Source organism: Arachis ipaensis, chromosome B9 (genome assembly GCF_059453495.1).
Source record: "Arachis ipaensis isolate K30076 ecotype BB chromosome B9, ASM5945349v1, whole genome shotgun sequence".
Taxonomy (NCBI): Eukaryota; Viridiplantae; Streptophyta; class Magnoliopsida; order Fabales; family Fabaceae; genus Arachis; species Arachis ipaensis.
In genome coordinates, this window is record NC_142444.1 from 10,712,852 (window position 1) to 10,857,030 (window position 144,179).

Sequence of the window (144,179 nt, forward strand, 5' to 3'; positions counted from 1 at the left end):
TCTTCTCTTCAAGCTTGCTCTTGCAAATTATTTAAATTACAAGCTTGATACCATTTTACATGGTATTAGAGCCTCCAAAGTCAGAAATGGCAGATCAGTCATCAGATCCGAATGCGAGTCATTCATCGAATTCCGCTGCAGATTTTGAGAGATTCACTACTTTCATGCATCAATTCTCTCAGTTTTAAGCACACATTGGCAGATCCGACTCCTCTTCTGCCATTTCTGATCCGATCAGTCCTTATTTTCTTCATCCAGGTGAAAGTCCTAAAGCTTCTCTGATTCCGCTCCAGCTAACGCCTCAAAAATATTACCAGTGGTCGCACGACATGTGGAGAGCACTGAGATCAAAGAATAAGGTGAAGTTCCTTGAAGGATCGATTCCGAAACCGACCGAAGGCGATCCTACTTTCGAAGCATGGGATAGGTGCAATAATTTTCTTCTCTCTTGGATTAACCTCTCTCTCAGTCCTGATATCGCTAAAAGCGTGATGTGGATTAGTTCAACTCCAGATTTATGGAACGATTTGAAGCATCATCATTCGCATGGAGATGTTTTTCGAGTAGGTGAGTTGAAAGAGGAATTCTATGCGCTCAAATAAGGTGATCTCTCTGTCATCTCTTATTTTACAATGCTGAAGGCTATTTGGGAAGAATTAGAAAATTTACATGCCATCCCTAATTGTGTTGCTTGTGTGAGTGGTTGCTCTTGTGGATTAAAAATCGTTCGAGATCATGCATCTGAAGAATATGTTGTTAAATTTTTGAGAGGTTTGAATGAACAATATTCCACTGTTAAATCACAAATTATGCTTATGACGCCATTGCCTAAAATCAACACTGTGCTAGTTATGCTAACTCAACAGGAATGACAGTTGAATTGTGAGTTGTCTGATAGCAAAATTGTGACTAATTCTTTGGAAGTGCAAGCCTCAGCTGGAAGTGGTTCATTCCCAACGAGAGGCAGAGGCCGTGGGAGAAGTACAGGTAGAGGAGGCACTCAGAAATCCTATGGTCGAGGATACACTTCTAAGCTTTATAGCTACTGTAATCGAATTGGTCATTTAGCAGAAACTTGCTACAAGAAAATTGGCTTTTCTGCTCCCTTAAAACAGCGAGTAGCTAATCAAATAAGCACTGAAGGGACAGTTGAGAATTCTAGTGCTGAGATCATTGATTCTGGCTCAGATGAAAAGAGTAATGATATAGTACTTGTGTTAACTCCAGATCAGAAAGAAACTTTACTAGCCCTCCTCCAACAACCATTCATGCCAGCTTCCCATAGTGTTAACCACATCACTTCTTCAGCTACCCTCACTCAGCCAAAAGGTAGGCATTTCATGAGTATGTCATCAAATTTTAATAAAACCTCTTGGATACTTGACAGTGGAGCCACTGATCATGCATCTTACATTCAAGAATCTTTTAAAACTTTCTTTTACATGAAGCCGGTCTTAGTAAATCTACCTGATGCCTCCACCACCACTACAAACATTTGTGGCACTGTACAACTTTCGAACCATTTGATCCTTACTAATGTCTTATTCATACCTCACTTTAAATACAATTTGATTTCAGTTTCTAAACTCACAAAGTCATTGCATTGTGAATTAAAATTCACTGATTCTTCTTGTGAGATACAGGTACTCCCATCATTGAAGATGATTGGACAAGCTAAAGTCATTGGTGAGCTCTATGTGATGAATGCTCAACCCTGGAAGCTAACTACACCAGCAGTTCATACACCCTTAATAAATTTGACAGTGCAGCAGAATTTAGGAGCCTTATAGCATGCTAGACTAGGTCATCTACCATATAGCAAAATGTCCATAATGAAAAATACATTTCCATTCATCGAGTGCATCTCATCATCTTATGTGTGTGATTCTTGTCACTTTGCTAGACAAAAGAAATTGTCATTTTCTAATAGTAATACACACTCTGAAAGTCTTTTTGACTTAATACACATAGATATTTGGGGGGCCACTCTCAATTCTATCAACTTCTGGCCATAAATATTTTCTTACTATTGTAGAAAATAAAACAAGGTTCACTTGGATTTATTGCATGAAATTGAAATCAGAAGCTGCGAGGTTGGTGCAAAATTTTGTTCAACTGGTGCAAACCCAATTTCATAAAACTGTGAAACAAATTAGAACAGATAATGGAATGAAGTTTAAAATGAATTCTTTCTACAACTCAAAAGGAATATTGCATCAAACATCTTGTGTTGAGACTCCTCAACAAAATGGAATTGTTGAGAGGAAGCATCAACACATATTGAATGTTACAAGAGCACTTTTGATTCATTCTCATGTTCCAAAATGTTTTTGGCACTATGCAGTGTAACATTCGGTACATTTAATTAATAGACTGTCAAGCACTTACTTACAATATAAAACTCCTTATGAAGCTCTTTTCAACGCTAAACCAGATTTAACTTCTCTCAAGGTGTTCGGTTGTCTAGTTTTTGCCACTACTTTAAGTGCTGGTAGAAGAAAATTAGATCCAAGAGCTCGAAAATGTATTTTTCTCGGGTATCAATCAGGGACAAAAGGATCCATTCTGTTTGACTTGAAAACAAAAGAAGTTTTCATATCAAGGAACACTGAATTTTATGAGCACCATTTTCCTTTTAAACAAGTGACAAGCGATCTCCCTTCCATGCATCAACATCCATTGGAGTTGTCAAATTCTGACCCTTTTGCATTTTACTATGATAATTTCACATATAATACAGCTGCATCTCATCATGACACACCAGCACCTCCCACTATGAGCATTGCATCAGATTCAACTATAAGTTCTGCATCGCCAGTGGCATCTCCTTATGACATAATTACTTCTGCATCATCCTTAGCATTGGAACCAGCATCAGCACAAGCATCATTAGACCATACATCCACTAACATTGAACCTCCACCTACTGTACCAATTTTTAGAAGGTCTGAACGAGAAAGAAAACAACCGTTTTATCTTAAAGATTTTCATTGTTTCCACATTTCATCACATAGAGATCCAATGAATGCACTCCAATTACCTTCAACTTGTAAGTATCATCTTTTTCATCATTTGTCATATGCATTATTCTCTCCCAAGCACCTAGCCTTTACTTTCTCTCTCATAAATAACCCGGATCCCAAACACTATTCTGAGGCTGTCTTGCATGATTGCTGGCGGAAGGCCATTGAGGCAGAACTCACTGCTCTTGAGCAAAACAAGACCTGAATTATCACTCCTCTTCCCCCTGGGAAGAATGCAATTGGTTGTAAATGGATCTTTCGTACCAAATTCAATCCGGATGGCACCATTGAGAGACACAAAGCGCGGCTTGTTGCCCAAGACTTCACTCAAATTTTCGGAGTTGACTACATTGACACCTTTAGTCCCGTTGTGAAGATGAGCACCGTGAGGGTTCTCCTTGCCATTGCCGCAGCGAAGAACTGGCACCTTCATCAGCTTGATGTGAATATGGCTTTCCTTCATGGCGACCTTCATGAAGATGTTTACATGAAGCTCCCAAAGGGACTGCAGTATTCAAATCCCAAGTTAGTTTGCAAATTGACGAGGTCTTTATACGGCTTGAAGCAAGGTAGTCGCTAGTGGAACATCAAACTCTCTGCTGCTCTTGCTGACTTGGGGTTCACTCAATCTGAAAATGATCATTCATTGTTTACTAAATCCACCGGTACAAGATTTACTGCCATCCTTGTTTATGTGGATGATCTAGTGCTGGCAGGAAATGATCTGGATGAAATTCAGGCTGTTAAGATTTTCTTAGATGATAAATTCAAGATTAAGGATCTTGGCATCCTCAAGTTCTTTATTGGTATGGAGGTAGCGCGCAACAAAACCAGTATTGCACTGTATCAAAGGAAGTATGCATTAGACTTAATCACGGATTGTGGCTTACTTGGTGCCAAGCCAGCTTCTACGCCTATGGAGTATACTACCTCCCTGTCTATGGATTCAGGTTCTCCTCTTCCTGATGCAACCATGTATCGCAGATTGGTGGGCAGACTTTTATATCTTACAAATACAATACCTGACCTTAGCTATTTAGTTGGGTGCTTATCTCAGTTCATGGATTCACCCACTGATGCTCACTTGACGGCAGCCTATCGAATCCTTCGATATCTTAAGCAATCCCCTGCAACAGGCCTATTTTTCTCAAGCAACAATTCCTTTACACTGTCTGGTTACACAGATTCTGATTGGGGTGCTTGCAAAGACACTAGAAAATTCATTAGTGGCTATTGCTTTTTTCTTGGCAACACTCTCATTTCTTGGAAGAGTAAAAAGCAAGCCACAGTTTTAAGGTCCTTCTCAGAAGCTGAATATCGTGTCCTTGCTAATGGCACTTGTGAGCTTATTTGGTTACTCAAGCTGTTAAAGGAATTTGACATTCACCCTCCTCTTCCGGTTGATATTTTTTGTGACAATAATTCGACTATCTACATTGCATCAAGTCCTGTGTTCCATGAGAGAACCAAGCATGTTGAGGTAGACTGTCATGTGGTTCGGAACAAGTTTAAAGAAGAAATTTCTAATCTCAGGCACATTGTCTCTAGCGATTAACCTGCAGATCTTTTCACTAAACCCCTTGCTCCCAAACCATTTTCTCACTTGCTTTCCAAGCTGGGCTTACTTGATTTGCACAACCCAAGTAATACCAACTTGCGGGGGGCTGTAACATAATACAGCTGCATACTTTGTATTGCCCAATAAAACTAAAATGCAGCAAAATAGCAATCTGTTAGAGTTTGTTTTGTATAGCTGTAGAGTTTGTTTTGTATAGTTGGCAGGTTGGCACCACAGGTCAAAAACCGTTGCCAAACCGTTACCTAAAGTTTTGGGAACGGTTTTTCAATCTACGGCAACGGTTTTTGACCGTTGCGAAAAGCCTTGTTTGTTGTAGTGACCACTAGTTATTTAATTTTTCCTATTTGTATAGCTATATATACTGTATATAGCTTTGACTCTTTGAATTAATTGAATTATTCCAAAATCCCTTTCTATCTCAATCACAATGTCATTCTTCTATCCTCTGTTTTCTCTACTCAAAGCTGGATCACAAGCCTTCTTCTCTTCAAGCTTGCTTTTGCAAGTTATTTTTTTTGGTGACTTAAAAGAAAATAAACAAAAACTAAGAAAGAAAAAAAAAACAAGAAACTGCTTAAGAAAGGCAGTCCCGCTGAATACTACTCTCAAACTCCTTCCAAGGCAATGGAAGCTCCACTTGGGGAGAAATAGTCCTCATTGCAGTCTTTTCCATGATGTCTGCTACTGTATTTGCATCTCTCAAGATCAACCGAAGATCAGCACACCATTTCCAAGACATGATATCTCGGATTTTTAACACCAAAGGATTAATAAACCCAGAGCAATCTTGTAAATTATTGACAATAGTAAATGCCTCCACACAGTCTGTCTCACATATAATGTCTCTTTGTCCCGAGTCCCATGCTAAAAGAAAGCCTCTCCAAATAGCAAACAACTCTCCTTGCAAAATGCTACGACTCTCAATTGTTCCCAGACAGCCTCGTTGCCACCTTCCCTTCCAATCTCTGCTAACACAAGCAAAACTAACTCGAGCACCACTGCCAGGATAGCTAGCATCACAATTAATCTTAAAGGTACCCACTGAGGGGGGAATCCAAGAGCCACTAATGGTTGAGGGGATAGATAGTCGTTGCAACTCAAAAATATTTCGGAGCTCCTTTTCTAAGGACAAAGCCATACCAATCACCTTGTCTGTGGTCCAATGCTCGTGAGGATGAAAGATCTCGTTATTTCTCGAACACCAAATCCACCAGAGACCAGAAAAGAATCTAAAAGGGCGCTGTTTGCTACTATATAAGAACCAACTCATCAAATCCACTGGTTGATCGGAGATCCCTAAAGCTTGCCAAACAAGTTGGGCTTTTGGACAATCCCGAATACAATGTAAAACCGATTCCTGACCTGAGAAACATCGTGGACAGCTATCCGTGTGCGAAATGCCCCTCCTAAAACGAAATGCAGCAGTAGGAAGAGCCTCCCGAAGACATAGCCAGGCCAAAAATTTGTGCTTTTCTGGAACATGTTGACGCCAAAGCCAAAGCCAATTACCCCTATCCTCCCAACTAAAAATCTTCTTACTGAGCCACAAATAACCACTATGAGCATCATAAACCTTTGAGGCCGCACCAGTCCAACACCAACCGACCTCTGAACCAGCTTGAACATCTGGGTTGTAAGAGTTAATGTTGCTCTGCAGAGACTGATTCAGATGAGAATAGATATTCTCAAGGTTCCACTGTCCAGATGACCAAAGGTCCAAGATCCTGAGATCCGAATCAGAAATGTGAACATAATCCATCTCCTGACATAGTCGCCCCTCTCTTCTCCATTTAGAAAACCAAAAGTTCTGTTCCAAATCCCCAATGCACCAACTAAAACCTTCCTTCAGGATATCCCAAGCTCGACATATACTCTTCCAAACATAAGATCCCCTTCCTCGAGACCGACTAAAACAATCAGCCTTAGAAGAATGGTATTTCTCCGTCAACAGTTGAACCCATAGCTTGTCGGGATGGTGAAAAAGTTGCCAAACTAGTTTTTCAAGAAGAGCAATATTGACACAAAAAGGATCTCTAATTCCCAGACCTCCAAACTTCTTAGGAGTGACCAACACTTTCCAGTTAACTAGATTCAGGCCTCTACCATCAGCTTGACCCTTCCATAGAAAGTTTCGCATCATGGATTCTATCTTATTAGTTACCCCTTTAGGGAAGAGAGATACTTGCATGCGATAAGTGGGAATCGCAGTCACTACCGAGTTGAGCAAACAGAGTCTGCCTGCCTTATTAAGCAATCTCCCTTTCCAGCTGGCTAGCCTTCCCCGAATCTTGTCCAAAACATCGTTGAAAGTTGCGCGTGTCACCCGAGAGTGATTAAGGTTCACCCCTAAATACTTGCCCAAGTTCTGGACGAATCTGATGGAGGAGACTCCAGTGAAAATCTCTTTTCTTGTCGCTGAAACATTCCTGGAGCATAGCGCTTTAGATTTTTCCACATTAACCTTCATTCCAGAGGCTCTGCAGAAATTTTCCAAAGCTACCATTACAGTTTGAACTTGTTGTTTTTCAGCTTTACAGAAAAGAAGCAAATCATCGGCAAACATCAAATGAGAAATTCTTGGACCCCCTCTAGAAACCGCAACTGGCTTCCACAAGCCCTTATCAACTTACTGATTAATAGAACAGGACAATCTCTCCATACACAACACAAACAGATACGGTGATATAGGATCTCCTTGCCTGCTTTTGCAAGTTATTTAAATTACAAGCTTGATACCATTTTACAAAAAAGATAAATAAAATGATGACTATTTTTTGTATTTGTAAAGAAGTAGTTTAATTATTTTACTAATAAGTAAATATTTGATTATTATGCTGCAAAAAAAAAATTGATCACTTTATTGTGAAATGTTTGATTATTTTTGTGATTTGTATTATTTGGTTAAAAAAAATTATGTTAAACACCTATAAATATATGATGTCCAATACGGTTAATATTTGATATGTTTATATATCGGAATAATCTTTGGAAGATCCATTTGAATTTGTAAAACCTATATAGAGAATTGATTATTCTCATTGTTTTTTCTTCAGAATTATGATTAAATTCCGCATGAAGGAAACTGTAATGGAATTTGATGAGCTAGCGTTGAACAGTAATGATGTATTTTATAGTGCAGTGGAAGCTCACAAAGACAACACTTAGAACTGTAGCAATTGAAAAACGTGGTGAATAAAATAGTAGGGACAATGAAAATGACAATGCACATAAGATAATTAAAAGGAGAATCCCAATTCCCAGATCAATCTATTTAACACATAGAGCACAGTATATCCCAACAACACACATGAGCATATTTTGGCCAGAAAAAAGCTTCAAATGAAATCATGAGTAACAAGAATGACACTACAAAGGTCACACTCAATTTCCACCACGAGGACGAATTCTATAGGATAACTAACCAGATACTTAAAAGGGAAGTTTGATGAATAATTCCCTTCTTTTTTAGGTCATGTCAACGCGGAAAAAAATTGGAAAAAGTTGATCTACAATATTAAGACCACACTAAATCAAGTTGGGTTGATTTAGTGGTTAGTTTATTAGTTCGTTTAAGTAAGTGTCGGCCTGTTGGGGGTTCGAATCCCATCTTATACATGCAGCAATTCATTGACCGATAACAAACCTTTAAATGAAGCTCTAATTTATAACGAATTAATTTTTGGTCTGCCGGGTTAGCAGATATAGTGAAAAATCCCAAAAAAAATTACATTAAGAGCATACTTATTTTTATTTTTTTTATTGTCCTAAGAGCACAATTATTTATTACTTAACTTTAAATTATTTTGGGGAATTTTATTATTATTATTATTTTTTATAAAATTGACTTATATTGATATAATTTAAATTCATACGCTAGACCTCCTAAAAAACTTGTTATGGTGGAAAGGCTTTTGCAAATTAAATTGGACTGAAAGTTATATCTTGTATAACACATTTAAATTTTTTTCACATCAATCTAACATTATTTGATACATTTTTTTAGAGTATTTTAGGATGAATATAATTATGATAGTTATGGTAGTTATAAAACTTTGGCATCAATTAAAAAGTGTATTTAAATTTAAAGTTATATTTTTTATAGTGAATACTATCATGTCCTCTCTAAAATAAAGGGTAAATAACTCCATGTGATATATATAATGTTTATAATTATAATTAAGTTGAATGTTAACCATAATAATTAGGTATATGTTATCTACTTTTTTTTTTCTCTCTTGTGATTATTGAAATTTAGTTTAGCACTCCCAGTCTATAATGGTGGTGGTGGCTGTCACTGCTGGAGAAATCTCTTTGCAGTGAACTCACAAACCCATCAACAAGGTGCAAGTAATATTCAGCTCGTTACACGTGGCAACATTTGTGCTACTGAGGTACGAATTTCTGCTACATAAGCACAACTCCTTCCCAACTAACTCAGCGTACACCCATTGCGCCTCCTCCACCCTCTTTTGTACGGTGATAACATCTTTAAAGTTCACTATCCACAAAATTTTTGTCCCATAAAAGTGATTAAATTCTTGTGCATAATTGTCACCTTGCAAATCCTATTGTTTGCAATTGAATTCGACTTGATCTCCACCTCATCGACAACAATGTCTTTAATCTCATGAGGATCCGAATCTACCATCCCTTGAAACTTGTATTTGACATCATCAACAACAATGTCTTTAACTGTGTTTATAACTTGAGGATCTGAAGAATCTTTTCAAATGTCTTTATGACTTCTGATGTGTACCACGCAATAATCGGCATTCGAGTTCAGTTACCGACCGACCTTAAAGGTCGGAAACAAGTAAAACAGAACAAACAAACTCTGCCTCCCAAAAAGCAGTCTCTGAAACTGAACACACTACTCAATCACGTCTCCACACTCCCAAGAGATATCCATAACGGCACTGACCAGGAATATCGGAACTAACAAAGCTCACTAACGAACCCAAAACACCTATAAATCTGACCACTCTGATTCAGAAAGACTCAGGTTCTAAGTTCACTTCTAGTTATTACTCTTTATTCACTAATTGTTCACACACTTACTTGAGCGTCGGAGTGCTTTGTGTAGGTACTCCCGCCGCCGTGTTTCAGAGGACCGAGGCCAAAATCACCCCGTTACGCTTGAACGACGCATAACTCGGCCGCGTATCCAAGTGCTCGCCTGAAGATTATCGACCTCGGTCATCACCGACGGAACATTTGGCGCCCACCGTGGGGCCATCTCTAACCCCACTTTATTTCCACTCTCTTTTCTTCTCTTGTGCAGGGCCCATTAATTTGATGACATGGATGACAATGGAGTTCCTCAGCCCAATCAAGCCGAACTCATGGCCCAGCTGGCCGAACTACAGGCAGAAGTCAAGAGATTAGCTGAGCTATCCACACAAAACAGCAAGCCAGAGGAAAACAACTCCAAAGGTCCAACCCAAGGTCGAGCCGATCTAGTGGGTGTCAACCCCCCCAAGGAAAAGCTGACCTTGGACAATCCGTTCTCTGAGGAGATAACAAACTACCAAATGCCAAAACATTTCACTCTCCCTTCTTCTCTTGAGCCGTACAAGGGGATTGGTGACCCCCGGGCTCACCTAAAGAAATTTCAATCTATGATGTTTTTTAACGGACCTAACAATGATCCTGTGCTTTGCAGAGCTTTCCCTACTTACCTTGATGGGGCTGCCCTGTTGTGGTTTTCGAAATTGTCTGCAGGATCAATTGCCTCCTTCGAAGAATTAGCTAGGTCATTCATCGACTATTTCGCGGCAGCTCGGATTTACGTGCATGGATCGGACTATCTCAGCACCATTCGCCAGGGCCCACAAGAAAGTTTAAAGGACTACATGACCAGGTTCACAGACGCCACCATGGAAATACCTGACCTGAACCCAGCCGTCCACCTACATGCCCTCAAAGCTGGTCTCAGGCCCAGAAAGTTCAGAGAAATCATCGCAGTGACCAAGCCAAAAACACTGGACGAGTTTCAGGAAAGAGCAGCGGGACAAATGGAAATCGAAGAGCTCCGAGAAGCCGACAAAACAGAAAGGAGGCCGAGGAAAGAGGATGACAGATCTTCCAGATCGGCAAATGCTAAAGACCTCGGTAGATCATTCAAGCTCACTCCGAAATTCGACAACTATACCAAATTCAACACAAGGAGGGAAAAGATAATCAAAGAAATACTCAATGCCAAGATTATAAAACCACCAACCAGAGCAGGAAGCTACCAAGACCAAAGATTCGTTGATAAAAGCAAACATTGTGCCTTCCACCAAAAATATGGCCATACAACCAACGAATGTGTGATAGCCAAAGATCTCCTTGAGAGATTGGCACGGCAGGGCCTCCTGGACAAGTACATTGAGGGCAGAAAACACAGGAAAAGCAATAAGGAAGAACGTCAACAAACCTCGGCCAATAAAGACACCAACAAGTGGTCGAACAACAGCCCACCCAAAGGCGTCATAAACTGCATATCTGGAGGATTCGCAGGAGGGGGCGAAACGATCTCAGCAAGGAAACGAAGCTACCGTGCAATGTTAGCAATCGAAGAAACAACACTGCCAAGCAACAAAAACACATCTGACCTAGAAATCACGTTCAACCAAACTGACATATGCTCGACCGCTCCAAACTCGGACGACCCGGTGGTAATATCCATCCAAACCGGCGACCTTCTGGTAAGAAAAGTCCTGTTGGACCCAGGTAGTAGTGCAGATGTCCTCTTTCATTCTACCTTCTTAAAAATGAATCTGTCTGAGAAACTAATACAGCCTTCGTCCGGAGAATTAGTAGGATTCTCTGGCGAAAGAGTACCAGTCAAAGGTTACATATGGCTAAGGACGACGATGGGAAATAACCCATTATAAAAAACCTTAGACATACAATACCTAATAGTTGACTGCCCCAGCCCTTACAATATTATCCTCGGACGACCTGCTCTGAATATGTTCAGGGCAGTCGTATCTACTTATCATCTGTGTGTTAAGTTTCAGGCTCAAGATAGCAAGATAGCGATAATACATTCTGACCGACAGCAAGCTCGGCAATGCTACAATGCTAGCTTAAAAAGATCGGACATAAGCCACAAACAAAGTGAGGTCCACTCAATAAATGGCACAGAAATCTTGTCCCTGGCCGAGCTCGATCCTCGAGGAGATACCCAGGAAAGACCTCAACCAGCAGATGAGCTACACAAAATCCAGCTAACCCAAGTCCCGGGGCAGGTAACTTACATCGGCCAAGCACTGAAAGGACAACAAAGATTGGAACTGATAAAATCACTACAAGACTACGCTAACTTGTTCGCCTGGACCCCGGCAGATATGCCTGGCATTAACCCAGACATCATCTGCCACAAGTTGGCCACAAACAAAACAAGCCGACCTATAGCCCAGAAGAAGCGAAACCTCGGCGTGGAGAAATCGAAAGCGGCCTTAGAAGAAACAGAGAAGCTCCTCAAAGCCAACTTCATCAAAGAAATCCGTTTCACCACATGGCTCTCAAACGTAGTAATGGTAAGAAAAAATTCAGGTAAGTGGCGCATGTGCGTCGACTTTACAGATTTAAACAAAGCATGTCCTAAGGATGCTTACCCTCTGCCATGCATCGATAAACTTGTAGACAACGCCTCAGGTTTTAACAGCTTGAGCTTCATGGATGCATACTCTGGGTACAACTAGATTCTAATGCATCCAGAAGACCAAAGCAAAACAACATTTATAACTGAGCACGGTAATTTCTGTTATAGAGTCATGCCATTTGGCCTAAAGAATGCAGGTGCAACCTACCAGCGTCTGATGGACAAAGTATTCCGACATCAAATAGGTCGGAACATTGAGATCTATGTGGACGATATGGTCGCCAAGACACTTAAAGATCGAGCACACTGCGACGACCTCAAGGAAATATTTGAACAGATTCGAGCATACAATATGAGATTGAACCCAGAAAAATGCGCTTTTGGAGTCCAAGGAGGAAAATTCCTAGGATTTATGTTGACTTCCAGAGGAATTGAAGCAAACCCTGAGAAATGCAAGGCTATACTCAACATGACAAGTCCCAAGACGATAAAGGAAGTACAGCAACTAGCAGGAAGGATAGCCGCTCTCTCTCGATTCTTACCCGCGGTATCAAGTCGGTCACACCCATTCTTCCAGACGATCTTAAAAAACAAACAATTTCAATGGACACCAGAGTGCGAGATGGCATTCGCCGAACTTAAGACCCTTCTATCATCACCTCCCGTATTACAAAGACCTGAGGTCGGCAAGCCTCTATATTTATACCTTTCTATTTCCAATCATTCCGTAAGCTCGGCCCTCGTCATTGAGACAGGAAGGACTCAACAGCCAGTATACTTCGTCAGCAGAGTAATGCAACCAACGGAACAAAGGTACCCAAAAATAGAGCAGCTCGCCCTGGCACTTGTAGTCACGGCAACAAGACTAAGACACTATTTCCAAAGCCACACAATAGTAGTAAGAACAAATCACCCATTGAGGCAGATATTAACAAAACCAGAGCTAGCAGGACGATTGACCAAATGGTCAATTGAACTCTCAGAGTTCGATATTCAGTTTCAGACTAGATCGGCCCTCAAGGCACAAGTTCTCGTCGACTTCATCACAGAGATGACCCCAGACGAGCATATGGAAACATGGGAGTTACACGTGGATGGGGCATCAAGCCGAGAAGGAAGCGGGGCTGGCATAATCTTAAAGGAGGGAAATAAGGTGGTAGCCGAGCAAGCTCTCCAATTTCACTTCTCGGCAAGCAACAATCAGGCCGAATATGAAGCCCTCATAGCGGGACTTAAGCTCGCCTTAAGCTACAAAGCGACGAACTTAACGGCACATTGCGATTCCCTCCTGGTGGTCCAACAAATCCGAGGAGAGTTCCAGGTAAAAGACCCTTTGCTAGAACAATACTGGCTCATAGCGAAGGATCTAATTTCAAATTTCAGTTCTTTCACTATATTACATGTACATAGAGAACACAATGTCAGGGCAGACATACTATCTAAACTCGCCGCCACGAGGGCGGATACACAAACATCAACATTATCACAACACACACTCACAAAACCGAGCATTGACCTACTATGTATCGAAAACATTAACCACCTCCAGGATTGGAGGAAACCTTTTCTTGAATACATATGTACAGGTACCATACCCAGAGACGAGCTCCACCCTCAACAATTCAGACGCAAGGCAAGCTTCTATACGAAAATATCAGGGGAGCTATACAGACGAGGTTTCTCACAACCACTACTAAGATGCTTAGACCAAGACCAGGCCAGAGAAGTAATGAACGAAGTTCATGAAGGAGTATGTGGAAACCACATTGGAGGACGAGCTCTCACCGCAAAAATAATCCGAACAGGATATTACTGGCCGACCATGAAGAGAGATTGCATAGCAAAGGTCAAAGCATGCGACAAGTGCCAGAAACATGAGGCCATCTCAACAAAGCCAGCCGAGATACTACATAGCATGGAGGTAAGCTGGCCTTTCCACAGGTGGGGACTTGACATCCTCGGCCCTTTCCCAACAGCACCTGGACAGGTAAAATTCCTTTTGGTATCCATAGACTACTTCTCAAAATGGATAGAAGCACAACCCTTAGCAAAGATAACAGCCGAAAAGGTACGATCCTTTATTTGGAAAAATATAATATGCCGATTTGGAATTCCAAAAGAAATAATATCAGACAATGGTAGACAGTTCACAGACAATAAGCTCGGATTATTCCTAAAAAACTTTAATATTCAGCATCGTTTTAGCTCGGTAGAACACCCACAAACTAATGGGCAAGCCGAAGCTGCTAACCGAGTTGTGTTGCAGGCAATAAAAAAGAAGCTCGACAATGCAAAGGGAGAATGGGCCGAACTCATCCCCGAAGTACTGTGGAGTTATAACACCACAGCGCATAACACTACGGGCGAAACACCCTTCAAGCTAGTCTATGGCTCAGAAGCATTGATACCTATTGAGGTCGGAATACCGACGTTAAGGACCGAGTTATATAGCGAACAACAAAACCTAAATGCCAGGAATACCGAGCTTGACCTAGCCGAAGAGGACAGAGAAATCGCTGCCATCAAACAAAGAGCCCAAAAAAGAATCGCGGAAAGGAAACACAATAAGAAGGTGGTACCGAGGATATTCACGGAGGGCGACCTAGTGCTCAGACGAACAGAAGAGGCCAGGCGACCTCCAACACATGGCAAACTCGCCGCAAACTGGGAAGGCCCCTTCCGTGTAACAAAAGTGCTCGGCAAGGGTGCATATCAACTCCAAACACTACAAGGCAATGACATGCCAGGAAACTGGAACATCTCTTCACTCAAAATGTATATATCATAGTTTGTGTACAATTGCGAATGAAGGTACTCTTTTTCCCCCTTAGAGCTTTTTTCCCAAAAAAGAAGGGTTTTGCCTAAGGAGGGTTTTAATGAGGCCGAACGCCCTATGCATCCAATGAAACGTGACAAAATTCCTCTAAAGCAAAATTTAACAATGACAAAACAACATACTATTAAACAAAATCACCAAATATCATCAAACCGGCCTAAACATCGGCCAAATACCACACAAGGTTCAAAAAACCAACAAGGTCTAAAGTTCAAACAATCAAAGTCAAAACAACAAAGGTTATAAATACATTACATAGAACAAACTAAGAAGGAGCATTCTCATCATGCTCCTCTGCAGTACCATCTACAACCAATTTTCCACCTACAACTATTTTTGTCATATCAAGCTTATCGCAATCAAATTCAGGGGCTAGCAAAGCAACCTGACTCACAGCACGATCAAAACCATAAGAAAACATCTCCATCCCCGCTTCCTCTAGCTCATGAACACGAGAAGTAAGCCGACCTTTGGCCACATCATGCTCCTTAACTTCAGTTTGCAACAAACGGATCTGATCCCTCAAACGAACAACCTCATCCTCAGCTTCCTTCGCTTTAGCCACAGCACTAGTAGCGACCTCATCTTTTTCCTTCACAACTTTCTCCAAATCAGCAATCCAAGCTGTATATGACTTCTCTAGTGTAGAAGCTTTGTCCACAGCTTCTTGATGCTCAGCCCCAACGCACTCAACAGTCCGACCAATACAGAGCAAGCGAGAAGCAACCACCTACGAGCATTTCTGACGTAAGAACAATACAAAAGATCGAAAGAACAAGAAACAAAAAAAAAAAAAAAAACAAGACGTACCTGAACGAATTTACCAAGCACTTCCATACCAGCTCGGCGAGTCATAAGCATATCCCCAGGATACTGCGAGGCCCTCTCAGAAAGCCCCACAAAGTTAAACTGCTCGCTCCAAAGGGAATGCGAACTAGAACCAGCAATGAAGCCATGAAGCTTCTTCTGTCGATCAAAGGCAAGTCCACTACCACCCACAACCTCATGATCACCTTCAGAAATAACCTCCAAAGAAGTATCATCCCTCTTCCTTTTAAATGAAGATGCAGGATGCGCAACAAATGAGAAAGCCTGCTCACCAACATCCTTCCGATCACCAGTACTTCCAACCCCTTTCTCCTTTTTCTTGTTCAAAAAAGACTGCAACTTGTTCGGATCCAGTAAAGGAACTCGGCCACCTGGAAGAAACCACCAAACGTTAGATAAACTCGGAAAATGCCCAACACTTAACAACAAACATCAGAAACATTACCTATATAAGCCCTTAAACCCTCATTATCACCCGAATCATATAAACGCAAAATATCAGGAATAGACAAGCATTCCCCAGCAGCAACACTCTCAACAAGAAAGTTCATCACAAACTCCTCTTCCTCACTCCTCTCAGAAGCTTCAAGGATTTGAGTCGGTTCAGAGCACCAGTAGAGAGGAAATTTCTCACTCAGCTCATCATCCAAATAAAAAGGATACTCAGACTCAGCCGAACGGACTTTGACAAAAAGAGATTTGAAGTTCTTGAAAGAGGACTTATAAAGAAGGAATACAGACCGACCCGGAAAACTACTGAAACAAACCCACAATCCCTTACGAACCCCCTTTGCCTGAAAAAGAGAGAAGAACAAAGACAGCGAACAAGGGAAGGAGAGGAATTCCATCAGACATTGAAATGCGCAAAGAAATGCCCAAGAATTTGGGTGCAACTGTGACGGAGCACAGTTTAGCTGAGTGAGGACGTCACACTCAAAAGAAGAAAAGGGAAACTTCACCCCAAGTTCAACCATGCATGGAGTATACATATAGAAATACTCCCAGTCACCCCTTCTCTCACAAGCCCTATCACTACTGGAGCAGGGCTGAAACTCAACAACAACACCAGAACCTCCCCTCACGAAATCAATGCCCCTCAAATCAGAAAGGGATTCGATGCTAATGAAGGAAGATGAACGAGTCTTCACATCATCCTGAACCCAGTGATAGGGATCATCTTCCCTAACCTCAACAGCCTTCAACTTTTCTTTCAATTTCTCTCCCGCCATGAAAGAATATACAAAGACGAACAGTCAAAGAAGAGTCAAGAAATGCTTACCTTTCGAAGACATAGCGAAGATAAGAAGATTATGAGCAAACAGTGTAATTTCCAAAACAAGAAAAAATAACTATTATTGCAAGCCCACTAACAAAGTGGGTAATTTAATTCACACCCACTAGCAAACGTGGGAAACCAAAACGGCAATAAGGAGCAATAAAAATGACACGACTTGCGAAGAGACAAGTAAAACCCCTTTCAAATTTTTTCAAAACAAACTTAGCCACGTATGAAAGACAAAAAGCTCGCCTACCGACCTATACGGAACGCTAGACGACTTGGGGGGCTATGATGTGTACCACGCAATAATCGGCATTCGAGTTCAGTTACCGACCGACCTTAAAGGTCGGAAACAAGTAAAACAGAACAAACAAACTCTGCCTCCCAAAAAGCAGTCTCCGAAACTGAACACACTACTCAATCACATCTCCACACTCCCAAGAGATATCCATAACGGCACTGACCAGGAATATCGGAACTAACAAAGCTCACTAACGAACCCAAAACACCTATAAATCTGACCACTCTGATTCAGAAAGACTCAGGTTCTAAGTTCACTTCTAGTTATTACTCTTTATTCACTAATTGTTCACACACTTACTTGAGCGTCGGAGTGCTTTGTGTAGGTACTCCCGCCGCCGTGTTTCAGAGGACCGAGGCCAAAATCACCCCGTTACGCTTGAACGACGCATAACTCGGCCGCGTATCCAAGTGCTCGCCTAAAGATTATCGACCTCGGTCATCACCGACGGAACAACTTCTATTATAACGGACCATAAACTCTCCTCTACCTTCAAGTGCATTAATTGCATTCGTAAAGATCTCTTCCCCTTCATAAAACTTATCTGATAAATTACTTTTAATATATATATCACAAGATAATTTATCCTTTATTCCTTTATTTTAGAGAGGGTATAATTCACTATTTTTTATTATTTGTTAATAATTCTTTTTATTTTAAAAAAAATAAAAAATTATTATAAAATTAAAAATTGTTGTCAAATAAGAAAACAAATATGACATTATTAATTTTAATTATACTTTCTAAATATTATTAAAATTTTATAATTACCGCAACTTTCATAAATTCACCTTTTTCTTTTATATATATATATTTTAAACTATTGTGCCATTGTGCTCTAATTTTCTTTTCTCTTCGTTGTTGGATCTCCTTTACGTGAGTATGGGTACAATCATCTTTTAAGTTTTATCTTGTTTTTTATATTCTTTGTCGGTGTAATTTGTTATTCCCTTTTGCTTGATTTCCATAAACTCTTCGATCCAAATTTGTTTGGAACAAAGGGTAATGTCCGTGTTCTTCGTGACCAAGTAATAGTTCTCACTTATACAACAATAATAAAATCTTTAATTTTCTCAATAAAATTAATTGTTTATTAATTAAAAATATTGATTCCCTTCAATCTTCATGTTGAAATCTTGAAAGGGATAGAAAGGGATAGAACTTTATTTATATCAAATTGAAATCTTGACCAAATATGACAAGACACCAATCACACTATAACCATCCCCACACCACATTAGTAAATAACCCATTGAAAGAATGAAAATATTATATTCACACAAAAAAAAATTATCATATAGAGTTTAATTGTGATATATTGTTAGTATAAAACTGTTATATATATATATATATATATATATATATATTACATAAATAAAAATTATTATTTTTTATATTAATTTTGTAAATGGTCATTTAAAAAAACGATTGTGATTGTACGACTGTACGGTTAGTACATTAAAATTAAATTTTTATCATATATTTAATTTATTTTTAATATATAATTTATATTAATAATTAATTTAGTGACTTACTTTTAATATACATATAATATAGTGTTTTAGAAAAAGCAACAAATGCAACTTCCTCTAACGAACTTTTGCTTACTTCTAATAACTAACTTCCTAAATCTAATATACACCATTACTTATTATAGAACCATCGAGTTGTGTTTGTTAAAGTCAAAGAAGGCACGGAAGAGATGTTGAATAAACTAAATTTTTAATTAGAATGAAGTGTTTTTTTGTCTCAAATATTTTAAGTTAAAATTGAAAGCGTCTTTAAACTCTTTTTTTTATCTCAAATTTATCTTTAAAATTAGGAATCGTAGTAATACTATTTTTTTTTTCACAAAATATCAATTTTCAAATCATTTTATCCTATATTAATTATATATATATTTTTTAGGAGAAAGTTCAGATGCAGTCAACTTCATATGAAATTGATAACTAAGAATTATTAGATAAAAATTTAGTCAAACCAATCAAATTATTTAATGAACTCCACTTAAGTTTTTATTTTTTAATTTTTAATCTCCAGCCTTTCTTTTTCAAATCATTTTCTCCCACTTCATCTCAACCATGGAAGCACTCATCTTTTCACCTTCTCTTTTATCATAACCCCTCCAACAAACAAAACAATGATAGCCTCAGATCTTTTATCGGAAACGATGAATCACACAACCACACACTCTGTCTCCCTTTAACTTCACCTTCTCCTCCTCCATTTACTTATCTTCTGTTTCAATTACACATTTGTGCAGAACAAAACCAAAATACACTCATAAAAACTACAGAAGAAGCATCCTCCAATGTAGTAATATTTTTGGATTTTGCTGTGACCTAAATGGTATTAAATGGCACACATTACAATGTTAAAACAACACAACACTACTTAACATTTGTCTCAAGTTAGTCGAGTGATCAATTCACTTGTTTGCTTAAGTATGTCAAGTTAGGGATACCGTCAACAACTAACTTAACCATTGTCTCGTTTTGCATGAGTATATATAACTATGATAGAGCTTTTATATATGTTTACTTCAATTTCAGCAAAATTTACGCTTCAACTATTCAATCAATAAGTCTCCTCCACATGATGATTTGTTTTCAAATTTTGTATATTGATGTTGTCTGTTAAGGAGTAGTTAGTGCTCTTCTTTTTATTTTTCTTTTTTGTTGTTCAAAACGAAAGGTTGAATTAATCTTATCAAGTTATTATAGTATTAACCGAAAAGGGCAAAGTCTACAAGGACATACATTTGCAAATTAAAGAGATGACGAGTTGTGCAAATACTTGTTAAGTTGTTATATGCAATAGTGGCATTAATTTCCCCCTAATAATTGATAACCATTTGTATTGGAATCATTTGAGTTGCGTATTCAAGAATTGATTAGCCGACAGTAGTATTTGGTCACTACTATTTGGCAGAAGATTGAATGATACTATGCAGAACGATAAGGCGGTCTTGCTGATCCTATGAATCACTCATTAAATCATTTAACATCAATATTGGAGGATGATGTTTCTTGTAGAAATATTATTTAAGCATATGCTATTTATTATTCTAGTCATACCAAGTTGAAGGGTTTAGGTTCCATACAAGTATTTCTTTTCAATGTTGTGGTCGTGGTCGTGCGTTCGATTTCCACAGATGGTGCCATTGTTTGTCAGTTTGTTGAATAGGTTGGTTGGGTGAAACGGTTGATGGTGAGTAGCGGGACTTGAGCGCACTCGTCACGGATAGAGATGACGTCCACAAATGTCGGTAGGTGGGGTCACCTGAAAAGACACTCCGATGCCAAAATAAGAATTATGAGAAACACTGAAAACTTAAACGAAATAAAGAATGCAAATCAACTGAAATAAAGCTAAGGAAAACTCATGGTTGGGTTGCTTCCCAACAAGTGCTTATTTACCGTCACTAGCTTGATGGTCAACTCCTCTAAGGAGGAGGGTCATAGACTCATAGGGGCTCAGATATTCACCCCTCACTGTGAACTTCCTTCCTGTACTCTCATGAATCAACTCAACATGCTCTAGAGATAGGATCTTATTCACTTTATGTGGTAGGACTGGATTTCTAGTGAATACCACTCTCATCCCAGGTGAGAAGTCTTTAGTGGGAATCTTTTTGTTCCTCCATCCCTTCGGTACCTTCTTCTTGGGACCCCCTCCCTCCTTAGTGGGTGGTGAATGCCCAACACTAAACTTCGGTGTGTTGTCAGGGGGTACTGTATGGGTCTCCACCAAGGGAGAAGGCTTAAACAATGAGCTCTGCATGCAAGTACTTCCTTCTCCAGAGAAAGGTGAAGGTTTAAAAACCTTGAATACCAAATAGTCTTCCCATAGCTTCAAGACTAATTCACCTCTCTCAACATCAATTAAGGCTCTTCCAATGGCCAGAAATGGTCTTTCTAGTATGATAAAGTCATTTGCATCTTCTCCCATATCAAGTACTATAAAATTTGCAGGGAAGAATAGTTCTCCAACCTCGACCAAGACATTTTCCACTAGTCCATATGCCTGTTTCATATATTTATCAGCCATCTCCAATGCTATCCTTGTAGACTGTGCTTCTTGAATTTGCAGCTTCTGCATCACAGACAATGACATCAGATTAATACTTGAGCCAAGATCACAAAGAACTTTGTCAAAAGTGATATTCCCAATAGTACAGGGAATTTGAAAGCTCCCTGGATCTGGCATCTTGTTTGGTAGCTTGCTCTGAATGAGGGCACTATATTCCTTGGTCAGCACTACTGTTTCATCTCCCTTTAAGGCTTTCTTCTCAGAGAGTAAGTCCTTCATGAATGCAGCATATGGAGGCATCTTATCTAGAATCTCAACAAAAGAAATATTAATTTGTAACTTTTTAAAGACTTCCAAGAATTGAGAGAACTGCTCATCCTTGGTCTCCTCTTGGAGCTTCTGAAGGTGTGGTGCTTCAGGCTCTTGGATAGGTGCTCTATGTGGGGCGTGTGGCAATGTAACTCCAGCCTGTCTTGAAGCTTCTTTCTCCTCTGACCCCTTAGCAACTTGCACCTTCTTCTTTAGGATGGATTCATTATCCATTGTGAGGGCCTTACATTCTTCTCTTGGGTTTACCTCTGGGTCACCCGGAAGAGTGTTGGGGGATTTCTTAGGTATCTTCTTACTCAACTGACCTATTTGTACTTTCAAGTTCTGAATGGAAGCTCTAGTTTCTTGCATAAAGCTATGTGTAGTCTTAGAAAGTTCTGCAACTAGAGAGGCCACGTCAGGAGTATTCTGAGGCTGAGTGGATGCCTGCTGTTATTGAGAAGCTTAAAATTGGCGGTTGTTAAAATTATTGAACTTGTTCTGATTGAAACCGTCTTGAGGGTTGTTGTTGAAGTTCTGCTGAGGCTTCTGGGGTTGCTCTTTCCACCCAAAATTAGGGTGATTCCTCTATCCTTGATTGAATGTATTCGAATAAGGATCATTATTAGAATTTCTAAAAGAATTTCCCATATAGTTAACTTGCTCAGGAGTGGGTTGAGCATAACCATAATTCTTCCTTGGTTGAAGCCTCCACTCATGTCATAGGATGCATCTTGAGTACTAATAGTCGAGACTTGCATCCCACTCAAGTGCTGAGAAATCATATTGATCTCTTGTGACATGATTTTTTTCTGAGTCAGAATGGCATCCAGAGTGTCCACCTCTATAACTTCTTTCTTCATTGGATTACCCGGATTCACAAGGTTCCTCTTAGAAGAATAAAGATATTGGTTGTTAGCAACCATCTCAAGGAGCTTATTGGCCTCTTCAGGCATCTTCTTCGTGTGTAAGGAACCTCCTGCAGAGTTGTCCAAAGACATCTTAGCCATCTCAGAGAGGCCATCATAGAAAATCTGCAGCTTGGTCCAATCTAAAAACATGTCTGGGGGACACTTCCTGATCATCTGCTTGTATCTTTCTTAGACTTCATAAAGAGATTCACCATCTCTCTACCTGAAAGTCTGAACATCCACCCTTAGCTTAGACAACTTCTAAGGTTGGAAGAACTTGATCAGGAATTCATTGACCACCTTGTTCTAGGAGTCCAAGCTCTCATTGGACTGGGTGTCCAGCCACTGCTTTGCTCTATCTCTCACAGCAAATGGGAAGAGCATGAACTTGTAGACGTCAGAGTTCACTCCATTAGTCTTTATAGTATCACAAATCTGTAGGAAATTAGAGATAAACAAATTTAGGTCTTCCTGCGAGAGTCCATAAAACTGACAGTTTTGTTGCACCAGAGTGATCAACTGTGGCTTTAGCTCAAAATTATTTGCACCAATGGGAGGTACTGAGATGCTGCGTCCATAGAAATCAGGAGTAGGGGCAGTGTAGGAGCTCAGCGTCCTCCTAGCTTCCTCATTCGGATCCCCACCATTAGGATCCATAGTGAGCTCTTCAGCTTCTTTCTCAAAAGTGTCTTTGAGATTCTCACTGGCTCTGTAAGCTCTAGCTTGTTGCAAACGGCATCTCAAGGTCCTCTTAGGTTCATGATCAAAATCAAGAAGGGATTCTTTGTCCCTATTCCTTCTCATAAACAAACAGAAAACAAAGAAAAAGTAAAAATCTCTATGTCAGAGTATGGAGAATTCTCCATGAGATATCCTATGTAAAAAGAAATAAAATAAAATCAAGCAAGCAATTAAACTACAAATTTTCGAAAATTAATAAGAGTAAATAAAAAATTTCGAAAATCAAATAAGGACAAATAATATAAATTTAAAAATTTCAGAAAAGAAAAATCACTAACAGGACACCAAACTTAAAATCAAAGATTAAGGAAAAAATAAAGAAAACCTAATTCGAAAATTGTAAGGGAAATAAAATAAAAATAAACAAACAAACTAAGAAAAATACCTAATCTAAGTAATCAGTCAACTGGTAGTTGTCAATTACCATCAGTCCACGGCAACGAAGCTAAAAATTTGGTGCGAATTTTAGGAACATCCACAACTGAACCAGCAAATACATCGGGTCGTCCAAATAATACCTCAGGTGAGTGATGGTCGATCCCACGAGGACTGACGAACTGAGCAACAATGGTCAACTGATTGGCCTAGTCAGGTGAACAAAAGAGTTGATTGTGTGGGTTTTTAAAAGCATTAAATAATAAATAAAGAATAGAAAAAGTAAACAGTGTGTTTGGTGTGAAAACAGTGAGAGAAAACATGTAAGGTATCGGGGATGTTTACTTTAATTAAAATAGAAAAGTAATAGTCCTAATCTATAGAAATAAACAGAGCTCGTAACTTTAACCAAAGAGGTTTAGTGGCTCATGACTTATAGAGAAACCAAGGGTTCTGAAAAGTGCGGCAGAGAAAAGACCTCCCCCCTAGAGGGTGAATCTTTTTTCCTTTTATATCTAACGTAATTTGATTTGGAAATAAAATAAATGATAAATCCTAAAACTAAAAGATATTATTTGTAAATAAAAATTACAAAAATAAAAGATAAGATAACTAATAAAGGCTAAATCCAACTAGAGATGCTCTAGAGTGTGGGCTTGGCTTCGGACTGCCTGGCGCTAAACACCAGATCGGCGTTTAGCGCCCATAAGGGGCAGAGGTGTTCTGACTTGCAAGGCTTGAGATGTTTACTTTAATTAAAATAGAAAAGTAATAGTCCTAATCTATAGAAATAAACAGAGCTCGTAACTTTAACCAAAGAGGTTTAGTGGCTCATGACTTATAGAGAAAGCAAGGGTTCTGAAAAGTGCGGCAGAGAAAAGACCTCCCCCACCTTAGAGGGTGAATCTTTTTTCCTTTTATATCTAACGTAATTTGATTTGGAAATAAAATAAATGATAAATTCTAAAATTAAAAGATATTATTTGTAAATAAAAATTACAAAAATAAAAGATAAGATAACTAATAAAGGCTAAATCCAACTAGAGATGCTCTAGAGTGTGGGCTTGGCTTCGGACTGCCTGACGCTAAACACCAGATCGGCGTTTAGCGCCCATAAGGGGCAGAGGTGTTCTGACTTGCAAGGCTTGAGATGTTTACTTTAATTAAAATAGAAAAGTAATAGTCCTAATCTATAGAAATAAATAGAGCTCGTAACTTTAACCAAAGAGGTTTAGTGGCTCATGACTTATAGAGAAAGCAAGGGTTCTGAAAAGTGCGGCAGAGAAAAGACCTCCCCCCTAGAGGGTGAATCTTTTTTCCATTTATATCTAACGTAATTTGATTTGGAAATAAAATAAATGATAAATCCTAAAACTAAAAGATATTATTTGTAAATAAAAATTACAAAAATAAAAGATAAGATAACTAATAAAGGCTAAATCCAACTAGAGATGCTCTAGAGTGTGGGCTTGGCTTCGGACTGCCTGGCGCTAAACACCAGATCGGCGTTTAGCGCCCATAAGGGGCAGAGGTGTTCTGACTTGCAAGGCTTGCTGGTGCTAAATGCCAGCTGGGCGCTAGTGCCCAAGGGGGCTACCTCAATTCTTCTTTTTTTGCTCCAAACTCTGCCAAATTACTCCAAATTTCACCTAAAATCATAAAAACACTAAAACAACTCAAAGTAGCATCCAAAGAGGATTTTTGCACTAAAATATAATAAAACTTAACTGAAAATAACTAGAAAACAAAGGGTAAAGGGTACAAGATGCTCACGCATCAGTAGCTAAATTGGACATCGTCCTCTTAAAAATTGGTGAGCGGTACAGTACCACGATCCTCACCTGGTGAGTGGTAAACCACCTCAGTACCTACCATCTGCAGGCAGTTAACCACCTCGATCCCCACAGACGTTTTCAATTGGAAAACAGCATACACGTGGGTGGTAAATAATCACGATCACCACAAAACAATTATTTCATATCAAATCTGGTGGGCGGTAAATAACCATGATCCCCACAAAATAATTTTCTTTAAGTTCTGGTGGAACATCACAAACATAAATAAAATCAATATCAATACAATTCATTCATAAATCATAATTAAATCAACTCTTATCATCATTTATCATTCACCACACATATCAACCACTCACTCAACAATTCAAACCACAAGTCTCTAATCCTAAATCATACATATCACCCAACTTATCCTAGGATCATCTAGCCTAGGTTTCCACGAAACATTACATGTTATCTATAAGAAACCAAAATCATACCTTAGCCGATTCCTTCCTAAGCCCGAAACACCACAAGCATCACCTTCTGCAATTGTCCAAGGCCCCAAACGTACACCAACAAAAAATCCAGCCACCAAAAGTCAACCCAAGCTTCCAATGTTCACTCTCAAGCTTCCAATGTTCGTTAATTTGCCTCCATAATCGCATAATTTAATCTAGTACCATATAAATACTACTAAATTAACATAGGATTTGCTATTCCAATAATTTCACAAGGGTTTGAGGATTCTCACCTTACCAACATGAAATTGAAGCAAGACCCAGCAAATTCACAAGGTCAAAATGCTCCTAAGTTCGAAACTATAGGAGGATTATATGGGTGAGAAAATATGACTTACCAACTAAATTGTTCAGTGGGTTTTGTAGAGAATTCCGAGACAAACGTGTAGCTGCTGACGACTCGTCAATTGAAGCTCCGAATTGAAAGTTATGGACGATTGAATTTTTTTAGGAATAAGGGTTAGGGTTTTAACGTTAACCAAGCTTCTTCAACGTGTTTGTAGGATTGAAGAAGAAGAAGGCTTGTCCTCGGTGTTTAATAGGTTGGGCCTTGGGTCTGGTCCAACTGGTTTGGTCTGTTGGCCCGTTTTTAGGACAAAATTTTTAAAATTAGTGTCAAAATTTGTATTTTAATTATTTCTTCCATTCTAAACTATAAAATCTAATTTTCTAGTTTTTTTAAATAATAATTAATTTATTGATTAATTATTTATTAATTTCCCAGGATTTACATGGATTACTTTGGCTTATGCGGGTTGGGGACCTGCCAGGGTCGACAGTCCGCCGAATTGACCTCTGGTCCTTATTGGGCTGGGCCAGAACAGTACCCCTAATGCGGCAAGCCGTGAGAATTGTGGTTGGCGCATTAACCTAATTTTTGTCTTCTCGCGTAGTTGGCTTCCTCTGATCGTGACCTTGGCTGCTAGGTGTATGCTTCTAGCACGTTCTTCGTGCGTGTGAGTTGCCCTTTGCCGTTGCTTGTAGGTGTCGCTTCGGTTTCTGTGCCAAGAGCATTTAATGCCCTTTATGAGTGATTTGAAAGCGCGTGAAAAGGTCTGTTATGCCCCTGACCTTTCGCGCTTCTTCTTCTCCCCTTACGATTACTTTTTTTTATTTCTGTAACTGCTATCACCGTTACTTCCCCTATTTTCTTTGCACTTTCGCCATCCTCTCCTTCCTTTCATCATTTTCGTGGATTTCATTTTTGCCTTGTACCACCTTCACTATTTCGTTTGCGACTTCCTTCATCTGCCTTTACTAGTAAATAATATTATTTATGCACTTTTTATTTTGCTTTTTGCATGTTTTTTCTTTGCTATTACATGTTGATTCTGATATTGTCATGTTGATTTTGGCCCTTTCTCATTGTTGTTATGCCTTTTCTTGTTGCTGCTTTTGTTTAGATCGAACTATTGCTTGATAGCTAGTTCTTAGGGGGTGTTGTAGGTGTCTTTTTCCTAGATTTACGCTTAGAAATGGTATAGTATAGGATAGTAGTGTCGTAGAATAACTTAGTTTTAGTTTTGGCTTGTGCCGAACTCCCGACTTCTTGTTTTAACTTAAGAGGTACCACCTATAGCTATGGTGGAGCAACCTGTTGTGAATCGTTACGCCTGGTGTACGACCGATGTTATGAGCACGTCCTCCAAGGTGACTGCGGAAGATTTACAAGAGCATTGCAACTCAAGAGCGTTATGCAGGGGTGGTCCTGAGGAAGCCAAATATGATGTTTTTGTGCTAGGCTCCCGAGAGCGTGTTTGTCAACTCAACCTTGAGGATCTCTGGGTTCCCGACTGGATGTGAGTGTATAAGCCCATGTTCACAGTTTTGGGAGTTTGGCTTCCTTTTTCTCCGTTTATCATTGGCCTCTTAAACCAGTGTGACGTTGCTCCCTCGCAGCTTCATCCGAACAGTTGGGCTGCTGACGGTCGGAATTTTCTATCGGTAAAGAATAAAAGTAATCGCGTTGTAAGTATAGTTTCTAAACCAACAGAAAATCCTTTCGTACAAACGTTTTGGTTGTCACAAGTAACAAACCCCTAAATAAATTGATAACCGAAGTATTTAAACCTCGGGTCGTCTTCTCAAGGAACTGCAGGGAAGTATGTTCTTATTATTGGTTATGAGTTTTGTAAATTGGGGTTTTGAAAGTAAAGAACAAGTAATTTAAATGACAAATAAAATAAATAAATGACTGTAAAATAAACTCTTGGCAAGGTATGAGAATTTGGAATTCCTATCCTAGTTATCCTTATCAGGTATGATGAGAATTGGATTTTAATCCCACTTAGTTAAGTCAAGTGGACTAATTAGATTGATCCTCAAGTTCTAGTCAATCCCTGTGGAAAGACTAGTTTTAGAGTGATCTAGATTAATTAGGAATCTGCCAATTTCAACCACTGCTGAGTCTGACAACTCAAGTGTTACCAATTACTTAACCAAAGCCAAAAGGAAGAAAATATCTAAATTAAATTAAAAGCATTCATAAATAGAATGAAACAATCATAAACTGAAATACCTCAAATAATATTTTAAGAAAATCAAAACATGAATGTAGCATAAGCCAAATCGAAGAGATAAATGATAATCAAAGGTATATAATAAAAGTGGAAAGTAAATAAGAGGAATATTGAACCTGCACTTGAAGAGAAGTAATCCTAATCCTAAAACCTAAGAGAGAGGAGAGAACCTCTCCCTCTAAAAACTACATCTCAACTATGAAAAATGAATAATCGGAGATCTCCCCCTGAATGGATGCATTCCCCCACTTCATAACCTCTAATATCTGCCTTCTGGACTTGGATCTGGGCCAAAAAGGACTTCAGAAATTGCTGGGGGCGTTTTCTATAATTTCTGGTGCGTGGCGTCTGTCACGCGTCCGCGTGGGTCACGCGGTCGCGTCATCTGGAGTTTTCCTTGTCACGCGTTCGCCTTGGTTATGCGTCCGCGTCATCTGTGTTCTGCTCATGGCGCGCGTCTGCGTCAGTCACGCGTTCGCGTCGCTGTCTTTTCGCGCTAGGCATGCGGCCGCGTCGTCCATGCGTTCGCGTCGCTTCCAGTTTCTTCAAAAACTCCATTTTGTGCTTTCCTTCTATTTTTGTATATTTCCTTTCCATCCTTTAAGTCATTCCTGCCTTTAGAATATCTGAAACTACTTAACACAAATCACGGCATCGAATGGTAATAAAGGGTGGTTAAAATAAATAATTTTAAAGCATAGGAAACATGTATTTCACATATATCACATAATAAGGAAGGAAAAGTAAAACCATGCAATTTACATGAATAAGTGAGTGAAGGATTGAATAAATCACCTAAATTGAGCATAATATATATCATAAAATATGGGTTTATCAGCTGCCATCCGGTGCTTCGAGATGGTTTGCGAGTACCTAGAGCTCCCGGCCTCCGTCAAAGTTTTTCTATTCTTTTTCTTACTTACAAATCCCTCCAGAGAGGGTAAGCATAAAAAGGGATACCTTTCTTTTCGGGCAGTGCAAAACCGGTGAATCTTCGGTCTTTTTTGAGGATTCGTTCCATGGTTTTGAAGAAACTTTTTTCAAAGTAGGCCAGCTCGAGGTCGTCACCCTTTTTGGCTTACCCTTGAGGGAGAAAGACGTATACCGACCTACTGGAGCTTCGGTGCCAGCTCCAATTACTTAATAAAAGTGACCTACAATGAGTTAGGTCGGCAAAACCAATAAGTCGTTGACGTTTTGCTAGCGATATTTGGTTCAAGTAACCTTAACCCTCATCTCTTGATGGGTGACCGGGAGGGCGGTCGCGATTGTGTGGGTAAGATCCTGTCTTTTATTGTTGTCTTCCTGCTTTCCCGATTTCCTGCTTTGTGCATTGCTGTTTTGCTCCCGATTTCATAAGTTGCTTTTTTCTTAACTTGTTTTTCTCCTCCTTTTGTAGCTGGGATGAACGCCGGGCCCACTTCTTTGAGTCGTTTGATGACTCATATTTTTCCTGGAGATGACGAGTATAGCTTGGACAAGTTTTCATTATGAAGGAAAAAAAACATTTGACAACGGGTTTTTCATTGACTCGCAGCTACTGCCGACACTGAGAACTTCTTCTGAGATGAGAATCTGGCTGCTCATGCGGGATGGATGTACTGAAGTCTTCTCTTGGCCGCCGCCATCTCTAGAAAAGTGGCACCAGGTTTGGCTCAGTGCTAGGTTCTAGAGGGAAAACATAGAGCTACTCAAAAAGACATTTCCAACTTGAGGCCGATGGGGAGGCCATGAGGACCCGACTTGGCGAGGGTGAGAAGAAGCTGAAGGAGGCAGCCGAAGAGATGAATCGCCTCGTTGATCGGGACCTCTGCCTCTCCAAGCAACTTAACGATGCTTAAGGTCAGGCCACTGCGGCGGAAACCAAAGTGAAAAAGTTGGAGGAGAAGCTAGCGGAGGCTGCAAATGTGAAAAAGAAAAATAAGGAGATCCTCAAGGACGCCAGGGATGCCATAGCTGATATCGAGTAGGTGATCAAGGCCCATATCTCTTTGCTTGCTCTCGACTTCGACACTTCCGTTGTTGGTGCCTTTAAGATGATTCAAGATGGCAACATTGTCGATCTGCCGAGAAAATGACATGTTTCTGAACTAATTTTTAATCAATTCACTTTTGTTATCGGGCCGATGTAATGCCCTTGTATTCCTGAACTTGTTTCTTGTTGGGCGATGCGATGCCTTTGTATTCCTGAATTTTGTATGCTTAAAAAGTCTAGTAATGACTGCTTACTGTTATATTGTTCCTTTACTTGGCCATTTAGCCGTATTATAATGGATACCTGTGCATTTTTGCGTAGGGGCTCTCGGGGTGATCAATCCTGAGAAGCTGATTTGATGACTTGGTAACAGTTAATAAATCTCAAAACAGAATACGAATGTTTTTCAAAAATTGGCCTCGTTAAAACTCCTTACCGCCGTCCCGTTCTAACGGCAAGGGGAAAAAGTACCCTTTTTTTACTAAGTCATGGCAATACAAGTAGACTTTGAAAAAAGTAAAGCAAGGTAAATTAAAATGGAAACATTTAAATGAACTTATGAGACAAAAAAAGATAATCATGTAGACGGGAGATTGTCAGACCGCTAGAAGTAAAATCTCCTATGGTTCGTTGGATTCCAGGTCCTCGGTACCTCCTTCCCGTCTAACAGCTCCAGCTTGTAAATGCCTTTTCCATACACTTCCTTTACTCTGAAGGGTCCTTCCTAGTTGGGGGGAGAGCTTCCCTTCTCCCGGAGTTGGTGGACTGATATCGTTGCATTGTAGCACGAAGTCTCCCTTTACAAACCTTTTGTTGAGAACTTTACGGTTGTTCTTTAGTGCTAGCCTTTGCTTTCACGTTGCTTCCGACAAGTGGGCCATTGCCCTAGTTTCATCTATCAAGTCTTTTTCGATCACCTCGTTGCCTTATCCCAACAGTAGTCTTGGACTTGGCTCCCCTATTTCAATGGGAATCACAGCATCCACTCTGTAGATAATCCGAAAGGGCGTCTCCTCGGTGGATGATTTTGGTGTCGTTCTATAACACCAAAAAACTGAGGCTAACTCGTCTGCCCAGGAACCCTTCCTTTGATCCAGGAGCTTCTTCAGTCCATTCAGAATAATCTTGTTTGTTGCCTCAGCCTGCTTGTTGCGGGGGTGCTCTACAGAAGAGAACTTTTGCTTGATGCCAAGGCCTGACAGGAACTCTCCAAACTTTTTGTCGGAGAACTGTGTTCCGTTATTCGACACCATGACCTTGGAAATTCCAAATCTTGCAATCACCTGTCTCCATAGGAATTTTTGACAATTCGCGGATGATATGCTTGCCTAAGGTTTCACTTCCACCCACTTGGTATAATAATCTATGGCCACAATTAGATACTTGACTTGTCCTTGGTCGTCGGGAAGGGGCCCAATAGGTCGACTCCCCATTGGGAGAAAGGCCGTGAGGCCAGGAAGGAGCTTAGCTCTTCCGTCGGTTCCTTATGAAAACATGCATTTTCTTCGCACCAACGACACTTCTTAACGAACTCATTGGCATCAGTCATCATGGAAGATCAATAATAGCCAGCTCTGATGAGCTTCCAGGCCAAGGATTCTCCCCTATGTGGTGCCTACAATACCTCTCATATACCTCCTTCAATACATACTCTTCTTGTTCGGGTTGCATACATTTTAGCAAGGGTTGGCTTAGTCCTCTTTTATATAACTGCCATTATACCACCGTGTATTTTCCGGCCTCTTTCCTTATAACCTTAGCTTTTTCCCCATTTTTCGGCAGCTCTCCTTCCTTAAGAAATCGTTGGATTGGGCTAATCCTAAAAGGAGGTTCCTCTTGGCTTTAAGTCAAGGATACGGTCACCGACGGCTCCTTTATCAAGCCTTGGATGAGAGATCGGTTTCTCCTTTCAGGCTTGGTGCTCACCAATTTTGACAAGAGGTCTGCTCTGACAACTCTCTCCCTAGATACATGTTGGACTACTACCTCCTCGAAATCTTTGTACAATTGTTTGGTTCTTTCCAAATATTTTTGCAACAGTGGTTCCCGAGCTTGGTATGTCCTGTTTACGTGGGCTGTTACAACCTGTGAGTCGATGTTAACTTCAAGCTTTTCCGCTCCGACCTCCTTGGCTAGTATTAAGCCTCCGATCATAGCTTTGTATTATGCTCGGTTGGCAGCTACCACCTGGCTTACCTACCCCTCGTTTATATACTCTCTCACCATATTTTGTATTTCTTGCATCGTCCAGACATGTTTGGTGGTTAGATGCTTCCCGAAGTCTTCGTTCAACAGGCCATTGGTGAGGCACAAACTGACAACGGAGTCCGTGAGGCCGTCAATTTTCAGACATTGATCAATCATTTGGTCCAAATACTTTCTCGTGGGTTTTCCGATGCATTGGGTCACCCCCAATAGGTTGATCGGGTGCTCTGCTTTGGCAATTTGGGTGCTGAACTATGCGAGAAACTTCTAAGAGATATTCGCAAAGACCATGATGGATCCTTGTGGTAAGGAGTTGAACCAACGAATCACCGGTCCCGCGAGGGTCACCGAAAAAGCGCGACATCTGACCGCCTTTCTGACACCTTTCAGGTTCATCTTGGCCTCGACGACCGTGATGTGCTCTTGCGGGTCTTCGGTGCCATCGTATCTCATGTGTGCTGGTTTGTCAAAGTCCTTAGGTAAGCGGACTTTGGGAATGGAGGAGTGAAAAGGAGTTGCACCGAACACTACAGGATCTCGACGTTTCCTTTTCCTCCCCTCCCTGTGTTCCTAGCTTCTCGACTTGCCGCGGGAGTAAGGGGACTGAGTTTGATTGTCAGTTTGGTCATGCCCGTCGTTCTCCTCTCTCTGGCACCTTTCTTCAGACCTCCTTACGGGGGACCAGGTGCGAGAATGACTAGGTCGGGACTCAGTGCACGAGCTAGTGTTACGGCTAACCTCGGGGTTGTAACGATCCCTTGTGGCCAAATATCTCTCCAAGTTTTAGACTCTATGCCTAGACTCTTGCATGATCCGGGAGCTATCGCTGGCAATATCGCCGAATGGATGCTTCTCTGGAGATCAATCACAGGAGGGGTCTCGGTCAAGGGAGTTTTTGGGCGCTTCCGAGAGGTCCCCGAGCTCACTCTTCTCACGATGGGCCGACCCCCAGGACTTCGGGACTCAGTGCACGAGCTACTGTTACGGCTAACCTCGGGGTTGTAACGATCTCTTGTGGCCAAATCTCTCTCCAAGTTTTAGATTCTATGCCTAGACTCTTGCATGATCCGGGAGCTATCGCTGGCAATATCGCCGAATGGATGCTTCTCTGGAGATCAATCATAGGAGGGGTCTCGGTCAAGGGAGTTTCTGGGCGCTCCCGAGAGGTCCCCGAGCTCACTCTGCTCACGATGGGCCGACCCCCAGGACTTCGGTGCCTCCACCTTCCTCTCGTACCTGCTCCGGACGAGGAATGAGTTCCATCTTCTGTCTGCGTCAAGTTCCCACAGACGGTGCCATTGTTCGTCAGTTCGTTGAGTAGGTTGGTTGGGTGAAACGGTTGATGGTGAGTAGCAGGACCTGAGTGCACTCATCATAGAGAGGGATGACGTCCACAAATGTCGGTAGTTCTACGGGTGGGGCTACCTGTAAGGACACTTCGGTGTTAAAATAAGTGTCCGTACAAAAAGGAGACTGATTAGGGTAAGAATGTGACGTACATTGGAGGAGGGATAGGTCCCTCTCTTTTTATTCCTTGTATCCGAGTGGACCCCTTTGCTTGGGTCCATTCACCTGGAAGCTTCTGCCAGCTATTCAGGACTTCCCCAAAAAATCGCGTGCCGTGTGGGTTACTTTAGCTTACACAGGTTGGAGATCTATTGGATTAGCAGTCTGTCAAATGAACCTCTGACTCTTATTAGGCTGAACCAGAACAAATTTTATTTTATTTTTTTTATTTTTATTTTTATTCTCATAGTTTATTTGAGATTATAGATTTAAATTTTAGTACCATGTTGTTCTATCTATCTGGTATGGTGAACGAATAATGGAGGTGAGGATTTTATTGTTTTATTCTATTTTATATGTTGCATACAGGTGGAGCATGGCATTACAATGCCGATATCTAATACTGTATTTAAAAAGGACAATGATAGATGTTTACTAAATTTTTAACTACTAAATTAAGTTATTATTATAAAATATATATTAAAATATAAAATATAAATTGAAAATAAATTCATAATATTTTTTATTTAAAAAAATAGACTCTAACATTTAAGTCAGTAACATAGGGAGAAAAATATGATAAATATAAAAGGAAATAGATAATTATGTTATGCAAATGAATTTTTTGAGAAGCAGATAGAATAATGAGAATTATAGAGAGCATAGAAAATGTCTTGTTTGCACGATTCTTAGAGAGAGCTCCGAGGTTAGAGTGAGAGTGTAATATTGTGCTAATAAAGGCCTAAAGCGAGATTTACGTAGTTAGAACTTAGAAGGTAGTTAGAACTGTAACACATTCAGTTACGAGAATCTGACTAATGAATATAGTTGTTGTGAGATACATTTTCAAAATCTATGAATAACCATCATGAAAAGTTGCGTTTTAAGGAGTTGTTTCTCTTCATAAAATGTATATGTTTACTCATACATATATGCTTACAAATAACACATCAAAATGACAAAAACATAAAAGAAGAAATCCATCAACAGTTATCAGATTTTCTATCTTTTATCTATCTCAACACTTTTTTTAGGTAAAAAGAAAAGGAAGGACAGAAAATATTTTCATTAGTGTAAGATTTAATTGATTGAGTGCAAAATAAATTAAACAATTTTTATTATATTTTACAAAAAAATTCACTAATAACTTATTTGCACACATCAATTTAAATTGAATTATATGCAAAATATGAGAGGTTGTCATAAAATTCAAATCTTTCTAGATACTATATCTAGCTGAATGATGATCATAAAATTAAGATTTTAGGTTATTAATTAATATCAATAATGCTCTACATCTATGTAAAAAATTTAACCAAGTCATCCAAGCACTTTTTCGTTATCGCACCTCGCCTCCTCCCCCAAGTTATGTGAAGTACACGCGCGCTCCCCTCCCCCTCCTATTAACGTAACAGAATTACGTAAAGCTTCTTCTTCAACATAAACATTCTTCAACGTTAACGATCGGATTGCGATTTTTGGATCTGCTCTGCTGCTCGTCGTTCTTCTTTTTTTTTCTCTGCTGCTCGTTGTTCTTCTTCCTATTCTTCTTCGTTTTCTTCTTCGATCTGTGGATTTATCTTCTTCGTTTTCATATTTCAATAGGCTATCGAAACAATGAATGATTCAACTTCAAATTAGTTGAATGAGATCGATTTGGATTATTCTTCTGAATTGAATCAATTGGACAAAGTTTTTATTATTGAATTGAATTGAATTGAATGTAATTACTAAATTCTAGACGCAGGTATTCTGATTTGGATTAAACTGAATTGAATTGAATGAAATGCAATCTCTGAATTCTAGATGCAGGCTTTTCGAATTTGATTATATATATACAATGTTCAAATTTGAATTTATATAATGGATAATGTTTCGTTCATTTTGTACTATACAATGGTTTCACTTTAATAACATGTTCGGTTCATTATGCAGACATTTATTTGAATTTGAATTTATATAATGAATAATATTCCGTTCATTTACTACTATACAATGGTTTCACTTTAATAACATGTTCGGTTCATTATGCAGACACTTGTTAGAATTTGAATTTATATAATGCACATTATTCCGTTTATTTAGTATTATAGAATGATTTCGCTTTAATAATGTGTTCGGTTCATTATGTAAACCAGGTGTATTGTGGATGAACAATTTGTCCTAAAGGTCGGGATGACTTTTAAGGCACTAGAAGAAATTGAAAAATTTTACAAAAATTATTCCAAACTTGCCGGTTTTTCTACCAAAATAAGGAACATGACTCAAAGTTTAGGTGTTTCTAAAACTGAATATTGATATAAACATTTTTTTCACACTAGCTTTCTGCAATAGTGCTATATACACTTTTTTTCGGTTCATCTAGTGTATTAATTTTGGTTCATTTGTGTTTTTGGGACTCTTGATGTTTGATAAATACCTTGAATCCATTCACTATGAACCTAGAACAAAACATTAGCCCAGACAGTTCCAACAGATATATATATTAACATTAGATTTTCCATTAACATTCACATATATACATTAAAGAAGAAGTGCTTACTTTTTTAAACAAGTTAAACAAATTAGTGTAATTTATAACGAGTCAAAGAAACTACAACCTATTTACTATCTATATCGCCAGATGTGAATTTATAAAAAAGGGTTGAGAGGACAGCAGATGGTTTGGAGAGTTTTATGACTTCAAATGCCTGAATCACTTGGCCTCTTATATTGTTAATTTTGTTCATTGACCGCTGAGCTTGATATATTCTGCTTCAACTCCCTCTCCATCCTCCATCAAGGGTTTTTTCCCAACATAAACCCTCATCTGGGAGATTATTAATCCCTGAAAAGGATACAAAAAGTAAAATCAGGCACAAGGAGTGATTGAATAAAACGTGATAAACATTCAATTAGTAAGAAAAATATTTTATGCATTCAAATGAACTCAAGTGAACACTTAACAATGAAGTGAATATAAATCATCAACTCTAATGAACCGAACTCCATTCATGTTTGAATAAAACGTGATAAACATTCAATCAGCAAGCAAGAAAAATATTTCTACATGCAAAAGAACTCAACTGAACAATCAAGTGAATCTAAATCACTAACTCCAATGAACCGAACTCCTTTCATGTTTGAATAAAATGTGATAAACATTCAATCAATAAGAAAATATTTTTGCATGCAAAAGAACTCAACTGAACACTTAACAATCAAGTGCATTTAAATCACCAACTCCAATGAACCGAACTCCTTTCATGTTTGAATAAAACGTGATAAACATTTCCACTCGTAAATCACCAACTCTAAAATATTTCTGTATGCAAATGAATTCAAGTGAACACTTAACAATCAAGTGAATATAAACCATCAATTACAATGAACCGAGTTATATATCACAGAAAGAAAATAACAACACATTTCCATTCGTATGCCCTAGTTATGGAGAAAAAAATGGAATCAGAATAAGTCGATCTACTAAATGCACCAACTCAATCCACTAAACCTTAAATCGAACTAGAAGAAACGCGAGTTTTGCGCAAAATTAAATGAATATAATAAAATAGTTTTTCTCGTACCTTGCGGAGTCTCTATTCTTGTTTTTGTTTGTTTTTCTTCTTCCTTTCGAAAACTTGACGCAATTCTGGAGTAGCGACAGTTTTTGTAGAGAACACGAACAAGGTTTGAGAGATTTTGAGAGAAATTTAAAATTTTTCAGAAGCGGTTTCGACAATGAAAAATGAACGTTATTTCATATTCAAACACGAATGGTAATGTTTGGTGGGATGTTCTGTGTGTGTATACACGTTTCATTTAATAAGACTGATTTTTTTTTTATTTTGGACCTGTTTAAATGAACTTGGATAAAAAATTACTTGAATGTGTAACCTACAGAATTAATATGTAAAAGGAATAATAGTAGTGGACAGAGAATTCTATTATAGGAGAAAAGATAGTTCATAAGTATGTGTGGTTAGGATTAAAAATCATTAAAGAAAATTATGTATTTTTAAAAAAAAAATATTGATTATTCATGTAAGATTCAATTGTCCGAAATTTATAATTTAATTTTCACAATAAACATCCTTAATGTATATCACAATAAAAAAAAAATTAATAAAAAATATTTTTTAATTGTTAATATATTTAATATATTTAAATTTTTTTATTTTATTCCTTTAATCAAAACCCTTAATAGGCTTGTTAACTAAATCTAAAATATATAAACAAAAAATTTTAGGGACTAATTTTTTTTATTAATTTTAATCAATATTTGACTAGTTTACTAATTTATATATATAAATTTTAATAAATATAAATTATATTAATTTGTGTATAAAATCTGATATATTAATGTGCATTAACCCAAATGTTAATATTTAGAGAAAAGGACAAATAGGTCCCTGACTCTTTGTCCCGCGGATATTTTTGTCTTTGACCATTAAAAAATACTTTTAAGTCCCTAACCTTCACAAAATTTGGACGGATCAGTCCTTTCGTCCAAATGCCTCCGTTAGAGACTGATCCGTCCAAATGCCTCCATCAAAGACTGATCCGTCCAAGTTTTATAAAGGTCAGGAACTTAAAAATATTTTTTAATAGTCAAAGACAAAAATGTTTAGGAAACAAAAGTTCAGGAACTTATCGGTTATTTTCTTTAATATTTATTAGCTTGTAGCACTGCTGATACATAAATAATAAGCACTGTCTTTTGCCCCACGCACCACTCCTCCACTCTCTTTAGAGTCCCCATATAAATGGAATGCAGCAAGTACCTAATAAACTGCAAAGAGAGGACAAGAAGCAAGATCTCATCATAATAATGAGGCTTGCTCTTACTATAAGAGCATCATCCTCTTCTTTTTCCATATCCAACCCCATTATCACTTTGTCACAAGATGAATCAAACACACCAACGTTACCTTTCAACCATTGTACCACACACTCATGGTCTCAACTTAAACCTACCTCATCAGCCAACTACATGTCCCCAAAACTTGGTCCCAAATGGAAGCAATACCAAGGAATCAACCACTGGCAAGACTTGCTTGATCCCCTTGATGATAACCTACGTTGGGAAATATTAAGATATGGACACTTTGTAGATGCAGCCTATCGTTCTTTTGACTTTGACCCTTCTTCTCCGACTTATGCCACGTGTCGTCATCCCAAAAGCTCGCTCTTAAATCGATGTGGAATTGCGAGCTCAGGATACAAATTAACTAAGAATTTACGCGCCACGTGTGGGATTCACGTGCCAACATGGGCAGATAAAATATCTAGTTGGGCATGTAGCCGGTCTAGTTGGATCGGTTACATAGCCGTATGTGAACACAAAAAGGAAATTATCCGGCTCGGCCGACGTGACGTGGTGATCGCATTTCGAGGAACGGCTACGTGCTTGGAGTGGCTGGAAAACCTACGTGCAACGTTAACTAACTTGGCTGATCAAGTGGACGGAAAAGACGATATTGGCCCTATGGTGCAAAAAGGGTTTCTAAGTCTGTACACGTCAAAAACCTCCAAGCAAGCAAGTTTGCAAGAGATGGTAAGAGAAGAGATTGGGAGAGTAATCAAATCCTATGGTAATGAACCACTTAGCCTCACCCTCACAGGTCATAGCCTTGGAGCCGCGCTTGCAATCCTAAGTGCGTATGATATAACCACCACCTTTGAGAATCCACCAATGGTGACGGTTGTTTCCTTCGGTGGGCCCCGCGTGGGAAACAGAAGATTTAGGAGAATATTGGAACAGAATGGGATCAAGATACTGAGAATAGTGAACCCTGACGATGTTTTCACAAGAGTTCCAGGGTTTGCTGTGAGTAAAGACAATGACGTGGCGGACAATGAAGATGTCCACGTGGCAAGATTGTTAGGGTGGTTACATAGGCGTGTAGAGGACATGCAGTTGGTTTATGCTGATGTTGGACAAGAGCTAAGGTTGAGTAGTAAGGATTTACCATATTTAAAGCAAGGAGATGTTGCCACGTGTCATGATCTGAAGACATACCTGCACTTGGTAAAAAGTTTTGTAAGCTCCTCGTGCGGCCCTTGCACACAGAAAACAATCAACGACATGTGGCCAAAGGCTTGGCTGTAATTGTGATTTTATATTATTTTCTTGTTTGTTTTGACTTTTGAACATAAGGTGGGATTTTTTACTGCTTGGTAAATATCTTGATGGTTGTATATATACCATGGAGGATAAAGCTTAAACTATTGTATCGAAGGCGAGAAAGTTTATGTAAAAATTATATTATTATAAACATGTAACTCTCAGTCAAATGCGATTTATAAACATGTAAACAAGCCGGGTATAAGTAGTTTTAGTTTGGTAAAATTTTTATTTTGTAAGAGTAAAATAGTTTATAAAAATTAGTTTTTAAAAAATAATTTTTTAAAGAATTAATTTTTACATACAAATCTTTTTATTGTATAAGTCTTACAAGTTCTCAATATTCTTTATTTCTAAAATGTATCTTTTATGGCACGTAGGTTTCACGCGTCTCCTTAATAGATTTTTCAATCAATCAACGCGTAAATATATAACTTCCTTTTTCGAAAGGATTTTGTTTCCTTTTTCGAATTTTTTCTGCGTTTTCTTGTCTTCTCTCTTCGATTTTTTTCATGCGTTTCTCTCTATCTTCTCCTTCGCCGTTTACATAAGTTTTTCTCTCTGTTTTCTTTTTTCGTTTTTCTCATTTTTCATTGTTTTTGAAATCAATCTCTGAAATTGTTTTGAAGCTAATGTATGATTCAACTTTAGATTGTCAGCTGAACCAGAACGAAGTGAATTTTGAATTTGAATCCAATGAAGTTTTTGAGATGTGGTTTAATTTCAGTTAATAATTGAATCTGAATATTCAGTTAATAGTTTATGATTGTGTAGTTGAATAATGCATGGACCTTGCCTGTGAAATTTGTTGTTCATTGTTTCTTATTTGAATTGAATCTGATGTACTAGTTCTGATAAATTTTCTGCATTTTATATCAGATATTTGGGTGTAAATCAGGAATATTTGGGTGTATTTTAAAAAAATTTGGGTGTATTTACAGTTTATAACTTTTCATCTCACTGGGGGTGAATTGTCTTATTCTTTTAGTTGAATTGTTTTAGTTTTTGTTTAATAATGATTCATGAATATGATTTTTGTTATTTTTTATGATGATTTTATAGTTCTATTTGCATTCTATAGTTTATGCTTGTTTTAATATGATGTATTTTGGATATATTTTGCAGCCCCTCTATGGTATTGATGGGCAATTTGTTCTTCACATACAAGTATTTTTCTCATACAAGTCTTTACAAGTCTTCTCCTCCTTTTATTATTTTGAATCCAATCAAGTGGCTGAGGTATGATTCAATTCAGAAGAGAAAAATGTTGCATTAGAGGAAATATTTTTCTATATTTACAACAAATTTGGATGTAATACGAAGATATTTGGGTGTATTTTTAAGAATTTTGGGTGTATTTTTATTCTGATAAGTTCTGCCTAATTCAAAACCCTTCTTCTTCCTCTTCCTCATCTTCTACTGCTGCTTTTTTTTTCATCATCATCACCATCTTCTTCTTTCTTTTATTCATCTTTTTCTTTTTGTTTTACCTTCTCAAGTTTGTTCTTGTTTTACTCTCTTAACAAGAATAAAAACAAAAAAATCAAACAAAAAAGAAGAAGAAACACATAATGCTGCAAAATTACTTGAAAGATGGTGAACTTATATTCATTTAACTAAAAGAAAGAAAGAAATAAGGAAATGAAGAAGGAAAAAAAATATAGCATTAGAGGAAACATTTTTCTGTACAAAAATACTATTTGTACACTAAAATCAGCCACCAATGTATTTGTGTATAAATACATGTGTGGTTTAATTTATATTCAATGTATATTTGTATTCCGGTATGTATTTTATATTGGTGGCTGACTTTGGTGGCTGATTTTAGTGTACACGTAGCATAACTCATTTTTGTATTTGCAGCAAATTTGGGTGTAAAACAAAGATATTTGGGTGTATTTTTATTCTGATAAGTTTTGCATAATTCAAAACTCTTCCTCTTCCTCCTCCTCCTCCTCATTTTCTGCTGCTTCTTTTTTTCATCATCATCACCATCTTCTTTTTTTTCTTATTCATTTTTTTCTTTTTGTTTTATCTTCTCAAATTTCTTCTTGTTTTATTCTCTTAACAAGAATAAAAACAAAAAAATCAAATAAAGAAGAAAAAGAAACACATAATGCTACAAAATTACTTAAAAAGAGGATGAACTTACATTCATTTAACTAAAAGAAAAAAAGAAATAAGGAAAAGAAGAAGAAAAAAATGCAGCATTAGAAAAAATATTTTTCTATACAAAAATACTATTTGTACACTAAAATTAGTCACTAAAATCAGCCACCAATCTATTTGTGTATAAATACATGTGTGTTTTAATTTATTTTCAATGTATATTAGTATTCCAGTATGTATTTTATACTGTGGCTGCTTTGGTGACTGATTTTAGTATACACGTAACATAACTCATTTTTGTATTTGCAGCAAATTTGGGTGTAAAACGAAGATATTTGAGTGTAACATAAAGATATTTGGGTGTATTTTTATTCTGATAAGTTCTGCATAATTCAGAACTCTTTCTTCTTCTTTTTTTTCATCATCATCACCATCTTCTTCTTCTTTTTTTCTTATTCATCTTTTCCTTTTTGTTTTACCTTTTTAAATTTCTTCTTGTTTTACTCTCTTAACAAGAATAAAAAAATCAAACAAAAAAGAAAAAGAAACACATAATGCTGCAAAATTACTTGGAAGATGATGAGCTTACATTCATTTTAACTAAAAGAAAGAAAGATAAGGAAAAGAAGAAGAAAAAAATGCAGTATTAAAGGAAACATTTTTCTGTACAAAAATACTATTTGTACACTAAAATCAGTCACCAATGTATTTGTGTATAAATATATGTGTTTTAATTTATTTTCAATGTATATTTGTATTCCAGTATATATTTTATACTGGTGGCTAATTTTGGTGGCTGATTTTAGTGTACGCGTAACATAACTCATTTTTGTATTTGCAGCAAATTTGGGTGTAAAACGAATATATTTAGGTATAAAACGAAGATATTTGGGTATATTTTTATTCTGATAAGTTCTACATAATTCAGAACTCTTGCTCTTCCTCCTCCTCATCTTCTACTGCTTCTTCTTCTTCGTCTTTTTATTTCATATTCTCATAATTTTTTTTTGGAAGAAAAAATCAAACAAAGAAGAAAATATATAATGTTGTCAAATCAAAAGAAGGAGGAGAAACAACAACGATGAAGATGAAACAAGCGAAGAAAAAAGAGAAGAAACACAAAGAAAGAGAAGAAGGAAGAAGAGGAGGAAGAGGAGAAACGCGAAAAAAAATTGGCCAAAAAACAGAGGGAGGGAGAGAAGAAAAGGAGCCGCGCGCCCGGCCCCGGGGGGGGGCAGAGGGAGGGATGTAATGGAAGCCTTGTTCCTTCGGTTGAATCAATAGAGAGAGGGAGGGCAGTAATGGAAGCCCTGTTCCTTCGGTTGAATCAATAGAGAATGAAATCTTTCTAGTATAACTTTTCTTGTTTCTGAATCAAAGCGCTGGTTACTGGTTAGCATAGACAGACAAGATATTAAAATTTAAAACACTACCTACTCATGACAACTGTGGTTCCTCTTACACATCTTTCTACAGAAAAGAATGATATCTTGTTAGAAGTATCCATTTCATCATTCGGAACCATGTCCTATCCCTCTCTCCCTTACTATACATCTCTGCATACAATTTAATAATGGTGCTAATTTACTTATCTTTTTCAAACCTCCGTTAAACCATATTATACCAGTTTCTATCAGGAATGAAATGATGTTGTCGAGTTTTAACAAAGCCATGATACATGAATTTAAAAAAGAATAGCATAATTAGTTTTTTTTCATTCAAAGATCAATAATAATTAACAGTAAGACTCGGTATTTTAATATACTTGAGGTTTAGTGAAAATCATTCAACTCCCTTCTATTTCAAAAGACATAAACTGAGCTCTCATGACATTTGGGTGATAATACACCTAAGAGCCCAGTATTTGTACAATATAACATTATAACATGAAACTATACCCCTGTAAAAATAACACAGAGCTTCTAAAAAGATGCTTAGGAAAAGCTGCCTAGACAAATGGGATTGGAACACAATGAGTTACCTCAAATAACAGGAGAGAGCAATATAGCTTGCCCACAAAATATTAACTTCCTACCTTTTTCTGTGTTACTACATCTTTGGTAGAAAAAGAAATCAAATCTTAGATTTTGTCTTTTGAGGAGTGATACACAAGCGAAACAAATGTTTATCAGAAGCTATTAACTTAGGTTGTGAACTTGTGGTGCAGATGAACGATAATAACAGAATATACTTATACATTCAAGGATCAATAACAATGCACATCATTTTCGTAATAAAATTGTCTACCAATTTTCTTTTTCTCTTTTTTTTTTTTTACATGATGCAAATGAGATTTAAACTAGAACCTCGTGCATACTACCCAAACCCTTTATCGCTAGACCAATCCTCGTGGCTTAATTTTTAGTTTTTACATGTGGTAAAAATTATATTCCTCATTTACAACAAGATAAAATGAATTTTAGAATTTAACTGAATATCAGATCCATGCATCACACACATATATATACACCAAAAGATATGTAGAGAAAGATATGATTCAACAACGAAAAGAAGGTAGTTATTTACGCTCAAGATCATTTAGTTGCTTTTTTAAGAGTGCATGTTCATACCGCATCCTTTCAAGCCTAGTCTCAACCATGTACATCTCATCTTTGAGGTGATGAATTCTTTTCTCCAACCATGCCACGTCTGAAGTTCTAGTAACTCCATTTTCCATCATATTTATGTTGTCTACGGGAGGGTTAACATGTATGTGTTGAGGTCTTGACAATAGCACAAGTATGCTAAACTGCTGCAACAGAATAGAGTAAATAGTTAATAAAATGATGTATTTGATCTGCAACTATAGTTAGTAAACGTTTTACAACATCCCTAAAGTCCAAAATGCTGATAACGTTGGAGAAGGTGAAATTTTTCATGGATTAGATATATGTAAATTGTATATGAATTTCATTTAAAAAGAATTTCACCCAATTTTCACCCTAAAGATACCCTTGGTTGAGAAGGAAAAAATAAAAAGGGCAGCCCAGTGCACAAGCATCATGCATTAATGCAAGGTCCAGGGAGGGACTGCACCCAAAGGTTGTAATGTAGGCAGCCTAATCTCATAATTACATCACTTCCACTTCTCGGAAGAAACCAGGTGAGATGAGCATGGAAGTGCAAACTAGTGTGATGTAAGATGACAAAAGTTATTAGGAAAACAGCAAAAGAAAAACTAAAGGTACTGCAGGAAGAGATAAAATTCGTGGTGGTAGGACACAAGTGTGCAAGAGAAGGTAGAGGTAAAAAATGGAGATGATGTAAAAGGTGGTCTTTATGCGATAATGAGAAAAACTGGGATAAATAAGCGGCCACAGAGGAGACAAAAGTGACGATAAATGAAGTAAGAACAAGAGCTTACGAGGGTCTTTATCAGTATTTGGGTATGAGAAAAAAAAAAAAAAAAGAGATTTGGATCATGTTAAGTGCATTAAAGACAAGAATGGTGAAGTTAGTCACAGATAAGAGTATTTAAGGATGGACATGAGATTCTTTCATGGCATGCTTAGGTCAATTACAAAGGAGGAACCAAGACTTGAATTACTATTGAAGAATTCAAAATTTTGAAAGTAAATGAAGAAAGGTAGAGCAGTGGGCCCAGATATTATCCTGATTGAATTTGGGAAGATTTAGGATGAAATAGAGTCTATTAGCTACTAAACTCTTTAATGAGATTTCATAGTCTAAGAAAATGCATATGTATGGAGGAAGAACATTTTGGTCCCTATCTACAATGAACAAGGGGATATACGAAATTGTGGTACAAAAACAGATTAAGCTCATGAGCCATACTATGAAGTTGTGAAGAGTTATAGAACGAATGTTGGGACAAGAAACTAAGGTTTCAAAGAAACAGTTTGGTTTTATGTCAGCTAGATCTACCTCAGAGGCTATAAAAGAGAATGATGAAGAGGCGGCATCAGAGTAATAAGAAAAATCTACACACGATGTTTATTGACTTGAAAAAAAACATATGACAGGGTAGCAAGGAAGACCTGTATAAAGGTTTTCTAGAAGAAAGCAGCAAGGATTGTACATATTCGTACAACTAAAGATATGTGCGATGGGAATACAACTAGGGTGAAAACTCAATAAGGTATAACAAAGGAAATTTTTATTGGTGTAGGATTACACCAAGGATAATCTCTAAATCCATCTCTTTTCACACTTGTTTCAGAAGCATATTCAAGAACTCATACCAGGGTGCATGCCTTTTCCTGATGACATCACCCTTATGGGAGAACCGCAGGAAGATTTGAATTAGAAGTTGGATTTGTAGAGACACATTTTGGAGGTATATGGTTTGCACATAAGTTGCATAAAAGACAGTATATGGAGTACAAGTTTAGCGGCAAAAGATGAACACCATAGAAGTGAAAATCGGGAAAAATGTTATATCAAAAGTAAAGGAACTTAATAAGGATGGTCAAATAGTGGAGTGTTTTGGGTTTTATGCAATAGAAAAGTAGTCATATGAACATGAACATAAGGTGAACATGAACATAAGTTCAGCGTTAAATTTTATCACTATCATTGAACCAGCTATGTTATATGGAAAAAAGTGTTGGGTGACAAAAGGTGAACATGAACATAAGTTCAGCGCTAAAACGAGAATACTTCAATAGATGAGTAGTCATATGCATATGGAGAAAAAGTTAGAGTAGCACCTATTATTGAAAAGATGATAAAATCTTATCTTAAGTGGTTTGGACATATGGAAAGAAGTCAGTATAGCATTTAATGAGAAAAGTGGGATTGGATAAAAAAATAAACTAGTGGTTGGAGGGAAAGGAAGACCTAAAAAGACTATGTAAGAAGTGGTCAAATAAGAACACTGTATGAACACTCTCATTGCAAACATGATACATATTAAGACGTAATGACATTATTTGATCTATGTAACCGAACCCACTAGGTACTAGTGGGATCATAAAGCCTTGTTTTTTGCTGCATTGTAACATAACATTCACATAGAAGCGAATCAGCGACATACCACTAACATTAGCAAGTAATTGCAACAATCTTTCAATAAAAATTTGATTTTAGCATTTAATGTAAAAGTACTGATAGTAGAATGGCTTTTCATAGTTTCATGACTAATCCACAAAACATGAAAAGACAAAAATTTAAAGCTATGGTTCAAAGTACGCACCTGCATGAAGAAAATCAGCGCAAAAATGGCAACAATGAGTAATGAGAGGTTGTTCTGACTTTTCAAAGACAACCTTAACTTTCTCACATAATCTTTGAACAAAGAAGGAACAGACGATGTATCAATGAATCTTGTTTGCATCTGGGTGTCAACCTTGTGAATAGCATCTGCTACACTAGATGTAGCTTGCATCCTTGTAGAGTTACATTCCTCCTGTGAAGCTCCTGAAGTTTCTACAGTCTCCAACTCTATATCAGGATTGATTTTTCCATTTTGAGTCAAAGCAACAACAGCACCTCTTTCTGCCTCATAAAAACAAATCATAAATATTACAAAGAAACTGATGGTATCAGGAATGCATAATGAACTTCAAAATTTAAGAACATATATAGAAATTGCAAATGTTAAACCTTGCTTTTCTAGGTTTTTCTGCTTCAACAAGTCATGTGCCTGAAAGTAGTGATAGAATCTTAAGTGGACAATAAAAAGTGTAAATAGTGAACACAGAAAAAAAAAACACCCACAAAAAAAATACCATGCTAATCCAAGTAGTATAAGCTTCTCGACATTCTTCAACGGTTGATTGTAATATTTTGCCTGTGCAGTTGTTCACAAAATCAAATAAAGTCCAATTTTTAGAAAATGGTACATGTTCTTTTTCTTTTCTTTTCTCTCAAGTGAAGCAGATATGTGTCTCATACACATAAGTATAAAAAAATTTGTCAGAGTTGGTAATTCTGTTCCCAATCTTTCTTTGGCGTAATAAAAAAAGTTCTTGTAGATAAAAGACAATATCACACTTTACATCATGAAACCTTGTATTGTGCAAAAAAAAAATAATGCTAAAAATGAATATTTACTCAACTAATAGATTCATCAAACTGATTGCAATACCAATTGATGAGGTCAAAAGAAATGTAACTTTAAATTGAAATTTTAAAACTCCTAAAGTATAAGAGATGACAAGTCAAAAGCTAATAACATGGAGAACTGTTTGCTTCATACTTCTTCATTTCAGGAAAGTCGAAGAAAATTTAACAGACCAAAACTATTTATATTGAAAAAGTGAAAAGGGAGCACTAAGTCATTTAGCATATAATAATAATAATAATAATAATAATAATAATAATAATAATAATAAGATACAAAGCAAGAGAATATTAGTTTCAGGATAAATCATGAAAAGGCCCACCTCTCCAAATAGTTTTCTTAGAAAATGCTACAGTCACATATACTCTCAAAATGCAAGAGTCATCCTTGTGTCTCTGTATATCCCACAGTCCCTGGTAATTAAACAAGAAATATAAGTAAACTATAAATTCATTGGGAGAAGAAAATTATTAGCGAAACAACTAAAACAAAGAGAGAGTTAAATGAAGACAAGAAACCACCAAGTAAAAACAGTGGCTCGTCATGAGAGCAAAAAGAGCAAGTTTAGCACGAAGTCAACAGTAGAATTCAAGCCCAATGAGCTTTTGCAAGCGAGTCGGGTCAAAATAAAACATGTTATCTACGTTGACCTAGTAGCACAATTATAAAGAGAAATAATTCATGCCAAATGCTTCTAATAAGTATATTGTACTGGGGGCAAAAAGCTCATAATTTTATGATAAAGATCTAATTTTCCCAGAAAAAAATGTACCTCAACACGAAAATAATCTGCATAAGGTACATCACTGACTTCTTGTGATGTCTCTATAACCAGATGACTGAAAGAAGTAAAAAAAAAATAAGTAAAAAAAAAAAATAAGTAAATAAGTTCTTCATATATTTCAAGTAATCAATGGAGCAACTTTATTCTTGCTCTAAAAACAAATAATAAACATCTACAAATAAGGGAAGACAAAGAATGGAAACGATAAAATGCAGTATTGAGGCAAGAGCAATTATTTTCGCTGCCAGCATAACACAATAAAAGCACCAATACTCATTGAACAGACAAGAAGATGTTGAGATAATGGGTCTAAAAAAGGGAAGGAGGAAGAAGGAAATTGAGTATATGTATATATAGGCAGTTTATGATATGATGTGTTCTATGTGTGATACAAAAGAGACAGCACTAATCGCCATGTACAATAACAATAGAGTATTAATCTTAATTAATAAGGAAAAAAATCATAGATAGATGGAGATAAGAAAACCAATCCTAAGATACACTTCTTAAGATATTTTCCTCATTCCTACCAGATGCCAGAATAAGAAGATGAAGTATATGCTACAGTCACTTGACCATGCTATCCAAGGCCACATCATGGCACCAAGGAATTCCCAATTAAATAATTACATTACATTTAGCTTGAAAAAACGTCTTGAAAGAAATCAAAAGAATAACTGAAGAAAAAATAAAAATGGATTGAGTCATGGTAACAACCTGCTCTTATACACTCGAAATTTCTGAAGCTCATGGCAGCCACCAAATTTTGCTCCTGAAAAGGAAACACAATTATGTTCACTGGCAGGTCTCCATAGGAACAGTTTGCCAAGTTTTTAAAAATCATAGGTACGCATCAAAGAACTTATTATTGCTTCATCAAATGACATATGCTCAGGAGATCTTAGATTTAACAATTTATTCCATCTTATATTTAGCTTAATTTGAATTAATAACTTCAAACTTAACTACTTAAGGCATGCTGCTCAATCATTTTTTCCATGAAATGGAATTTTGTAACTCATCAATATGTTCATATATTTCTCTGTAAATAAGCCCCCATATTAGGCATTCACTTTGGCTTCATTCAAAATTTTAGTTGAACCTCCACCACTGCATAGTCAATAAAATTATCATGGAATAACAAAACTCAGATAGAAAAGAGAAATAAAGCTGGCAGAAACATACCAAGATAAAGTTTTATTGGATGTTGAAAAGATAGTTCACGAGCATACCCAAATTTCTCTTGAGGACGCCACGAACTACACTTGAAGTCTGAAAGGGGAGGGGGAAAAATGAAAAAATCATCCTCGACAAAACGTTAAGGTGTATTGTGACAGGTATTAGTCATCTTAAATTCTTCCCTTTAAACCATACTCACAACCAGCAAAGCATACAAAATTAAAGATGATTTTTCAAATGCAGAGGTTTCATAGTTGTTTCATGCAGGCTACCTTTATCACCACATCTTTTATGGAAAGACTCATGAAAGTTTACAGCATCATCTGAGAAAAAGTACCTAAAGAAGTCTTCAACCTTTATCTGCAGTTTGTAAATTTAAAATTTTAAAATTTCTAATAAATTTAGAAGACTAATATTACTAAAGTCAACAAGGGAAAACTTGAAAATGAAAAAATAAAATGGTATTTTTTCTAATAAGAAATACCGGAAACTCAGCTTCTGCAACACATGTGTATTCTTCTGGGGCTGCACATTAGAAAATAAGCTCAGATCAGCAGAGTTTTTGAAAAAATATGATGGATTAATAAAATATATTATAAGTTAAACACAATAGACATTTTTTTATCTTTTTGATAAAAGAATAATTTCATTAAGATTTAAGGAGAAGGATAATATGATAAAAAAGCAAAACAAATGATTCATCTATAAAGCATAGCTTTTCAAACCCTAAACACAATGGGCATGAAAATTTGATCAATTTTGCTCAGGCAAAGTTTCCTAGGGTTATATATTTAATATTTTTTAACTTCTCAGACCACAAATAAACAGAGGGGCTGGAGAATTTCAAAGACAGGATCAATCAAGTCAGTTTACCAACTTCTATTTGTAAGAAACAGTAGTTAAGCAAAGAGCTTATATGGCTAATCCACTGCAGTTAACTATTTAAGTGTAACAGAGCTGCAATACAATATAGCATACAAACTCCAATCTCATCTGTACATCAAAACTTCCCGATTGTTACAAACTTCAGGCAAGTTATTTTATGACAATGTATGATAAAGTATACCCTAAAAGCCTGAATCAATAGAAAAGTAAAAATTTCATTTTATTTATATTTCAACAAAACCACCCATTCTTCCAATATACTATTAGCCAGATCCATTGAACAATTCTAAAATAAAAACCTTGCATCATTCTCCCACATTACAATATCTAGAAGATTAAATGCATTCTACAAGCTTAAATCCAAAATGTATACAAGTAGTGGGTATGTTCCAAACTCACTTGTTGGAGCATCAATGTCCTCCTCTTTCCAGCATGAACTCGCAGCTGGAGAATCTTCATTCAATACAGGTTCAGCTACCTGTTTTGTACTGGATTGTTTATCTGTAACTTTCATCACTACAGGGCTATCTATAATATTTGATGGAGGTCCCATGTCGTTGATAATATTAGTAGTAACCTTGCTTCTGATTAACACATATATAAGTAAGTCTAAATGAGTTTCCACACAAAATAATCTTATTCTAAGGCAAAGGTCACTAAGATAATGGGCATACGGGTCTGCAGAAGGAGATTCATTGTCTAATATATCAGAACCTTTGACATTTTCAGTAGCTATAAGTTCACTGTCTTGGGCGCTGCACTCGGACATAGACTCCTGAAAAAAAAGAAAAAGAAAGACCACCCAATGTATAAGGGCAAGGGTACAACAAACACAACATTAGCCAAAAAGAATTGCTGTTAAATTCCAGGTTTTTTTTTTCTACCTTAACAAACATCATAAATAATTAGATACACAGATTACTGTAGCAAAACACCTGTTCAATAACTGCTCTGGTACCATTAGCCTGCCGTAACCATCCATCATTAATAATCTTAAAAGCTTCATCACGGGATAGGAAAGATGCGAAAAAGTACTGTCAAACAGATAAGTGGATTAAGACGGACATCAGGGCACAATTAAGCAGAAAAAACAGTACGCGGTAAAAATATATTCAGATTGAATATTCAATGTTGCAGTGATGCATAATGACTATAACGTTCTTCTATGTGTAAGATACCTTCCTGTTGCCAGCAAGAATCTCAATGGCATTGGGAAAGAGCCCAGCTGTCTTTGCCCTACGTACACTTGTGACTTCTGGGAATGCAATTATTCTCTGAAACATAAACCATTGACATATCCAAGATGCAGAGAAATCGTAAAACAAAAACCAAAATCTCTAGATAAGAATAAACTCAATGGAAACAATCAAGGAACGATACTTCTTTCACATATATCATGGATTTTATTGTAAAAAGATTACAATGAAGAGATTATATATCTGGAAACAACACGGTTCAGAAAAAATACTTACACAAAATCTTTCAGATATTTTATTGTCCAATATGGATTTAAGTTTGTGATTTAGTCACTCTTGACAGTTCATACCCACGTACGTGCTTTCACACAATCATTTGCAATAAAAAATATAGTACCAAAAGCAATAAATTTTCCCATTAAACTAGATTAGTCATGGGCATTATAAACAAGCTCAGAAGGCAAAAAGATAAAAGAATATGTTAAAAATGCATTCTGTTCAGTCACTTACCTTTGTCTCAAACCCAAATATGTTCGAGTAGAAACATATAAAGTTGACAAAAAGGTACATATGACCCTACAACAAGAAATTAATAACTAATCAGGAAACCAAATGAAAAGGCAACATGACTTGTTATAACTTGCTTTTAAATCATTAAACAACAAAATGAAAAAGCTTTTGGCAGTTTAAGCAAATGAAATCCAGAAAAATGATTTTCCAATAAAAAAAAGAAAATGTACATCACTCAAGTCAAGACTAATACCATTTAACAACAAATCAAAACAAGAATATTACCTGAATAAGTATATTTTCCTGGAGGGCACAATTAAAATCTTCAATAAGGACCTAAAATAAAAGGAGAATAAATAAGATGTGAATTATGAAAAAGGAATGAGAAAAATCAACATATAAATATCAATTTGCTTTGTTGCTAGATGTAAGAAATGCACAGACAAGGTTAATATATAATTGAATCCTAGCACTTATTTATCCATAAGAATGTGTTCTTTTATTTTGGTTACAAAGGATGTGCAAGCATCTGTCTACGGAGAGGGGAAAGGGGGCCTTCTGGGAATGGAACTCTTGATATCAACATCACATTCAAGTCTAGAGAGACTTGGTTTTTCCTTAGTCCTAGATGAAATATGTTTGTGTTTATATAAATGGTACAGAACTAATTTTGGAAATTTTGTAAGAATGACTTACTAAGAAAATGTTGAGCCAACATTATTCAAATTTTGGAGGACTGAAATTACAAAACTAAAATATGATACATTGAGTTTTAGGTAATATAATTAAGGAAAGCACTCCCGAAAATGGTTGCTCCACAATTCAAACACTTCATTCACACGGTAAGCAGAATGTGTAGATAAGATACACATTACAATAGAAGGATAAGTTGGTAAGAGGAATTTCATTCCAAACAAATCCAAAATATGTTCTACCCCAAAGGCTTCAAGAGATATCTCATTATATCATGAAAGAAAGTGCGTAAAGTATTCAATAAGGTTGGGTTGGGGAACCTCATTGATAAGGTTCTTAAAAAAATTGCTTACAAGCCACCAGTCAAAAGTCTCTTATTTTGCAAAGTCGGGGCTGCTCTTGATTTGAGGCTATCCAAAATTATTGTTCTTTAGTTTTGACTTTTTTGAAGATTTGAGTAATAGTTCCTTTAGTTATACACCACCAGGGTCCAAGGTCGTTAGAATTAGTTAACCTCTAAAGAATTTATATATTAAAAAAGGAAGCAATTGACTCAATAGTCTGAATATTACTTGAGAGTAAGGAAATGAAAGTAAAAAACCTTCATGGAGGAGTGTTGATAACTAAATAGGGTGTGTGAATGATCTTATCTACCATTAATCAAGAGAAGGTCCACAATTTGCAAAATAAGAGACTTTTGACCTGGGACTTCTAAGCAATTTTTTTTAGCATCTCATCAATGAGGTTTCCCAACCCGACTTCATTGAATGCTTTGCCAAGAAGTGACATAAGGACATGATCATATACAAACACGTTCCAAAAAACTGCAAATTTGACTAGAATACCATTCAATTCAATTCAATTCTATGCTATAACAGTAATCAGTAAACCAATAAGCAAAACCTTAAGAAATTAGAACAGCTAACTTGAAAAGATAGAAAATCACTTACTTCATCTGGTGGAAGACGAAACAGCTGCCGATACTCTTCACTCTTCAACGCGTCCATAGTCTGTAACCAAAAGGATAAAGGCATGAGTTACAAAGATTGATCACAGAAATGTTGAAATTCAAAACTACCAAAAATTTACACAATTTCCATAGATAACTAAGCCAGCTTAGATTCCTAATATCAAAATCCACAGAACTCGAAATTCTCAAGACATCCGGAAAAACACATGAAAGATAATACAGCATAATTCATTTCTACAAAATTAAATGAATAAACGAAATTCCTATAAAGTAATGCGCTACAGACTACACTACACACAGAAACGATTGAACCGAGTCGAAGAATCATAAATGCAGGAAGCGCGCAGCACCGACAAGATTAAAAGAGCGAGGAGGTAGGTACCTGATTTTCAGCGTCAGCAAATAGGTTCGGCGATGAATTGGAAGAATCGCTACGATCAATGACCTCGGCGGCGGGTGAGGACGATAAAAGCGACACCTCGGCGGCGGCGGAGGTTCTGGAAGGAGAAGAATCAGACGTCTGCGGCAGCGGTTCCGTCCTCACGGCGGCAGGGACGGAGGAGGTGGCAACAGCAGTGGAAGCCATAGAAGAAGAGAGAGAAAGGTAGATCTGAGAAAATTAAACGGAAAATGAAGGAGTGAGAAGAGGGAAATGGTGGTTGGTGGGGTTTTACGTTCTTAACTGACGGCGACGACGGAAACTAAGAAGAAACAAGAAGAAGAAACGTTGCTTGAGTCGTAGAAAGAATTTTAATTTTATAAATTGGAATTAATTAAAGATAAATAGATAATCCCATAATAATCTAACTAAAAATTCCATAATCCATACAATTATAAATAATTAAAAATAAATAATTAAAATAAAAAAGAAAACCCTTGGAAACCCAAAGTAACCTATTTTTATTTAATTCCCAATTCATACTGTATCACATAAACTATATAAGTTTTAGTTTTTAAATTGTATATTATTAAATTGTACTATCATTAACATTATAATATGTGTAAATGTTCTTCATGAAAATTTATTAATACAAGTGTTCATTTATTAAACAGAAAGATTATAGTTGATGTCGTTTAAATTTTAAGTTACATCAAATCTTAAAAGAATTAAAAAAAATTATTACAAAATAAATTATAATATCCAAATAATAATACTATAAATATTAAATTCTATGAATTTGGCAACTTTGAGCTATGAGTCAACGTCGGTAGTTATTGGGGGAAAAGAAAAAGAGAAAAAGATCGTCGTTTTTCGTTGACGCTGACACCGATTAGCGTGACTTTTGTGTGTTAGAGATCCCTATCAGTAGTAGCCGTTGGGTTTACGCACAATAATGAGAGTCACCAACAATTTGTCATTGGACCGATATCAATCTCAGCTTTTTCAGTTCGGCACAACTTTGGCAAATTCTGGGTTTTTTGTAGGAACATTTACTGGAATTTTTTCTTAAATAATGTAAAAGATATATTATTTTCAAAAATAATTTTAAATAATATTAAATATTAAAATTAACCTTTTTAAAAAAATATTTTATATATAAACAAAAAATAATAACTATGTATATTTTATATTATAATATATATTTTATGCAATAACTAACATTGTGTCTGTGTATACCTAACATGGTTAAATTTTTATATTATTGTTACGGGGCTTACCTAGAACCGGACGGTGGTTGGGCTTGTTTGAGGCCCAAGCGCTGGAGGAGTGTGGTCTCCGACTTGGTTTACGTCTGGGAGCCGCCTCCGAGTTGTGTGTTCCAAGAGATGGGGGGTGGTACCTGCAAAGACACTCCGATGCCTAAGTCAGCATGGGGTTAAGCAGGCTTAGAATGTATTGGAACTTAGAGATACCTGAGGGGTGTTAGTGTATTTATAGTGGTGATCCAATAACTACCATTGGAGTAGTGCCACCTTTTTAGGTGGATAACCGTCCCTTTATTTAGGGATTGTTGGGATATGGCTTCTAGAAGTGGGTTGAGAGATTTTAGGGGCAGTTACTTATTTGAATAAGTGTTATCTGCCAGCTATCTCTTGAACCCGACTCCTTTGGAAAGAAGTCTGTGTTGAGTCCGACCTCTTCTAAAGAGGTCGGTGAATAACGAAGGCCAATCTTTGGATTGGGCCTTTTGGTGTATTTGGACCTGGGCCTTAGTGTTGGGCCAGTGTATTAACAGTGCCCCTACTCGAGTTCAATCTCTTTTTCTTAAGAGTTGGATTCGAGTATTTGAACTCGGGCTTGTAGGCTCTGTATAATTGGTTTTAGCACATCTTACTTAACCAAAGAATATTTCTTATCCTAGTTTCGTACAACTCGTTCAATTCGAGTTGTTTTGAGGATACATGACTTGTTTTAATACAAATCACCTTTCTGAAACTTATTCTGATTTCTTACGATTTGTTTTGATACAAATCGTTTATTTCAAAACTCGTAATTATTTTTTAGTATAACCTCATCTAGCTCATTCGATGCGAGTAGTTTTAAGGTCTTACGATTTGTTTCATTTCAAATCGTTTAATTAAAACGTGGCTATTTCTTGATCTAATTTCATACAACTCATTTAAATTTGAGCTGTTTTTTTAGGATTTCACAACTTGTTTCAAGTACAAATTGTTTATTTTGAGTCCTTTTAAAGTATCAGATCATCTTTATAACCATCGGACTTCGTTGCTTTATCCATTATGCCCCTGCTCGAGGTCGAGCTTTATGGAGTCGGACTCGAGCAATCAAGCAGAAAGGATTTTCGAATGAAGCCTTTTTTTGTTGAACTCATTCATTCTGAGTTTTCTAGATGACTTGTTTTTTATACAAGTCACTTTTTTGAAGCACAACTCGTTATATATCAAGTTGTTTTGCGCAATTTGTTTTAATACAAATTACTTAGATCATATGGTTATTTTTTACTTGATTTGTTCAACTCATGGGCTTGAGTTGTTTTAAATCATCAAGCCGTATTATAACCATTGGATACCAATTTGTACCTCGTCGCTTTATCCGAGCGACCATTGAAAAGATCAGCTCGTGATTTTTGCACTTTGTCGAGCATAAATTGGCGCCTTAGGTGAAGGGATTATATGCTTATTCTCTCCCCTTTCTAGTTTTTACAAGGTTGTCATCCTCGTGTGTGGTACAACTCGTTTTATCCAAGTTATTTTGGAGGATAGTTTTTACGTTTCGATTTTAGTCAAAAACGTTTACAATCCTTCCTTTTTAACTCGTTTCTATATGAGTCATTTGGTAGAAGTGATTTGTAGTGCCCCTACTCGAGCCCAATTTCTTTTTAAGAGTTGGGGTCGAGTATTTAACTCAGGACCGTAGCCGACCTGATAAGGAACCGACGTGATGTTTCAGAACCGACGTGTTTTTTTTTAAAAATTCTCAACAATCGCATCTAATCAAACGTCACGTCCGTTAGGGATTTGTATATTCATACGCGGGGATCAGTTACATTGGGAACGGTGCCTCTCTTTAAATGACGGCTTCCGTTTTTACCATTGTGCCCCCAACATTTTTATAAATACTTTCCCTCTCTTTCCTTGCTTCGTTTCTGAAAACTTTCACACTTCCTCTCCTCTGTTCGGAAGAAGCTCTTGTTCGAAAGAATTCATCTTTCTCTGTTTGTTGTGCGCATGCTTTTCTGTTTTAGGTTTCGAAAAAACCTTTTTGATCTTTGTTTTGAAAAACATTTTTCTTGGCTGACTGTCCCTTTCTTTAAGTTAAGTTTTCCTTAATAACTCGGGACAGCCTTTTGCCTTAGTGCTTTCAATAGGTTTTCTGATCTCTTTTTGGTATTCCTTATACTCAATTTTTGATTTATTGAGCTCTTATGATTTAGGTTATTTTTGCGATGCGTTTCCTTGTTTCTCGGTTTTTCCGACTTGTAAGTCAGATAATTTCCGAGTTTATTACGATCGACTTTTATAACCTCTTTACACCGACTTGTACCTCGTCGTTTTATCCTGACGACCATTTAGGTCGGTTCATGGGATTTTCACGCTTTGTCGAGCTTAAGTCGGCGCGTTTCGTAGAAAGAAAGAAAAACGAGAAGGAATTTATAAGAGATAAAAGATCTTTATTTATTTGCGAAGGTACTTTTACTGCTACTAAGGGTTTTTCACTATCTATGATCCCTTAGTCTCTACTGTGATGCCTCGTTAAAAACCCCCCTTCAGAAAAAACCCTTTCCTTTTGGGAAAAAATCATAAAGTTGGGAAAAGAGTACATCAGGGAGTAGAGTTCGCTTTTAGCTATAGTACCTTTTCATGTTACGAGCATGCCACGACCTTTGTAACTCGGTGTCGTTTAAGTTAGTCACCTTATAATAACTTTTTTCTAAGATCTCAGTAATCTTGTAGGGTCCTATCTTTTTGTTGTCAGCTTTCATTCGCCCGAACTTAGTAGCCCGATATTTTTTCTTATCAAGATGAGGTCTTTTGCGGCGAATCTCGTAGCCATCCTTTGTCTCAAGAGCTCTTTCCTTATTCGAGTTTGCTCTCGAATTTCCAGAAGGGGGTCAATTTTTTCTTTTTGAACTTGAATGTTATCCACTTCATTGTAGAATTTCTCTAAACCTCTTTTCTTATCTGAGTTTGCTCTCAGAATTCTGGAAGGAGGTCGAGTTCTTTCTTCGTGCTCTGATATCACTGTAGAATGTTGTCTTTGATTTAATAATTTTGGACTTAGCTTTCATGATAAGCCAGTGCCCCTACTCGAGGCCGAGCTTCATAAAGTCGGACTCGAGTATTCAGTCATGCCATTCTTGAATCTTACTATTTGTTGCTATGTGACTTTTACAAGTTATTTTAGACTCTCTTTTTGGGAGGTCGGATAACTTGTTTTATACTTGTTGTGTCAACTTAGTAAGGTCGGATACTTATCTCTTGGCTTGAGGAGGTATTCTTATAAATCGCCATCCTTTCTCAATTTGTTTTAAACAAATTGTTGTGAGGTCAGGTTTGCATCCTCTTCGTGTTGATGTTTGATTATGATCACGCTGTCCTTAAGTTATTTGTGCAATTTGTTTTAGGTTTGCCCCTTGCCAGCTTGATTTAGTACAAGTGGCTTAATGAGGTTGGACCACGATTTGTATTTATAACTTCTTACACCACTTTGGATCACATCACTTCAAGTCAGAAAAAGTGTGCATTAGGGAGTAAGGTGCGCTTTCTAGCTGTAGTATCCCTTTTGTTGTAGACATGGCACAATCTAGGTAGATTGTTTTCGAGTAGGTCGAGTATGTTGTAGTAGTTCTTTTTCAAGTCTTAAGTGATTTTGTTGGGATCTTTTCATTTTGGTGTTGGCTTTTCTTCGTTCGATTTTGGCCCGATGTCATTTTGGATCAAGACGAGGTTGTCAGTTGAGAAATTTTTTTCGTATGACCTTCTCATAGCCATTTATGCTTGGGATCTGGTTCTCGAAGTTGTACCTCAAGAAAGAAGTCGGACTTTTCTTTGTAAGCTCTTAGCCTGTCTGACCTTGTTGTAAAGTCTGACCTTTAAAAGAGGTCGAACTTTTCTTTGTGAGCTCTAAAAGAGGTCGGATTTTCTTTGTGAGCTCCAAGCTTATCCGACCTTGTTGTAAAGTCTGACCTTTAAAAGAGGTCGGATTTTTCTTTCTAAGCTTGGAAAGAGGTTGGACTTTCTTCCTAAGCTTGGAGGTTTTCGACTTCATTGTAGACTCTGATCTTTCAAAGAAGTCGGAATTTCTTTCTGGTAATCTTCGAGATTTTCGACCTCATTGTAGAGTTGATCATGAAAGAGGTCGGATTTTTTACAGACTCCAAAACGAGGTCGGATTTTTTCCTTGTCGGCTCTAAAGAGGTCGGATTCTTCTGAGCAAATGAGGTTTTAGACCTCATTTGTAGAGTCTAACCTTTAAAAGAGGTCGGACTTTCTTCGTGGGATCTAAGAGAAGTCGGATTTTTCTTTATTAGTCTGAAGGTTTTTGATCTTATTGTAGAGTCTGACCTTTAAAAGAGGTCGGACTTTTCCTTCATGAACTTTGCAAGAGGTCGGATTTTCTTTGTGAGCTCCAAGCTTATCCGATCTTGTTGTAAAATCTGACCTTTAAAAGAGGTCGGACTTTTCTTCATGAGCTCTTTAAAAGAGGTCGGATTTTCTTTGTGAGTTCCCAACTCATCCGACCTTGTTGTAAAGTCTGACCTTTAAAAGAGGTCGGACTTTTCTTCATGAGCTCTCTAAAAGAGGTCGGACTTTCCTTCATGAGCTCTCTAAAAGAGGTTGGATTTTCTCTGTGAGCTCCCAGCTCATCCGACCTTTGAAGGAAAGTCTGACCATCATCCCCTCCAATGAAGACTGGGCCTTTGTCACCCTGACTTTCTTTTTTCTTTGGATCGGATTCCAGTTTTCTTCCTGGAAGACATCCATTTTTATTGGTGTGCAAACAACATCAAATTCTACCACGGGAATATTTCTTTCCATATTCATTGGCAGTGATGTAATTTGTGAGCAACCAACGAAAGATGTACCATGAGAATTTTTTGTGTTATTCACTGTTGTAATTGACATGTGAATCCACTGAAGAAAAAACTGGATTCATCACTCCGTTGTCGGATTGGGTTGCATTCAAATTGGCTGATGTTGTGTATTTGGAACATGCAACTGCTCCATTCCATGAGTGGGTATCATGGATTTTTCCGAGATTGTAAGTTGGCACAAATGTCATTATCCATCCTATTTCACGAAGAGGTTGGGATTAGTCACGTTCCCTTTTCCTCTTTTTTTTTTTCACGTAACTTCTTTTGCCAATTGAATTTTCTAAATTGAAAATTCTTTTATTCAATTGGCTTTCGAGTTCCCTTTTTTTTCACGTAACTTCTTTTGCCAATTGAATTTTCTGAATTGAAAATTTTTTTTATTCAATTGGCTTTCGAGTTTGTCTTTTTTTTTTCACGTAACTTCTTTTGCCAATTGAATTTTCTGAATTGAAAATTCTTTTATTCAATTGGCTTTCGAGTTCCCTTTTTTTTCACGTAACTTCTTTTGCCAATTGAATTTTCTGAATTGAAAATTCTTTTATTCAATTGGCTTTTGAGTTCGTCTTTTTTTTTCACGTAACTTCTTTTGCCAATTGAATTTTCTGAATTGAAAATTCTTTTATTCAATTGGCTTTCGAGTTCGTCTTTTTTTTTTTCACGTAACTTCTTTTGCCAATTGAATTTTCTGAATTGAAAATTCTTTTATTCAATTGGATTTCGAGTTCGTCTTGGTTTGCTTTCTACAATGGCCTTGGGACGGTGCTTTCTTCTCTTTTGTTTAATCCAATTTAACTGTAGAAGTAGAATCATCATCCCTATTTGATAACCTCTGCCCATTGGGAGAAGTTTTTACGGAATTTCTGGTATCCATAGAAACTGTATTCCAGCTTCTTTTTAACATGCTTGCATCTTATTCATGTCGAGTGGTTGTCTGACTATGTTGTTGATCATCCGCCATTATCAAGAGTTGAGCTTCAGGTCCCCGACAACGGCGCCAATGTTACGGGGCTTACCTAGAACCGGACGGTGGTTGGGCTTGTTTGAGGCCCAAGCGCTGGAGGCCCAAGCGCTGGAGGAGTGTGGTCTCCGACTTGGTTTACGTCTGGGAGCCGCCTCCGAGTTGTGTGTTCCAAGAGATGGGGGGTGGTACCTGCAAAGACACTCCGATGCCTAAGTCAGCATGGGGTTAAGCAGGCTTAGAATGTATTGGAACTTAGAGATACCTGAGGGGTGTCAGTGTATTTATAGTGGTGATCCAATAACCACCGTTGGAGTAGTGCCACCTTTTTAGGTGGATAACCGTCCCTTTATTTAGGGATTGTTGGGATATGGCTTCTAGAAGTGGGTTGAGAGATTTTAGGGGCAGTTACTTATTTGAATAAGTGTTATCTGCCAGCTATCTCTTGAACCCGACTCCTTTGAAAAGAAGTCTGTGTTGAGTCCGACCTCTTCTAAAGAGGTCGGTGAATAACGAAGGCCAATCTTTGGATTGGGCCTTTTGGTGTATTTGGACCTGGGCCTTAGTGTTGGGCCAGTGTATTAACAATTATATTTAACAAAATTTGTTTTGTTTAATTTAATTAATTTTAAAGTTAATGAATTGTATCAGTAATTAATTAGTTAATTAAACTTATTTTTGGTAAATTTGATTTATCATTACAGTTCAATCATATTATATGTGTATAAAAATTAGTTATATGTATAAAATACATTACAAATATAAAAAAATAATAATGAGAATATAAAACAACATAATTAAGTAGGATTCACACAATTTTGACCATAACTAGATAAACCATTATGTTACACAACACGTTATTTTAGATTTTTTAAGTTCAATTAAATTAATCTAATAATTTATTAGTATAATAAAAACTAGTTGAAGAAGAAAGAGAAGACTTACAAAAAAAAAACTTAATTAAATTTAATTACAAAAATATCTTATTTATTCAACATTTTTTGTAGGCTAAATCTATCCGATTTTTGGTATTACACAATTTCAATGTATAAATATAACATATTTTTTTTGTGAGAAAGGAGGGTTAGAGACTCAAAAAAAACAAGACAACTAACTAAATCCTCTCACGAAAGAAACACCAGAAACATCTAACAAAAGAGAATTAAAAATATCAGGAAGAGTAGCTTCAAACACATGATAGCCAAAGAGTATATCATGCTCTTTCTTAGTAAGGATGTCAGCCACTGAATTAGTTTCACGTAAAGTATGAGACCATTGAATGTTCTGGAGAAGCCTAGCCAAAATGTGAATGTCAGCTATAAGAGGAGCACAAGGATGTGTAGTTGGGCAATCATTCTTAGCAAAATTAATAGCTGCAGCAGAGTCAGATTTAACCATTAAGCAAGTAAAATTGTTAGCTAAGGCAATTTGAAGTACCAAAGTTTGGCATGAATAATAGAGCAACTCCTCAAGTTGCAAGTGAAACCCTTAATAAATTGGCCAAGATAATTCTAAAAAACTCCACCATAGGTAGCAATGTATAAATATAACATATTAAAGTGACAATTAAGCCTTTGAAAATGTTGACTTCGGACAAATTAATCTTTAAAAAATAAAAACTATTAAATAAGTCCTCAAAAATTACAAACGATGGACACATTACATCCTTTCCATTGTAAAATGGAATAAATATGCTTAGTTGTCCCGTTATATAGAGTGACGTGTCCTATTTTTGCAAGCTTAAAATTGGAAGTGTTGTTCAGAATTGTTAGAGCCTTTTTTATATTGTGTGTTTCTTCATAACTTATCGTGGATCTCTTTTATTTACAATAAACCCTAGTTATAGCATGTGATGAATTTGATGACCTTTCAATTTCTGATGATGGTGAGTATGAAAGTGTCAAAGATGAGTTATACAAGCCTCATTATTTGAATTTGAAGTCGGTGATACTGATGAGGAGGATGTCCTTGCAATAAAAATAAGGAAGAATGATCCAAAAAGAAAGAGTGTTGTTTCAAAAAAAAATGTGCAAATTGCAAGGAGTGATGTTATTAGCAGCAGAGCAAAGGTGGAAGGATTAATGGAGTCAAGAATATTAGGACTAGGCCTAAGATATACACAACACAACAACATGGCAACTCACCTCATAATGAGAAAGCTGATCATGCACAAATGGAAGTTGAAGATGACCCTTTTGTTGAAGCATTTTAAAGAGAAATTCCTGCCCACAAGTTTAATGAGGAAAATTTATTTGATTATGAATCTGAGTACCTTCGCATTTCTATTGTACTGCGATAAAGTTTAAAAGGTACTGGCCTTAAAGATATTCAAATGGAAAATTTGGACAATTAGAGATTGTGTACTCTTATAACTCAATTAAAATGGAGAATTAAATTGTCTCCAATATTTGAAATAATTCCAATGTGACATAGACAGACACGTCTATCAGAATTAACAGTATACATAAACAATTCTGTTAACTTTTATATTAGAAATTGACGGAGAGAGAAACCGTGTCCAACATTTACAATATTTGAAGACTTATTTGATAGTTTTTATTCTTTAAGAATTAATTTGTCCAAAATCGATATGCTCGAAAACTTAATTGTCACTTTACTCAATATAACAACATATTGCAGAGGCAACTTGTACACAAGAACTCACTATTTTGTAACAGCATAAAGTAACGTTCTTAGTAGTCATTTCATCCAGTTAAGATGTTACAGTAATATTTAGAACAACATAGCTCTGCTTCATCATAATCTTTACAACTTATAACCATATTAGACCCTTTTTTTTCTCAATAATTATTGAAATGGCTTAAACACACGACAGAAAAATAAATACAAACCATTAAACACAAATAAAATAAAGACACAATCCACCGGTGAACATATCCGGCACCTCTTGGTAAGGCCTCGTTAAAACCTCTAAGGAGAAAACCCAGTGGGACAAAACTCCAGAGAGGAAAAAGAGTACCCAACCAATAAGATTTAAGGAAAACAAACTCGCCCCCTAAAACATGTGACACACTTCTGTAGTACAAAGCCCTTCATACACACCCATCCACTCTTCATGTCTAGTTCTCACTCCAACATTGGAGTTGAACTCATACCTAGAAAATTTTATTTGTGTTAGTACGAATAAAATAATAAGGAAAACTTAGTAAAAGTTTCAGTAAAACTATGAAACTTAATTAATATAACATAATGTAGTCCTCAACCTCAGGTTTCACTGCAAAAAGCAAATTAATAGATTTAGTGGGTTTTATTAAAAAGAAAAATACTCTATAGGTAGTAACATTGTTAAGGATAATTGGATTTTAGATTGATACTTAGGGTGTTTGGATATACATAAGAAATCAAGGAAGAAAGTTTTTATGAGACTTTTTAACAGAGTAAAATCTGAGGGTGAACCAGACGGATTAATGCAGATTGGTATGATCTTGGAGTTGAGATTGAGGTGGGGTTGTCAAAACAGCAATGGTGAATCAATTTGGTTCAATTTCATTCACAAGTGTTTGTCTTCTCTTTCATGGCCACTTCTTCAGCTCTACTATCCTACTGCTATCATCCACCTAATTCACCATAGAGGCATTTAGATTTCAATGGTCAAAATTAATGCTGCTTTTGCCGCCAACATTGTTTATCTTTACTGGCAGAAAATCAAACTAGAGATGGTTGTTGTTCATCAAGTATGACAACACCTCTTCTTGGAAATCTTCCATGGCAATAAATATCTCATTCCATTTCCAACTTCCCTCACTCTCAACAAAACAGAAAAGCACTTGTGACGGAGATTTTGACTCAATGGCCGTGGCCAAAATTTAGTTATTTGATTGTCATGAGAGTCAAAGACAACATAACTACCATTGATACCGGAAGAATCTGGTGGAGCCTCCTTGACGACGGGATGGGTGGCTAACATAAGAGCAATATAGAGAAAAATAACAGATTAGCTGAGTCATGCCAACACATATAAAAAAAGTTCCATATTTGTGTTTTTGTCAACCAAACATGATTCTTTTGATCTTCTAAATTTTCAACTTAGTTTAACTCCTAATTTTCTCCTAAGTAATTTGTGAATAGGCTGAGTTCAGTCATGATTCATGCCAGGATGCAATGATGTTTGTTCCATGTAATGGATCCACCTAATGGTGGTTGTTGTTGTCGGCTTTTGACTCCTAATCAAACACATCTAAGTTGTAGGATAATTATGATTGAAAAATGATTAAGCCCATGATAGAGGCAATCTTATGCTGGGTTCAAATACATAATATTGACTCCTAAGATTTAAAGATGGAACACATATTGGCAAACAAATTACTTTAGTTAGTAGGATTTTATTGTGTCAAAGAAATGAGAAATATAACTCCGCCTATGTTACACTTGCGGTAGATAACCGGTCCCAAACCCAGATAAAGGAGGAGGGTTGTGTTAAGTCTTCGAAAACCAACATAAAAACATAATCGAATCCCCATGACATGAATCACAGGCATTATTGTGCTAAAGCTAGGTCGTTGCCCAGAAGCAACGCGCTGTATGGCTCGAGTACAGTGTCAAATGAGCAAGAGCCACTGCATCTGTGCCCGGATGTAGTGTTAAATGAACAAGGGTTCCCGCATTTTCGTGAACGGACGAGGGTAAATAAGCTAGTTCACAAAATAAAAGGTAAAGGTCGGAGCGCCAAAAGGTTGAGATTTGGGACATGGAACATAGGCACTCTAACAGGAAAATCCATGGAGGTGGTGGACACCATGACAAGGAGGAAGATTAACATTATGTGCCTACAAGAAACAAAATGGGTTGGTGCAAAGGCTAAGGAGTTGGATATGTCCGATTTCAAACTTTGGTATACAGGAAAGGTGAAGAGTAGGAATGGAGTTGGTATTATTGTGGATAAGCAGTGGAAGAAGGACGTAGTAGATGTCAAGAGGATGGGAGATCGGATCATCTCGATCAAACTTGTGGTGGAGGGAGGTGTTTTTCATGTGATTAGCGCCTATGCACCGCAAGTGGGTTCGGACGAACAACAAGATAAGGTTTTGGGAGGATCTAGAGAGTTTGGTTCAAGACATACCTTCGGGAGATAAGATTTTCTTTGGAGGAGATTTAAATGGCCATGTTGGAAGAGAAGTGACTGGTTATGGAAGTATTCATGGAGGCCATGGTTTCGGGGTGATCAATGCCGATGGTAAAACTATTTTGGACTTTTCCTCAACATTTGACCTTCTCATCACAAATACATGTTTTGAAAAGAGAGACGAACATCTTATAACCTATAAGAGTGGTATGACAAGCTCTCAAATCAACTTCTTCTTGTTGAGAATAGTCGACCGAAAATTTTGCATTAATTGTAAAATTATCCCGAGAGAGTGTTTGACAACACAACATAAAATGCTCGTCATGAATTTTCGCGTTGAGCAAAAATTAAGGAAAAGACATCATACGAAGAACCCAAGGATGAGGTGGTAGCGGATGAAAGATGAGGAACAAAGAAGTTTCCTAAGACGGGTAGGAGAAGAGGCAAAGTGGGATGGGGATGGAAGCGCGGAAGAAATGTGGATGGAGATAGCAGAAGTTATTAGAATAATAGCAAAAGAAAGTTTTGGTAAATCTAAAAGAATAGGACCAAAAGACAAGGAGTCCTGGTGGTGGAATGCGAGTGTACAAGAAAAGATAAAGATAAAAAGGGAGTGCTTTAAAGAGTGGTCTTTATGTCACAATGCAGATAATTGAGAAAAATATAAGGCTGCTAAGAAAGAGACAAAAGTGACTGTAAGTGAAGTAAGAATAAGAGCATATGAAGATCTCTACCAGTCTTTGGGCACGAAAGAAGGAGAAAAAGGTATATATAGAATCGCAAAGAGCTGTGAAAAAAAAAACGAGAGATTTGGATCAGGTTAAGTGAATAAAGGATAAGGATGGAGAGGTGCTGGCTCAAGAGGAGAAGATTAATGAAAGGTGGAAGAGCTACTTCTACGAGTTATTTAATGAAGGCATAAGACTCTTCCGAGCCTTGGTCGGTTATGTACAAAGGAGAAGATAAAAACTTTGACTACTATCGAATGATTCGAGACTTCGAGGTAAAAGAGGCTCTAAAGCAGATGAAAAATGGCAGGGCAGTAGGACCTGATAATATCCCGATTGAGGTTTGGAAGTGCCTTAGAGGAAAGAGCACCTTCGTACCTATCTACAAGAATAAGAAGGATATACAAAGTTGCGAAAACTATAGAGGGATCAAGCTCATGAACCATACCATGAAGTTATGAGAAAGGGTGATAGAATAGAGGTTGAGAGAAGAGACACAAGTAACAGAGAACCAATTTGGATTTATGCCAGGCAGATCCACCACCGAAGCGATATACCTGTTAAGAAGGATGATGAAGAAGTATCGTAGTAATAAAAGGGATCTACATATGGTGTTTATTGATTTGGAAAAAACGTACGATAGGGTGCCAAGGGAGGTCTTATGGAAGGTCTTAGAAAATAGGAGAGTAAGGATCGCATATATTCGGGCAATTAAAGACATGTATGATGGGGCCACAACTAGTGTGAAGACTCAAGCTGGTGTGACAGAGAAATTTCCTATTGGTATAGGATTACACCAGGAATCATCCTTAAGTCCATACCTTTTCACATTAGTCTTGGAAGTCCTTAGAAAGCACATCTAAGAGCCTGTGCCATGGTGCATGTTTTTTGCCGATGATATCGTCCTTACGGGAGAGTAAGAGAAGACCTAAATAAGAAGTTGAACTTATGGAGGGAAACTCTAGAAGTGTATGGTCTGTGCATAAGCTGTAGTAAGATAAAATATATGGAATGTAAGTTCGGTCTGAGAAGGAAAAACCCTAATATAGAGGTGAAGATTAGAGAAAACATCCTACGAAAAGTTAAAAGTTTTAATTATCTTGAGTGCATCATACAGGATAATGGAGAGATTGAACAGAATGTAAATCATAAGATCCAAGCAGGTTAGTCGAAATGGCAGAGTGCGTCTGGTTTTATATGCGACAAAAAAGTGCCTTTAAAACTTAAAGGTAAAAGTGCCTTTAAAACTTAAAGGTAAATTCTATCGCACTACTATAAGACCGGCTATACTTTATGGTACGGAGTGTTGGGTGGCTAAAGGGGAACACGAACATAAGCTGAGAGTTAAACTCACAACCTCCCTTATGTAATGACTTACAATAAGTGAACAACCACTAAACTAGTTAGTTAATTTTGTAATTTAGAGCATTAGTTTTTTATTTTTTATGTTATTAATATGTATAAAATTCGAAATGATTGAATTTTATATTTACTTTGAAAAAATTTGATATTTCTGCGGGTAAGGTAGGGTAGGATAGGGTTTAGAATTTTAGGGTGCGGGTAAGGTTATAGTTGAGAAATTCTTAACCCGCGGATAGAGTAGGGTAGAGTTTTAACAAAATTTTCAACCCGCGGGTAGGGTACTACCCTACCCTACCCATTGCCAGCCCTATAAACGATCTCTCTGTAGACATGATACATGACAGAGTTCAATGACGTCGTTTGATTCATGTAGCCGACCCCACCTAGTGGGACAAGGCTTTGTTGTTGTTGTAAAGAAATGAAAATATCAACTTTCCTTTTTCTTTCTTCCCACTAAAAAGGGTTGGGATAACTTTCATCACTCATTTTAGGGATGGCAATACCCTCCCTCACCTCCATTCTCAAGAAAGAAAAATGTCCCTCATTCCCTTCCCATCTTTGTTTTGAATTCTTATTTATCAGTCTTTGCAGGTAAGTCGGATTTTCAAGGATACCCGTGAGTATTAATAGAAATTTAAAAAAAAAAATCCAACAAAGTAACACAAAATAATAAATAGAACATAATACAATCCAACATAATCTAATTTAAAAGATAAAGATCCATAAACACAACACAACATGAAGTTAAAAAGCAACATAAAACTCAATCATATCATTCCAAGGCCAAACTATTTCAAACATATAAGAATAAGATTCTTTATGGATTGTCGATTGCACTTGTATGATAGTATTGGCTAGATGCCATATTATTATTAGAAATACTTGATGTCTTTAGACAAGAAAACTTTTCATAGCTAAGTTACAAAAAATGACGTTTAACATGAGGAAAACTTAGATTTGCTAAGGAATAAAAAAGAGGAAGATGCGAATTGTAATTACTAAAAAGGGTACAAGATATGTTTTTAAATTTTATTAAAATTGCTTTAATATCTGATTTTTAGAAGATCAATAATTCAATATTATTAACTTTGAAAGGTAGAAATAAATTAACTTTTTTTTAATACAATCATTTTTTTCCCTTCCAAAGTTGTATCAAAGCATATGTAAAGATCATAAATATACTTGTGTTAAAAAAGAGTAAAAGTAATTTTTATTACCAAAAAAAACAAAATAGCACTCAGATTGTATCAATTTAAGTTGACCAAAATTAAATTTAGCACTAATTATAAAGATAAAAAAACAACAACAACAAAGAGAACAAAGCTCAGAACATATGTGCCATTGAGCTATGCTCAACAAACGAACTTAAGCTTATTCCAAAAAAAATCCCTAAATCCAATTTTTGGGGATTCACATAAGTAGCTTCAGTACTGGCTGTATTGTTAGACTTGTCCAACTAGTATACATTTCTTGTAAAGGGATTGAAACATAGAGTCTAGCTTAAGATGTGTTAATAACACGGATAGACCATGTTCTCATCATGCAAAAATAAAGTACTTTTTGTGGCAGCAATGTAAAAGTAGAATGGGGAGTTCAGGTATTTGAATTTTAATCAGAGTTAGTGCCAGTATGTGACATAGAGAAAGATGAATACATGTTGGTTTGGATTAGATTTGTGGAGTGAAAAAAAGTTCTTTTATTCAATTTTAAATCTATTTGGATACATCTTTTAAAAAAAGTACTTTTATTAAAAAAACAAATTATTTGCTTTTTTTTTTTTAAGTTAACAATACCTTACTTTTAAAAAAAGTAGAAGTAAAAGACGTTTTTAATACTTGAAAACTCTTTTTAAAAAGTCTATCCAAATGTAAAATAGCTTTTGTCTATAAATTTTTTTTTCTTTTAAAGATGAAAAAATAAGTATTTTTTTCAAAAGCTAATCCAAATTGAGCCGGTACTCAACTAAAAAAATGTAAAACGGTCCTTTTTAAAGGGGAAAAAATCGTTTTCCACAAATAAATCAATAAACTTTAAGAGATGAAAGTTTAATTTACTCAATCCTTCAATGAAAGAGTATTAACAGAACATACCGCCAAGTCAAAGGCCTTCAATATGGTAAAGTTGAGGTCAAATTCCAGTTGAACAGCACCTTCCTCCAATTTAATTGTTGACCACTTGTTCACGCTTACAGTACCTGCACAGAAACTCTCCATCCTTCGACATTTGATTACTGATATTTGCTCCAAGGATGGGAAATTTAAAGCAATGTTCCCATTGTAAAACCTTCCAAGCCTAGGTAGAGACTGAAGAGACAAAGTGTTGAGCTTCTCAAATATTATCTCCTCCTCTGCATGCTTTGATGACTCCTCTACCACTCCAAACACTATTTCTTCTAATGATTCACAATTTTCTATGGACATATTCTTTAGTTGGCACATAGTTCTGCTAGTTGAGGGTGTAAACAAATAGACAAGCCCATTACATTGTGACACATTCAAATCCGTTAGGCTGGAGAATGATATGTCGCATGGTACTAAGTTCCTTAAACAATGGCATTGGTCTATTTGTAATTTTTCAAGATTTTCAGAAATGGGGTCCACCCAATTGTGCTCTAACCCAATGGAATTTAGCTCAGACAAGGAATTCAATTGCAAACATTTTAGACGTGAAAGGATTTTTTCAACACAATCCATGTCAGGGCTTGTAGAGCAGAATATATCTTTGAAGGAGCAACAACTCACAGAAAGTTTTTCTATGTTGGGCGCCATCTGAAGTAGTCCATATGGAAAAGTATCTGAATCATCATGAAAGCATTGCAGTTGAAGAGCTGGTAATTTGTGCAGGAGGTTTACATGAAACTGACCATCCAAGAATATCATGGCCTCTTCCTTGCTGAGTGCTAGAAACTCCAAGGAGGGAATGACCTATGAAGAAGAATTAAGACATAACATATATCATGATAACAATAGTTTTTTGGAACTGTCTGCCAATATATAAACTATGAAACATTATCATGGTTCTTTCTAATGGTAGTTTATGAATGCCAATCTACAGCTACACTTAACAAAAATAGAAGTTAAATGCTATCATCTAATAAGGATATTACAAATTAAGAAAAGAATAAGGGTTATGCTTAAAAGATGTACATATTTTTAATATGATCTTTTAAACTACCATTATTAGCATGCTAACATATCAATAAAAATAGTTGCACTATTTTAATCGATAATATGTCTTGTATTTTAAGCAACATCAGGCATCTATGTAAATACTGCAAATTATTATAAATTAAACAGTAATAGGACAAGTAGGTCTTTGAAGAATTTTGCGATGGGCTTATAGGTTTCTCTTTTAAAAAAATACCACGTAAGTCCTGAGAAAATTGTGATAAACTTGTAGGTTCCTGGAGAAAAAATACCAAGTCCTTAAAAAATTGAAAGACTAGATTTATAAGCTCTTGAAAAACTGCAATGTTTGACACAATTCATCCTTCTTAATCTTTCATTTCATTCTGTCAATGATCTATAAATCTATCACAAAATTTTCTCAAAGACTTGGTACTTTTTTCCTTACAGACCTATAAGTCCATTACAAAATTCTTGAAGGATCTATTTGTCCTGCTACTCTAAATTAAAAGCAATGAATTTACATGGTGGATGGTGTTCATTGTTATTTTTTTTCTATATTGATACTTATTGAAACATATGTATATATGCATTTCAACTTATAGTATACACTAAAAATATTACTATAAAGGAATGCCCCGAAAATTGCATTTATAGTTATAGATGGTACCTTTTTAACCAAGAAAAGAGCTTTTGAGCTATCTTGAAAATCTGGTTGTTCTTTTAGGAAGCTTTGAGAGTCATATGTGAATATCTTCAACTTTTCACAATGGAACAAGTTTATTTGTTTTAGCTTGGGGCATTCCAACTTATGCGGACCTCGGTAAAAACACTTGAGTTCTGGCAATGACCACAGTTTTATGGAGGTCACACAAGGCAAGACAAACTCTTCATCAGGTGCTTCAGCTGCTACATCATCCTTTGCAACAATTTCCATCAGCCTACTGCATTCTTTTACTTCGAGTTTCTCAAGTTTCACCAGACTTTTGGCCACTGATGCTGGAAATAGCCTTTCAAGGTTGCCACATCCATGAACACATACTTCTTGCAGGGTTTCTAGGCCAATAACTTCTTCAGAATCTGAATCCCAGACATGTTCAAGATTTGGCAGCTGATCAAAAGTCAATTTCTTTAAGCAAAAGAATGGGGATATGCCTGGTCCTGTATTTAACTTTGCATCCTTTGCTATATCCTTCACCTCAAAAATTGCTTTGACGGAATGGCATTCACGTACTACCAGTTCTTCCAATTTACATAGCAAACCAAGTATATGTGATGGAATTACATTGCATAAGAATTCACATCTTTCCACGATCAAAGACTTCAAATTGACAAAGCACCTGAATGGGACAGGAAATGAACCATGCCAAATTCCATGTACCTGTGGCTCATCGACAAGATTCAAATGCTCTTCACTCCTAACAAATTCTGCAACCTGGATATGATAAAATGCAAACGTGAAATCAGTACTTAGTTAAGGTGGTTACTCCACAACGATCATTGCTATTGTTGGGACATATTCAACCAACTCCTAGATTATGGAGTTTCTAGTTTTCTTTCTCACTTCTCTGTGAACTCTGATATTTTATTGGTTTGTCCATTTTCCTTGAACCATCTTCCATATTTTAAGTGCTAAATTAATTAATGTGAATTACATGATAATTGAGACTATGGTAGGACACCACCTTGTTATGATTGAGAAAGAAGTGGAAAAGTAGCTAATTATTATTCTTTTGTATCATTATTTTCTTTGAGAGTTATGAAGGGAAAAAATGGTATGATAATTTTTTTTTTCTTTTTAATCTTTGATATAACAATAAAGTAAAATAGAAAATAGATACATACACGTGCTTCGAAAGACTTGCGTATGACATGATTGAGATCAACTTTCAATGGGGTAGCATCTCCATACCTCTGGAATTTCACTTCTAACAATTTGTTAGTGCATAAAGTACCAGCACAGAAAGTATCCATCCTCTGACACTGAATTACTGATAATTTCTCCAATGAAGGGAAGTTTAAGGTGACACTCCCTTGATAAAAGCTTTTGAGTCTTGGCAAATATTCAAGATTTAACTTATGAAGCTTCGCAAATATTATCTCATCATGATGAAACTCATCTTCCTCTCTAGACAGAATCTCTTCGATGGAATCACAACAGGATATGTTTATCTGCTCGAGTTGAGCCAAACTTTTGGCAGCTGAGCATGTGAACAAATGGATCATATTACTACAATAAGATGCAGTCAAATGCTTCAGACTGGAGAAACATACTGCAGATGGTACTAAGTTTCTCAAACGAGAACAACTTTTTGCTTCCAAGGTTTCCAAATTTTTTAGAAGAGATTCTCCTACCCAAGAGTGCTCTAACCCAATGGTAACTAGTTCTGAAAGAGAAGCTAACTTCAATCTTTTTAGTTGTGATAAGATTCCAGCATGATTGAAATCAGGTCTTTCAGAGCAGAAAATCTCCTTAAAGGAACTATTACTCACTACTAGCTCCTCAATATTGGGCACCTTTTGTAGAAATCCACATGGCAGTTCTTCTAAATCATTAAAACTCTGCAAATCAAGAACTTTTACTTTGCGGATGTGAGTTCCCTGGCATTGTCCGTGCCAAATCATCTTCAATTCTTTTTCACCGAGTGACAGATTGTCCAGGAGAGATGTAGCCTTAGGAGAGAAATAAATGATGAAGCAAAAGCGGGTTAGAGGATTTCAACAAGCTAAAGCAATTATAAGAAACATGGAAAATACACCCATTAAAAATCCAAAAAGGATGAACTAGGTAATATTAGAATGAGATCACTGAAGATATCTGAAGTGGCCCATAAAGGAGAATGATTCATGCTAAAACTAATGGTAAATAGACATTTGAAACACTAATTCAAATTAAATAATTAAATTAGAAAAGATGAAAAGAGGAATGAGTTTATAACAAACACATCCCTTAAACAATTACTATGAATGGGGTGTATGAGGATTTAGATTGTGAGAATCACTTGACTATAAGAACTTTCACTATGCTAAGGACTCGCTTAAAAGTTTAATTAAAGTAGTTGACATTGTTATTAAAACGTTATAATAAGGTTATGTGGCTATTGTTGTATCTTGTACGCAACATTAGTAGTCAATGCTGTTGAGATATCTTGTATATTTTGTAGAGATCTATATTCATTATCTACAACTATTAGCGTATATATGATAAGATTAGATTAGATGTAATTATTTGATTCCATCAATAGAGAATTTTTTAATATATATATTGGCTGGCTGAAAATCTGAAATCAATCATGAAACATATTGGAGAGTTTATTATATAGGAAAAATCATTATATATCACCATAATATGGATAAGTTATTGGATAACAATAAAATAAAAGAACCTATTTACAATAATAACAAGATAAAGACAAACTTGGAAGTTACAACTATAGATAAGATAAAATAAACTGAAATTAATCTCAACTAGCATAAGAGATTGTTATCTGTGATAAAAATTTTATCATCATAATCATACAACACAAAAGCATAGCAAATTCTCATCACAATTCTCAATCCATGCGTATAGCATTAGTAAAAAATACTAGTGAAATTATTTGCAATACCATTATAAGAAAAGGAAGAAAAATACTATGTACTTTAGTATTTGTGAACCCCACTTTTATAGACATTATTTAAACACTTGGAGATCATATGTAAAACATTGGTGAATCTGCCCATGAGAAATTTGATTATTTATTCAATGATCTCAAGTTGCCCAAAGATGTCAATAACTATGAATTCAAAATATCATTTTTCATTGAAAAATTAGTCAACCCGCAACAAGGAAAAGGTGGTTAAGCAATTATGTACCTCTTCGGCACAAACTTGATCCTCAATTTGTGGATCTTGACCTATGAATGTCTTCAACTGAACACAATGCAATGAACAGTAAACACAGTTGAGCTTTGGCAAATCCAACAATGTCAATGAGGTCAAACAGGGGAATATAAAATCTAGATTTGTTCCTTTTGGGGCTGCTTCAATGCCTGCAACAATTTCCACCAATTTCTCACAGTGCTTCACCACTAGATTTTCAAGTTTCACAAGATCTTTGGCTGTGGATGCTGGAAACAAACTTGTAAGGCGTTTACATCTTTCAACATGTACTTTCTGTAGTTGAACTGTCAGAACCCCATCAGGATCTTCATTCCAAATACACTCCAGATTTGGCAACTTCTTTACTATTAATTTCTTCAGGGAAAAGGGGACTGGTGTCTGTGGTGACCCTACAATCATTCGTTTGTCTTTCGATACACATTTCACATCAAATATGGTTTTCACTGAATGACAGTTCCGAACTTCCAAACTCTGTATCTTATTTAACAAGGGAAGTAAATCGAAAGGTATTACTTCTGACAAAAATTCACACCCTTCCATAACCAAGGACTCCAAATTACTGAAGCATGCATCTGGGACTGGCATCGAGCCGTACCATATCTCTTGATAACAGGGGCTAAGCCTCAAATATTGTGAATTACATGCAGATTCTGCAATCTATGCATGAGAAATAACAAATTACACTTGCTTGTTTATGCTTAGATTAACAACTAAGATGTTGAACCACAATTTAAATTATGGTTTTCTTAAAATTAAAATTTAAAAGGATAATTTTGATTTTTTGCTTCAGTGATGGACATCATTCTTCTTCTTTTGATTTTCCTTTTTGCTAGGTAGATGGACACTACAATGATATCCAATTATTTTTCTTTGATACATACCTTAACAGCTTAACTGACTTATCAGTCATTTATTATGCTACTTGTTATGATCAAAAGACTTGTAAATTAGTTTGACTAGATTTAGACCCACATGTTGCACGAGAAGAAAATGATAGATATATATTTTATAAAATCCATTTTTGTTAAATTATTCGTAAATTGTGTTTATTTATAATTATTTTTCTTGAGATTTCATAGTGATATTCTATTTGTGAAATAGCTTAACATATAATATCATAAGATTATTACATCTTTAATCATTAAAATACATTTAGAGTTTTCTATCTCCTGAGCATTAGATAGTCCAATTATTCATAGTAATTAATTATTTGCATTTGTAATCCAAAGCCCAAAGGTAACTACTTATACAGTTATACTATTGAACGATTCTATGGTAATATCCATAGAATCTCCAGGTTGGTTAGATCAACCTCATCGCCCGTTAATATGACTTTCTTCCATTTTTTTTTCCCTTTTTTTTCAAATTGGAAACTTCAAACTATGGCTTTTCAATAAAAGCTGCTTTGGTTTGGTAAAATACTAGGTTATTTTAGTTTCCGCTTAGTATTAAAATACAAAATGCTATTTGTACACTGAAATCAGCTATTAGAATCAACCACCATGTATTTATGTATAACTACTACCATATTGACTAATCGAATATTTATTATCATCAAACACATTTAATAAATGAAATGGTGATGTCGATAGATGCAGTTATGTAATAAGAAAAGGGTTTTAAATATGATAAAAAAAAAAGTGGTTTTTGGGATATTGTAAGGAAAAAAAACAATAAAATCATATTTTCTATTTCTATATTATGTTTTCACTTTTTTGTTTGTGAAATGTTAGAGTTTTTTGCAGTTAATTTTACATTGCCGCTTGATTAAAGTAGACTTTTTTTTTTTTTTTTGGTGACTTTAAAGTAGACTTATATAATAATAAAGGTTACTTAGTTTAATATTTTAATTTAAAAAATTATAAGTTTAATTAATTTGTTAATCTTTATAGTTTTAGTAAATTTTTAATTAGACCCTTATAGTATAAAAATTGGTAACTCAATTCTTATACTAGATAAAAATTTTCAATTCGGTATTCACTAATATTTTTTGTTAAAAAATAAAAAATATTTTTGAAATATTTGTTTCTCTATTTGATGTAGGATTAATCGTGGAATAATCTAGAAGTGAATATTCTAAAAGTATTGGTTTTTTTCGAAAAATTTATTAAGGACCTAATTAAAAAAAATTATCAATTATGAAGACCCAATTACAAACTTTTTTAAACTGCAAAAACATAATTAAAATATTCGTGAAATATGAAGACTAATAGATTAGTTAAACCTAAATTATATGAAGACCTAGAAATTGGAAAGTAGCTACCTATTGGATGCTAGTAAGTTATAACGATAATAGTTATTACCTTTTTCTCAAACATCTTGCGGATGGTAGTGCCAAAATCACCTTCCCAATATCCATCTTTGATGAGTCCAACTCCTGGCGACCGGTTTGAATGTTGGTTTATTTCCACACATGGGCAGAACATTTTCATCAAAGGGCAGTTAAATATGGATACTTCTTCCAAGGATTGGAAAGATAAAGTAAGATTCCCCGGGTAAAAGCATGCGAGTTTTGGTAAGTTTTCAAGAATCAAAGACCGTAGTTGCTTAAATATTACATTTCCACCTATGGATGATTTGCCAACCTCTATGGACACTATTTCTTGCAATGATCCGCAATTTTGTATTTCCATCCTCTCAAGATGACCCAAACTTTTGGCGGTTGAAGTTGTGAACAAATATAGCATATTGTGGCAATATTTTACAACCAAATTTGTTAGATTTGAGAAGGATACCGTGCATTGCACCAAGTTCTTCAAAGCACCACACGATTCGACTTGTAATGTTTGCATATTTTCGGGAATAGAGTGCACCCAAGAGTGCTCTAAGCCAATGGATTTGAGAGAATATAAAGAATCAAGCCTTAATTCTTTAAGATGTGAGAGGATTCCAGCACAATCAGCATTAAGCCTGTCTTTGGAGAACATCTCTTTCAAGCAACCGTATTTCACTTCAAGCTTTTCTACATTGGGAACCATTTGAAGGAATCGGTATAGAACACTGTCTCTCTCTTCTTTTAAGTGTTGGAAAGAAAGAAAATTAAATTCCAACCCTAGAGACTTCAAATCCAAAGTCACTGTACCATTTCCTATATTAAATGACAATCTTTCTAAAGTTGGAAGCAGGAGATGAACCTAGGAAGCAAAAAAACATGAGCAGGCAAAATCAGCATCATCTAATTTTCTTAAATAAATTAATAAGAAATTTCAGTTTGCACACATGACAAGACAGATAATTTTTTATAATTGAAACTAGCGTGTATTTCTTAATAGTTTATTCCATTTGAATTCCTTATTCTGAAGGACTCATCATCGATCATATGTGAAATCAGGATATAGTAAAATGATCTCTGGACAAAAGTAGCTTGCTTATGACGTTAACTCGAACCAAACACTTCATCACAAACTACTACAAACTGAAGATCAAATTTATTTGCCACTTTCAGACACTCTTTTAACAAATGCATTTTCTATATTCTGTAGCATAATGAGACGTCTGAGGTCTGACTTACATCATTTGACATTCAAGTATCCTTCCAAACCCACACGGATGCGAGGTAAAAGAAGTAAATCATGACTACTAAAATATAAATACAATAAAATTAAGCCATCTCCATTTATGTGTGGGTTAGGCTATATGGAACAAATGATGCCATGGTGTCCCTATCACAACCGCTAAACTAATACATAAATTGTTTAGAATTAGAAGTTCTTAAAGAGTCACCTGATAATTTATCAAGTTAGGCTACTTATATTACACCCTTTGGGTGTAGTCCTTCCCAAGACCCAGTATTAATGAAAAATGCTTCTGCACTAGGCTACTCTTACATGAATTCGTGATTTAACGTTGAGTATTGCATAAAATTTTACAATCAAGCACTCGTCGTACTTGATGGGTATATGTGTTTATTTTAGTAATCACCCCCCTTAAAAAGACATAAATGTGCTTTTCATATATTCATCAAATTGAGTTCCAATAATAATAATAATAATAATAATAATAATAATAATAAACATTCATTCGAGTTTGAGGAACTGAATAAGCATTTCTTTTCAATCGGTTAAACCAAATAAAAGAGAAAGACGGGAAAGAAGGGGGTTTTAGGGGGGGAGCACGGTGCAAAGCATCCTATGCCTTGCAAGGTTCAAAGAAAGTCCAAGCCTAAAGGGTGTAAATGGGCAGCCTAACTTGATTCAGGCATCACCCTGCGACCTTGAAGTTATACAAAGACAATTCAACCTTTACTCCAAAGCTCCCTTTAATTGGAACCATAACTGTCTTCTATTTTTTCCTCTCTCTCTAAGTCAAGCTTGAGCTAACCTCTTACTAATCTCTAGATTTTCGGTATGTTTTCTTATTATTTGACATCCTTTAAACTGCAAGAACTTCTAAGGCTACGCATCTACAGTGTGGTTGATATTTGATGAAGTTTGTGTATTTTGATTTTTGATTAATAATTTTTATATGTTTAAATGTCTTATTTTTTCATACTTGCATGAACGATTCTCTTATTAGTGAAGGCAACACACAAGCATACTTCCATTAAACAAAAGGAAAAAGAAAACCAACAAAATCAATCTGTTCAAGATTTGCATAAGTTGTGAAAAAGTTGCAAAAGTAGCAGTTTACATTTATCTTATGAATGGAACATGTAAATTTCATTAATTAAATGAAAAAAGGAAGACTTAGCCACATTTTGAAAATTCATTGAAACTAAACATAATTTTCTATCAATATACAGGGCATTTGGAATTGTTTTAATAACCACACACCAAAAGTTAGAAGTACCTTTTCTACAGTGATAGAGACTTGCTCCTCTGGATAAGCCTCTTGACAATTCAGTATAACCCACTTACCTGGATGTAATTGTAGTTCCTTTAGCACAGGAAAATCTAGCTTGTGCAATCCAGGATAGAAGCATTTGAGCAATGGCAATGTGTTTAGCATCAATGATTTAAGACTAGGAAACACAAATGATTTAGTATCCCTTTCTAGAGCTGTTTCGTTGTCCCCAAAAATTTCAACCAATTGCTCACAGCTTTCAACTGATAGCTTTTTGAGCATGGTAAGATCTTTAGCCATGGATGCTGGAAAAACGTATTTGAGGCTGTGGCATTGATAAATTCTCACATCTTGCAGAACTCTAAGGCCAATAATACTGTGAGGATCATTGTCCCACACATGCTCCAGCTTTGGTAGATTCCCTATGGACAACTTTTTCAAACGGAACATTCCCAACATTTCTGTCACCCCTTTAACATTTATCTCAAAGATGACTTGCACTTGATCACAACTGGCAACTACCAATTCCTCTAAATTCTTGAAGTAAGGAAGCAAATGAGAAGGAATTACATGCACAAGAAAACCACAATTCTCCACCGACAAAGTTTTCAGACAGTGAAAGCTATTCCGTTGCGCCAAGTATTTAACACACCATACTTGTTCTAACTCGGGATAATGGGAAAGCTTAAGATGAGATGTGTATTCAAAAGAAACCTATAAAGATAAAATCAAGAAACGAAAATTATTATTCACTTTAATAATGAGTTTAAGTCACTATTCATTTTGTGTTTCCTACCAGTTGTATATATTATTTCAGAAATGTTTGTGACAAAATAAAAATCAGCCTGAAATTACTTTATTTTGTATTCATTAGTTACTGCTGAAAAAAATAAGTATTATTAGATGTAATAAGTATACAAGTACGAATGTTATATGCATGGAATTATAAATGTTAAGTTTAATAAGATAACTTTGGATTATTGTCTCACTAGCATTATCATATTATTTTTACTTTATTTTTATGCATCCTAAATGCTGTCTTGAAAGTGTTTGTTAATCATAATTAAAAACGGCTAACTTGCTGAATATGTAAATCAAGCAGGTTTCTTAAGAATTCCAAAATAAAAACTGTTCATACCCTAGCCCAAAACGTAAAGCCAGACCCAAAAAGGTTAAAAGCCCATCCAACAAAGGTGGCCTCTTCTACCTAACCTCATAGAGGTCGGGTACGACGACGAGATATCGGCTCTACTTATTTGAATAAGCAACTAACTCCTAAAATATTTCCTATCATTTCTCTATCTAGAAAGGAGATATCAACAACTTCCTAAGATAAGATAAAAGGAACGGTCATCCACCGTCAAAGGTGGAACTACTCTAAAAGTCGTTATCTTTTCTACTATAAATACACTAACAAACCTCAGGTATATTCAAGTCCCAATCTATTAAAAACCTGCTTAAACCCTTGCTAACTTAAACATCAAAGTCTCTTGCAGGTACCACCCTCCACCTCCCCACGAGAAACTCGGACGGCAGCACCTCAACATCAATATAAGTTGGACGCTGCCTCAAAGGGAATCAGAACCTCACGTCTAGGCCCAAAAGCAACCCAGTTTCAGGTAATCCTCGGAACAAAAACTATTTTACTTGTACATACAGTAAAATAGGTTTAGGAATTTAGAGTGTTGTATATATTTTTCAAAACACAGCTCATTCATGCATACTAGAGGAACATAAAAAAGAGAACCAAATAATTCAAAATATATATTAAGTATTATTCTTGTACTCATATAGGTTTGAAAACTGGTGTATGTTATAATGGTTATGTAACTTTGACAACACTAAAAAAAAATGTAAAAATTAAGGTAACATTTTTTTACTATTTGGAACCATTTTTTTAAATAAAATAAAATGTGTTGTTTAAATTTAGCTGTTTTTTCCACTATTTGAAAATACTTTTCAATCTGAAAAAAAAAATTAAAAGTATTGTTGAATAGTAAAAAAATGTGACTTTAATTTTAACAACACCTTTTAAATATTGTCAAAGCTGCATAGACAACATGGAATAGCCATCATAGACTCCACCTTCAAAAATGTTGTATATACTAGCATCCCAGCATCATTGTAAGGTTGCTTTTAATTTTTTATACAATACAGAATACAATAAACACAAAAAGAAATTATAGCTTAGTTAAAGAATTTGTATCGAATATAACTCGAAGGGACCATGTTTAACTCTCCACAATAATCATTTAAGAATTATTTTGAAATTCTTAAATATAATAAAACACAGACAACCCCAATCAAATATAAAAACCAAGATCCAGGCAAGGAATGAGTGTAAGCTAACTTACATTTGAATAATTAAATTTTAATATAAATAAGTACTTGTTTATTGCATTGTTAATTAACAATAATATTAATAATATAAGATTTGACAAATAAAAATAAAAAGTAATGGGTAAATATACTTTTTGTCCTTGAATTTTTTGACAAGTTTCAAAAATACTCTTAACATTTAATTGTTTCAATTATCTGTAACTAACGTGATAATTCTGGCATAAGATTGTCACATCATTGTCCAACTTAGGGATAATTGAAATATATTGAAATGTCAGGGGTAAAATTAGAACCAAACATTAAGGATAAAATTGAAATAATATAGAAACATTGAGGATAAAAATAGGATATAGTATTGAATTATTGTTTTTCTAAATAAAAATTATATTGACAATACCCTTAAAACATATCACTTTTATTAATATTCACTTCAATACAATAATATTTTTTATTAAAAATAAAAAGTATGCTTAGAAAATTAAAAGAAAATATTTTGAAAATGTATCTTTTTATTATATAAAAATAACTTGGATACCTTTAAAAATTTCTCTCGAAATACCTTTAACAATTTACTAACAAACATGTGATTCTGGCAAGTAATTAAGTATTATATATTTTTATTAGTAAATTATATAAAAATATTTTAAAATCAATGATTTTTATATAATAAAAGTGATATGTTTTTTCCACATAATTCTTTAAGAAGAACATGCAGTACTTCCAAAAATTTTATTTTTAATAAAAGATTTTTTTATTATCAATGTGATTTTAAATTAAAAAAAAAATGTTGAATAGTATATTCTTTTTTTCTTCCATGTTGGTATATCTCTTCACTTGTGATTAGGGGGTTAACTACTTTGTATGTAAAATCATTCATGTAAAAGAGAAGTTCTTTAATGTATACTTAAAATCTTCTACAATCATAATTTGCATGTATCTAATCTCAATGGGAAAAAAGATTATTGTTATCATTGTCTTCGGATCATATACCATTCTTAGAAGGCGGGGGGATTTGAGAAGATAGCTTCATAAAACATGGAAATGAGTATCTAAGGAATGATGCATACCTTTTCAGCAAAGGCCTTTTTAATTGTGGCATTCAAATCACCTTCCCAATACCATATCTCCTCCTCTCTTTCATCAACGGAAAGTACATTTTGTAGCTTTGGTGCTTTTATGTCACTCTCTGTGAACGTTGTCATCTTTGGGCAATTTCTCAAAATCAGTTTCTCCAACGATGGGAATGAAAACTCACAGTTCTTACAGCTACAAAAACTTGTGAGTTTTTTCAGTGACCTAAATTCTATTGTTATCAACTTGCCAAATACAATATTCACCTGTGTCTCTATGCCATTTCCCTCATTGGTGACTATTTCCTTCAATTTACAATCGCTTATCTTCATTGTTGTGAGTTGAACCAAGCTCTTTGCAGTTGAAGATGACATTAAGCTTTTCAATTCAGAACAACAATGTATTTCCAAGTATGTCAAGTGAGTTAAGGACAGTGAGGGTTTCACCAAGTTGATTAATTTTCTGCAGTAAAATAGGACCAAGCGCTCTACTCTCTGAAGAACTGGGTCCCTTTCAAATCCAATATCTTTGATGTTTGATGAGGTGACAACCAGTTCCTTAAGCTGTAGTACCGTTCCCAACCTTTCCTGAAGTGCTGTATTTCCACTTGGCACTAACTCTTGAATGTCATCATGAGGGTAACTCAATTCCAATCTTTCTAGATTAGGAATTCGATGCAGAAACCAGTAGAGAATCTCAACATTTGGCAGTGACCGCAAGCAAAGCTGTTTCAAGCAATGCATATGGTACTTCCGTATGTTGCACTTCAACCACTTTGCTTCTTTTGAGTCAATATCCATATACTCCAAGTTAGAGATTACCTAGTGATGAATGAACATTCATATATATTATATATACAACCTATTCAAAATTATAATTCTATACTATCAAGAGATAAATGCTTAGAAGGCTTCCCTTGTGATTTGTTCACATGTTCAAATCAATTGTATATTTGTATATGTCAAAACGTTTCCATGTTCCAAGAACTGAGAATTTCTCAAATTGAAGTTTGTGATCATTATTACAGCAGACCAAATATTAATATTTTGGGAATAAATTATTAGCTAACTATGTAAAATGTTGGTCCACTAATAGTATCTTAAATTTAACATTAAAATATATACACTGCAGAACTACAAGTCATTTGCAATGTTTCTTTGATCCATATATTGGATTTTAGGAAATCAGTGCGTAATAAAATTGGGGATCTCAGTTGCAGTTCCAGTAAATGGAATGCATGTAACATGATAACTAATAATATATGAATAATCTTTTCATCATATTCAAGAGTAAAATAACTGAAATTCCCGATTATTATTTATTAACACATAATTTTCCATATTTCCCTTAGGGCAGATTCACCAATAGTATAATTAAAATTTTCAATCACTAAAACTTGATTCCCCTTGTATTATAATGCCATCTAGAAAATTGGTGTACCAATTACGATACTGATTACATTAACTGATTCTTGACAAGATTCTTATAAGACAAGAAAGACGTAGTTTACGAGCATCTGTACCTTTTCTGCTGAGAAAACCGGTATTCCTTCTTCATCAGTTGTGAATGCTCTCAGCTTCACACAATTATTTACAACCAACCGCTTCAGTTTTGGGCATTCTATGCTTTGTCTCCCGTTATAGAAATGCCTAATGTTACGTAGATAACATAATTCCATGGAGGTTACTTCTGGAAACTCCAATTGTTCATTGTTTGTTTCTGATCCTGCATCAACAATTTCCTCCACTTCACCACATGACTTTATCGATAATTCTTCAAGTTTTTTAAGACCTTTGGCTATAGAAGCAGGCAAGACATTGCTCAATTTTTTACAATTAGAAACCTTTATACTTCGCAAACTTTTGAAGTCAACAACACCTTCTGGATCTCTGCTCCAAACTTTGTTCAGATTTGGGAGACTTTGTAAGAGAATAAGTTGCAATTTCATGTCAGCTAGAGATGCATCCTTTTTTAAAGGACATTCAAAAATAACTTCCACTGCCTCACAATTGATAACTTTCAAGCTGTCTAAACTCTGATAGCAACCTTCCATGTGACTAGGAAAAATCTTTCCAAGCTTTTTGCACCCATCAATATGCACAGAAATGAGTTTAGGAAAGGAACCGGCATGGACTTTAACTGGCCATATGTCCTTTAACATCCCCATATTAGTGAGATGGATTTCTTCCAACTTAGGAAAGATGTGATCCTGTTTCATTACAAGGCCAACAGATAATGAAATCAGATACCAAAGCGATGAACTTGTGCACATGGGGTGTTGTGTAAATGCATAAAATGATAAGAAAAATGATCAGAGGATTATAAAACATATGTACATGATATTAGAAGTCAATTACAGAGTTGTACAGTAACTCACCTCTGAATAGTCATCAGTGTTTCCTTCAGTGATGAATAACTTTTCCATCTTCCGGCACCCACTTACAAAAAGACCTTTCAGTTTGTTCAAACTTTTAGCAACAGACAGTGAACATAAATAGGTCAAGTTACAACAAACTTCCACAGTTAATTTTATTAAGTTCTCAAAGCGGAAACATGAAATTTGGTCACTCCATATATAATCGATGTCAATTGATGAAACCTTCAAGCTCTCCAAGTTTGGGATTTCAACCTGCAAGAATACGTGCAAAGTTACTATATTTGCACCAGCTTATAAAAACTTCAATCATAAATTAATGTAAGCTAAGGAAGGTCCTATTTTAAGTAATATCATACCTTTTCACCAAAGAGAGAAAATGAAGTCCTGACACACTGCTCATCCTGTAAGTTGACACTTTCTACGTGATCAGTTCTTCTTTCTTCCCTGTCCATCAACTGAGGCATGGAGATCATCTTGCTATTGGTGTAGAAACCAATAAATGACGGCAACTCTTGCAGTGTCAAAGAGCATAACTTATGAAACTCAACCTTATCAGACACTTCTCTTTCCTCAAGAACAATCTCCTCCAAGTAATCACATTTAGAGATATCAATTGTTTTCAGACTAGTAAGAAATTTAACAATGTAAAAGGAGAATATATTCTTCAGTTGAGTGCACATCTTGACCTTGATGGTCTTTAATTGGGAGAACGAGGCACCTCTAACAGGACTGCAACATATCTCCTTTATGTTCATCAAGTTGAAGAGGTTGAGAGATTCTAGATTGGGAAAAACTATATGAGGGTGTGACATTTCCATTGAGTTCACAATATATTCAATGCCAGAGTTATTTATGATGGACAAGTGTTTAAGGTTTGGGAATCCATCCAAACTCAGCTCATAGAAAACATTTTGAACTCCATTCAGCTCTCCCAATAGCAGATTCTCCACTCTCTTAAACAGCATTTTTATTCCTTTGAGGGTGTGAATGTTTTTGCCAGATCTTAACTGGAGCGCCAAAGTTCTTGAAGCTTCATACTTGTTTGGCATCTTGAAATCACTGATTGAAAGCATCTTGAAATCTCCTATCACAATCTTGTAATCATCTAGCTTGTCAAAGAACACATCCGGTGGCAAAACTTCAGCACTTGGGAGGCACATATCTACAAGTTTCAATTGATGCAACTGCTTCAGCTCAGAAAGAATTGAAACTTGACTTTGATTTGTCTCTCCTTCCACTTCCATATTAATCAAGCTCTTTCTCATATACAACTCTTCCAAACAAGTCAAGCTTGATATAAATTTAGGTGGAATTGAATTGGCTATGGTACAGTCGCTAATGTTCAACAAATGTAGCTTACTCAAGCCCTCTAAATCACCCGGCCAAGCTTTAATTTTGGATCCTGAAAGGCTGAGAATTCTTAACTTTTTCAGATATCTTATGATGGACAAGTCACCTAGAACACATCTCTCCAAACAAAGCATTCTGAGGTTTGATAAGCATTCAATTGAAGATGGTAGGCTTGATAGATGAATTCCAGTCAATATTAACACCCTGAGTTTCTTCATTCCTTCAAAAAACTTGTCATGTATATCCAAAGGAAGATCATCACCGTCAATATGGAAGACCCTAAGCTGAGGACAATTTATAACTTCAGGGAGCTCATCAACGATATCACTTTTGTATATAGAAATAACAGTGCACCTCTCAAGTTCGCTGGGCCAATCATCTAGCTTGTCATTTCTCAAGGTAAATACATTATGTTCCTTTTGTGCTATAGACAGAGCAGCATCCCGAACCATATCATGCATATTGAAATGATCACTAGAATTTTCTTCCAGCATCAGACTTGAATCTTTCAGCTTCTGGATTGATGTACGTATTCTTTCACGAGCATCTTTTAGTGTATGGACACCTTTAAGTATACCCAAACCAAAGGAATACTTCACCAGGTCCACAATTAATGGTTGGTGACCCATTTGCGCACAAAGTAAGAAAATGGACTTGAGCTCTTCACTTTCTAGATGGTCGTAACTCATCTTCACAGAAATCTCCATAGATTTTTGCACTCCCATTAGTTCCTGCTTGTTGAGTTTTTCTAGGACCTCGTCCCACACTAACTTGCTTTTATTCTTCAGTGCCTTTCCAACAGTAAGTATTGCCATAGGTAACCCTCCACAATGCTTCTTAACAATTTCTGGTTCAAACTTGGAATCTTCATCTATTTCAGCTGCTGCCTTAAATAATTTCACAGCTTCCTCGTCTTTCAACTCCATCACAGGGAAAATTGAATTTTCCTTAACATTCATTTTACCAGAAAGTACCTCTTTAATTCTTGAAGTAAGCAAAATTTTGCACCCTCTATAGACACCAGAAAAATTTTCATCTTTCACCATTTTGTAGCTGAAACCCTTTTCACTTTTGCCACTCTCCTGTCTCAAACACACCTCATTGGGTAAGGTCCCTGATGTACTTCCTGAATCCAACAACTTGTTACCATCATAATGACTAGATGGTTTTTCCACCTGGGTCATTTGGCAGCCAAAGTCCAACCTATCTTTCATAGTCACGTGGCCTAAATCATCATCATCAAATGGTATCCCTAACATATTCAAGTCTAATCCATCCCAAAGATCATCAAGTATCACAAGGGTGTTCTCCTTCTCTTGCATCAATCTTCTCCTTAAACGATCTGCTCTCCCAATCTCACCTTCCCCTTCAAAAGTCAATCCCAAATTGTATGCAATTTCTTCTTGAACTTTTTGTCGATTTGGATTTTTTGTTATGCTTACTATAACCACCACACTAAACAACTTTCTATCTCTAGCCTCCTTAGCAATTTCTTTAACTAAAGTGGTCTTGCCAACACCACCTGGCCCATGCACTCCAATCATCCTCACAGTAGAATCTTCAAGTTTTACCATTATCTTTTTCATTATATCTTTTCTAGATTCAAATTCCTCATAGCCAGCATTAGACAAAGCAATATCTGCAGAGCTTGGATGCTGCCGATAAGAAACTTTGGTAAACTTTTCATCCTTCAGCAACTTGATATCCATCGTCATTTTCCTAGCTTTCCTTCCCAGTTTATGTCTATACCACAAGAAAGGAAGAATACCCCTAGAACACCCTGTCTTTTTGTGAGCATCATCAGCCTGAAACTCCGTGCAATCTTCTATCTTTTTCTCCACCTTGTCAAACCAGGCTCTCACATTAGATTCAATTCCTTTTACATTATTTTCAGCATCATCAACATCATGTTTCACATTATCTCTTTCTCCCTCAAGAGCAACAATGCTGCTATTTAGTTCATCAAGGTTGCCCTTGTAACAGATAATGTAACTAAGATGTCGAATACTCACATCCAGTATAAAATCTGTGACTCTCTCTACAATTTTAGATGCATAAGCCTCCATGTTTACGGTAGATTTTCTAGATGACAATCACATCTCCTTCCCTGCAATTTATATACATTGGAAATAAATACCTTAAGAAACAACAACTAGGCCTTGCATGCGAGTTTGGAGGGAAAGGGAAAAAAAGGGAAGAGAAGCAATGAGTTTCCCTTTCCCTCCTCATGTTTGGAACTACAAAATAGAGAATAGAAGGAAAAATGGATTGTTTGTGCATTATGTTTACATTTTTCTTTTAATTTCTTATAGTATCTCCTAGTCCGGCAGGCCAAACTAATCCAATGTGGATCTAAATTCTATTTAAGGGTTTGGCCAATGTGATGCTAAATGCACAAAATTCGAACTCCACAATTTTTGGACCAGATGAGTGAGTGAAGCACTCGACCAATCAAGTTTATATTTCTATCCTTATTACAAACTTAAAACAATTATTTCTAAACTTCTTAATTATGTTAGTTTTTATATAAACTTCTGAATTACGTCTAAATACATTGATTTCCAATATAAAAGCTCGAAAACAAAGCATGTAGCCAGTTCCCTTACCACCTAACCAGGAACCAGGAGCCCAACACGGTGTCAATCAACCACCAGGATAATCAAGTGCACAAACAACATCATAGGGAATGCGTTGCGCACGAAGCGAGATGAACTGAGGAAGAAGATGAAGGAAAGCAAAGTGCAGACAATGTGTTCGAAAAAATGCTTGAGAGAAAGAAGCAGAATACAGCGAATGAGCATGCTGTGAATGAAGATGCGAACAAGGGTCCATGTCAAGCACTTTACGAACCGAAAGCAAAGCGAGGAATGGAGGGGATCCGGTGCGGAAAGGACCAAGCGCAGGAAGTGTGTTAAATGAGATGGCGAAACTGATGGCAGAGGCCGACATGGTGAAAAAGATGTGGAAATGTTTGGAAACGGAGTGGAGTGGAGTGGACTGAATTTTATACAGAAAGTAGGGGTTTTCATGGTCATGTCCCCTTCAAACTCAAGTCTCAAGCTCAAAATGTCACTCGAACTTGAAACTTATTTAAAACAAGAATAAATGACTATTTGTATCTATGATAATTCAAAAAGCTGACATTTGTATTCATCGTAGATGGAAACTGACTGACTTTATAATTATGAGAAATGAGTTTCGTGTGACAAAAGTAACCTGGCTTGGGTTGGCACTTGCTTCGATTTGTAGGACCCTACGTGGATCTCCGAACTTCCCAAAGCCCAATCTACGTGGAATTAAACAATTTTTTTATTAAGGACTGGGAGATTGAAGAAAATTTCGCGAGAAGCTCTGCTCATGCCCTAGCAGAGATTGTCGTTTTGTTTCCAAGTCGGAGAAGACGTCTGGAACACTCCCAACCCATCACCCTGAAGCTACGGCTTTCAACGCTGTCATTCCCAAGTTGGAAAAGGCATTCAGAGCAGTAGCAAGCCATCAGTACGAGAACGTGAAAGAGGATCGTGCAAGGAATAGGTAGCAGAGCTCGAACCTAGTGATTTCGTCCTCGAAGGTGTAGAGGTCACTCCCTTTGGTCGGCAGAGAGCTGAGGTATGTCGTTGCCAATGTTAATTAATTTCAAATGTCATTGAGACTAGTTAGACAGATTACATTACCATATCAAATCATGTTTGAGAATTGCTAAATTAGTTGATTTAGGGTTTGTGTTAGGTGTAGTAACATGAACTGTTTTCTTATAATGTGTTGGTTTATTTCACTTTCAGGAATGGCCACCATCCATATAACACTGTGTATTAATCACAGAGGACGGTTTGAGAAAGGGCCGTGTGGGAAGGTTAGTTATATTGGTGGTGAAGTCACAGAGATAGAGAGGGGTTAATGTTGATACCTTGAATGGTTTTTTTGTATCTGATTTGCTGAAGGACATAGGATATGCATCTGTTACTAATTTTTTCTGGCTGGAACCTGGGAAGGAGCTTGATGATGGGTTGAGGGACCTAAGAGTTGACATGGATATAGTTAGAATGTATGAGGCAGTTGTGAAGAACAGTAACAGAATAAATGTATATACAGAGCATACAGTGGATGAGCCCGTGTTAGTTGAGGAGAACAATATGACTCCATCAAAGATGAGAGTAAAGCAATGTGCTAAAAGGGTTCCAACTCCGAAAAAGAGTCCAAAAAGAATATTGATAGTAGTGGAAGATGAGGATGATGCTGAAATTGTACGTAACGTGCAAGTTAGGATGGAGGACCGAAAAAGGAGTGAGGCCCAGAGCAGGGAAGAGGCCTATGAAGCACATAAACAAGCTGGTTTTGAGGCTCAAAACGAGGACAATATCAGTATGGCCCAGGAGACAGCAGAGCCACTACTTTCAGGATCTGATGAGGAAGGACAGGTTTCTCAGCCTCCCCCAACACCTGTCATACCAGATAAACCACCATCAACTCAGTCCCAACCTACCCAGCCACCTATTCAAGAAGATCAGCTACCAACACACACTGCTTGTTCAGACTCAGTCCCTTCTTCTGATCCCAATGTCTCTGCACCTCTTGAACCAAAACAACTAACCCAATACACCCCACATCCGTATGGGAATCCACTTTCACAATTAATCCCTCAGACAGTCCCACCCTCTGAGACCAATAGGACTCCCCAGAATGATCAGAGCAATCCTTTAGATGAGGTTGAGGGAAGGCCAAAGGTGAATAAGAGGAGATCAACAAAGAGGCCCCCCTACAGGCCAGTCTTTCATCCCAAACCCCGATCCGGACAAGCCTCCAACCTTCTACGTCCCCGTTGATGAGGATGATTTCTCTTATGAAAATCCTGGACATCATTGCTATGAATTAGAGGAATTGCATAGCATAGCAAGTGACGAGGATACTGACCAAACGCCTATTTTTCCTCAGAGCAATGCTGATGCCCCAGTGGGCCAGGTGCGGTTGGAGGTTGGGATGGAGTTTGAAACTCTAAGCCACTTCAGGAAGGCTGTCCGAAAGTTTAATATCAATATTGGAAGGAGCATATTCTTTGCTCGTTGTGATTCTACAAGATTGAAGGCTATATGCTATGATGAGGACTGTCCTTGGCAAATATACTGTGCCAAGAGAACATTTCCAGTAAGTTATCAGGTAAAGACATTCGTAAATGAACATACCTACAGCAGGGATAATTACTGTAAGTCAGCAGATGGAAAATGGGTCATAGATGAGTTAGAGGAGAGGATACGAGTGCAGCCAAACTTGACAGTGAGGGAGGCTGACCAATACTTCAGATCCAAGTATGATGTACTAATCAATGAAAGGAAAATTTATAGATCTATGAAGAAAGCAAAGGAGAGGATTGAGGGTTCTGAGATTGCACAGTATGCACGACTTCGTGATTATGCTAACGAGATACTGAAGACTAATCCAGGGTCAACAGTAACGATCCACACGAATCACATGCCTGATTCGAATCCTATTTTTCTGAGGATCTATGTTTGCTTTGATGCGTGCAAGAAGGGGTTTGTGGGTGGATGTAGACCTTTTATAGGGTTGGATGGGACATTCATATGAGGATATTATGGGGGGCAGTTACTGACAGCAATAGGACAGGACGCAAATAATCATATCTATCCTATTGCCTACGCAGTTGTTGAATCAGAGAACAAAGAAAGTTGGAAGTGGTTTTTGGAGATACTCCAGGCAGATGTGGGACATTTTCAAGCTAATGGGTTTAACTTCATGTCAGATATGCAGAAGGTACTTGTGCATATTTACTTGTTAAGTCTGTTAGGGCAAGTTTATACATTTACTGTCTCATTTAAACATGTTATAATGATGTATGTCTGATTCATGTGTTTAGGAACTTTGATGTTAGGTCTTAATTTGGTTAAAATTTTGGGTTGTCTTGAGATTTCATATATGGACTTGTTCAGGTCTGTTTTAGAATTTCATTAAAAGCTCATTACTTACTCATTACTAGCTTATTATTGAATTCTGTTTTGGAATGAGACTGATATTGAAATGCTGGAATCTGGTTTAGCTATATTTAATTATGTTTTGGAATGAGACTGATACTTTATTATTGGAATCTGGTTTAGCTAAATAGTCAATTCTGTTTTGTAATGGGACTGATATTGGCATGGTGGAATCTGGGTTAGCTAAATATTGAATTATGTTTCTGGATTGATGGATTTCTGATAGCTATTTACTTACATGCATACCTATAGGGGCTAATACCGGTCGTACAAGAAATTTACCCAAATGCCAACCACAGATTCTGTGCAATGCATATATAGTAAAACTTTTGCAAGAAATAGAGTGACTTGCAGCTGAAAATGTGCATGTGGTCTTGTGCCAAGGCAACCACAACACAAGACTTCAATGCTGCCATGGAGAGACTAAAAAGGATCAATGTTGGGCCTTGGGAGTACCTGGATAAGATAAGCCCTAAACAATGGAGCAGAGCTCATTTCAGTGAATACCCTAAGTTGGACAACTACACCAACAACAATTGCGAGGTGTTTAATGCCAAGGTGAAGAAGATGAGGGGTAAATCGATAATTACGATGTTGGAGGAAGTGAGGTGCTACGTAATGAGGATTATGGCTAGGAACAAAAAAGCTTTGGTTAGGTACACCGGAAGGTTAGCTCCAACCCAACAGAGCATATTAGAAAGGGAGAAGCGAGAGAGCAACAAATGGAAGCCTCTGCCTACTGGAGATGACGCAGGGAACGTGTATGAGGTGCAATGTCTGCCAATGAAGGTAAGTGTGGATCTTGGCAAAGGTACATGCAGCTGTCGACTTTGGCAAATCACAGGGCTACCATGTAGACATGCCTGTGCTGCTTTGGCTTACCAGAATAGAAGGCCCGAAGAATATGCACACAACTAGCTCACCATGGGTGCATACAACGCAGCCTATCGGACTTCCATGCGTCCAGTTCCAAGCCAGGAGTACTGGGAGCACCTTGAAACCCTCCCCATTCTGCCACCACGGTATAGAAAACCAATCGGACAACCTACACTCAAGAGAGACAAAAGAAATGATGGCCCTAAAGAGAAGAGTGACCATCATAGAACAACGAGGAGGATTGGGACTATTATCTGCAAGTACTGCCTCCAGGTATGGTAAACCAATTTGTAATCTAATTCTATAAATTCTATAATTATTGATTCATGTGATTTTTAGTTGACTTTACCACTAATACTTGTTTCATTAGGCTGGTCACAATAAGAGAAGTTGTAAAAAGTGGAAGGAAGCTATGGGTGAAGGGAGTTCTGCACCGCAACCACCAGCAAATGATGAGGATGAGGATATGCTGGCTAAAATGTACTATGAGGAGACATTAGAAGCTGCAGAGGCTGAACAAGAGGCCACTGAAGAGGGAAACAGAACCGCAACAGCCCACACTTCGCAAGTAAGCGCATTGTTTTAATCATTTCACTAAGCTGCCTTGTAAACCTTGTGTGATAATGACTGCATTGTTCTTTGGATTACAGCAGCCTCATCCAATGCCTCTCCCACCAACTGCACGACCACAAGCACCAACAAACAATGTAATAACCAGAAAATAAGATAGAAGGAGAAGTGTTAAACGACCGCCTCCGACCGGACAAAGACAGCATCCAATGACACCACCTGCCAACCAGCCAGCCACAACTCCATCCACACACAACTCTCAAACTACACCTCATCCACTGCAAGGTGCTAGTGCAGGAACCAGGACCCGATTCATGCAGTTCATGCCCACACCTGGAGTTGTGACTCTAACTGCTAGAGGTCGAGGCACATCTGATACAAGGAGAGGTCAAGGTAGAGGTCGAGGCAGGATACGTGGATCAAGCGGAGGAAAAAATGGTATATCAAGCGGAAGCAGTAACTCGACCCCAATGTCGTAGACTAGTTATGGTTGCTTTTTGTTATTTGTAGTTTACACCAGTGAGATACATAAGTCTTGTGTTTTGTTATGCATTTTCATGCTTTTGCTTAGATATGACTTAGTAATGCTTTTTTTGAGGGTGTAATTTCAGCTACCAGTACTTGGCTTCTTTGTCTTATTTCATAATGTTTGGAACCTGCAGCATCTATATATATATATGTATATATATATATATATATATATATATATATATAAGGAACAAAGTCTTGTTACAGCATTTATATACTTGCCTTCTTTTGCCTTTTTTTTATTTCACTATTGTTACAGCATTTTGTTCATCCAATTTGGTTCGAATTCATATATTGAAAAGCAAAACCATCAGCTTACTAATTTCTAGCTTATTTTTTTATCCTTAAGGAGAAAAGATAGAGATTCATGTCCATTTTCAACAGCAATGTCTACTTTTAAACGTTATCAGAATCATTTCAAATTGCAGCAACAAGTTCAAACCCTGTGTATCTACATCAATGTATCACATGTAAAGCAAACCAGTATAGATTAGAAACAATCCATATCATGCCAATATCATTCGAAAATTTAACTACCACAAACAAAGATCTCCAATTTTACAAGTCTTATGATTTCATCACCAAATACAACTCACAAAACAAACAAAACGCTACCCCTAGTGCAACGGTTGTAATCAACACTCTAATTCCCCTAATTTCACCCCTAATTTCAACCCTAAATTTGTCCATCTTCCTAGCCATCATTGAGGATGCTTGCTGATTTTTCTCCTGCAGTGAGAGTCAATCCATCATCAGGCGTTGCATAACAATGTTCGAACTTTTTCTTGGCTAAACATCTTGCCATGCCCTCCCACCCTTGTTCTAGTTCATCCACCCAAACAAAGTATCTACAATCTCTTGTCTGAGAAAACAAAAAAAAAGCTCCACATTGTCAACTAAAACTCACAACTAATTGTCTCACCTCAACAACAACAGCATCTGGCCCTTACCGCCCATAGAGGACATCTGATGAACCATCTGTTAGGGTTCGTAATCGTTCCAGACTCCATCAACACAACATCCCTCCCACAGAAACATTTGCCGTCGAGCTTCTTCTCCTTCATCTTCTTCGAACTTGAAGAACTGCTACGACTTCCAAAATTTGCATCAGAGTTAAATCTGTGTGGTGACATTGCTGGGGTTATGAGTTATCTCTGGGTGCGCTTGAATTTCACCAATATTTCATTTTGGGGGTATGATTCGAATTAGGGAAGAAGATGAGCTAGGATTTTCATTTCAAGCATTACCTTCATATAGAAACGTTCAGATCCACGTAGAATGGGCTTTGGGAGGTTCGGAGAGCCACGTAGGGTCCTACAAACCCGAAGTAAATGCCAACCCAAGCCAGACTACTTTTGTCACACGGCGCTCATCTCTCATGGTTACAAAGTCAGTTTCCATCTACAATGGGTACAAATGGCAACGTTCTGAACTCTCATGGGTACAAATGGTCATTTATTCTTTAAAACAATAAAACAAAAAAATTTATATAAACTCACGAAACAGAACTATTAGGAAAAAATGAATTGCTGAAAGAAAATACAGTTGAAACTGCTATAAAAAAAATTGCAGACAAAACTGTCATAAAAAAGTGTCGCAAGAATAATAAACTATCAAAAAAATAGCAAATTATCCGAAAATTATCAAAAGAGTGGCAAACTCCAAAGAGATGGTAAAATGCCGAAGGATGGGAAATGTCGAAAGGTGATGAAAAATATTTGATTTTTTCATGAGAATAGATAAATACTGGATGACAATAGTGTTTGATTTATTAGACTCGAAAAATCACAAGACAGAGAGGATAAACTAATTGGTGAGGTAAAAAAAAATTTAAAAATGACAAAAAAAAACAAAGAAAAATGACATAAAAAAGTTGAAAAAAATATGGTAATTCATAAGAAAAACAATATTTCATCTTCAAGGAGAATACAATAGCTCTGATACTATTTTAAAAAGGATAAAAGAGAACAATAGAGAAATGATTTGTGTCTATTCAAATTGTATGCAATAATACAATATAGAAGATAATTTATAGATGTTAAAAGAATCGAAATAATAAAGATATAATATCCTATAATAAAGATTTATATATGCTAAATTGATCATAATATATTCTAGCAAGCCTAATAACCGATTGATAAATCGAGGACTGATAGAGAAGATGGTTCGAATCATTGAGAAAATTGGCCAACAACAGAACTAATAACAGACTAAAAAACTAACCGAAAATTGGTCAGTTGGACCGAACTGAAGATCGATTTACTTTTGGAAATTACTCAAATTGCATTGCTTTAGAATTCACGCGGAGATGAATGAAATAAAAAAATCCTAATGAATTTTTTTAACGCAAATAAAAGTACCCATTAAACAAAAAAAGTTAACGTTATACCCATAAAAAATGAATTCTGTGTGATAAAAGTATCCAAACCATCCTAATTTTTTATTGACTTTTTAATAAAATTTCAAAATTACCTACATCATTTATCTTCAACCTCAACTCTACCACCTACTCTTCTTCCAAATTCTAAATCTTCACAAATTTCTTGCGAACACTGCCCATTGTAATTCCTTCCCTGTACTTGCACCATCACTACCGCACCCTTTCATTTTCTCCGCCACACTGGCATCCACCGGATCCCAGCACCTCATTCTTTAAGGACGACCCAAACGCATTCCTCTCCAACTCTTGGGTCGATAGCTTCCGCCACCCCAACGCCACCATCACCAACCTCTCTCCTCCGCCGCCTCGACCTCTGGCTCCTGCACCAACTCCCTCACGCCCTTTCATTTTTTCTACCTTCCCCCCTCTTTCGTCTCCTCCTCCACCCTAAACGACCTCCTCTTCCTCCGTAACGCCTTCCTTGACCGCCAATTTCAATAGGTCAACGTCTCAAGTTCTTCAAGGCTACACCCATTTACATCTAGGAGCAGTTAGGCTTGTTATAACTCTTCATGGAAAAAGATCTCTTCCTGTAATAACCAAGGTTGCTCTCTTGGATACTACTTTCAAGGATTACCAATATGCCTTGATTGGAGCATTGGTCACTACACTTTCAAACGGAAGTATTATCCTTACTATAACTCCTAATTTTGCCATGAGGTTATCAGACCCAACGATACCTCATAGACTGAAGATTCAAATATAGCTAGTTGGAGTAATCCAAGACTCCAATGCTGAATAGGCTACTTTACACCACCAAGTCTTCTACAAAGTTCAAGACCATGCTCTTGATCTCAATCTCCCAAACACCATAGGAGAAGCATTATTCATGTTCACTGATAATGCCAGAGGACCAGCAATTGTAAACATTCTAAGGATTATCACCACTGAAGAACTTTCTTCTATTATTCCATTGGAATGGATTACTGATTATAAGAAAGCCTTTCCCAAGGAATAGGTTGATGTTCATACTATAGCTCCACCAACTATTATCCACAACAGTGATAGAACGGTGACCACTGATTTCCAGAAATCAAGAGTAGTCAAACAAACTCCCCTACGAGGATCATCTATTAGAAGGATTAATATGATCTCTCCAGTTCGAGTACAAACTACTCACGATCAAGATGATCCGCCAGTGCATTTCTACGAAAACGGAAGACCTATCTATGTTTCTCATATTAATGTCCATTTTATCTAGGATGTTGATCCCTCTATGTGTGACTCTGATTATGAATGTGCTGAACAATGGAGTGACACAGATGATGATGATTATGACAGACATCGGAGGAACAAGAAAAAAAAAAGAAAAATTCAGAACAAGCTCCTTGCTCTTACAAAAGAGATGAACACCCTGATGATGCAAATATAGTCCCAAAGTTCAAGAGGAATAAACTATCCCAAAAAGGTCTCACTGATTATTATTATCAGTCAGTTGAAACTATCTCGTGTATTGCAACCCTCAGGCCTTATGAGGAAGAATTTTCACCTCTAATGACACAGACTAATGAAAAGAAGGTCACTAGAAGACCTTATGTAATTCCTCAGAGAATTACTCCACACGGACATCAAGCAACCACCCCTCAAGATGAAGTCTTCAATTGGCACACGGACAATATAGTCAGCCAAAATAAAGTATTATTCCGTATAGACCACATTTTTTATGCTCTTGTAGAAAAAACAGAGGGACTTTCTACGTAAATAGATTTTGTAGCAGAACAAATTGCTGAACTCAGAGACCAGCTTTCCAGACAAGCTTTTCAGCTTGATCAAGAACTCAAAGCCTATATTGAGAATAAGTATTTTGGCCTGGAGTTCCACAAGAAATACAAAGAACTGGCCCAAGTTAAATCCCAGCATAGTCATATTGAAATGAATAGAGACAGAACGACTGTGCCTCAGGCATTGGATGTATCCTAAACCATATCCATCATATTCACCTGTCTTATTTTTTTCAACATATTCACCACCTGAAACTCCAAATTATGAACCCATCTTCAAATCCACTTATCATTTAGCTAGACAAGTCAACACCAAAAAATCTGCCCCAAATACGACATTATTCATCCCAAATCCAGCCACAACCACCTTTCCAACCCAAGCATCACCCTCCCTGGAGACCAAGAAATCTTTTCAGAGAAAGTACATCTACTGATCCTCCTTCAAAAGACAAGGGCATTAAAGAAGAATCACCTATCCTAGGCCGGACAATTAATGCTCTCACTCTGAATGATCAATCAGATGTTGGAGAAATCACTGATGAATCTACAGAAGAAACCACTGAAGATTTAGCTGAGTATGCTGAATGGTCTGAAGAAGACTATGTGCCAGACCTTTCAACAATAGCCATGGTCAATCCAATAGAAAAAAAAGAGGAATAAATAATCTCTAAAAAAGATGAACCAACAACTTCAGTTAATCCTCCACAAACAGGATCTTCTGAAGTAAAAACTTCTAACAAATAGTTCACCTTTGATGATATTCCACCTTCAAGATACAGAGAAAAGGCTAAATGAATTTGGTATTTGAATTGAAACCAACATGGCTAATCCAAATCTTTCAAGCAGACAAGTCCTTGCAGGCTTCATAAATCGAATGACTGGCAATCTCCGTGAATAGGTTAACAACCTTTCTGAGTATGAAAGACTTCAAATCATCAATAGTACTTCCCCTCAGTTTTTGGGAGTACTACACTAAGAGTTCCTAGGAGATATCACAATCATCCAGAAAAGAAACTCCTAAGTGTATTTTGAAATGAAGTGCTGCTCTTGCTGATTTCCTTTCTAGACCTACCAAAGAACTAATCCCAAAATTAGTCCTTTACATCTACACAATGAATACACACAATCCTTCATACACTATTTCATTTTCTGATTGCCCGCTCCACAGAAGCCCATACAGAAGAAAGAGTGGCCCTTTTTTCCCTCAAAGCAAGACCACAGACAGAATTTCAAATAGCTAGCCTAGCCAGACAAATCCTATTTTACTAGTTACACCAGCTTCTTGTCATAACCCAAATCCATCCAAACCCAATGTACTTCAGCATGGACACACCTTTCTGCACTATACCAATAATCCAAGGACCTATACCAGAAGAAATGATGTGGTACATCTGGAATTTGTCTTCTATATATATATGTGCCATCATAGTTTCAATCTTACTTATATACCATATCTTGTGTAATAGCACTCATGCACAATCCCATCTGGTCCGATTATTCTCCATGTATGCTCCACTTGATGCATAGAGAGGAATGTTATACAACATGCTTGACCAACATCAACTGTGGGACAAATCTTCTCAGACAAAACAGAAATTCTATTATTTTGTCACCCTACAGAGAAGTTACTTTACTAACAAAAATAGTAGCCTGCACACCATGAACAGAATCGATATTGTTGGATATTCTACCATATGGCCAACAGATAAAAAGTCAATCTTAAATGCCTTGGCCAAATATCTTTGTCAACTCTGGCAATCTGAAATATATGGAGAAAGAGATGTAATTGAAGGGCTCTCATTCAGATCAGATGTTCCAACCACACTCCAAGAGTTTTAGTCCAGATTCATAACCTCAGGAATAATTAATCAATTTGGACAGTACTTTTTTTACACTTCGAGATCAAGGCAGAACTTCTCTAATCAGCCGAGCACATCCAGACATCTCCCAACTTCAAGCAGAAATCTTGAGGAAGATCTGAATTCTGAAGATCTAAGTGCTAGAGTATATGCCTTACCACCTAGCCCAACCAGGATTGATGTAGGGATACCCAATAGCACTGAAGGCCTATATTTAGACCTATATGACCCATATCTACAAGATGCCCAAGATCCTAATGAGGAGAACACTGAAGACCCACTTATCTACTTACAGGACTCAAATATAAATTTTAGAGCTGTTAATTTAGCTTGTGATGACACATCATCCTACTCAAACGGTGATGGGACCCTTCCAAAAGACTACTTTAAGTCGTCTGTCTATTAAAGCAAGGGTCCCCACTATGTATAATTATTAAGCGCACTAACATAAAGTGACCACTGTCACTTATCTAGCTAAGTCAGGAAGAGATAAGACTTATCCTTATCTTCCAGTTGGCATTGTATAATAGGCTTATTTAAATTCTGTAAAATATGACTGTCGATCAGAGACCTCTATAAAAAGAGGGGTTCATCTCAGTTGTAACAACTAGTATCGAACATTGTAATATATTCATCCTTTCCTATCTCACAAAATGTTCTAAATCTCTTTTCTCTCTCTGAAAGCTTAGCTAGTATTATTTCTTTTCTCTTTATCTAGTGTCATTAAGTATGTTCTGGACTTGCTTCTTGATACAGACGATCCTGCTCATCAGAATATAGCATAGATAGGATCCACGAAAATTTCTCATAGTGAAAAAAGAATTCGATCTTATAACATCAAGTTCTGCTTGAACCTTTAAATCTCACTTGATATGGTGATCGATAGGAATAAGCATGATGGTGTTGTAGTATCGATTATACCATAACTTGTACACTGTGTTTGGATGAGAAGAATTCGGAAGGAAAGAAAATGTAAGAGAAGAAATTGGATGGAAAACTCAATTTTCTATTGTTTAGATCACAAAAGAAATTGAGTGGAAAACCAAAAAAGATATGTAGGGCCCATGTAAAAATTTTCTCCTCAATGTTGCCAAAAAAATTGGTGGAGAAGGACAAACATAATTAAAATTCCATATTTATCCTTTTGGCTTTAATAGTTTTAATATATTATTATAATAGAAATTTATATTTAACATTATATATGTAGTAGATAAATAATTTAAATTAAATATATTAAATTATAATAGTTTATAATATTTATATTTTATTTTATTATAAAGGTATTAATGTAATTTTATATCATTATGATTTTTTTTTCACTTTTCCTTTCATCCAAACCAAAAAAAATTTTCTCTCTATTTTCTTTTCATCCATTTTCTATTCATCCAAACAACACACAAATAACTCAACTTTTTCTTTTATTTTCTCTCTTCTCATTTTTTTTCTCTTATTTTCTTTCTTTCTATTTTCTTCCCTATATCCAAATAAAGCCCCAGTGATGATAGTTTTCATTTTTTTTTCCAACTGAATAAATATGATAGAAATAGAAAATATCTAAAAAAAAATTAATATATAAAGTAAAATAGAAAAATAATTTATAATTAAGCTTTTAAGGTATCTATCAACACAAATGGATCAATTTCGTTAACCAAATAAAGTGATATGAAATATTAAATATGATTATTGAAACATGTTAAACAAACAACGTAACTGGACCATATACCTTTTTAATCCATTAGAGAAGCAGCTTATTAGAAAGAGGAACAAGCTCTCCTATTCTCCAGCGCAGCAACAACTCTATTAATTTCTACATTTTTTCTAGCCAGATGCTTCTGCCACTCACATTTTCCCCCCTTTCTGGAACCTTCTGCCGCTGCAAAAGTGATTCATCCTTAACAAGGTGAAATGTATGTGTTTACAAAAATATATATAATTTTGCTAAAAAATTATAAAACTTTATATTTAGCATAATAAGCTATACATAATTAACAGTATTTTTACTCCGAAACATTATTGTTTTTAACTTAACGGTTGAAAGATCAACACAAAATTTATTTTTTTGTTTACATATTACAAGTCTTACATTTTTTAAATATATAATTTTTAAAATAATTATATTAAATATATACTAAAATCAACTACTAAAATTAACTATTAGTATAAAATATACGTTAAAATATAAAATACACTTTAAAAATGAGTTAAATAATATAAATACATACTAGCTGAATTTAATATACAAATAATTTTTTTGTTTTCTAAAATAGACTATAAATCAACACACATCAATAGTAAGTTAGACATATGCTACAAAGAAACAAACCTTTGTATTTGGAAAACGAGGAAGGACCTAATTATTATTTGCGTTTATTTTATGAATTGATCTGGCGAAGAAACTGAAAATAGGACCAGAGAACTTCAGAAGTTGTAATGTGAAGAAGTATATCAAATGATAATTGATAAGCATTATGGTATGAAAAAGCTTAAGTAGGTCGTAGGGTAATGTATAGGAATGCATGGGAAAATAATAATAACAACACGAGGACAAAATAATTAAAGTGGAAATGTCATATCTGACAACCTCAATTATTATTACCTTATCCTTGTTGCTCCATTATTGATGGAAATATCAGCATGTGCATGTAACACGTTGCTCGACGATATGTGTATTTATGAGTAATGATAATTGAAAAGAATATCTAGCCTTTGCATGTTAATTAGGTTGTATTTAAAGGGGAGATTAGAGACCGTAAGATTAAAAAATAGAGATTAAATTAAGTTTATATATTATGTTTGATATAAAATATATTTAATTAAATTATGTGTAGTTTAAAATAAATATAGAGATTGAAGAATAATTTTAGAATTTGAAAAAGTTAAATAAGAATATTTTTAAAAAAAAATTATTAAAGTTTTAGTTTTTTTTTTAAATAGTAAATTACCATTTCTATTCATGAAAGTTGAAAATGCTGACATATCATTATTTGTACCCATAAAAAATTGAATTTCGCAAGCAAAATTATCCAAACCCGAATTCTTAAACTACCCTTGGTGAGTCTCTCTCTCTCTCTCCCTCCCTCCCTCCCTCGTGTTCCTTCTCCTCCATCTTTTTCAATCGTCCTCTTTGTATTTCTCTGCCCTCTATCTTCGCACTTTTCTCCTTCCTCTTTTCTCCCTATTGATGTTTCTCTTTTCTTTGTCGTTTTTCTTTGTCTTCTGTGCATCAATGGTGGCTCTTCCTTTTGCCACTGCGAGTTCCATCTCCTCCTCCTCCTTTGGGAGGTTTCTGACTTCAGTAGCAATTTTAAGTTCTCTATTTCTACAACCACAACTTTTTCAATGTTGAGTCCCTTGCTAAATTTATTTCTATTTAAGAAATTAGGGTTTTATTTTGAATATATGCATGTTCTATTCTTCGATTTGATCTGTATTTATTTTTTTTTTGTGATTTTGAAGAGGATAATAGCTAGACTATGTTGATGTTTAAGAGGTAAAAGAGGAAAAAGTGAATAAGAGAGAGAATATGAAGGGAGATGGTGCTACGACAATGGTAGTTCACAGCTGACAGAAGTGCTGTAGATAATGAATGAGTGAGTTAGAGGGTAAGTGAGTGAGAGAGAAGAGAAGGGAAAGGGAGAGCTATAGAGGAAGAATTGAAGAGGATGAGACTCACAAAAAATAATTTAAAAATTTTATGTAATTATTTATAATTTAGATAATTTTACTTGCAAAAGTCAATCTTACATAAATATAAATGATAATTTTCATTTTCTATGAACAGATATGTTAGAGTTTTTAATTTTTATAAATAAAAATAATAATTTATTATTTCTAAAAAATTTCAATCCTTCGTATCCTCAGTCTCAGCTTATAGAAATATTAAAATTTTATATTTCAAAACTAAAATTTTAATTTTATCATTAACTACCAAACAAAATAGAATTCCAGCCCTTCAATCTCAGTCACAGCCACATTCACTAGACATACTAAAAGGGATTTCATATTCCACTCTCAAATTTGAATCCAAATGCAACTTGACGAGATGTCTATAAATCCTCTATATGTACCAAGTCTCGCTCCGTTCCTCGTAGTTTTTTTTTTGTTTTTTTGTACAGTATATTTTTTTGTTGTTCGGCGTTCCTCGAAGTCTATGTTCCCTCGCCTAAGCCCAGCTAAAGTTATTTGAAAAACTTCCTGGGCCTCTTAAGGCAGTTCTATTTTCCTTTTTCTTTTTTGGCTCATGTTTATATTTTCTTTTGGGCTGAAAAGAGGATCATATATATTGGGTTAATTGGATTTGGATTAAAAAGAATTGATTTCCAACACAAAACAAAATACATGAGGAACACATTGCGGAGTATTATGTCGTGGCATTCATTTTGTTGCAACTTTAATGTGGGAGAGGGCTTTTCATGGCTTATTTGTTTTCTAGGGTTTATGGATTTTTTTTAATAAAGTAATCAATTTGTTGACTTCTATTAAAAGAAAAATTCAGAGTTTTGTATTGTTAATGAACAAATGCCGCTTTTTATTTTTAATATAGAAGAAAGTGTGGGGTGATACAATGTTATGGAGAACAGGAGTACTTTTCTTGCATGTGGTGTTAGGGAGCTAAAATTGGACCGAAAAATTTGGAGCAAAGAATTCGAATGGTCCGATTAGAGAGTATCTACAAAAAAAAAAATATTTTTAATAAATCTCGGAGGATCCGTTTTGATTTTAGAAAAAACAAAAAAAAACAAAAAGGTCTAAACGAAGAGTCCGTTTTGATTTTAAGAAAAAAAAAACTAATCGAACGGTCCGATTAGTTACTTCTGAAGTTCAAATTTTTCATCCCTCACAACTTGAACTATCCGATTTGGTTACCCAATTTTTTTTGCACAGAACTCGAATGATCCGATTTCTTCCACCAAGTTTCAGCCAAAAACTGTCCCACATCCATGTATAGCACCTATAATCCATATCAATGGATAACACACATATAGCTGGCATATCTAAATTAATGAGTCAACAAATGCTTTTAGGATAAAAAAAAAACCCTATTTTTTTTTTAAGATTTAACACTGGTTCATGCTACAATAGTTACAAAACTTCCTTGCTAGAAAATGTTGGAGCAAATTTTTTACCAATTTTTATTATGTCAGGAGTAGACCAACCTACTAGAAACTTTCCTTTTAAAAAAATAATAACAAAAAAGAAAAAAAAAAACCTAATTACCCCAACTCTTCTTTTTGTCTCTTTGACCAAGAATAACCCTAAAATAAAAACAAAAAGGCAAGATAAAGAAGAAAAAAAAAAGTTAACCTATGTTCCAAGTTTAGTGCAAGATTATTATTCATTCACTTAATTTAATTATTAATTAAGTAGTTAAATCACTTGACATCACAAGCGGCTAAGAAAAGTTTTCCTTGTGGACCATGATTCACACACAAGAAAGGAATCATGAGAGAACCCACCTTTGAATGTCTTCTCCCACTTTCCCTAATTCCAATACCCACAATCCTCTCTCACCTTTCAACCCTCTAATTTGACAACTTTTCAAAAAGCAAGCTGAACAACAAAGTGCTAACCCCACAAAAAAAAGAATATCAAATACATGGCCTTTCTTTTTTGGAAAATGTGGGTTTGGAGTTCCTAGTGTCATTGATTAAATATTTAAGCTAATCATTTTCATCACTATGTTAGTACCCTTCATGGGATTGGAGCCACATCGATTTGAACACAACTTTGTCATTACCATATTCCAATTCATATTTTGGATATATTATAAAATAAAAAAATTTTTAAGTGTATTGATACATTAGTGTTTCAGTCATTTTTAACCGTTGATCTTAATTATAAAAAATATATATAATATATATAATTAAGATCAACAGTTAAAATTACTAAAACACCGATGTACCGATATATTAAATTTTTTTTTTTATAAAATATGCTCCACAAAAGCTTCCTAATGATGCTTACCATCATTCCCCTATATTTTCTCCACTTAACCCAATCTTTAGTTTACTTTTAGAAAAAAAAAAATCTTAAAATTCGGTAACACTTGTTGTAATTCTCTCTTATTTATTTAGGTTTCATAAACCATCTTTTAAGCTAGGGAAGGAGTGTTCAATTTAAAAAATAATAATAATAATAAATAAAAGATCAATAATATTATTTATATACTAAACACATTTTTTTTTTATCAAAGATAGGAGACTCAAACCCGCAACCTCTTAATTGAGTATGAGGAGACTATGCCATTTGAGCTATAATTCATTGGCATATACTAAACACATTTAATATCTATATAAAAATATAATTATAATTAATTAACTGTATATTTAGATTGCTTTTAATTAACAAAATAAAAATATACATATTAATTATTAAAAAAAATACTGATATCAAAATGATGTCTATTATAAAAGTATACGCATAACAAAGTTGAAAAATATAATACTATATTTTATAAAAAACAAGAATAATAAATGTATTATTACTTAAATCTAAAAAAAATCAATATCTATATGTTTAGAGTTTACACTTTAGATAAAGAGAAATCAGATTAAACTCCAACAATTTTCAAGAGAAATTAGCGCAAAGTGTCTCAGTATTTCAAGTATTCACATTCCAGTTTTGACTAAGCATGGCCATCTAATAAGAAAGTCATTGAATTCATCTTAACCAGGCCAAATATTCGGATTTTTTTATTTGAATAAAAAAGTTTTTGTTTATCAATTTAAATTAAGATACAGAAATTTATTAATTTGTACATTTAATTTTATTTTTGCAGTAAAAAATTATAAAAGTTATATTTGTATGTCTTTTTGTGACTATGCCAATGAAAATAAAAAATATTTATTTTTTTATTTTTACACATACTGCTAGAGAAAATAAAAAATTAAATTTTTGTTTTTTTCCCTGACACAATCATTAAAAATCATACAAATATAATATTTGCCGTCTTTAACTGTAAAAATTAAATTAAATATATTTTGATAAATTTTTGTATCCCAATTTAAATTGATAAATAAAAAAATTATTTAAATAAAAAATAGCCCCCAAATCTTCCTTTATAGATGGAAGGCAAGGGAGACAAGATAATTGGATTTGAATTTCCCAAACTTAGCAATATTACAGCACAGATACTGATGGTATGGTTGGAGATCCCAATAGAAGCAAAGTGCAAAAAATATTGAAAAGTTATTAATAGCCCATTTTTAGTAGTAGGATCTATTCTAACCTGAGTGAGATAGGAAAACTAATAGAGATAACAATTAATTGGTTTCTATAAAGAAAAAGTATAGGTAGTAAAAATTTTAAACAATGTAAATAATAGATATATCGAATGTTTATTTTATTAGGTTAAGATTTAGTTAGGTAATTTAAAAATTTAATATATTTTTATTTAATTGATAATTATTCATATTATTCAAAAAAGTCATTGATTACCTAACATAACCCATCTATAATATACCTATCAAATTCAATTTGGTTTTTGAATGATATGAATCTTTTCATCAATAACATTAACAAAAAGGTAATGTGAACCGTTAAATGTTATTGTGTATTCTATTAGGCTAGTTAATTTGAGATAGATTTATAAGTGATTTTTTATTTTTAATTTATAAAAAATTACAGCATTAATATTTAAGTATAATTTTAAAAAATTTATTTAAAGTATTTACAAAAAATTAAAATAAGTGATTTTTTTATAATAAAAAAATTGATTTTTTTTAAATAAACGCTTTTGGTATTAAAAAATCAAATAAAAAATTATTTATAAGATATTTTTAATATAAATTTTATATTTTAAAATTTTTTAAAAGAGTTTAATTAAAGTTTTTTTTAGATCGTTGTTACAGAATTCGGTCTAAATTGGGGAGAGAAGATTTAATTTGTAAATTATCCCCTTCGACAATGTCATTAAGGATAAACCCAAATTAAACAAAATACATATCACATTAAAAACATCTAGAAACTAACAACCAAAACATCCTTCAAACAAACAAATAATGAGTAACATTATATGACAAAACACGAATAAATATCTTTCTGTCAGTTGTTGAGCACTCCAAATGTTGTGTTTGTCTTGTTTTGATTTTCTCCCAAATGATTTCACCATGCTAACCACTCGTATCATTCTAATTTCGCCGACTCAGTTCATTTATCCCACCTTCATTGTCATGCACTTATATTTATGTGATCCACTTCACTCAATAGTTATTGTTTGTCACAGTCACAGTCTCTCATTCTTTTCTTGCCTTAAAATTTTCTGTGTTCCTATACTTTACTCTAATATTTTGTATCAAATACTTTATTTTATGAGCTTTATTTCTTAAGTTCTATTACTCCCAATACGTACTTTTCTTCCTATTTAGTCACTTTACTATATATTCTTGTTGTCAATAAATATCACAATGTCTTCTTCTTTGGCGGCTGGTACAAATTGAAGCACTAATTCCATACTTGTAATAATAGTTTCATCGTAAGATTTTTCAATAATATTTTCTCTTATAAAACACTTTATTATATCATAGGAATCTTCAAGATAACTACCAACAACAAAATTATTATAGATAAGAATATATATATATATATATATATATATATATATATATATATATATATATATATTTTACATACCCACTAAAATTACATCCTATTAACTTCCTTCATCGTTGCTAACCTGAATCCATAATATTTCTTCTCTTTTATAACACCATTGATTTACAAGTGCATTAAGTCCTTGTATAATCTTTTGCAGCTCATCTTTCTCTGTTTTCTCTACTCGAAATTATAAGTTTAGTAAAATTAATTATAGAAAAGAAAAAAAAAACTAAATAATGAAAGGAGAAAAATACTCCTAGATAATAGCCATGAAACTTTGATGGTGGAAAGAGAAAGAATAGTAACCTCATGTGGTTTACGTAATAGAAATTCGCTTATAAATTGAAAATCTTTTTATTTTGTTTTCAATCAAGTCATACAGATAGAATAACATAATATTTCTTTGAGTAGTTTTCTCCTATATATGTAGAGAGAAGTGTGTTCTCTTTTTGTCAAGAGAGAGTGTTATTATAATCTCCTTGTGACAGAGAGAGAAGTTGTAATTCTCAAAGAAAGTTATTCAATTGTTTCCATATTTTATACAAATTTCTAATTTTTCATCTCTATATTTTGCTATGTCATTTGTCTGGTGCCTAACAGTGGTATCAGAGCCAAAGGTTGCTGATTAATATTTTTTCGCTGCAAGTTACCGTCTAAAAAAAATGGCAGCAAAGTATGAAATTTCAAAATTCAATGGGAGTAATTTTTTCTTATGAAAATTGAAGATAAAAGCCATTATGAGAAAAGACAATGGCATGACAGCAATTGAAGGTAAATCCACTGGAATTACAGATGAAAAATGGAAGGAGATGGACAATAATGCTATTACAAACTTACACTTGGCACTAGCTGACTTAGTTTTATCAAGTGTAGCAGAGAAAAAGACAACAAAGAAAATTTGGAATGCTCTCACTAAATTATATGAAGTTAAGTCACTTCACAACAAGATATTCTTGAAGAGAAGACTTTATACTCTTCGAATGAGTGAGTCCACATCGGCAACGGATTACAACAACAATCTAAATACGTTATTTTTCCAACTCTCATAATTGGAATATACCATAGCAGAAAACGAACGTGCAGAGCTCTTACTTCAAAGCCTACCAGATTCATATGATCAGCTTATCATTAACTTAACTAATAATGTTTTGACTGATTATCTTTCTTTTAATGATATGACTGATGCGGTTCTTGAAGAAGAATCTAGGCGCAATAATAAGGAAGATAGATTATAGAACTCAAAATAAGCAGAAGCTTTGTTGATGACAAGAGGAAAATTAATAGAGCGTGGTTCCAGTGGGAGTCAAAGTAGACTAAAGTCACAAAGTAAGAAGCAGGTCAAATGCTACAATTGTGGTAAGAGATGACACTTCAAAAAAGATTGTTAGAATAAGAAGAGTATAGAGAAGGTTCCAGAAGGATCAAGTTCTCAAGGATGTATTGCGAGCACCTCTAATGATGGATAAATCCTGTATGACGAAGCAACAATTAGTTCTAAAGGCAGCAAATAGCTCACTGATGTTTGGATTGTTGATTCAAGAGCAACCTGGTACATGACACCTCATCGTGATTGGTTTTATACATATGAACCTGTCTTGAAAGGATCAGTGTTTATGGGAAACGATCATGCCTTAGAAATTGTTGGAATGAGTACTGTCAAAATAAAAATGTTTGATAGTTCTATTCGTTCACTTCAAGGGGTAAGACACGTGAAAGGCTTGAAAAAGAATTTGTTGTTGATTGGGAAATTGGATGAACTTGGTTGCAAGACCCATATTGAAGGTGGGATATTGAAAGTTGTTAAAGGAGCTCTTGTGGTAATAAAATTAGAAAAGATTGCAGCAAATTTATACATGCTTGTGGGAGATACTTTGCAAGAGGCAGAGGCATAAGTTGCTTCGGCAAGCCAAGAAAAAATGACGATGATATGGCATTGCAAACTAGGTCACATGTCAGAACGAGACTTGAAGATTCTTGTAGAAGGTAATCTCATTCCCAGGCTCAAATCGGTAAAGTTACCGTTTTGTAAGCACTGCGTTCCAAGCAAGCAACATAGATTGAAGTTTGGTAGATCAACTGCTCGGAGCAAACACATATTGGAGTTGATTCATTCTGATGTGTGGGAATCACCGGATATGTCCCTAGGAGGAGCAAAATATCTTTTATCATTTATTGATGGTTACTCTAGGAGACTATGGGTGTACCCGATCAAGAAGAAGTCAAACGTGTTTGCGATGTTTAAAGAGTTCAAAGTAAAGTTAGAACTTGAATCCAAAAAGAAGATCAAGTGTTTAAGGACAGATGATGGAGGAGAATATGTCGATGGTGATTTTTTAACATTTTGCAAGCAAGCAGGTATTCAACGGCAATTCACAGTTACATATACGCCTCAGCAAAATGGTGTAGCAGAGCGAATGAATAGGACTCTCCTAGAAAAAGTACGAGCTATGTTACAAACTGCAGGTTTAGCCAAGTCTTTTTGGGAGAAGCTGTTAAAACCGCTTGTTATGTGATAAATCGGTCACCATCAACTGCAATTGGGTTGAAGACACCAATGAAGATGTGGCAAGATAAGCCACTTAATTATTCTTCTTTACATATATTTGGGTGTCTTGTGTACATGATGTACAATTTTCAAGAAAGAACAAAGCTAGACCCAAAGTCTAGAAAATGTATATTCTTGGGTTATGCTGACGGAGTTAAGGAGTATCGCCTGTGGGATCCCACTGCTCGCAAGGTAGTTGTCAGTATAGATGTGATATTTGCAGAAGATGAATTGCAAAAAGAACAAGAAAATGACAGTAGTGTTAAGGAGATAACCACTGTTCAAATAGATGAAAAATACAGAGAAGGTGATCTTTTTGAAGCAGAACCACAGCACAAAGAACAAGAAGCAGAGACCAATGACATAGAAGTTCGTTGATCTACTCAACAAAGAAGAAAATCATCATGGCACTCAAATTATATTTTGACAAAACATGATGAATATTATCTTTTGATAGAAGATGGAGAGCCAACAACTTTTATGGAGGCTATGTACAATCCAGACGCTTTTATGTAGATGACAGCAATGCAAGAAGAAATTGAGACATTACATAGGAATCATACCTGAAAACTTGTTGAACTTCCAGCAGGTCAGAAAGCCATTAGTAACAAATGGGTTTACAAGATCAAACGAGATAGTAATGATCAGGTGGAATGATATCGTGCAAGATTGGTTGTCAAGGGATATGCTCAGAAAGAAGGTGTTGACTTCAATGAAATATTTTTTTCAGTGGTGAAACTAACTACTATTAGAGTAGTTTTAGCTATGTGTGCTATATTTGATTTACATCTAGAGCAATTTGATGTAAAGACTGCTTTTCTTCATGGAGAACTTGAAGAAGAGATATATATGCTCCAACCAAAAGGTTTTAAAGAACAAGGAAAAAACTTGGTTTGCAGGCTAACTAAATCTCTGTATGGTCTAAAGCAGGCGTCAAGATATTGGTACAAGAGATTTGATTCTTTCATTATTAGCCTTGGATACAACAGACTTAGTTTAGATCATTGTACCTATTACAAGAGGTCTGGTGATAATGATTTCATCATTTTGCTGTTGTATGTGGATGACATGTTGGTGGTAGGTCCCAACAAAGATCAAATCTAAGAATTGAAGGCATAGTTGGCTAGAGAGTTTGATATGAAAGACTTTGGACCAGCAAACAAGATTTTAGGGATGCAAATCTATCGAGACAAAAAGGATAGGAAGATTTGGCTATCGCAAAAGAATTTTTTGAATAAGATCTTGCAACACTTCAATATGCAAGAATGTAAGCCAATTTCAACCCCACTTCAAATTATCCTCAAGTATGTGCCCTAGTAGTGAAGCAGAGAGGATGGAAATGTCTCGAGTACCGTATGTATCAGCGGTGGAAAGCCTTATGTATGCCATGATCTGTATAAGGCCAGATATTGCTCAAGCAGTTGCGGTGGTAAGTCGATTTATGGTAGATCCGGCTAAAGAGCATTGGAATGCTGTTAAGAGGATCCTGAGATACATCAAAGGGACCTCGAATGTTGCATTATGTTTTGGAAGATCGAAATTTATTGTCAATGGATATGTCAATTCAGACTTTGCAGGTGATCTTGATAAACGAAAATCTACTACAGGATATGTGTTCATGCTTGCAGGAGGAGCTGTGAGCTGGCTATCTAAATTACAGACTGTTGTAGCTTTATCTACTATAGAAGTTGAATATATGGCAGCTACACAAGCATGCAAGGAATCTATTTGGATCCAAAGGTTGATGGAGGAACTCGGGCACAAACAACAAAAGATTCTTGTGTATTGTGATAATCAGAGTGCCTTGCACATTGCAAGGAATCCTGCATTTCATTCAAGAACAAAACACATTAGAGTACAATATCACTTTGTTCGGGAAGTAGTAGAGGAAGGAAGTGTCGATATGCAGAAGATTCACACTAAAAATAACCTAGCAGATGCCATGATAAAATTAATCAACACTGAAAAATTTGAATGGTGTAGATCTTCATATGGTCTATCGAATACATGAGCACATGAATTTTGAAAATTTACCAAAATTAGCTTTAAGTGGGAGATTGTAAGCTTTGTAAAGCTAATTATAAAAAAGAAAAAAAAACTAAATAATGAAAGGAGAAAAATACTCCTAGGTAATAGCCATCAAACTTTGATGGTGGAGAGAGAAAAAGAATAGTACCTCATGTTACGGATGGTTTATATAACAGAGGTTCGCTTCTAAATTGAAAATCTTTTCATTTTGTTTTCAATCAAGTCATCCAGATAGAATAATATAATATTTCTTTGAATAGTTTTCTTCTATATATGTAGAGAGAAGTGTGTTCTACTTATGTCAAGAGAAAGTGTTATTGTAGTCTCCTTGTAATGGAGAGAAGTTGTAATTCTCAAAAAAAGTTATTCAATTATTTCCATATTTTATACAAATTTCTAATTTTTTATCTCTATATTTTGCTGTATCATTCGTCTGATACCAAACAGAAATCTAAAACTACTTGTATAGACTCACAAAATTACAATTTTTGAAGATTGAGATGGGTACACTTAAATTGAGATTTTAAAAGCTATTTGTAAACTTTAGCTATTATATGAAAGAGTAAATTATTATTTTCACATATATTCATTTTTTTTTTACTATGTGAATATTGAGGAAAAATAATATTGTTTGCTAAAAAAATATTACTGTTTGACATGGTTTTTGAAAATTTGCTCAAAATAAAAATATATCTTTCTACCATTCATATTTGGTGATTTTAGGGACAATAATTGAACTTTTTTCTTTTTTTTTTCATGAATGAGCAAAAATCTAAAAATCAAAATTCACCTTAATTTTTTAATATAATTTTTAAATAATTATCTAAATATTTTTACATCAAAATTAAACTAAATACATGAGTCATTTACTATTTTTATCTAAATATGCATTTTGTTGTAAGGCAAAGATATATATATTTTTTCTTTTTGAGAGCCATTAAAAAACTAAACATGTTAAGGACAAAGTAATAGTTTACCCAACTTGAATTAGAAAATTTGAATTAGTCACAATTTTAAAAGTTAGTGGTTAGTTCGTTAATTCGTTTCAATAAGTGTCAAAAAATTTAAATATTGTCTTGTGAAAGTAGTAGTTTATTGGTTAATAATAAATTTTTAAATGAAGCTCAAATTTGAGATAAATTAGTCTTAATTTTATCAAATTTAAGAATGCTGTAGAAAATAAAAAAAAATTATTATATTATTAAATTAACTTATAAATAATAGTATTGTAAAGAAGTTTTTTGCACGTAAATTTTATAATATGAAGTTCTTAATAATGACCTCCCCAATTTAATCATGGTCCCTCTCAACTTAAGATCTTAGTTCCGTTCTAAGTTTGACAATGAAACTAATAACATCTCTTGTTACGAATGTGAATGAGATAGACACTGTATGAGAACATTTATGTGTCAATTATTACTAAAGGGATAAAGTTTATTTGTAAGGACTTTAATATTTAAATCAGTAATGAAATAATGGTGAGTGAGATATGAAATGATTTATGCGTACGTAAGTATATTATAAGGACCCTATAAAAAAAGGTATATTATAAGGTGATGGAAGATTTAGTCCGCATGAAAATTAAGTCCTTCCAATACAAGATTTTATCATTGATAATTTTGTTTAAGGATGAAAATTGAGTAAAGTCCTAAAGTGTGTTTTTGAAATTGGTTGCTTAAAATTGTGTGAGATTTTAAATACATTAAAAATGTTTTTAGAATTGGGCAACGTGATTTTGTTAGTCTCTATGTTTTTGGTTAACGATTTGTTGATGTAGTTTGATAATATAGATTATTAATAATATGTAGTATACTGACAATAATAGACTCATCTGGTATTATTATTATATGTAGTTAAACTATGATATAACATGTATTAATACTAATACACATCATCAAGTTACATTTGCATAAATAATAAAACTTTATATTTAATTAATTTAACCAACTAAATTTAACTAAGTCTTTTAGATTTATGCGCTCTTCTTTTTTTTTTCTAAATTTACGTACACACATTCTTCTTCATTCCTAATTCTATCTCTTCTTCTTCTTTTCCTTTTTTTTCGTTGTTTTTTTGTTATTGTCTTCACCAATAACACCTCCTCCTCCTCCTCCTCCTCTTCCTCCTCCACTTTTTATTGAAATTTCTTCTCCTATTTATTTTTCATCATTCTCCTCCATCATTATCATCATCATGACCATCATTGTCTTCTTTTAATACGCATCGTCGTTATCGTTATCATCAAATTTTTGTCATATTGATGATATTGTCTGATCCAAAATTGATTTAGATGTGTTTTGTTCAAAATTGACTTCATCTGTGCTTGTTTTGAAACGAGTGTGTTTGTGTATCGTCATCATTAAATAATTTCGGTTCATTTAGAATTTAATTTTCGGTTCATTTATGAATCAACTGGGGTTCACTAGATGCTGTTATTAAGTATTGACCAAATTTTTTATTTCTTAAGAAATTTCTGTTCATTTCTTAGTTTACTTTAGGTTCATTTGGTTTCACTTCACTTGAATTTGCTGAACTTGTTCATGTGTGGTTGTTTAGTTAGTTTTTGTTCAAATCTGAACTAATTTCGGCTCATTTGTGAATTAACTGAGGTTCACTTGATGCTGCTGTTAAGTATTGACCAAATTTTTTATTCTTTAAGAAAATTCAGTTCATTTTTTAGTTTGATTTAGGTTCATTTGGTTTCGTTTCACTTGAATTTGCTGAACTTATTCATGTGTGGTTGTTTAGTTAGTTTTTCTTCAAATCTGAACTAATTTCAGTTTATTTGTGAATTAACTGAACTTAATGTTGCTATTAAGTATTGACCAAATTTTTTATTTCTTAAAAAATTTCGGTTCATTTCTCAGTTTAATTTTGGTTCATTTATGAGTGAATTAAGTGCATTTGTTCTCGTTGTTCTATACAATTCAACACTCTTTCTCCTTCTTTATTTTTCTTCTTCATCTTCTTATTTCATTTTGTTATAATTCCTTCTTATTTCACTCTCTTAAAAGGAATAAAACTAAGATAAAGAGAAGAAAAATCAAACAAAAAAGAAGAAGAAAAACATAATGATGCAAAATCATCAAGGAGAGGAGGAGAAAAAGACAAAAAATGCACAACAAAAAAGAATGGCGATGAGAAAAAAACACGCGAAGAAAAAAGAAAGAAGAGGAGAAAGAGGCGGAACGTGAAGAAGAAAAAGACGACGACAATAATGTAAAACCCGGCGCGTGAATGTAAATGACTTGATTGGAAGAATGACATGCGCGCGTATAATTACGCTCTTTTAATGAGAGTGTTTTGTTGGTGTTGAGTCTACTTGGTTGAACTTGGATGACAATAATGCTTAAATGTGTCGCAGATCTCATTAAATTAATTAAGACGTGATCTCCATATTAGTGAGTCACAAGGAAATGGTGGGTAAAATATTTTCTTATAAATTTAATATTACTATCAATGTAAAATAATTTATATGTACATTAAATCACGTAATGTTACACTAATAAAAATAAAAGTATATATATTCAAATAGGCTCCTAAAAAATTTTACATCGATTGTCTCTAAAAAAATTATTACGTTGAGATCCTTAAATTTTCAAAAAATAAGATATATAGACCATTACGTCACATTTTTGAGAATCTATTTGTCCAAATAAAAATAATAGATCAAACCAAAGTAGAGACTTATATGTTTTACTTTTGTAAAGTCCAGAAACCTCAATATAATAAAAAATTTTCAAAAAAAAAATGTCCAATGTAAAATTTTTTAAAAACCTATTTAAATATATGCTCTAAAAATAAATATTTTTATATTAATTATATAAATAATTATAAAAGAATAAAAATGATTGGACAAAAATGTAAAATATGTTTACACTATCATTTCATTAAAATGAAGTAAAATTTGACTATTCCAATTATATTTTTCAAATTTAAAAAAAAATATTTACAATTCACCTCTGATATATTGCATATTTGCATATCACCCCCACATCTATATAATTATCTAGTATTCCTTTTTTTTTTTTTTTTTTTTTTGATATTGATCTAGTATTCCTTTATTTTCACTTTAGTCCCCTAATAGCCCAATATATAAAAAGTTTAGCCGTATTTTGCAACTGAATCCAAAAATAAAATTGCAACAAAGGAAGAAAATAGTAGCAGAAGGAGCAGACGCGCGAGAGAGAGGCGTGAGGAGGACGGCGAAATCCAAAACCAAAAGCAGATGAAAGAAAACGGCTTGACAGACAGGCATGCATGAGCATATGCAAATGAAAAGAAATGTCTCAAAGAACCTACACTCTGGGTCCCACAAACCCCCTCTTCCTTATCATTGACCCCACCTCTTGCTCTTTTTTCCCTTTTCATTTTCCTCCTTTTTTTTTTTTAATTTTGTTTGGATTTATATAAAAAATTGTAAATTTTATATTGGTTACTCCACTAAAATGTGTTTATAGAACTTAAAGAATCCACAGTTTTATTGTTTTATAGGATATATTTTGAGGCTTTACTATTTGGCCAATGTGTTTAATTTTTTTATTATTTTTCTTTTGTAATAAAGTTTAAATATTTAGAAATTATAATATTTTTAAATTAAATATTAATTCTTAATTTTTTTTATATATTAGACATCATTTTTAGACATTATAGCTACTATTTTACTATTTATATGAATTTCTCTTAAACTTTTTCTTTCTGTAAATTAGTATGAATTATACATAAATATATTTTTAAAATATGTAAAACTGAAAAAAATAAATTTTATTAAAATAAACAACTAAAATTATAACAATAATACTGTTGTAATTTCTGCAGTTTGATACGATATCGATGACTATATGTAAAGAAAATAGTATTTTTTAACGACCTTAATTAAAAATTGATAAATGTAAATATTTGATCATGATTTGTGAATAAATAATTTTTTAAAAATTTTCATTAAAAGCAATTTTACACCTCTTAGACATTACTTGTAAATTTGCTAATAAAAAAAAATATATAAATAATGCTCCAACGATAAATTTAGGTATGAGGTATCACACCTAAAATTCTAGGCACAAAAAGCAAAAAGTTAAACCAACCTGTTACACCATTTCATATTCTTTATTTATATAATATGCAAATACAAATTACAAAAATTTATAGCCTCTCCAATAAGTAATTTTACTATATGGTAAAACTTTTACTTTAGCTACCAGTCAAAAAAAAAAAAAAAAAACTTTTAAATTAGCTAACTTTTGTAACATAAACAAGTAGTGAACAGAGGTGAAACCTTTATGCAGTATGCATAAAATTTTAAGTTCAAATTTCATTGTTGTTGTATAAAAAAAAAAAAAATCAAAATTTTAACTTGAGAGTGATAAAAATAAAATTCAGCTTAATATATTAAGGATTTTTTTTTTCAATCATATCCAATCAAATTGAGTTGATCTAATGATTAATTTTTTAATCTGTTAAAATAAATGTGAAATTCGTAATAATTTATTGACTAATAACAAATTTTTGAATAAAAATTCGATCTACTATAAATTAATTTTTAATATGACTGATTAAGAAATATGGTAAAAAAACCAAATAAAGTTGAAGAATCCAAAAATTTTAGAGTATTTATGTAAATTGATTTTTGTCTGAGGATATTCCAAAGCAAACAAACAAGCAACAAGAAAAATATAAAATAAATAAATAAATAAATAAATAAATAAAAGAAATAAAAATAAAAAAGCAAAAGCTGGAACCATAACTATGACTTTAGTTGCAGAGCAGAGAAGAGAAGAGCCTTCACTCTCTTCACTCAAACAAAAATAAAGAAGAAAGGGAATGCTTCTCCATCCATTTTGTTCATTCGTTCATTTTCTGATTCTGATTCTGATTTGATTTGATTCATTCTCGAGTGTGAGAGTCTTGTTATTAACACTACCATAACACAAACAAAACAAACCCGTTGCGCGTGGTTTTGCTTCTCTTCTTCTTCACTTTAATGCTGGGTTTGTATCCCTTCCTACCTAGATCTCTCATTTTCTTCATGTTTTAATTTTACGCAATTTCAGATTCTCTCTGTGTTTTTGTTTTTTCTATTAAAGCAGTAGAAATTGAAGGGAAAATGTAGAACACTGTTCTTCGTTTTGGCACATTTCCACATTTTCTTTTGTTGTTACCGTTTCTTTTTTTTTTTTAAGTTTGTGTTGATGTTTCTATGAACGCATAACGTTTGGCGGTTAAACTTTTTTTTTTTAAATTTTATTCAAGTTGGTTTTTTATGGCAAATGTAGCAAGTGTTTGAAGGATTTAGTTCTTTTTTTTTTTTTTGAGAATAAAAATAAAATTGAAAATTAGTTTCCTAATTTGCTAAGCTTTTATTGATACCGTCCATGTTGGGATTTCATTTCTTAGGTGTTTTGTTTTAGCATTTTAGGGAATCTGAGTAAGATACAGATTGTATTCAACTGTTTCTTTTTGCTGTGTCTATCTGTTTCCCTCGTGAATTAATTCAAATGAGTTTTCTGATAATCAGATATGAATGAACTTTGTAATTTTGTTCCAATATATTCAGGTGCTGTTTCAGAGTATCAGTAATGTGAATTTTGAAATGGATTTTCACACAAGTCTCTGTTAATGATCTTTAAGTTCAAGCTATTGGATTTTCTATTTGTGTATGCTGACTTAGTTTGTGATGGTGGTTTTGCTTTTAGCAGCTCTCTTCTAAGAAAGCAAAGTAGGATTCCCTGTTCCTTTTGTTGGCTTGTTGAGGATTTTTATGTTGTGTTCATCATCTTGTTTGCTGATAATTTTTTATTTATTATTCCAAGTTAAGTATGTGAACCTAACATTGATTGAACCTTTTTTTTTTTAATCTATTTGCAGCATCTTTATAATTACAGTTCTTTATGTGATATTGGGATATGGAGAGGGTTGCAGAGCTGAAGGCACCTCCACGGACCTTGCCTACACTGGTGGAGGTATCAAATGCACACATGGCTGCAGCAAAGGAGGCTGGTCAGAGACGAAATGGGCCGGAGGTTGTAAGTGTTCGTGTGAACTATGGAAGAGAAGTGAATCAGTTGTCAAAAGCCAGGGATATGCCTGCTATGCGTCTGGCTTCCATCAGAGAAGTGGCTCAGTTGTCAAATGCACGATTCTTTTTGGAAAGAGATGATATGGTATTCGAATCTCGGAGCTCTGAAGAATCTCTCTGTTTTGCCCCGGCACCCCCTGGAATGTGGAAAGGAAAGGCCTCTTTACTAGAACCAGAAGAACTGGTGCTTGATTTTGACTCATTGAAGAGAAGCAGTGATTCATTGGAGGACAGTGGTTCTAGTTCATTTGCCGGTGCCAGTCATCCCCCGGAACCTGTTGATACAGATCTTATGAGAACGGTCTATGTACCAATAGGTCAAGGCAAAGCTGAGGCTAGATGCTTAATGAAGAGCATGTCCATGAAGGGTCCTTTCATAGAAGATCTCTCAATTCATGTTCCTGCAAAGAAACCAAGCCCAGCTGTTGTATCCCCTGAAGAAAGTCTTGTTGAAGAATTTAATGACATGAGACATGTATCCTCACCAATTTGGGGTCCTCGAGAATCACAGAATACCGAGAACTCTATACTCCCTGCAGATTCTGAGGAAAAGGAATGTGTTTGGGATGCTTCTTTGCCTCCTAGTGGCAATGTGAGTCCACTTAGCAGCATTGATAGCACCGGCATTGTCAGAGCAATGAGCATCGTTAATAGTTGTGCAAGTACATATCGGAGTGACGCAATGACTAGTGATGGCATGCTTAGTTTAGACAGAAACTGTGATAGTACTAAAGGGAGTATAAGGGGGGATTCACTGGAGAGTGCGAAAACTAGTGCTAGTCGGCCAAGTGATAGCAGCGGCCTTAGTGATGACAGCAACTGGAGCAACATCACTGGTAGTGCCAATAAGCCTCACAAAGGAAATGATCCTAGGTGGAATGCTATCCTTGCCATCCGATTAAGGGATGGAATTCTAGGCATGAGTCACTTCAGGTTACTCAAACGACTTGGCTGCGGAGATATTGGAAGTGTGTATCTCTCGGAGCTGAGTGGAACACGCTGTTATTTTGCGATGAAAGTTATGGATAAAGCGTCCCTAGCAGTCAGAAAGAAGCTCACTAGAGCACAGACAGAGAGGGAGATACTGCAGTTGCTGGATCATCCATTTCTACCAACTTTGTATACACATTTTGAGACTGACAGATTCTCCTGTTTGGTGATGGAATACTGTCCTGGCGGTGATTTACACACTTTAAGGCAGCGCCAACCTGGGAAACATTTCTCAGAATATGCTGCACGGTATGTGTTATATTACCCAGTCAAATTTTTTTCCTTTAAGCTCTTTGTTAATTGATTTTCGTCATGGAGATCCTCTTTGTAATAGAGTGATCAACATTTCTGTGTATTTGTGTTTATGCGCATATAGTTATCATTCAATGACATGAAGAGTTACATTTCTTTAATCTGAAATGATGTTGCAAAATGTTCCTTAAACTATTTGAATTCATTGGCCACATGTAGCAATCGACAATATTATGCTTCTATTTACTGGATAGATGGAAATATTGTATATTTATATCTACTTCTTTGATATATTATCCTGTGCTCTGGCTGTGGTTGAAGGTTGAATACTTTGTATAATGCTCATCATTATTTTTTTGATTCTCTATATATGAGATAAAAAATTGGTATGTTGCTCTCTATGAATGTATGAATGTGTAATGATTTACATTGTCCTATTCTCTTGATGTAGCTTTTATGCCGCGGAGGTGTTGCTTGCTCTTGAATATCTTCACATGCTTGGAGTTGTATATAGGGACCTTAAACCTGAAAATGTCTTGGTCCGGGATGATGGTCACATAATGCTATCCGATTTTGATCTCTCCCTTAGATGCACCTTTTCTCCAACTCTTATTAGAACTTCTGATGGTGATCCTAAACGAGGTGGTGCATTTTGTGTCCAACCTGTTTGTATTGAACCATCATCAGCATGCATCCAACCTGCATGTTTCATTCCTAGACTCTTCCCTCAGAAAAACAAAAAGTCACGGAAACCCAGAGTCGAGCCTGGTTTGCCGTCCAGTACAATGCCAGAGCTTGTAGCCGAGCCAACTCAAGCTCGGTCTATGTCCTTTGTTGGGACCCACGAATACCTTGCCCCCGAGATCATTAAAGGAGAAGGTCATGGCAGTGCAGTTGATTGGTGGACATTTGGAATATTCTTGCATGAGCTATTATATGGCAAAACTCCTTTCAAAGGATCAGGAAACAGAGCTACACTCTTCAATGTAGTAGGCCAGCAGCTCAGGTTTCCCGAATCGCCAGCAACTAGTTATGCCAGCAGGGATCTGATCCGAGGATTGCTGGTGAAGGAGCCGCAGAATCGTCTTGGAGTTAAAAGAGGCGCAACCGAGATCAAGCAGCACCCCTTCTTTGAAGGTGTGAACTGGGCATTGATTAGGTGCAGCACGCCGCCAGAAGTGCCAAGACCAGTGGAAACTGAGCCGCCACCGAAGTTTGCACCCATTGATAATACTGCTGCTGCTGCTGCTGCTGCAGTTAGCAGCACTAGTAAGAGGATGGTAGGAACTGAGATGAGACCTGAGGGTAAATTTCTGGACTTTGAGTTCTTTTAGTGTGGATTCTTCAATCTGCTTTTTATTGTCAGCATTATAAGTTATGTTCACCAGAGCTTCCTAGTGTTACCTTGTAATTTGAGCTTACTTGCCTTATGGTAAGATTCCATTTCAGTTGGAAATATGATACCTCAAGTTTAGGGTAGGATTGATCTCCTTATTTGATACCTGAGTTCTTATGGATAATCCATAATTTAGTGTTGCAATACAGGATTAAGTGCTCCTGAGGAAAATCATGAATCCTATTTTACTTATTACATTTTTGGTCACTCTTTCTGATATTAGGTGTAGATGATGGCATTTGTTGTATGCTATTATGGCAATTAAATAGGATGCTTATAGACCAAAGATAAGGAAAAAAAATGAAACTCTTCAAGCATTATATACTTCAATCTAAAACTTTACTCCAAGGAAAGCAAGTACTCTATTTTTCACATTAATAAAAGACAACAAATACATGATGTGGAATCGGTTAATGAATGTTCATTGTTCAGGTGAAAGAGCATTTAATCAAAGCAAGAAAGGACAATAGGACCACTGTTCCCAAATGCTTTCCATTTTAAGAATATTATGATTATGACTACCTTTTAGTTGGTTTTCATATTTTGGTCATCCAAAAAACTAAGCTTGCACCTTGGTGGGGTTTTTACATTGGAGAAAAAAAAAAAATAACTGAAGCATAATGCTGTCCTTATAGCTATATCATCACTTACTCATCTCTCCACTATTTCTATATCATCACTTGCTCATCTCTCCACTATTTCTGTCTATTTTTCTTTCATGATCATATAATGGGTTTCTCTTATAATTTTTGGTCCTAGCATAATGATGGTTTCTGAAAGCTGCAAAAATGATATTGATTGGCCTTAAAGTTGGCTCAGTTTGGGAGAAAAAGGTTGGTGATTTTCATTTTGAAATTGAAGACTTACAAAGCTTTTTTAAAAAATAAATAAATAAATAAGAGATTATTGGTGTCCATACCCTGGCCCAATGATAAGGCCCAGGTCCAAACGAAAGGCCCAATCCAAAGGATTGAGCCTCGCCTTACACCGACCTTCGCCCCACGAAGTTGGTCCCTACCACGACTTGCTCTAAAGAAGTCGGGATGAAGATTAGCTGGCAGATAAACACCCATCCAAATGAGTAATTGTCCCTAAAATCTCTCTACCCACTTCCTGGAGCCATATTTCAACCTCCCTAAGATAAAGGGACGGTTATCCCCCATAAATAACGGAACTACACCAACGGTGGTTATGGGTTCACCACTATAAATACACTGACACTTCTCAGGTATCTCAGAAGCCCAATACTCTCTAGACCTGTTTTGCTCCCTTTGCTGACTTTGGCATCGGAGTGTCTTTGCAGGTACCACCCCCCATTTTCTCATACCAAAGTCGGACGGGGGCCTTGGATCATCAATCCGCTTGGATACTTTCTCATTCCGACGATTGGGTCAGCCAAACTAATCCAACCCAATAATCTCCGGTTACCCATCGTAACATTGGCGCCGTTGCCGGGGACCCGAGAGATCAGCCAGTAATGGCGGATGTATCCCCTGAAGATGGTCATGTAGCGTCGGATTCCGAACAAGAGAATCTGGATACCGGAAACAACGACGCAGACCTGACCCTCCACCAGGAAACCAACGACCAACACAGGGAAGGAACCTCTGGATTTAAAAATCCGAAGACAAATTTCTCGGAGGGGCGTGAATCAGAAAAGGATGGACCACCCCACGCGACTGAACTAATGGGGCTAGTCCATGTCCACCAAAGTCACTTGGAACAGCTGGAGCAGGAACGAGAGCGACAAAGGGAGATAGAAAAGCACCTAAGAGAGGAGATGGATCGACGAAAAGAGTTAGAGAAAAAACTCTTAAAGTTAGAATCCTCCCTCAGAGGTCGAAACTCCCGTGACGAGCGAGAAGAGTCGCCCCCAGGAGGGGAGGACCCTTTTAGTGAGGACATAATGAGGGCAAAAGTTCCAAGGAACTTCAAAAGCCCCGATATGGACCTCTATGACGGAACCACCGATCCGAAGCATCATTTAAGCAACTTTAAAAGTCGGATGTATCTGGCTGATGCTTCTGACGCAACGCGCTGTAAAGCTTTTCCGACCACCTTATCGAAAGCAGCGATGAAGTGGTTCGATAGTCTCCCTCCAAGGTCGGTCACCAGCTTCGAGGACCTCTCGAGGAAGTTTCTAATGAGGTTCTCCATTCAGAAAGATAAAGTAAAGCATGCACCAAGCCTCCTGGGAATAAAGCAGGAGGTCGGAGAACCTCTACGAGAATATATGGAAAGGTTCAACAAAGCATTCTTAGAGATTCAAGACCTGCCCACCGAGACAGTCATTATGGAGCTGGTAAATGGACTCAGAGAAGGTTCCTTTTCACAGTCCATATCAAAAAGGCACCCCACCTCCCTGAGTGATGTACAAGAAAGAGCCGAAAAGTACATCAACATGGAGAAAAATGCCAGACTAAGAGAGTCGAGTTGGCGACCTGGGCACCTTCCCTCGATAAAAGAGAGGGAGAGGGAGCCCAAGAAGAAAGAAGACCTCGGTCCCGACAGACCCAGGAAATATCACTCTTATACTCCTCTAAAGATTTCTATAGTGGACGTATACAGAGAAATTTGCAATACTGAAAGGCTGCCACCTCCCAGGCCCATTAAAAATAAAAAAGGGGGAGTCGCAGCGACTACTGTGAGTACCATAAAATATATGGTCACTTAACAAACGATTGTTACGACCTTAAAAATGTGATAGAAAAGTTGGCCAGAGAAGGCCGACTTGACAGATATCTCATAGAAAGGTCGGACAATCATGGGAAGAGAAAGCGAGACGATGCGGATAGAAGAGACCCACCACCGCAGACTCCGGAGAGACATATACATATGATCTCAGGCGGATTCGCGGGAGGGGGACTCACCAAGTCCGCTCGCAAAAGACACCTCAAGCGAGTCTACCAAGTCGGAAATGAATCACCCGACCTCCCTACCATCTCATTTACAAAGGAAGATGGGCAAGGAGTAATCCCTGGACACGACGATCCAGTAGTAATAACCATGATCCTAGCCAATGCCCATCTCCACAGAACCCTAGTAGATCAAGTAAGTTCGGCAGACATCCTTTTCAAACCTGCATTTGACAAACTAGGGTTGGATGAAAAGGAGTTAAGAGTCTACCCCGACACCTTGTACGGGCTAGGCGACACGCCAATAAAACCACTAGGATTTCTACCCCTCCACACTACCTTTGGAAAGGGGAAAAAATCCAAAACTTTGAGCATAGACTTCATAGTCATCGACGTGGGGTCAGCGTACAATGCCCTAATCGGCAGAGCTACCCTGAATCAACTCGGAGCGGTGGTGTCTACCCCCCATCTTTGCATGAAATTTCCGACACCTGCGGGAATAGCAACAGTGCGGGGAGACCAGAAGTTGGCAAGAAAGTGCTACAATGAAAGCCTGAACCTGAAGGAAAAAGGCAAAGAGGTTCACACCATAGAGCTCGGTGGTGCAAGGGCCAAAGAAGAGCTACGACCACAACCAGGAGGAAAAACTGAAGAAATACAGGTCGGCGAAGAGGAAGGGAAGAATACCAGCATAGGAGCCAACCTAGGGGAAACCTTGAAGCAAGGGTTGACTAAGCTCCTAAGAGACAATTCCGACTTCTTCGCCTGGAAGGCTTCCGACATGCCCGGGATAGACCCCGAGCTCATGTCCCACAAGCTCTCGGTACATCCGGGATCCCGGCCTGTACAACAGAGAAGGCGCAAGCTCGGCCCGGAACGAGCCCTAGTGGTGGAAGAGCAAGTTCAGGCACTCCTAGAAGCCGGCTTCATTAGAGAAGTTAAATATCCAACATGGCTAGCAAATGTAGTGCTAGTCAAGAAGCAAAACGACAATTGGAGGATGTGTGTTGACTACACCGACTTAAATAAGGCATGTCCCAAAGACCCTTATCCACTCCCGAGTATTGATACCCTAGTAGACTCTAGCTCGGGATATCAATACTTGTCGTTCATGGATGCCTACTCGGGATATAACCAAATCCCAATGTATGAGTCAGACCAGGAGAAAACATCATTCATCACGCCCAGAGCAAATTTTTGCTACGTGGTCATGCCATTTGGATTAAAAAATGTAGGGGCCACATACCAAAAGCTGATGAACAAGGTGTTTGCTTCCCACCTTGGGAGCTTAATGGAAGTCTATGTAGACGACATGCTAGTAAAAACCAAGGAAGAAGCCGACCTCTTGGCAGACCTCTCGCAAGTATTCGACACCATAAGGTTACACGGGATGAGGCTAAATCCCGCAAAGTGTACCTTCGCGGTGAAGACCGGAAAATTCCTAGGATTCATGCTAACACAGAGAGGGATTGAAGCAAATCCCGATAAGTGTAAAGCTATCCTGGAAATGAATAGTCCGACTTGCTTAAGAGAAGTTCAGCAACTGAATGGCCGACTTGCAGCCCTCTCTAGATTTTTGGCAGGATCGGCACTAAAATCCCTTCCACTGTTTTCTTTATTAAGAAAGGGATGCCAGTTCGAATGGACTCCAGAATGCGAAGGAGAATTCCAGGAGTTCAAAAGGTTCTTGAGCCAACCACCAATACTAACCCGACCTCTAGTCGGGGAGGATCTCGTCCTTTATTTGTCCGTAGCAAACAAAGCTGTCGCATCAGCCCTGATAAGGGAGGACGAGGTCAGACAGTATCCAGTTTATTTCATCAGCAAAGTTCTACAGGACCCCGAGCTAAGGTACCACAAACTAGAAAAGTTTGCCTACTCCTTAGTAATAGCCTCACGAAGGCTACGGCCTTACTTTCAAGCACATACAATAAAAGTCCGGACGAACCAACCCATGAAGCAAATCCTCCAAAAGACGGATGTTGCCGGGAAAATGGTTCAATGGGAAATAGAGCTCTCCGAGTTCGACTTGAAGTATGAAACTCGGACAGCAATCAAAGCCCAATGCCTCACCGACTTCATAGCAGAATACGCGGGAGATCGAGAGGAAAAGCCAACTACATGGAAACTTTATGTAGATGGATCCTCAAACAAGACAGGAAGTGGTGCATGCATAATACTGGCCGACGAAAGGGGAACTCAAATAGAGGTATCCCTCAAATTTGAATTCCCAGCTTCAAATAATCAGACATAATATGAAGCCCTGATTGCAGGATTGAAGCTGGCCAAAGAAGTCGGTGCAACAAAGGTGATGATATACAGACTCTCAGGTGGTGACCTCCCAGATAAATGGAGAGTATCAGGCCAAAGACCCAAACATGAAGAGATACCTAGAAAAAACTCTGGAGTACCTCGGGCACTTTGCTGAAACCGAGGTTAAGCATATAACTCGGGATCTCAATAGCAGAGCAGACGCCCTCTCCAAATTAGCAAGTACTAAGCCAAGAGGGAATAATAGAAGCCTGATACAGGAAACTCTCCAAGAGCCCTCTATAGTGAAAGCAGAGGGCAAACAAGATGTCCTTGAGGTATCCGGGCTAAATCTCGGATGGATGAATCCTCTGATCGAATACCTAAAATTCGACATCCTCCCCAAAGAGGAAAAAGAGGCCAAGAAAATCCGGAGGGAAGCACAATATTACACTCTGGTGAAAAATATCCTTTATAAAAGAGGAATATCAACGCCATTGTTGAAGTGCGTACCGACCTCAAGGACCACTGAAGTGCTAAAGGAGGTCCACAATGGGATCTGCGCAAACCATCTCGGAGCCAGGTCGCTAGCCAGAAAAGTATTCCGAGCTGGATTCTACTGGCCAACCTTGCAGAAAGATGCCACTGAATTTGTGAAAAAATGCCAACCTTGCCAAATGCATGCAAATTTCCATGTGGCTCCCCCCGAGGAGCTCATTAGTATAACTTCTCCATGGCCCTTCGCAAAATGGAGAATGGATTTGTTAGGTCCTTTTCTCCAGGCGCCAGGACAAGTCAAATACTTGATCGTGGGAATAGATTACTTCACAAAGTGGATAGAAGCAGAACCATTGGCCACCATCACAGCCCAAAGAAGTAGGAGGTTCCTCTACAAAAATATCATCACAAGGTATGGGATACCTTATTCCATTACTACAGACAACGGAACTCAGTTCACCGACTCTACCTTTAGAAGCCTAGTGGCCAGTATGAAAATCAAACACCAGTTCACCTCGGTGGAACACCCACAAGCAAATGGACAAGCCGAGGCAGCCAACAAAGTCATACTGGCATGGCTAAAGAAAAGACTACAAGATGCAAAAGGAGCCTGGACAGAGGAGCTCCCCCAAGTGTTGTGGGCTTATCGGACGACACCCCAATCTGCCACTGGAGAAACACCCTTCCGACTTGTCTATGGGGTAGAAGCTATGATACCAGTGGAAATCAGTGAGCGAAGCCCAAGAGTGATTATCCATGATGAAATCAGGAACATACAGGGGCACAAAGAAGAGCTTGAATTGCTCCCCGAAGTCCGAGAACAAGCCCAGATAAGAGAAGCAGCGCTGAAGCAAAGGATGGCTACCAGGTACAACAAGAAAGTCATTCGAAGAAGTTTCGCACTAAACGATCTGGTCTTGATCAGAAACGACATAGGAGTCAACAAATCGGGGGAAGGAAAACTCGCTGCCAATTGGAAAGGACCCTACAAAGTTAGCGAAGTCTTAGGAAAAGGTTATTACAAGGTGACCGACTTAAACGGCACCGAGCTACCAAGGTCGTGGCATGCTTGTAACATGAAAAGGTACTATAGCTAAAAGCGAACTCTACTCCCTGATGTACTCTTTTCCCAACTTCATGATTTTTTCCCAAAAATTAAAGGGTTTTTTCTGAAGAAGGGTTTTTAACGAGGCATCATAGTAGAGGCTAGGGGGGAATAGATCATTAAACCCTTAGTAGCCGTAAAGTACCTTCCCAAAGAAATAAAGATCTTTTTTACAATATCTCTTATAAATTCCTTCTCGTTTACTTTTCTACGAAACGCACCGACTTAAGCTCGACAAAACGTGAAAATCCCATGAACCGACCTAGATGGTCGTCAGGATAAAACGACGAGGTACAAGTCGGTGTAAAGAGGTTATAAAAGTTGATCGTGAGATACTCGAAAACATTCCGACTCATAAGTCGAAATGAAAAACCAAGTAGAAAAGAGAACGCATCGCAAAAATAACCTAAGTCATAAAAACTCAATAAAACAAAGTTGAGTATAAGGAATAACAAAAAAGGATCGAAAAAACCTAGAAAAAGCTTAAAAGTTGTCCTAAAGTCCTTAAAAGCGAAAAGGCTCAGAAAGACAGACAAGCCAAAGAAAAGGTTTTCAGAAAAGATCAAGGGGACTTCGAAAAAGCAAAATCAGAAAAGCATGCACACAAAAAGGTAGCTGAAACCCTTATACCAAAAAGGGTATTTTTTGTTAAATAAAACCCTTATAAAAAAAAAAAGGGGGCAATTATAAATATTTTTGTTTACGGCCATAAAAGGCCAAAACAAATGTCAACGTACTATCACCACAAATATAAAGAGTTTAAAAAGGGGGGACCCATAGGCCGGGCCCCCATATAGCCAACAAATAACAAATTTTTAAAGAGCATCACCACCAGGACCAAAGGGAGTAGTCGGATCACCACCAGAGTCGGGAAGAGAAGTCGGAGCACCATCAGGACCAGGGAGAGAAGTGTCCATAGGAGTCGGAGAAGAGGTGCCGTGAGGTCTTGAGGAACTCGGAACATCCTTTTGACGAGGAGGGGACTCAATTATTCTCTGCCCCCGAGTCTTCAAATCTGACTCGGTGACGACCTCGGGAGCTGGGGGATAAACTATGGCACCATCAATAACGAACTTGTCAGGATCCAAAGGAGAGAGATCCAGGTCGGGAGCAAGGACTCCGACCTGCTCCTTAAAAATCCTCCAGGCCTCCTCGGCCCCCTCAGCAATAGAGTCCTCCAACTCGGCGTAGGCAGTCCGAGAGTTCAACAAATCCCTCCTTACAGCCACAAGGTCCTCAAATAAACTCTGATAACTTTCCTGCGCCTTCTTTCTCAAGCCCTCCTCCATGTTACATAGGGCTTGTAACTTGCTCTCCTTCTCTCGGAGGTCATCCCTCTCCTCCTTCAATTTGGCGACCTCCTTCTTCAACTCCTTCTCATGTTCCTGATATATGAGAAGCCTTCCCTCCAACTCTTCAACCCTAGAGGTTGAACCCAGAGAGCTAAGATGAGTCTTCTCAAAAATATCGAGGAACTTGGTACATATCCCCGCCACCCTGATGCTCTCCTCAGCCAGAATAGTGAGATGGTTTCGAATAGAAACATCATCCATACCTATACGGGTATGGGGTAGATGAATTTTCGGATAAATGCAGGAGCATCCACCTTAGCCTCACCTTCAAAAGAAGAGCCAGACTCTAAAGCCTTGCGCTTCTTCTTCTCTGGCTCAGGGGAAGGTCGGGGAGGAGGGGACGGCTGAGAAGAAGCCGAAGAGGAGATAACAATGGATTGAGAAGGAGTCCCCAAATTTCGGGAAGAAGGGGGAGGAAGAGGAAGAGGAGAGCTAGTTACCCTGGCACCACCGGTTCTGGCGCGAGACCTCGCCTTGGCCTCCTGGACTCTCTGGTAAGACTCATTGGAATTCTTCCTCGCCATCTCTGTAAAAGAAAACAATTAGTAAAACAAGTCGGTGAACTTCAAGTCGGTAGAAACAAGTCGGAAACAAAGTAGATAAAAGCTACCTAGTTGTGTCTGGACAAAAGACGACGACCCCTGGAGAAATTTTTTGGTATCCAGATATGGGGCCCTCCCCCATACTTCTCGGAGGAACCCTACAATGGCTGCCTCCACCTCATCCAGATCCTCCAAACCATATTTCTCACAGGGGGAAGCCTCTAACCAGTACAAGGGAAAGTGAGGAGAAGAATTCTCATCCAAGAAAAAGGGGTGGTGACCCTCTACGGCTTGAACTTTGAAAAAATAATTTTTGAAGTCATGGAAAGATTCATCAAAAAGGGTAAAGACCCTCCGACCTTGTATAGCTCGGAAGGATACCCATTGTTGCTTATTATTCTGCCCACTGAAGGGCTTGGTCATGTGGAAAAGAAAGAAAAAAAATCCTCAAAGAAGTTGGAAATTCCAAGGCATGGCTGATAAACTGATAAATTTTCAGAAAACCCCAGGAATTGGGGTGAAGCTGGGTAGGTGCAACACGGCAGTGACGTAAAACAGCAATCTCAAAAGCAGAGAAAGGGAGAAAAACGCCCAGGCGTGTGATCATGCTCTCGTACATATAAAAGAAATGAGGGGCTGCCTCTGAAGCCCTCCCAAAGCAAACCCGGTCTTCCGGACCCGGGGGAAGCAGTTCATACTTTGGCTCATCCTCATCAGAGGTGCAGAGCAGGTGACGAGTGCGAAGGTCAGTGATAAAATCAGTATCAACCAGAGGTTCCTCTTCTAAGACCGTGACATCGACCCACCGAGCAAGAGTTTCTATGGAAGTCATTTTTCTTTTCCTAAAAAGGATTAGCGAAACCTACAAAGGAAAAAGGGAAAAAGATCACGAACAGGGTCTCTAAGGGGATACGGAATCAAACAAAAAGCCTACGAAGTCAACTCCTCTCTCTAAAGTAAAGGCATGCAAACAGAAGCATTTCATAAAAGAGACAAGGAGAAAAAGACTAACCTTTGCCTAGAAATAAGGTAGAGGAAAATGAAAGTTTTCAAACGAGGAATGCTCCACGAACGGATGAGAAGAAAATTTGAAAAATCGCAGAAACGAAGCAACGAAAGAGAAGGAAAGTATTTATAAACACGTTAGGGGCATAATGGTAAAAATGGACGCAGTCATTAATGGGTGCACCGTTACCAAGACAACCCCTACGCAAACCTCTAATGGACGCGACGTTTGATTAGATGTAACTGTGAAAATCAAAAGTCACGAAAAGTCACGTCGGTTCCTAACCATCACGTCGGTCCTCCAACAAGTCGGCTACGACCCCGAGTAGAATACTCGAACCCAAGTCCTACAAGAAATTGGGCTCGAGTAGGGGCACTGTTCATACCCTGGCCCAATGATAAGGCCCAGGTCTAAACGAAAGGCCCAATCCAAAGGATTGAGCCTCGCCCTACACCGACCTTCGCCCCACGAAGTCGGTCCCTACCACGACTTGCTCTAAAGAAGTCGGGATGAAGATTAGCTGGCAGATAAACACCCATCCAAATGAGTAACTGCCCCTAAAATCTCTCTACCCACTTCCTGGAGCCATATCTCAACCTCCCTAAGATAAAGGGACGGTTATCCCCCATAAATAACGGAACTACACCAACGGTGGTTATGGGTTCACCACTATAAATACACTGACACTTCTCAGGTATCTCAGAAGCCCAATACTCTCTAGACCTGTTTTGCTCCCTTTGCTGACTTTGGCATCGGAGTGTCTTTGCAGGTACCACCCCCCATTTTCTCATACCGAAGTTGGACGGGGGCCTTGGATCATCAATCCGCTTAGATACTTCCTCATTCCGACGATTGGACCAGCCAAACTAATCCAACCCAATAATCTCCGGTTACCCATCTAACAATTGGCAATACTTTATTTTGTTCAAAACGTTCTTAAATGGAGGAGTTCTATATTGAAAATGACAACTTATCCCATCATTTTTCGCCCTTCAAATTATTCTATCCAAACATAAATAAAGATTGTAAAACTTTTTAACTAATTTTCTTTTATGCTATATAATTACCAATAGCCAATTAAACAAGCCTATTCAAACTTAAACTCAATTCATTTAACCTAAAATTTTAGGCTCGATCTTTGACTCTCAAACTTACATAATTTATAAAAACTATTAACAAGCTAAATTCAAACCACTTCACGAGTTAACTGCTCACTTCCACACCCTAAAATAGTCTTGTAAAAGAATATTTTTACCGAAATAAAATTAAAAACATTAAAATATTGCACCATCGTCATAAATTGAAATTAGTTATATTAATGTCATTTTTCTGAATGAATATAAATCGTCATTCACAACAGGATTCTTGAACAAGAGTTTCAAAGAAATTGGATGTTAAAAACAATTGTTACAAGCAGCACGCTATAGGACGCAAAACTATTTCTTAATAGTTAATACAAATTAAAATTATGCCCAAATAAATTGAACCTTTATCATTCTTTGGTACACAACCAAAGTATCTATGATCGAATATTAATATTTCAGAGCTTTATAATAAGCACCTCGATGATATAGAACAACTAGCCCAAAGTTCTAAAACAAGGCATGAAGACTCAAAACTTGATTAAAGAAAAATAAATTCCTTCCATTCAACCATAATTTCCTTTCCTATGTTGAACCTTTACCAGAAAAACAGTTCACTTTACCATAAAAATATAGATACGTTGCCACAAAAATTCTTCCTATTTACATTTCAAAATAGCAAGTAATAATAGCACTAAGAGCCTGCAGCCAAAAAAAATCCTTGCTCTTATGCACAACATAACTCCCACCAGAACAGAAATAAATTACCTACTTGATGGCATATGAACGGGCACAAACTGACTCAAGAATCTCAGTGAATAAGGAAGAAAAACTTGACAATGCCTGAAAAACTCCAGGCAAACCTGTCTGAAGATTGTTGAGTGTCATGGCTCTCGTCACCTCCACGGCCTTCGAATGCCTTACCATTTCGTCTTCCACATGCCTCTGGCAGGCCGCTAGCTCTTGTTTCTTCTCGGCGAGCGGGTCTCTAGCATCCAAGCCAGGTCCGTCATCGGGCAGAGAGTTGGGGATGCTGATTCCTACTGTAGAATATGAGTTGTAAAACTTCTTCTCTATGTTTCTTAGAGACGAAGATTTTTTCTCAAGAGCCTTGGATGCTGTATCGGTTCGCTTTTTACTCTTGAGCTCTTCAGATTGCTTGACATATATTACATGGACAACATTGATGAAGCTTTTGATGGCCTCGGACGCAACCGTGTCTGGGACCCGGTCAAGAGCAAGCTTCCATTCATCACAAAAGGTGAACACATCAGATGGTTCTGTATTTTTGTTGTCATTATTGACAGGAATAAGGTTTAGCTTGAACCAGCCATGTAGAGAAAGGATGAAGTCGCGTTGAAATTTAACAAGGCGGCAAAAACTGGCATGCCAAGCTGTCACGGCCGATTCAAGATCCCGAGTTGCCTGCCTGTGCAGTTCAGATGTCGAGTGACCTCTGGATGATCGATTCACAAGGCCACGGACTTGCTGCACAATGTTGCTTTGAATTTCATGGTACTGGTGCATTGATTTCCACATGTACATTACACTACAATTAATATATCACAAATATAAGGAAAAAAAATGTGAGAAGGCACTCAAATAATCAATAGAGTAAAATGATAAGGTAAAGAGTGGTATCTTGCTCATATAAGCTGAGTTTGCAGCCCTCAGTGGTTTTTATAGTAAAAGAAGAAAACATGTGCAGAGATGAGCCAAATGTAAAATATAGCCAACTCAACTTATAAAAGAACTGAAGCATCACAGAACCTTTAACTTAAAGTTGAATTATTTATCCTTGTTACCAATTGCTAGAGAGAGAATAAAACTATTGGGAAGAGATAACAAGGGCAAGAACTGGTGTATTAGTTAACTTTCACAGGGGGTTAATTCGATCAAATTACTTCTCTATCTGAGTTCCTAACATTACAGCATGGCAAATTGCCTCAAGATCTTTTACCAAGAATCATGCAATCCTGTTTATATAAATATAAAATCCTCCAATTTCATAAATTATTGTGAAATTGACATGTCTAATGATTCGGAAATAATTAAGCAAAATGGATGGTTAGTAACAAGAAACTAATTTATTTTAAAACAATTTCTGGCCCACCAAAACCAATCAAATAGCTTAAGACAAAAATAAACTATATGGGAATGGGTTATGCCATAATTTCATCAGATTACTTTAATATATCCAACTCCAGGAGAAAGTGATATTTTCTTAAATGGGACCTAAAATTCAAACATGACAAGTGCAGTAGTGGTCCAAGGTCTAATTACAAATGGTAGGCATTAATTGGATAGTATAGTACAAGGAGGTACTTGCACCTACACAGAATACACAAAGGAAGCAAGTGGCATAAAAGATCAGTGAATAGCTCAACTCATAATTCTTTCAGCTACCACAACTAAAATTATGTGACTTAGGCTAGCATGTTTTACATTAGCTTCTGATTAGATCCCTCATTATGATTACACTGAGAATAATAATAAGAAGAACTAAGATCCAGTAGTTCAGGGTTGAAGTTCTTTTAGCTCAACGCCCTCACACTCCTCTAGGAATCAAGGAATAAGGTCAACGTAAATATGACAGATCAAGGGATACCGTGTGTAATATATCACCTAATCTCATTGGATGTTAGTGTAATTTACTGTCAGAAGTTAGAATCTTGTTATAGCCACAAAATTATTTCAATTTGGCAATGGATAAAACATAATATGAGTGCCTTTGATAATGAATTCTCAAATGTTAATTTAATTCAAACAGAGATGCAAACGACAAGTGTAGGCTCTTAACTGAAAAGAAGATCACTAATTCTACCTTTCATTTAGTAGAAAAACTTAGGGGGCCCCACAAATTTAGTAAAGTTCGTTCATTTATACCACAGTACAAAAGCAATTCAATGTGCTCCCATATGCTTTAATTGTTGTCCTGGATTGAAGAACCCCATAACTCATAGTCCTTGTGACCTTGTCTATTTGAAAAGTACCTCCTCCATTCCCTTTTATTTTACTTATTTTACTAGAAGTTACTGTTCTATTCTTGTGCTTCATTAGGGCTTTATTATGAACTTGACTATGCAAATGTCATCTCAAAAATGTAAAATTGCAGAGTTAAGAGATGTACCCATGACAAAGCTCAACAAGCTGAGGAACAAGATCAGAGTCCCTGAGGCCATTAATGGCAGTTGAGGTGGTAGACACAGCCTGAGATGTGACGACAATCAGTGATTGCAACCTTGTTATGGAAGCTTTAGTTTTGTCTATCTTCGTTTCATCGCCCCCTTTGCATTCTCGACTCTGCAGAGCTGACAATTTCTTTTCGTGCTCAATCTTCACACCTTCTCTTGCCTACATACAAGAATAGTTAATCCTTCTTCAGTTTGCAAATGCAAGCAAATTTACAGTATGCATCAGCACTAAAAAGTTTCTAAACTGCATAGTTCTAGCAGAAAACAAATGCAACAGAACCACCCTACTTCACACACTGAAATTCTTTACAATTGTTTTCTCTCCACCTTTTGGCAAGTAATATATACACACATGAATGAAAATATACACACAAATGCTCTCAGCTGAATGAAATCAATTAAACAAAAATTTTGAAATCATATACAAATTGTTCATTTAGCTGATAGGATATGGAGGAACAATATCCAAAAAAATAAACAACTTGCTCCATACAAAGCAAAAATGGATTATGAATCAAGGTCCTGTCATACTGTTCACTGTTATAAGAAAAATTTAAAGGAAGTTACATGCATAAATTTTTAAATAAACATATATCTAGTAGATTTTATAACCAATTATTTTTGTCTGATAACATAATCTCATTGATAGAAGTCATAGGCTCATAGCTAACAACTGGCATTGTCACTATTCCAACTTCCTTGTGAGAAATATATGCCTACTCTTGAAATAAATTTAATGCATGTTCAGTTAACATCCATGACCACTCTCCTCTTATCTTTTATTCTTTATATTATAAAATAGAACAAGTGATTGTGAACGACCCTAAAGCATTTTATATGTGCTACACAATACAAGAGTATGAAAATATTTTTCGTGCATAAAACAGTTTGCTTAGTTGGGTCCCTTGGCAATAGCATTGGCTAGAAAGGGCCAAAGAGGTAGGGTCACCTCAGTCATTTAACAACTAACATAGACACAGTAAACAATGCAGTCATAGTTGGTCAAATGCACCGAAAGATACCGTCCAAAATCAGAATATCATTAAATATGGTCACTGCAACAGCAAGGATAAGCAAAAGAAAAATAAGATATATCTTCCCACTAGTTTCCACTTTCCACCCCAAACACAGTCAAATACAAGAGCTATTGAGCTGTGTAGCATCATTTTATTTATCTGCACCTTTTTATTGTCCCAAAAAGTAATAGTAATTTTTATAGGAAAAAGTAAACAATATTTGTGAAATAACCAAAATAACCCCAAAAGTGAGCTAAGAAATTTTACCTTAACCTCCTGATAGAGCTTCTTCTCCCAAGCCAGAAGCCTTTCCAAAGTGGAACACAAACTCTTTGAACCGCCTGGTCCAGCAAGTGAACTGGGATCGAGCCGGTACTTAACCACCAATGGCGGTTTTGAGGTCCAATTTGAGCTCAGGTTGCTAAATAAACTGGTTGAGTGATACACAGTTTCTGCATTCGAAATCATCAATTCATCATCATATCAATTATCTTAACGTCTATAAATAAAGAATACAGCATTCATTCAACGGTGAGATAGTAGGGTGATGTAACTTATATCTAATATCTCATTAATTCACGTAATTAAGTTGCAACCACAGGAAAATTGAATAGAAAAATGAAAATACTTGAAGATTGAAATTTCAGAAGAATGATTCTCAGTAATTTGTTCCTAAGTAAACCAAAAAATGAATGAGCATGAATTTGTCTGAATTCCAAGTGCATGCAACGGGTTAACTCAACCAAACACGAAAATTCCAAGTTAAGAAACTCACTCTTCAATTGCTTGAAACTCCGATCAAGCTGCTCCTTACTGATCTCCAGCATCTCCGACAGCTGGTCTCCGGCGCCTGCCGCTTTCTCGAAGTAATCCCTAATTGCTTCAACAATCTCCTTCAGGTCCTTGTGCCTCACCACCACCTTCTTCACTCCCACCGCCTCCTCCGCCTCCGCCGCCGCACTCCGGTAACTCTCCGACGTCGTGTCTCCACCCTCACCAACACGGCGCTTCTCGTCCACCTTCCCCGCTGCCACCGCCGCCGGAGGAACCGGAGTCTTGACAGCACCACCACCTCCGCCAACGCCGGCGACGGACTCCGCTCTCACCGACGACCGCAGATCATTTCCCTCCTCCGAAGAGCTCCCGTCGCTGTAACGGTCACCCCAGTCGCTGCACTGAACCTCCTCTCGCTCCGCCTCAGTGAACTCCTCACGGAAACGGTAACCAGGTTCTGGTTCGGGTCTTGCTTCGGGTTTTCTTCGTAAATAACTGTATTCTGATCTCTCAGTATCAAAACCCTCAGTTTCCAACTGATTCTGTTGCATAGAACGAACACTTTTAGTTTTGTTGAGATTCTGTTGCGGCTCAGAGTGGAAGTAGTTGTATTCTGATTCAGACTCTAACGACTCCGAGTCGGAATCTTCTGAATCCAGTGCTAGTGGAGCGTGATTGGGAATATTCCGATTCTGGTCAAGATTCTGATTCTGATTCTGTTTGGAGCGGAAATATTCGGAACCAGGAGGAGAAGGGGGAGGGTAAAAGTTATCCCAGTTCCAAACAGAAGATTCTTGAGAAGGTGAAGTTGAGTAGGTAGAGTAAGCTGTGGGGAAGAACGTGTTCGGGAAATTAGATGATTGGCTTCTAGGAGTTGAACATGGGCTTGATTCTGAGAGTATGTGTGGAAGCTTCGGCGGTGGCTTGCGGCGGCGCTTGGTCGTCGTGGTAACGGCGGCAGTGGTGGTACGGGGAGTGAGGTTGGGAGGGAGTTTGGAGCTCGTTATGGTGGCGGAGGGAGATGGTGGTTGTGGTGGCGGTTGTGGTTGTGGTTGTGGTTGCGGTGGTGGTGGTTGGGGTTTTGGGGTTATTTTAGTGCTCATTGGGTTGATGAATACGGCGGGGGTGTTATCGGAGACGGAGAGGGGTTCACCGGCGGCGAAGGTGCAGAGGGCATCACCGGTGAGGCGGAGGGAACGGCAGTAGTCGGAGTGAGCGGCAGCGAGGTGGTGACGCGCAAGCACAGCCTCTTTCATGAGGCGGCGGCGCTCCTTGCAGCGCCGAACGGTCTCCTCGCTGTCCAGCTTCGACGCCGTACAACCCATGCTTTTAGCACAGTACGTATTCTCGGTATATATACGGATATGTAAGAAAGAAAAAACGCGGTTTCATGTGGTATCAGATGTTTGAAGAATAAAGCTTTTGAAGGGTTTTGAAACGACGAAGAAGAAGAAGAAGAAGAAGTTGTGGTGTGGTTGAAGCTGGTCTTTGCGGGTGCAGTACAGTACAGTCTCTCAGGTAGCGTCAGTCTCTTTCCCACTTTTTCCTTTCATTTTTTCTTCTCTTTTGTTTGCATCCAAAGACCAAAGGACTTTTAAATTACAAATTAAGACCTTTTTCTATTGGACAGCAAATTAACAGCCCGGTTAGAAAGCTTAGAAAGTTTTTTTTTTTTTTTGAGACTTTAATTTATAAAAAATAATATTATTAATATTTAGTATAATTTTAAAATTAAATTGTAATTTTTTAAAAATTTATTTAAATATTTATAAAAAGTTAAAAAATTATTTTTTTATAATAAAAAATAATTTTTTTATAGTAAAAATTTTTTTATTATATTTTTTAAAATAAATATTTTAAAAATTAAAAAATTAAATATAAAATAATTTATTTATAAACTATTTTTAATATAAATATTATTATTTAAATTATTTAAAAAAAATAATTAAACTATTTACCCAAAATAAATTTAAAACCATTTTAAAACACTTATAACTTAGAGAATGTAGCAAATTGAATTTGACCAGAAGACCATCATAAAAGTATCTCTAAAAAACACTTCCAATTTTGGAGCAATATAACTTAAGAGTCTACTTGCTTGACTCAACCAGCGCCTTCATGGTGGTGAAGGCGCTTTCAAACCGCTGCAAAACGAATTACCAAGTTATTGCATCCTCGACCGGCTAATCTTCGTCTCCAGCGAGCCTGGTGCCATTTTACATTACATTAACCAACAGATCACCAAATTAGCTGTGTTCAGCTTTCACTGTTTTGTTAATTAGTTTTAGAAACTAATTTGTTTGAATTTAGATATTCTAAAATTAAGAATTTGATAAAATAATAAAGTAAAAATTTAATTATCAATAAATTTATAACTTCAATAAAATATGTATCTTATTATTTTAATTTAAAATTGATTATCACTTTACCAACTTTTTTTATTATTGAGAATCTTAATCCAATTTATTTAAGTGCAAACTTACATACAAATAAAAATATGCATATAACACATAGGACACGCATTGTAATGATATAAAATAATTGAAAAAAAAAAAAAAAAAGACACACATACATATTATTAGTCTCTCTTTATATCGGCATGCTTGTAATATGTACGAGAGTAAGCACAATTTGTTTAAAGCTTGTAACGTTGAAGACTCATATAATACTTCTAAATCGTTGAAGAGCATTTTTTACTAACTTAAAGAAAAAGTTCGAATTGAATATATAGCAAATAAAAAAGAAAGCATATATCCTTTTTATGAGTCTCAAATTCTCACCATTACTTCTTTTTGTTTGCTTTTCCTGTAATCACATTCACATACCCTTTTAACAAGGACGTGAATCCATGTATCACTAAATTCACTGCAATCTATGTTAGATTATTAGTTCTGGTTTATTTCCTAAAATATGTTGGATGTGATCTTTTGGCGCTTTTTATTTTTAATTAATATGACATTAGATATGTGTAATACAAAAATAAGGGTTAGAGTGTGTTATGAAAGGATATAGAACTATAATAACGATTTTACGAAGAGAGAATATGAAAAAGAAGTCAAGAAATCGTTCGATTAGTGTTCAATGGCTGAAAGCGATTGAAGAATTTGGTAATACTAATATGATGAGAGAGTCACGTCATATGAAATGAGAGAGATAGAGAGACTGAGAATCGTTAGATCATGGATAAACGATTAGAACTCTTGATGAATTCGATATTTTTGTTTTAATGGAAGGAGCTATTTGTCCTTTCTCAAATTGTTAGTTATATTTTGTGATATTTTTTTGTTCCTTATTTAAATGTAAGTGACGATTTCTTCTGGTACCGATT

At 36.2% G+C, this 144,179-nt stretch overlaps 9 protein-coding genes and 1 pseudogene across 12 annotated transcripts; 5 read left to right on the forward strand and 5 right to left on the reverse strand.

The window, feature by feature from the left end:
- Positions 1-9,902: 9,902 nt before the first annotated feature.
- Positions 9,903-11,480, forward strand: LOC148543714 (uncharacterized). The gene has a single exon (XM_088498674.1). It carries the CDS (start codon positions 9,903-9,905, stop codon positions 11,478-11,480), a length of 1,578 nt encoding a protein of 525 aa, XP_088354800.1.
- Positions 11,481-11,558: 78 nt separating this feature from the next.
- On the forward strand, positions 11,559-12,293 carry LOC148543715 (uncharacterized). Its single transcript, XM_088498675.1, has one exon. It carries the CDS (start codon positions 11,559-11,561, stop codon positions 12,291-12,293), a length of 735 nt encoding a protein of 244 aa, XP_088354801.1.
- Positions 12,294-15,294: 3,001 nt separating this feature from the next.
- LOC148543716 (uncharacterized) lies at positions 15,295-17,086 on the reverse strand. The gene is made up of 3 exons (XM_088498676.1): positions 16,333-17,086; positions 15,840-16,282; positions 15,295-15,759 (listed from the first exon to the last, which is right to left on the reverse strand). Exons 1-3 carry the CDS (start codon positions 17,084-17,086, stop codon positions 15,295-15,297), a joined length of 1,662 nt encoding a protein of 553 aa, XP_088354802.1.
- A 14,435-nt stretch (positions 17,087-31,521) lies between these two features.
- LOC148543717 (uncharacterized) lies at positions 31,522-33,164 on the reverse strand. Its single transcript, XM_088498677.1, has 2 exons — positions 32,973-33,164; positions 31,522-31,878 (listed from the first exon to the last, which is right to left on the reverse strand). The coding sequence occupies exons 1-2, from the start codon at positions 33,162-33,164 to the stop codon at positions 31,522-31,524; spliced, it is 549 nt and encodes a 182-aa protein (XP_088354803.1).
- A 5,878-nt stretch (positions 33,165-39,042) lies between these two features.
- Positions 39,043-40,612, forward strand: LOC107617050 (phospholipase A(1) DAD1, chloroplastic pseudogene; annotated as a pseudogene). Its single transcript, XR_015899955.1, has one exon. The product of XR_015899955.1 is annotated as a phospholipase A(1) DAD1, chloroplastic pseudogene (transcript).
- A 4,134-nt stretch (positions 40,613-44,746) lies between these two features.
- On the reverse strand, positions 44,747-55,534 carry VAD1 (GRAM domain family protein). Of its 2 annotated transcripts, none has more exons than XM_016320392.3 (18): positions 55,146-55,496; positions 54,744-54,803; positions 53,386-53,436; positions 53,101-53,166; positions 52,573-52,668; positions 52,330-52,428; positions 52,069-52,169; positions 51,794-51,978; positions 50,994-51,034; positions 50,782-50,869; positions 50,516-50,602; positions 50,048-50,102; positions 49,319-49,385; positions 48,869-48,959; positions 48,212-48,273; positions 48,087-48,126; positions 47,677-47,978; positions 44,747-45,270 (listed from the first exon to the last, which is right to left on the reverse strand). In XM_016320392.3, exons 1-18 carry the CDS (start codon positions 55,347-55,349, stop codon positions 45,040-45,042), a joined length of 1,926 nt encoding a protein of 641 aa, XP_016175878.1. In that variant the 5' UTR covers positions 55,350-55,496; the 3' UTR covers positions 44,747-45,039. The 2 variants fall into 2 exon arrangements, with proteins under 2 accessions (XP_016175878.1, XP_016175877.1); XM_016320391.3 differs by having other exon boundaries at positions 44,860-45,273; positions 55,146-55,534.
- Positions 55,535-64,885: 9,351 nt separating this feature from the next.
- LOC107617354 (uncharacterized) lies at positions 64,886-104,797 on the reverse strand. 2 transcript variants are annotated; one of them, XM_016319105.3, is made up of 13 exons: positions 104,620-104,797; positions 104,020-104,169; positions 87,325-90,425; positions 86,969-87,220; positions 86,114-86,800; positions 84,588-85,412; positions 81,187-81,894; positions 78,702-79,532; positions 76,372-77,055; positions 74,362-75,189; positions 73,187-73,951; positions 71,482-72,315; positions 64,886-65,334 (listed from the first exon to the last, which is right to left on the reverse strand). In XM_016319105.3, the coding sequence occupies exons 3-13, from the start codon at positions 90,382-90,384 to the stop codon at positions 65,329-65,331; spliced, it is 9,480 nt and encodes a 3,159-aa protein (XP_016174591.1). In that variant the 5' UTR covers positions 90,385-90,425; positions 104,020-104,169; positions 104,620-104,797; the 3' UTR covers positions 64,886-65,328. The 2 variants fall into 2 exon arrangements, with proteins under 2 accessions (XP_016174591.1, XP_016174592.1); XM_016319106.3 differs by lacking the exons at positions 104,020-104,169; positions 104,620-104,797 and adding an exon at positions 90,925-91,291.
- On the forward strand, positions 94,663-95,220 carry LOC148543718 (uncharacterized). Its single transcript, XM_088498678.1, has one exon. The coding sequence runs from the start codon at positions 94,663-94,665 to the stop codon at positions 95,218-95,220; it is 558 nt and encodes a 185-aa protein (XP_088354804.1).
- Positions 104,798-121,182: 16,385 nt separating the features above from the next.
- LOC107618569 (serine/threonine-protein kinase D6PK) lies at positions 121,183-125,372 on the forward strand. The gene is made up of 3 exons (XM_016320671.3): positions 121,183-121,451; positions 122,329-123,778; positions 124,233-125,372. Exons 2-3 carry the CDS (start codon positions 122,367-122,369, stop codon positions 125,113-125,115), a joined length of 2,295 nt encoding a protein of 764 aa, XP_016176157.1. The 5' UTR covers positions 121,183-121,451; positions 122,329-122,366; the 3' UTR covers positions 125,116-125,372.
- Positions 125,373-136,464: 11,092 nt separating this feature from the next.
- LOC107618218 (nitrate regulatory gene2 protein) lies at positions 136,465-142,454 on the reverse strand. The gene is made up of 4 exons (XM_016320219.3): positions 140,853-142,454; positions 140,345-140,529; positions 138,998-139,221; positions 136,465-137,416 (listed from the first exon to the last, which is right to left on the reverse strand). Exons 1-4 carry the CDS (start codon positions 142,174-142,176, stop codon positions 136,636-136,638), a joined length of 2,514 nt encoding a protein of 837 aa, XP_016175705.2. The 5' UTR covers positions 142,177-142,454; the 3' UTR covers positions 136,465-136,635.
- Positions 142,455-144,179: the final 1,725 nt, after the last annotated feature.

What these genes read in the sequence shown, in the direction of transcription:
- LOC148543714 (XM_088498674.1), top strand. Translation starts at nt 9,903, where the DNA reads ATGGATGACAATGGAGTTCCTCAGCCCAATCAAGCCGAACTCATGGCC.
- LOC148543715 (XM_088498675.1), top strand. Translation starts at nt 11,559, where the DNA reads ATGTTCAGGGCAGTCGTATCTACTTATCATCTGTGTGTTAAGTTTCAG.
- LOC148543716 (XM_088498676.1), bottom strand. Translation starts at nt 17,086, where the DNA reads ATGGCGGGAGAGAAATTGAAAGAAAAGTTGAAGGCTGTTGAGGTTAGG. An exon ending in TTTGCGTTTATATGATTCGG is followed by an intron (nt 16,283 to 16,332) that starts GTGATAATGAGG and finishes TCTGATGTTTGT; the next exon opens with TGTTAAGTGTTGGGCATTTT. An exon ending in TGCTTGGTAAATTCGTTCAG is followed by an intron (nt 15,760 to 15,839) that starts GTACGTCTTGTT and finishes AAATGCTCGTAG; the next exon opens with GTGGTTGCTTCTCGCTTGCT.
- LOC148543717 (XM_088498677.1), bottom strand. Translation starts at nt 33,164, where the DNA reads ATGTCGCGCTTTTTCGGTGACCCTCGCGGGACCGGTGATTCGTTGGTT. An exon ending in ATCGGAAAACCCACGAGAAA is followed by an intron (nt 31,879 to 32,972) that starts GTATTTGGACCA and finishes CTATGGAGACAG; the next exon opens with GTGATTGCAAGATTTGGAAT.
- VAD1 (XM_016320391.3), bottom strand. Translation starts at nt 55,349, where the DNA reads ATGGCTTCCACTGCTGTTGCCACCTCCTCCGTCCCTGCCGCCGTGAGG. An exon ending in TTGCTGACGCTGAAAATCAG is followed by an intron (nt 54,804 to 55,145) that starts GTACCTACCTCC and finishes TTTTGGTTACAG; the next exon opens with ACTATGGACGCGTTGAAGAG. An exon ending in AGGAAAATATACTTATTCAG is followed by an intron (nt 53,167 to 53,385) that starts GTAATATTCTTG and finishes TTCTTGTTGTAG; the next exon opens with GGTCATATGTACCTTTTTGT.
- LOC107617354 (XM_016319105.3), bottom strand. Translation starts at nt 90,384, where the DNA reads ATGGAGGCTTATGCATCTAAAATTGTAGAGAGAGTCACAGATTTTATA. An exon ending in CGGTTTTCTCAGCAGAAAAG is followed by an intron (nt 85,413 to 86,113) that starts GTACAGATGCTC and finishes ATTCATCACTAG; the next exon opens with GTAATCTCTAACTTGGAGTA. An exon ending in CTCTTTTCTTGGTTAAAAAG is followed by an intron (nt 72,316 to 73,186) that starts GTACCATCTATA and finishes TCTTCTTCATAG; the next exon opens with GTCATTCCCTCCTTGGAGTT.
- LOC148543718 (XM_088498678.1), top strand. Translation starts at nt 94,663, where the DNA reads ATGTGCATGTGGTCTTGTGCCAAGGCAACCACAACACAAGACTTCAAT.
- LOC107618569 (XM_016320671.3), top strand. Translation starts at nt 122,367, where the DNA reads ATGGAGAGGGTTGCAGAGCTGAAGGCACCTCCACGGACCTTGCCTACA. An exon ending in TTCTCAGAATATGCTGCACG is followed by an intron (nt 123,779 to 124,232) that starts GTATGTGTTATA and finishes CTCTTGATGTAG; the next exon opens with CTTTTATGCCGCGGAGGTGT.
- LOC107618218 (XM_016320219.3), bottom strand. Translation starts at nt 142,176, where the DNA reads ATGGGTTGTACGGCGTCGAAGCTGGACAGCGAGGAGACCGTTCGGCGC. An exon ending in GAGTTTCAAGCAATTGAAGA is followed by an intron (nt 140,530 to 140,852) that starts GTGAGTTTCTTA and finishes TTTCGAATGCAG; the next exon opens with AAACTGTGTATCACTCAACC. An exon ending in CTTGTTGAGCTTTGTCATGG is followed by an intron (nt 137,417 to 138,997) that starts GTACATCTCTTA and finishes TATTAATTGTAG; the next exon opens with TGTAATGTACATGTGGAAAT.